This window comes from Pelophylax lessonae (assembly GCF_965119305.1).
Source record: "Pelophylax lessonae genome assembly, chromosome: 7".
NCBI classification, from domain to species: Eukaryota; Metazoa; Chordata; class Amphibia; order Anura; family Ranidae; genus Pelophylax; species Pelophylax lessonae.
Window position 1 is genome coordinate 238,000,084 of NC_138774.1, and position 128,866 is coordinate 238,128,949.

A 128,866-nucleotide genomic window follows, 5' to 3' on the forward strand; every position below is an offset into this window, starting at 1 on the left:
TTTTGCGCGATTCCTGGCCGCATTTAAAATGCCATTAACAATTAGGAACCATTCACAACTACGCGCCAGAACGCACATTGCACTTGCAGTGCAATTATTTTTTAACAACACCCCAAAGGCAGCTAGCATACATTCATTTTGTTGTTCTAAAAATGCACTAAAACATGCAATACAAAAATGTGCAAGGCTCACTGCCCAAAATCAGGTGCAAGAGCTATTTTAGCGGGTTTGACAGCATAAAGGCAGCCTGTTCACATGAAGGGACTGCCCTATGCAGTCATGTGACAAAAACGCACACAAGGCTGCATTTACACTATGCTGCTATGAAAACCCGGACTGAATTGCGTGTTTGTGCCCATGGTTTCAAAAACGTACGCAAAAGGTGTGGTGCGATTAAAGTGCCATTGTTTTTTAGGGTCTCCCCAAAACATAGGGGGATTTTGCCGCATTTAAAAAGGGGAGATGAAGGCTCTTGCGCTATCACTGAGTGGGTTACTAAATCTATAAAGTGAACTAACAAGTGTCAAACACCAGTAAGCTTACCCTAAGCTGCACTGAAATAAAACAAGGAAAATAGTGCTGCGCTAGTTAGGAACATGCATAAGGATCAAAATTAAGCCTAAAGCATAAAACAGTGCATCATAATATGCAAAAATGTGCTGGAAAATATAATAGACAAGAAACAAAAGGGTGAATCATATGCTAATGACAATAGCAAACAATAGTGCAAATATAAAAATAAACTGAAGATATAACCAATGCTGGACAGTGGTGCAATAACAAACAAATATGTGAAAAAAAAAACAAAAATAATTATAATCGTGTTGAAAAAAAATCAATATGGCAAGCCTATCACATCTTGTCCCTTCACCATGTGGTAGATGTAAGTGATAAAGGAAATAAAGGAGATAAAGTGTCACCTCAGTGCTCTCAGGCCGCTCACCCTACTGCTGTAAGATAATGTCACAGTCGCATGACATCATCATTCCCTGATGAAGTCAGGTGACTGTGACGATACGCGTAGGGAAGAGGCATACTGGAAGAGGAGCACGGCACTCGTGGATGTCTGGATTGTTTACATAGCTTTTAATGAGAGTACTCAGCTATGTAAACAATCCAGACATCCACGAGGGCCGTGCTCCTCTTCCAGTATGCCTCTGCCCTACGCGTATCGTCACAGTCACCTGACTTCATCAGGGGATGATGAAATCATGCAACTGTGACTTTACCTTACAGCAGTAAGGTAATCACCCTGAGAGCACTGAGGTGACACCACAGTGGATTTATTCCTTTATCACTTACATTTACCACATGGTGAAGGGACAAGATGTGATAGGATTGCCATATTGATTTTTTTTCAACACGATAATTATTTTAGTTTTTTTTCACTTATGTTTTTGTTTATTATTGCACCACTGTCCAGCATTGGTTACCGTATATACTGGAGTATAAGCCGAGATTTTCAGCATGTTTTTTCATGCTGAAAATGCCCCCCTCGGCTTATACTCGAGTCACTGTCATTTTAAAAATGGCGCCGCCCGCCGACGTGTCACCGCACATGTGCCGCATGCCCGGGAATAGCTGAACGTGTACGGGCTTTCCCGAGCATCGGCGGCGCATTCGTGGTGACATATTGGCACCGGGCGGCGTGATTTTTAAATCGAAGGCGCCTCACCGAAAGGTAAGTGAAACTCCTCTGCAGCCCTTGCATTTCCGCATGCAGTGCTGCGGGCATGGTACAGGACATTCTCCTGTACCATGCCCGCAGCACTGCATCTCCTGTGCCATGCCTGTACATACTGTGCCATGCCTATACCTACTGTGCCATGCCTATACCTACTGTGCCATGCCTATACCATCTCCCTTACCATGACCTGCGCCATGCCTATACCATGACCTGCGCCATGCCTATACCATGACCTGCGCCATGCCTATACCATGACCTGCGCCATGCCTATACCATGACCTGCGCCATGCCTATACCATGACCTGCGCCATGCCTATACCATGACCTGCGCCATGCCTATATCATGACCTGCGCCATGCCTATACCATGACCTGCGCCATGCCTATACCATGACCTGCGCCATGCCTATACCATGACCTGCGCCATGCCTATACCATGACCTGCGCCATGCCTATATCATGACCTGCGCCATGCCTATATCATGACCTGCGCCATGCCTATATCATGACCTGCGCCATGCCTATATCATGACCTGCGCCATGCCTATATCATGACCTGCGCCATCTCCTGTACCATGCCTGCAGCCCCTGTTTTGTGTCTGGTGGGGGTCCAGTTGCTGCTGCATTTCCCACCCTAGGCTTATGCTCGAGTCAATACGTTTTCCCACTTTTTTGTGGTAAGATTAGGGGCCTCGGCTTTTATTCGGGTCGACTTATACTGGAGTATATACAGTATATCTTCAATTTATTTTTATATTTGCACTATTGTTTACTATTATCATTAGCATATGATTCACCCTTTTTGTCTACTATATTTTCCAGCACATTTTTGCATATTATGATACACCATTTTATGCTTTAGGCTTGATTTTGGTCCTTATGCACGCTCCTAACTAGCGCAGCACTTTTCTTTAATTTTGCCGCATTTGTTGCATGAAAATTGCGCCAAAACACGGGTCGAAAAGCGCGCCTTGCTCAGTGCTGAAATATGGCACATGAGCTTCTTTGGCACACATAATGCAGCCTATTCACTATGCGCTACGCACAGTAACGCCATACAAACAAATAAAAAGCAGTGAGCGATGCATACCAGCACATTTTGGCTTTACATTTCAAGGTACCAAAAAAAAAAATAAACACCCAGCGGTGTACTACCACTTTAAGAAATAATGGCACTGCCAGCGTCTTGTGCATTTTGCCACTTTTCCAAAAACGTGGGCAGAAATGTGCGTTTCCGGAATGCTGGATTGTGAATGCGGTGGTGTTTTTTTGCACGTTCCCGGAATGCACTGGTGTGAACGGGGCCTTTAAGCTTGGTGCATGTTTCAACCATGCGTTTTTTTTTTTTTTTTTTTGCAGCACTTTACGTGAGGTGCGTCACACATTTTTTGCGCATTTCATAAACGCGTCATGTGAATGTGGCCCAAAAACAAATGAAAACAGCCACAGTCATCTTTTGTATGACCAGCACCTCTTCAGCAGACAAGGCAGCAGTGGGACCCGGATGTAAACACAGGAAGTCACCCTTAAAGTTACAGAAACCTGCAGAACTCTCCAGGCTCGGTACAAGAGCCCTCAGGCTGTCCCTGGAAATAAATACATGGAAATGCAGTCCTGGCAGAGAAAGGGTTAATACACCGGCAGAGGGGTCACTTACCCGCATGGTGACCAGCCTATAGCCACCTATTACCAGCCAACTTCATCTGTATACATCGATCAGCTGACTGAGCAGCGCTGCATTCTGGGAGGAGAGCAGTGTGGGCGGAAGTGCTTCTCTGAGAATGGTCTGAAGGAGCTTTATGGGGTGGGGCTAGTGCTTCCTGTTATGGTTGTGTGAAGACTTTAGAACAGAGGGAAGCAGTGTGGGCGGAAGTAAAGCACAGAGAATGTTGTGAGGGCGGAACTAGCATTGTCTGTTATGGTGTGTGAAGAGATGAGAGAAATATTCTCTGTATTCCAATGAGCCCTGACACTGATCACTGTGTCCTAGCAGTACACCACATATTGTCCTATAAAGTGTTTATAAAGGCTGTGTTTCTTTTTCTTGGGTTAGAAAGCCTGCAAAGTCTCCACTGGGGAAAATAATTCAATACATGAGAAACAGGAGCCTTTCACCGTTAAAAAGGCGCATAGTTGCGCAGGTATTTGCGTTTCGGCCGCCCCCTAACGATCACAGACCGGCTGTATGCTGGGAACAGCTTTAGCCCTCATTCACATTGAATGCGACTATTAGATCATAAGACTTCATCTGAAAGCGCTCAATTTCAAAGCCGCATGTCAGTGCGACTTCGAGGAAGTCTATGGAAGTCACACCAGAAATCACCACAAGTAGTGCAGGAACTACTTTTTCAAATCGATGCAAAATCAGCATCACGCCAATTTGAACATGGCCATTGCCGACAATAGGGTGCAACTTGTCATGCGATTTGACCTATCAAATTGCATAACAAGTCGCTCCAATGTGAACAAGGGCAAGTGTTTGCATGTGCAGAAGGACAGATGTACACCACTGGATGCAGGTTGTGTCTGGGGGGCGTTCACCTGTCACTGTCACAAGGGATGATCTCAGGTGTTTCCGGATCTGAACCCACCTGAGCGATCCCGCTAGGACTCATCACTGTACAGGGGCCAATCATAAGTGCCCTAGGCAATTCCTGCAGCCACACATATACGTGCAGTTGCAGGGCGGGAAATACCTTGGCTTTACGCAGTAACAGATTCCTGGGAATTAAAAAAATGTGTGAATCTTTCGGAAAAGTTGGGATAATCCTGGGTAAAAACACTGATAAATGGACCCCTGTTTATTTTATTAACCACTTTACCACCGGAGGATTTTGCTGTCTTACGTCTAGGCCATTTTTTGCGATTCGGCGCTGTGCAACTTTAACTGACAATTGCGCGGTCGTGCGACGCCGTACCCAAACGAAATTTACGTCCTTTTTTTCCCACAAACAGAGCTTTCTTTTGGTGGTATTTGATCACCTGTGCGATGTTTAATTTTTGCGCTATAAACAAAAAAAGAGCGTTTATTTTGAAAAAATAATATTTTTAACATTTTTTTATATGAAATTCCCCCCAAAAAAATGTATAAATCTTAATTTTTTTAAATTTTTGGCCAATTTGTTTTCTGCTACATATGTTTGGTAAAAAAAATCACAATAAGCGTATTTTGATCGTTTTGCGCAAAAGTTATTGCGTTTACTAACTAAGGGAAAGATTTCTGTCATTTTTGGTGTTTTTTTTTTAACGAGTAATGGCGGCGATCTGCGATTTTTTTTGCGGGACTGCGACATTGCGGCGGACAGATCGGACCCTTGACTGACATTTTTGACACTTTTGGGGTACCAGTAACATTACTGCAGTAATCAGTGCTATAAATATGCACTGTTACTGTAAAAATGACACTGGCAGGGAAGGGGTTAATTTTATTGGAGAGGGAGGGGTTAATGTATGCCTGGTGCTTACTGAAGTGTGGGGGGGGGAGGTGACTGAGTGACACAGGGACAGATCGAGGGTTCAGCTATGCTGAATACTGCAATCTGTCACTCCCTGTCACTGAGGAGATCCGCCCGCTCTGTTTCCACAGGCGGGCGGTTCTCCAAACTAGATTCCCCGACCATCGGGGAAGAGCAGCAGCGATTGCTGCCGCTCCTCCCCTGGCCCGACTGCCGCTGTGAATGAAAACAGCGGGAGCGCGCCTCCGGCGGCGCACGAGCGCCGCCTACAGGGGGAGGAGTCCAGCGACGTAGTACTACGTCGCTGGACGATAACGAACCACTTTGCCGGAGTACGGTCAACGTGACCGGTCGGCAAGTGGTTAAATAAAGGTTCAACTGAAGTAGAGGCTGTCTGTGTTGCACAATGAGCAGGAGGACTATATAGGCAGAGGATACTGTATAGATCAGCCATTCTTAGTCAGGGTTCCTTCAGAGGTTGCTGGGGGTTCCTTGAGCCGTGGTTGAATTTCCTCCCATCTGATGGTGCCTGCAAAGTGCCAAGACCAATTTGGAAAGAAATTGGTGCCTCAAGCCAGGTACGTTTGGGACATTATGGGCTAGTACAACAAGGTTGTGTGATTATATCCAATTTATTGAGAAAGGTTTTACAACATAAATATAATAGTAAACATAATAGGTGTGTGGGTTATAGACCCATAAGTGATAGTGAATCAAGGAGGAAGATTGGTGATATGGTGACAGTGGTATATCTCTCTATCCGTCCACGCTTCTGATTTCAGCGTGGGATCTGTAGGGAGAAATATCCCGGGTTTTCCTACGCGTTTCGGCCTATGCGTTACACCTATTATGTTTACTATTATATTTATGTTGTAAAACCTTTCTCAATAAATTGGATATAATCACACAACCTTGTTGTACTAGCCCATAAAGTCCCAAACGTACCTGGCTTGAGGCACCAATTTATTTCCAAATATTTTCCTGGGATGATGGCTAAACCTACTTAAAGGTTTTTGGGAATCGCACCCTTGACACAAGTGTCAAGACCAATGCCACTTGGCAATGCCATCAGCATTATGGCCACCATTGTAAGGGTTTTATTTTTCCTACTGATCACCAATGTAAGACATTATTGTCCATTGGTCCCCTGTGAATTTAGTTTTAGGACGGGCTCCCTGAGACCTACTAATTATTAAATTTATTCCTCTGGGGTAAAAAGGTTGAGAAAGGCTGACACAGACAGACTGCTGTCTTTTAGAAACCTTTTTTCACCCGGAGGACCAGATTTTCCTGCAATCTCTTGGCTTTCCTTTTCACATTAAAACATAGCAAAACACATACACTCAAGGCCACTTTATTAAGTACAGCTGTTCAAATGCATGCTAACACAAATTACTAATCAGCCAATCACATGGCAGCAACTCACTGCATTTAGGCATCTAGACATGGTGAAGGTGACTTGCTGAAGTTCAAACCGAGCATCAGAATGGGGAAGAAAGAAGATTTAAGTGACTATGAACATGGCATGGTTGTTGGTGCCAGTCAGGCTGGTCTGAGTATTTCAAAAACTGCTCATCTAATGGGATTTTTACGCACCACCGTCTCTAGGGTTTACAGAGAATGGTGCAAAAAAGAGAAAATATCTAGTGAGTGGCAGATGTGTGGAGGAAAAAGCCTTGTTGATGTCAGAGGAGACTGGGCAGACTGGTTTGAGATGATAGAAAGGCAACAGTAACTCAAATAACCACTTGGTACAACCAAGGTATGCAGAATACCATCTCTGAACACTTTGAACCTTGAAGCTGATAGGCTACAGCAGCAGAAGACCACACCGGGTGCCACTCCTGTCAGCTAAGAACAGGAAGCTGAGGCTACAATCCACACAAGTTCACCAAAATTGGATAATAGAAGATTGAAAAAATGTTGCCTGGTTTCATGAGTCTCAATTTCAGCTGCAACATTCAGATAGTAGGGTCAGAATTTGGCGTAAACATGATAGCATGGATCCATCCTGCCTTGTATCAACGGTTCAGGCTGGTGGTGTAATGGTGTGGGGGATATTTTCTTGGCACACTTTGGGCCCCTTATTACCAATTGAGCATCATTTAAATGCCACGGCCTACCTGACCATTGTTGCTGACCATGTCCATCCCTTTATGACTACAGTGTACCCATCTTCTGATGGCTCCTTCCAGTAGGATAATGCACCATGTCACAAAGCTCCAATCATCTCACCACTGGTTTCCTGAGCATGACAATGAGGTCACTGTCCTCCAATGGCATCCACAGTCACCAGATCTCTATCCAACAGAGCACCTTTGGGATGTGTTGGAACGGGAGATTCACATCATGGATGTGCAGCCAACAAAACTGCAGCAAGTGCATGATGCCATCATGTCAATATGGACCAAAATGTCTGAGAAATGTTTCCAACACCTTCTTGAATCTACGCCACAAAGAATGAATGCAGTTCCAAAGGCAAAAGGGGGTTCAACCCGGTACTAGCAAGGTGTACCTAATAAAGTGACCGGTGAGTGTATATGTTAATCAAAACAATACTCATAGGTCTTGCTAGAACCTGTCAATGCCATCAGAGTGCCCACATATTACATTTGTACTTTACCGCACCTTAACGAAGGTATAGTGCATTGACTGATATATTCCACCTGGAACAAGTCTTTACACCCCTGGTGCCCAACCTTTAACCTTTTGGCACTTTTTATGAAGCCCTGGGGGTCCCTGAATACAGTAAGATGTGTTTTCCTCCTGCCCTTCAGTCTATAACTGTCCAGAGATATATATATATATATATATATATATATATATATATATTATTTAATTATCCAGATATAGACTGGGCAGAAGGAACCACGCATTCAGCCAAGGCTCGGCAGTTCCTAAATGTTTTGCAGGACAATTTCATGAGTCAGATGGTGAATGCACCGACAAGAAACAAACAATGCGGTATTTGACCTACTGATTACCAACAATACAGACCTGCTCAGATATATTTATCATAGTAATAGGAAACATAAGGGTAACATAAGGACACTGAATTTCAAAAGAGCCAATTTCCCAAAACTGCACTCTCTGCTAGAAAATATCAAATGGGATAGAACCCTGGGAACAAAGAACACAGAGGAAAAATGGGAGTGCTTCAAGAGCATACTAAACAAAGGGATTGGCCAGTGCATTCCAAAGGGAAATAAATTTAAAAGAGTAAAACTAAACCCTGGGTGGCTAAACTCCAACATAAAAATATATATTAGTGCTAAAGAAAAGGCCTTCAAAAAATACAAGGCTGAGGGGTCATTGGCAGCATTCAAGCATTACAAAGAGTGTAATAAGAAATGTAAAGACGAAATCAGGGCGGCTAAAATAGAACACGAGAGACATATAGCGGAACAGTGGCGGCCGGTGTACTGAGGGCGCAGGGGCGCCGCCCCCCCATCCATGCGTCCGGCCCCCTAATCTGCATGCAGGGGCGCCGGACGCATGGAGTTCAATGGGATTTTTTTTTTTTTGGCATCACCTGATTAGAGCCAGAGGCTCTAATAGGGCGATGCAAAGGGTGGACCCGGGGCGCAGAGCAGTGCGTCCCGAGCCCACCCATTGTGTGACAATAGCGAATGAAAATTCGCTATTGTCACACCGATCCTCCTCCTGGCCAATCAGGAAGTGCGTCCCATATGCGCTTCCTGATTGGCCGCAAGGCAAACCCCTTGCCATTGGCCGAGCAGGAGATGGGAGCGGAAGAACTCGTGGAGATGCGCCGCCGGTCACCGGGACTGAGAAGCCGCCCGCCGCCACTGCTGCTCCAGGTAGGTAAGGGAGCACGCACGCTAATCTCTGCATTGGGGGCATGTATGCTGGTCACTACATTGGGGGCACGCACGCTGATCTCTGCATTGGGGGCATGTACTCTGTATTGGGGGCATGTACTCTGCATTGGGGGCATGTACTCTGCATTGGGGGCATGTACTCTGCATTGGGGGCTGTATGCTGGTCACTACATTGGGGGCATGTATGCTGGTCACTGCATTGGGGGCACGCACGCTGATCTCTGCATTGGGGGCATGTACTCTGCATTGGGGGCATGTATGCTGGTCACTACATTGGGGGCATGTATGCTGGTCACTGCATTGGGGGCACGCATGCTGATCTCTGCATTGGGGGCACGCATGCTGCTCACTGCATTGGGGGCACGCACGCTGATCTCTGCGTTGGGGGCACGTACGCTGGTCACTACATTGGGGGCATGTATGCTGGTCACTGCATTGGGGGCATGTATGCTGGTCACTGCATTGGGGGCATGCACGCTGATCTCTGCATTGGGGGCATGTACGCTGGTCAATGCATTGGGGGCATGTACGCTGGTCAATGCATTGGGGGCATGTACGCTGGTCACTGCATTGGGGGCATGTATGCTGGTCACTGCATTGGGGGCATGTATGCTGGTCACTGCATTGGGGGCATGTACGCTGATCTCTGCATTGGGGGAATGGTATGCTGGTCACTGCATTGAAGGGGGCATGTATGCTGTGCTCTGCATTGGGGGCATGTACGCTGATCTCTGCATTGAAGGGGGCATGTACACTGGTCACTGCATTGAAAGGGGGTACGCTGGTCACTGTGCATTAATAGGGGGCACGCTGGTCAATGTGCATTGAAAGGGGGCACGCTGGTCACTGTGCATTGAAAGGGGGCACGCTGGTCTCTCTGCATTGAAAGGGGGCAAACTATGCCTTAATTACTGAAGGCCCCTTTCACACTTTTGCGACCTCAAAGTCACGCAATATTTTACAGCGTTTTTTGCCGCAAAGCAATGCCTATTACATTTTTCTGTTTGCGCCCCCCCCCCCCAAAATTTTGAGCACCAGCCGCCACTGGTCTCCACTATGTTTATCTGTATTACATTGTATTCCAATTATGGTTTTTGTATCATATACTCAACATGTCTTGCTGTATTTTTTACTCAATTCTGTATTGTACAGTATGTTTTTTTTTATTTGACTTTCCAATAAAAGTTTTTGTAAACAAAAAAATTACACAGCCATTCATGTCTAAATCACTGGCAACAAAAGTGAGTACACCCCTAAGTTAAAATGTCCAAATTGGGCACAATTAGCCATTTTCCCTCCCCAGTATCACGTGACTCCTTAGTGCCAATAACAAAAAGGATCCTGTGAGCTACTACGATCTAAACTAATCCAATTAAAAGTAAAACCTGATAGAAAGCTACAAACACCAATCACTATCTCATTCAAAAGTGTAATGTGTAGAGTGAAACTCAATCAATAATAGTGCTGCACTTCAAACACAAATACGATCGCAAAAATATTACACTAATATATATATATATATATATATATATATATATATACACACAGAAAAACTCAATAGTGCTTATACCCTTAAAAGCATAATCTTTATTTAAAACCAAAATTCTGGGTACTCACACTCACCAGCAATCTGTGAGTCCCCAGAATTTTGGTTTTAAATAAAGATTATGCTTTAAGGGTAAAAGGGTATAAGCACTATTGAGTTTTTCTTTGTATATGACATCGGGATACCGTTGAGAGGAGAGTGGAGATAAAGAGCTACCATTGGGGGCACATTGGACACTTATCCCCGAGTCCAGCAAAAGCTGAAAGGCGCTATTTGACCAAGCTTAGTTGCAAGGTCACAATACAAAGGTGAGAACCCAACTGAAGGGGGGAGCACATTTTTTATGGCGTCACAAGGATTTGTTTATTTAAACTTTACCAACGGATAAGGAAGAGTATGGACTTTGCACAATAAGGACGTCGGTGATACTTTTTGAATCACATGCATGGCTAGTATTATTAGGTTTTACTCAGTGTGATTGAGATATCAAGAAGTTTGTAATACCAATTGTATTAATTTTATATTATTATTTTTATATTAATAAACTGATGCTTCAATTGTCCGTATAAAATATATAATATTAGATACGTATAACAATGTCGACATTAGCAGCGCTTCTAACAAAGTTGTTCCACCTTTCCCACTCGATGCTTGAAAAAGAATTAATAACAAAGTGCTTTCAAACGGACTTTTGTCACCACACCTCGTGAGACCTCTCCCTAAGGATAAAACACTCACCAGAAATCAAAAAGTGACGAGCTTTTAATAACAAAGGGTCAAGCCAAGCCGTCCAGATCGATCTGCCTTGCCTCATCCGATATCCACAGAACAAGGACCTTACCGAATCAACACATGATCTCACATCACCACTCCTCTCCTCTCCAGTAATGTGTTTAAATGAAATACAAAAAGCTCATAGCATAATCCAGTTTATTAAATCACTCCATAGCCACAAACACCAATCCCCCAATAAAAATGCTTACATCAAGTAAAATATATATAGCATCACTTTATCTAGTTGCACTGTGGTACCTTAAGCGCTGGGTGAGAGCGACCAACTGTTCATTTTGGGCTGGTCACTTTCTTTTTAAACCTATTATTTTTATATTATTGTATTATTTTTGCGATCTTATTTGTTTTTTGTAATAGAGCAGCACTATTATGGATTGAATATGTGACTCATTAGTATTACAAGGTCTCAGGTGTTAATGGGGAGCAGGTGTGTTAAATTTGGTGTTATCGCTCTCACTCGCTCATACTGGTCACCGGAAGTTCAACATGGCACCTCATGGCAAAGAACTCTCCGAGGATCTAAAAAAAAAAGAATTGTTGCTCAACATAAAGATGGCCTAAGCTATAAGAAGATTGCCAAGACCCTCCATACAGTGGTTTAACAGGACAGGTTCCACTCAGAACAGGCCTCGCCATGGTTTAACTAAAAGAGTGGAGTTCATGTGCTCAGCGTCATATCCAAAGGTTTGGAAATAGAGGTATGAGTGCTGCTAGCATTGCTGAAGAGATTGAAGTGGTGTGGGGGGGGGTCAGCCTGTCAGTGCTCAGACCATACGCCGCACACTGCATCAAAATTGTCAGCATGGCTGTCGTCCCAGAAGGAAGCCTCTTCTAAAGATGATGCATAAGAAAGCCCGCAAACCGATTGTTGAAGACAAGCAGGCTAAGGACATGGATTACTGGAACCATGTCCTGTGGTTTGATGAGACCAAGATAAACGTATTTGATTCAGATGGTGTCACGCGTGTGTGGCGGCAACCAGGTGAGGAGTACAAAGACAAGTGTGTCTTGCCTACAGTCCAGCATGGTGGTGGGAGTGTCATGGTCTGGGGCTGCATGAGTTCTGCCGACACTGGGGAGCTACAGTTCATTGAGGGAACCATGAATGCCAACATGTACTGTGACATACTGAAAAAGAGTATGATTCCCCTCCCTTCGGAAACTGGACCACAGGGCAGTATTAACCCCTCAGAAAAAGTAATTACCAATAGATAGATTGGTAATAGATAATTTACTTAAGGCACTGTAAACTTTTCCTTTTTTGGGGGAGCTGGGTGAAATTATAATGGACGAGTGGGAAGGAGTTGAGAGGAAGAACTCCCTGTCATCCAAAGTCTCTAGGATTTATCCCTTCAAGAGCGAGAAGGTGAAGCATCTTGATTCTGCCCCTGTAGTGGATGCGGCTTTGATGGGGTTGGTGAAACACGTTACCTTGCCGCTAGAAGATTCAGTCTCCTTCAAGGACGGTCTGGATTGACACAGATCTCAGGAAGATCCATTTGTCAGCAAGCCTGCCTTGGCTCTAGCAGCCACATCTAAGGCTATGGAGTCCTGGGTGGACAATGTGGAAGCCACGCTACAGAGTGTCTCTGAGGAAGTGGCTAGGAGCTCGGCCGTTCAAGAACTGAGGTTGGCAACAGCTTTTTTGGGGAGACTTCCATCAATATCATCCGTATGGTGGCGCGGGTCATGCTGTCCTTCGTTACAGCCAAACACGCTCTATGGTTACGTCCCTGGTTGGCTGATCCTGCCTCTAAGCAGGCTTGGTGTAGGATTCCCTTTGAGGGTGCGTCCCTTTTTGGTAATAAGTTGGACAGTGCCATTACCCGTGCCACTGGTGGTAAGCCGAGATTCCTTTCCCAGGATCGCCGTCTGCTAGACCGAAGAAGATCTCAGCGCAGACAGAGCTTGGATCAATCCAGAGAGGCGCGTTTATACAGACCTGGTTGTGAGTTCAGAAAGACCTGGAAGGGGACTACGGGTCAAATGTTCGCCAAGGGGACATCTTCTGGTGGCCGGGAGGCCACGAAGTCTTTTTTGATATCGGGCCTGTCCAGACAGTGCAGGTAGGTGCTCGCTTGCATACGTCTGGGCAGCCTCAATCAAAGATCATTGGACTGTCAAAACCGTGTCGCACGGTCACGTTTTGACCTTCAACAGAACTCCCGTTCTTCGTTTCATCCCCACGTCCCTACCCCGATCAGAAGAGAAGAAGCCTGTCCTTCTTTCATATGTAGATTCCCTGGTTGCCCAGGGCGCAGCCGTCCCTGTTCCGGTCGAAGAAAGATTTCAAGGTCTTTATTCCCCTCTATTCATGGTTTTGAAGAAAAGCTGCTCCTGGAGGCCCATTATAGATTTGACACACCTAAACACCTTTATCAGAAAAGAAAGGTTCAGGATGGAAACACTTATCACAATTCGCCAAGTGGTGCAGCTATAGGATTGGATGGTGTCCATAGATCTGAAAGATGCCTACTTTCACGTTCCAGTAGCAAAGGAGCTGCAGAAGTTTCTGCGCTTTGCAGTGGGTCAGGTGCATCTTAAATTTACCTGTCTCCCTTTCGGGCTTACCACATCACCTCAAATCTTTTCAAAGATCTTACTGGGGGGGGCGTGGCCGGACCGGGCATGTGAGTGGACTCAGCTCACGGAGCTCCCGTCATTTATCCTTAAAATAGATCCTTTTCCCGGCCGGATTGCCCTATTCTGTGGACTGCTTCTTCTCAGGGGATCCCCCTGAGTCCATCGACGCCTTTTGCTCCCGGATGAGTACCTGCAATCCGGAGGTCCCAGGTCGTGGGTAGAGCTCCGCTCCGCTGGCTTCCAATCCCTTGCCATCCTGCCTCTGCCTGCAATCATCGGGCTCCAGCTCGCCTCCAGGAGGCTTGGTATCATCCCTGCATAGGAATCCTGCCTTTATTTTTTGCGGAGGACCGCGCTTTGTGGAGATCCGGATTGAGGCCTAGTCGCTGGTACAAGCCGCGGCCTTTCCTACCGCGGGCGGCCGATCGCGGAGGCGCCTGGGCGGACTTGGATCCGGTAAGCGGCTGCACTCCATCCCTTGCCCGCTGCTCTCCCTGGACTGTCCCTTGTCCTAGGCTCTTCCTGACACCCTGCATGTCCAGATCGGGCGCTGCTATGACCCGTGGGAGCAAGCAGAAGGACGGCTCTGTCCCTGGCTCGGCCGGTCAAGATGGCGCCGGGGGGACTCCGCAGCACTCATCCCGCGGCCCTGACAGGCAGAAAGATACAGGTACGAAGCCCAAAACAGTGCGTGCGGGGGGAAAAGACAGCGCTGGTGACATTCTGTTGTACGCAAAAAAGTTGTGTGACATCTCGGGACCCAGTGAAGTGGACTCTGTACCCCTGACAGGAGCACAGGCACTCGAGGCCATTCAGCAGGGCCTGGGGGATGTGAAACCATCTGTGCAGCCTGAGCTCAGTGAGGAGATGGAGGGAGACACACTGGAGGGGTCTCAGCCCACCTTGGGACACATTCTTCTAGCTGTACAGAAATGCACGGCATCAGTGAACACTGTGAAGGACAGATTGGGGGGTCTCACGGAGGAAGTGGCCCTTTTGCGCCAGGATTTACAAAAAATGCGGGAACGCACTACAGCAGCCGAAAGTCGCATCTGCGATTTGGAGGACCAGATACCCACACTAATTACGGAATCCAGGGAAACGGCCAGGCAGGCTCAGGCTAACAAGAATAAGACAGATGATATCGAGAATCGCCTGCGCAGGAATAATGTCCGTATAGTGGGGCTCCCAGAGAAGGTGGAGGGCAGGGACCCCACGGACTTTGTAGAAAAATGGCTTTGTGAGATCTTCGGGCGTGAGTCCTTCTCCCCTCTGTACGCGGTGGAACGCGCACACCGTGTCCCCACTAGGGCGCTACCTGGTAATGCTCCCAGACCCATGCTCGCCAAGATTTTACACTACAGGGACAGGGAGAAGGTGCTCCGCCTTGCACGTGAAAAAGCCGATATCAAATATAATGGAGCTAGAGTGTCCTTCTACCCGGACTTTTCGGCAGATGTCCAAAAACAAAGGGCCAAATTTATTGATGTAAAGAAGAGACTCCGTCGAGTTGGCCTGGTGTATGCCATGCTGTACCCTGCCCGTTTGAGAGTTACGGCGGAAGGCAGGGCGCATTTTTTTGACACTGCTGTAGACGCGGCGAATTGGCTGGATGTTCACGAGCCGGCTCTCGGCCGTAGGAACAGGGATGAGCACGGGGAGTGACCGGGACTTCTTCAGTAACCGGACTCTTCTGCATGGGAGCTACTCTACATTTTGCACGTGCGCTAGCACGCTGTCTGTTTTTGACCCGGCCGGGGTCGTTTACCGTTTGGAATCTACTGCTCCGACTATGGCAAGTGTTGACGAGTGAGGATGTGTTTCTACACGGCTCTGTTCTGGAGCCTACTTTTGTGTTTGCACCGTTGTGCATGTTGGCCAGGTGGGTCCCTTCCAGACGGTAGGGCCGCAGCCGGGCCCGTCTGGAGTGGACCGCCTGTGTTCAGACAGTTCGTTGTCGGGGTGCCGTTGTGCCTTGACTTCTTGAGCTCTAGTTCTTCTGACATTTATTTTGTTTTTGGGAAGATTCACACCGCATGTTTTTCTGGACATTATCACGATGCCACGTCTTCACACCGGCAGCCCTCTGGTGATTTTTTTTGTTTGGGCCTTGGCCACTTTGGGGGGGCCCCCGGTCTCCACCCATTTCCATCTATTATTTTTTCCTATGGCGGGGGTGCCGATAGTTTCTTGGAACGTCCGAGGCTTGGGCTGCCTGCTCAAGCGGGCTATGGTGGCCCAACAGCTACGAAAGTACCACCCAGCCATTATTGCTTTACAAGAGACTCACTTGGTGGCGGACTCTGTAGGGTGTCTTCGGTACCCATGGGTGGGTTGGGGATATCACTCCACCCACTCCGCATATTCCAGGGGGGTCAGTGTGCTGATACATGGGTCGCTGGCCTTCCGGGAACTGGGGGTCCGGGTGGACTCTGAGGGGAGGTTTGTGTTCATACATTGTATGCTTTTTCAAACTGTGTGTGTTTTAGCAATAGTGTACATACCGCCTCCTTTTTCTTCTGGGGTGCTCAAGGAACTCCTCCAATTTACTATGGACAAAGTTGGTCTGCCACTGTTTATTATAGGGGACTTTAATGGGGTGCTAGACCCTGCAAGGGATAGACACCCTCCACCTTCTCCCGTGGGTGCGGCAAGGGGAACTGCTCTTTCCCGCTTTCTGGCGGAGGTGGATTGGTCTGAGGTATGGCGCCTTAAAAACCCTGACACGGTGCAATTTTCATGTTTCTCAAAAACACACTCTGCATTGTCTCGTATTGATCTATGTGTGGGTAACAGGGAGGCTATTGCCATGGTGGAGGACATTGAGTATGCCCGCAGGGGAATCTCGGACCACTCCCCGTTGGTGGTCAGATTGCAGGTTCGCCCTCGGGTGGACTTGCGTAGGGCTCCCTGGCGTTTGAATGCATTCTGGCTGAAACTGTTTCCACTGGATAATGACATTCCAGCAGCCATTGCCAGCTTTTTTGAGGAGAATGACCACTTTGGGGATGTGCTCCTGAGGCGGGAGGCTTTTAAGAGCTTTCTCAGAGGGGTTCTCATAGCTAATGTTAAGAAGGTCCAGACTAGGTCTAAATGCTTTGAGGAACAACTATCCCAGTGCGCGCAGCGGCTGGAGCAGGAATACTTGCACAACCCCTCTGATGATACGAGGGCGGCTTGGCTCTCGGCTCAGGCGGTATGGGTTGGGGAAGTTCGCTCCAAGGCGGACAAAAAGCGCTTTTTTGCCAAAACTGCCTTTTATGAAGAGGGGGAACGGACGGGCTGCATGCTGTCGAGAATGGTGGGGGCGCGCCCCTCAGTTCCTCCTATAGGGGCTCTCCGGCTGCCTGGGGGGGCTTTGGTTAATACGCAGGATAAAATTATGACTGAATTGGTGCGATTTTACAAGGACCTGTACTCCTCGCGGGCTCATTACAGCCCGGAAGAGTTGCAGGAATATGTAAGTGCCACTCCTCTACCGCAGTTGACGGAGGAACAGCGGATGCAGCTCGAGGCCCCGATTACGGAACAGGAGCTGCTGGAAGCAGTGGCTCTCTTTCCGGGATCTAAAGCTCCTGGGGATGACGGCCTTCCTGCTGAAATTTATCAAAACTACTCTGGGTTGTTAATGCCAAAATTATTAGAGGTGTTTCGGAGGGCTAGGGAGCTGGGGACTCTTCCGGAGTCTATGACCAGGGCTAGCATCATATTATTGCTTAAACCAGATAAACCCCCCACAGACCCGGGATCCTACAGACCCATCTCGTTGCTCCAGGCAGACGTCAAGCTACTGGCTAAAGTTTTGGCGCGTAGAGTTAACAAGGTTATAACTCACATCATACATGAAGACCAGACGGGATTTATGCCCAATAGATCAACGGCCCTTAACTTGCGTCGCCTGTTCGTTGCGATTCAGACACCGGCGGATAACCCGGGGGAGAGGGCATTGCTGTCATTGGATGCCAACAAGGCATTTGACAGTGTTGAGTGGGGATACCTCTGGGCGACCATGGAATCCTTTGGTTTTGGACCAGTGTTCCTGTCTTGGGTGAAGTTACTGTATTACCAACCGACGGCTTCTATTAGGGAGGGAGGTCGGGTCTCCACGTGTTTTTCTCTGGGACGGGGAGCGAGGCAGGGGTGCCCGCTGTCTCCCCTATTGTTTGCCATAGCGATAGAGCCCCTTGCGGCACGCATCAGAGCTCAGCGATCCATCGTGGGGTTTAGATACGGTCCCTATCAGGATAAAGTCCTGCTCTACGCGGACGATATGCTCCTGACGTTGGGAGATACTGGGGCTTCCTTGAGAACGGTTATGACAGTTATTACGGAGTTCGGTCAGTTCTCCGGACTCACTATAAACTGGTCCAAATCGGCCCTTCTGCAGTTGGATGGGGACGTCGCCCCTTCCCCGGGTCTCCATTGTCCGGTCCCTGTGGTCCAGCAGTTTAAATATTTGGGGGTCGTGGTTTCGGCGGATCCGACCCAATACAGCTTGCTTAATATTAGTCCCCTTCTCACCAGATTTCGCGATAAAATCAGGACTTGGAACAAACTCTGGCTGTCACTTGCCGGTAGGGTAAACCTTATAAAGATGGTGTTGATGCCACAATTATTGTATTTCCTCCATAATTCTCCTGTTGTGATTCCACTGAAAACCTTTCGTATAGTAAACACTCTATTCCGAACCCTTATGTGGAAGGGTAAGGCAGCTAGAGTACGTATGGAGCAATTACAGAAACCTCGCGAAGGGGGGGGCCTTGCCCTCCCTAACCCGTGGTTGTATTATCTGTCCTCCCAGTTGCAGCATCTGGTGGGGGCCGTGTCCGGGACACGTACTGGCGCGGCGCTGGAGGTTATGCAGTGGTTTGCTGGCGCGCGGGGGTGCCGGAGGGGCTTGAGGCATAACTTTTTTCTAAACCTAACAAGCGTTTCCCGACATATAGATTACTACAAAAAATATGGGACAAAACTAAACAACTTCAACGAGCCTTGGGTTATACTAATTTTAGCCCGATCTGGGACAATAAGACTTATCCTGAATTGTGTAAGCTGGACCAGGCAGACAGGTGGCGTGCATACGGGGTGACTCACCTTGCCCATATTATGCAGGAAGGGACACTTCTGACTTTTGAACAGCTTAAGGAGCGTTTTTCGCTTCCGGACAGTATGCGGTTTTACTATTTTCAATTACGGCATGCGATGCGGGTGCAGGCAGCCCGGGGACAGCTCTTCCTGTCCTCGACCCCTGTTTTCTTCCTTATGCAACAATATACGGATACCAAGGGCTTCATATCTGGTTGCTATGCCTCTCTTCTGGGTTCGTTCTTGGAAAAGTACCCGAGCTCGGCGTGTGATCGTTGGAGCGAGGATGTGGGGGAGATCCCGGGGGAGCTGTGGGAGGAGGCCTTGGAGGTAGTTCGCAGCTCAATGTCTCCCACCAGGTGTCGCAGCTTTATATCCTACTAAGAGTGCATCACACCCCCCTGAAGTTTCATGCAATGGGTCTTCGCGACGATGATCTCTGTGGCCGCTGCCAGAGAGAGAAGGGGGACTTGGTTCACTTGGTGTGGAGATGTCCAAAGTTGCACAGATACTGGTCAGCGGTGTTATCTGCCATTAATGGGGCCCTGGGGGTGGATATCCCTAGGGATCCCAAACACTGTATTCTGGGGTTACTGGAGTCGATAGTGGAGGATAGGTTTCTGAGAGAGGCCGCAACTCGGGCACTCTTTCAGGCCCGTTTACTTATCCTGAGACACTGGATAGCACAGGAACCACCTACGTATAGGATGTGGCTGGAACAGATGGCTTCTACTTTGCGTATGGAGAAGGTTATCTACCAGCACAGGGGGGTGCCTCAGAAATTCGCTAAGGTTTGGGGTGTATGGTTGGACAGTCCGGGCATGGCCCCTGATGATCTAGTTCTGGACCGTTTGTTATTGTAACAAATTTTTTTTTTTGGGAGGTACTCCTGCTAACTCTTGGTTTGCATGGGGGAGGGGGGGGGGGAGTTTCTTGCATTTGCATATGTTATGTTCTTTTTAAAGTGCATCGAACTGTAGTTATATGTGATAACCTTGGGGGGGATTGTGACATGGCATGGACTATGTACTGTATGTGGCTTGATGTTGCCATCCGACAGTTTTTTCTTGTGTTTGTTTTTTTTTTTTGTTGTCTGCATGTAATGGTGTGAATTTTTCTCAATAAAGTTTTTTTTTCTTGATTTAAAAAAAAAAGATCTTACTGGCTGTGGTAGCCCTGATCCGAGCAAAAGGGGTTTGTCTTTATCATTACCTGGATGATCTGCTTCTTCTATCTCAGAACCAAGATCTGATCCTGCTTCACAGGTCCCAGGTGATCTCCACCCTTCAGGAATTCGGATGGCTCCTAAATATGGAGAAGAGCCATTTAGAACCCACAACATCCTTGATTTTCCTGGGGGCCCTTTTCGATACCTCCAGGAGGTACCATCTCCCTTCCATTGGAGAAGATCCCAGTAATTCGCAGCAGGATACTTCCAGCATTGTCAGCCTCTCATCTCCGGGCCTCTCAGTGCATGAGAATAATAGGGACCATGGTCTCTACAGCCCTCATGGTGAAGTGGGCACAGTGGCGGATGAGGCCCTTCCAGACAGGGTTTCTCCAGCAATGGAGTCCCGGGAGTCCAGATGTCTCTATCCGGATAACATCCTCTATAAAGGAGAGCTTGACCTGGTGGCTCCAGCGGGAAAATCTTCTGAATTGCCACTCGATTGTTCCGGCTCCTTGGGTGGTCGTGACGTCGGATGCCAGCAAGTCGGGTTGGGGCACACACTGCTTGTCAGAAGTGGCCCAGGGCAGATGGGATTTTCCTACCCTCAAGGTGGTCTCAAATGTTCTGGAGCTTCGGGTGACTTTTTACGCTCTTCAGGCCTTCCGTCAGCTGGTGACCGGAGCCTCGGTTCTCCTAAGACTAGGCAATACGACGGCTGTCCCATATATCAAGAGACAAGGGGGCACCCACAGTTCCTCCCTTCTGAAGGAAGTAAAACCAATTATGGCATGGGCTCAAAGGTATCTATCCGATCTGTCAGCTGCCTACCTTACCGGTGTCCAGAACGTCCAGGCGGATTTTCTCTCGAGGCCCGAGTGGTCCCTTCATCCAGAAACCTTCAGGTGGGTCACCTCCCTGGGGTTCCTCCCAGAGGTAGATCTGTTCGCCTCTCCGAACAATGTCAAAGTGGAGAAGTTCTACACGAGGTGGCATTGTCCCCAAGCTTACGGGGTAGACGCTCTGACGGATCACTAGAGTTTTTGCAAAGCATACGCTTTTCCCCCGGTGCCAGTAATATTCAAATTCCTGCAGAGACTCAGGAGAGAGAGAGTGGAGATCATAGCGATCCTTCCTTTCTGGCCAAGGAGGCCTTGGTTTCCTCTGTTGCTCGGAATCCTCTGCTCCTGCTGTCCAGACCGGACCTTTTGTCTCAGGGTCCTGTACTACATCCCTGCCCAGCTCAACTTCATCTCATGGTATGGTTCTTGAGAGGGAAAGATTGAAAGCTCTTGGTTGCCCAAGCGAAGTAATTCCCCCAATGAGAAGTGCCAGAAGACCCGGCACCAACAAAATCTTTGAGAGAATTTGGTCCAAATTCAAGGATTACATGGATAGAGTGTCTGGCTCTATTACTAAGCCAGGAACTCACAATATCCTGGGTTTTCTCCAGTCTAGGTTAGAACTGTCACTAGCAGTCAGTTCTCTCCGAGTACAAGTCTCAGCCATTTCTGCCTTCATAGGAACTACATGGGCAAAACATCCCCTGGTTCGTCAGTTTTTCAGAGGAGCTGCTAGGCTAAGACCTCCTAGGAATCCCAGGTTCCCCAAATGGGACCTTCCACTAGTCCTGGATTTCGTTTTTTCAACTACTCTAGAGCATGAAGATCCATTTTTTCTCAAAAATCTTTCCTTTTGCCTTTCTGGTGGCAATTACGTCAGCTAAGCGTGTTTCTGAAATCGGTGCATTGGGATACAAGGAACTGTTCCTGACATTCTTCCCTGATCGGTTGGTTTTGGTTCTAATGCTTGGCTCTAATCCTAAGGTAACGTCAGTTTTTCACGTTAATCAGGAGATTGTGTTACCTACATTCAGATCTCAGGATGACTCGAGTACCCATCCATTAGATGTGGGTGAGACACTACGATTATACCTGGAAACCACGGCTCCATTTCGCCAGTCAGACCATCTTTTTGCTCTCTTTTACGGGAAAAACAAAGGTAAACAAGTGTCTTCAAGATCCATAGCAAATTGGATAGTTCAGATCATCCAAAGGGCATATAGAGCCAAGAGACTGGCTCCTCTGGAGGTGCTGACGGCCCATTCCATCAGAGGGATCTCTACGTCCTAGGCGGCTTCCCCTCATGTGGCGACTGATGTCATTTGCAGAGCTGCTTCATGGTCATCAATCAATACCTTTATGTCGCATTATTGCGTTGAACCGCCTTCTTTGTCTTCGGTCAATTTTGGTTTTGTCTGTTGACTTTGCAAATTAAACCTGTTTTTGTTTGACCAGCAGTTGCCCACCCGGGTGTGTATGGCTAGTTATTTCCCATACGTGTGCTGCCATGGAGTCTGCCAGGAAAACGGAACTCTATGGCAGCAGGAGTTCCCTCCCATCTGCTGAAGTAGTCTATTCATGGAACACGGCTCCTGGCATGGAGCAAAAATTCATGGAAGTGGGGTCCTATAGGGTAGGAGAGGAGGTTACCCATATACCAACGGTATTATTAGTAGTAATCAGCATGGTTTCATGAAAAATCGTTCTTGCCAAACCAATCTATTAACCTTCTACGATGAAGTGAGCTGCCATCTAGATAAAGGTAAGCCTGTGGATGTGGTGTATCTGGAATTTGCAAAAGCCTTTGACACCGTTCCCCACAAATGCTTACTGTACAAACTAAGTAAGGCAGGTTTGGACCATAGGGTGAGTACCTGGATAGAGAACTGGCTCCAGGGATGATTAATAGGGAGTACTCGGATTGGGCGAGTGTGGAAAGTGGGGTCCCCCAAGGTTCTGTCCTGGGGCCAATCCTGTTTAACTTATTCATAAATGATCTAGAGGAGGGGATAGCGAGTACAATCTCAGTATTTATATATCATATGATACTATACAAAGCATGCCAATATCTTCTATGCAGGATGTGGAAACCTTACAAGCGGATCTGAACAAAATAATGGGGTGGGCAACTACATGGCAGATGAGGTTTAATGTTGAAAAATGTAAAGTAATGCACCTGGGCGTCAGAAATACGAAAGCAAGCTACTCACTGGGGGGGGGGGGGGGAACTCTGGGTGAGTCTAGGATGGAAAAGGACCTGGGGGTACTGGTAGACAACAGGCTTGGCAGTGGCATTGAATGCCAAGCCGCTGCAAGCAAAGCCAACAGAATACTGGCATGTATAAAGAAAGGGGTTTCACTCCAGAAATAAAGAGATTATTCTCCCACTCTACAAGACTCTGGTCCAGCCACATCTGGAGTATGCTGTCCAGTTCTGGGCACCGTTCCTCAGGAAGGATGGGCTGGAACTGGAGAGAGTCCAGAGAAGGGCAACAAAAATAATTAGGGGAATGGAGGGCATAGGCTATGAGGAAAGACTACAAGCACTGAACTTATTATCTCTGGAGAAGAGACGATTGAGGGGGGATATGATATCAATGTTCAAATACTGTACTGGCGACCCTAGCATAAGGAACAAACTTTTCAGAGTAAGGGAATACAATAAGACAATAAGACACATGGCCACTCACTAAAACTTGACGAAAAACGGTTTAACCTTAAAATATGTAGGGGGTTCTTCACTGTCAGAGCAGTAAGGATGTGGAATTCTCTTCCAAAGGCAGTCGTATCAGCAGGGAGCATCGATAGTTTCAAAAAACTATTAGATGGGCACCTTAGAGACCACAACATACAGAGGTATACAATGTACGGTTAACAGCAAACAAACACACATCATAGGTTGAACTAAGTGGACTGATGTCTTTTTTTCGACCTCACAAACTATGTAACCCATACGTGTGCTGCCATGGAGTCCATCACGAAAGGAAAATGATGGTAAGTATTGATAGAAAATTTTCCGTTTTACTGTGCCAGAATTTGCACAAAAAAAGAGAATGTAAAGGAATGGCAGGTGTCCCTTATTTGTGGATATGCAGTGACTGGGACTGAGGGGACATGCAGGGGACTGTGGACATTCAGTGACTGGGACCGAGGAAGCTTCCCTGCTGTCAGCCACAACTGCGATTGCTGACACATGGTTCTGAGGCAGGAGCAGTGTTGCCAACCTAACAGATTCATATTTACTGACACAACATTCAAAATTTACTGGCACAGCCAAGTTTTTATTGGCATTTGCAAAAGTTACAAATTTACAGTTCCGGACAGTTCCGTTCCCGGCTTGCCTTGTTCCCGTCCTACAAGCCTGCAAATGATGCTCCAGACACTCCGTTCTTTGGAAGGCAGGAAGACTATGGCACATGGAAAGCAGGAAGGCTATGGCACATTTAAGGAAGAGAGAGAGAGAGAGGGGAGAATTTACCCACCCAAGGCTGCATTGGCTCAGGGTGACATAAGTACAGAAACACTGGCTGCTTTGAAAACTCCAAACTCACACCCCCTTCCAAGGCACAGACTGATGGGGAGGACACACTGATGTCGGATCGGGAAGAGTACAGGGGGTCAGACATGGGGTGGTATGAAGAGGAAGACAGGGGGTCAGAAATGGGTCGGTAGGGAGAGGAGTTCAGAGGGTCAGACATGGGGTGTTATGGAGAGGAGATGAGTACAAGGGATCAGACATGGGGTGGTATAGAGAGGAGTACAGGGGGTCAGAAATGGGGTGGTATGGAGAGTACAGGGGTCAGACATGGGGTGGTATGGAGAGGAGTACAGGGGGACAGACATGGGTGATATGGAGAGGAGAGGAGTACAGGGGGTCAGAAATAGGTGGTATGGAGAGGAGTACAGGGGGTCAGATGTGAGGCAGTATGGAGAGGAGTACAGGGGGTCAGATGTGGGATGGTATGGAGAGGAGAGGAATACAGGGGGTCAGACGTAAGGCGGTATTAAGAGGAGAGAAGTTCAGGGGGGCAGACATGGGGTGGTATGTAGAGGAGAGGAGTAGTGGGGGTAAGACATGGGGTAGTATGAAGAGGAGTACAGGGGGTCAGACGTGGGGCAGATTGTAGGGAGAAGTCTTCACTCCTGCTTCTGATTATGGGGTATACTAATGAAGCACAGGCCCCTCCCAGTTTGACCCCCCCCAAAGGGGCGGGATAAAGGGGGGGAAATAAATCAGTACAAGAATGGGACCTGTCTATGCAGATCTGATTTGTCTGTAGAGAAGGAGGAGTAGGTAAATTGGAGGGTCACTTGCATACAGCAGCAGCTTTGTTCCTGAACTCCGTTAGTTAAGCGCCTGACAGGAGAAGGGAGAGAGTGTGGTGACACCACAAGATGCCAGAGGAAGAGCCACCTCCTGGCTGAGGATGTGAGATAGCTGTTGCAATCAGCTGATTGGTTGGTGTGATCAGACTGATCTGATCTGCACTGCGCTCAGGACATTCTTTTCTTGAATCCCATGTCAGAGGACTGGGACAGAGGAGGCTCCAACCTGACGGAGAAGACTGGCAGAGGCGGGGGGCACCGGAACCCGCCCAGCCCAGCCCAGATGATCGGCACTGCCCCCTCTAGCAGGAAACCCCGCCCCATGGTCCCTTGGAAGCATCTCCACTGATCTGAAGGCCCTGCAGCGGTCCACACACACCAGTAGGTGACATGCCGGCGCCCCCGACAGATCTGCGATCTAGGCCGGCGCCTATTGGTAGTGCCGGACAAGCGTCACAGCCATATTTTTTACTGGCAGCTTTTTCCTGTCACTGGCATTTACTGGCAGGAGAAAAGTGCCCATTTTTTACTGAATGCCAGTAGAAATACTGATGGTTGGCAACACTGGGCAGGAGCTGTAGACAGGGTGTGGGGGTATTGAGAGCAAAGGGCAGAGAATTATAAGGCTCCTTTCCCACGGGCTTTAAGATCTGATCCGCCTGTCAGTTTTTCTGACGAACCTGATTGGACCCTCCAGTCTCCCCTATGGAGCGATGAATGTCAGCAGTGACATGTCTGCTGACATCCTCCCCTATCCGATCCGGTCTGCAAAATCCAGACAGACGATGGTCCTATTTTCCATTTGTCTGGCGGTTTGGATCAGATATGATCAGAAGAAAAACGGGCGGTCCGTTTTCACCTGATTTCCCCATAGAGGAGAGCGGGATTGTGTCTGTCTCCGCTCTGTACAGTCATAGAGGAGACGAACCTGTCATCCGACTGCTCAGCGGGGATCAGAGGAGCGATCCCCTGCTGAGCAAGCCGATTCCGTGCAACGGAGGTGCCTGTGTGAAAGGAGCCTAAACGCACCAAATTGGAGCAGGCATGTGTATCACTTTTGGCGGAAGAACCCTGCTAAGCAAGCCTCTTTTTTTTTTTTGGGATAGAGTGGGAAGGGTTAAAAGCTCAGTAATGCTTTTTTGATTGAAAAAGAAAGGAAGGAAAAAAAAAAAAAAAAAAAAAGAGTCCTAAAATTGAAAAAAAGCTGCTGGCACAATACCCAGTATAACAAAATAAAAACAAAAATGCAGTGCTGTCAATTGTTTAACACTTCAAAGTGTCTGGTGCATTGAGCTCACAATCATAATAAAAAATAAAGTGGTAAAATGCGCAATGAAAAAACTCATCAAAATGCTAATAACATTAGCCACATGTGGAAAAAAATGCCTAATACAAGATTGACTCAAAATACAGTGCCTTGCGAAAGTATTCGGCCCCCTTGAACTTTGCGACCTTTTGCTACATTTCAGGCTTCAAACATAAAGATATTAAACTGTAATTTTTTGTGAAGAATCAACAACAAGTTTATTGGATATTTCAAACTTTTTTAACAAATAAAAAACTGAAAAATTGGGCGTGCAAAATTATTCAGCCCCTTTACTTTCAGTGCAGCAAACTCTCTCCAGAAGTTCAGTGAGGATCTCTGAATGATCCAATGTTGACCTAAATGACTAATGATGATAAATAGAATCCACCTGTGTGTAATCAAGTCTCTGTATAAATGCACCTGCACTGTGATAGTCTCAGAGGTCCGTTTAAAGCGCAGAGAGCATCATGAAGAACAAGGAACATACCAGGCAGGTCCGGGATACTGTTGTGGAGAAGTTTAAAGCTGGATTTGGATACAAAAAGATTTCCCAAGCTTTAAATATCCCAAGGAGCACTGTGCAAGCGATAATATTGAAATGGAAGGAGTATCAGATCACTGCAAATCTACGAAGACCTGGCCGTCCCTCTAAACTTTCAGCTCATACAAGGAGAAGACTGATCAGAGATGCAGCCAAGAGGCCCATGATCACTCTGGATGAACTGCAGAGATCTACAGCTGAGGTGGGAGACTCTGTCCATAGGACAACAATCAGTCGTATACTGCACAAATCTGGCCTTTATGGAAGAGTGGCAAGAAGAAAGCCATTTCTTAAAGATTTCCATAAAAAGTGTTGTTTAAAGTTTGCCACAAGCCACCTGGGAGACACACCAAACATGTGGAAGAAGGTGCTCTGGTCAGATGAAACCAAAATCAAACTTTTTGGCAACAATGCAAAACGTTATGTTTGGCGTAAAAGCAACACAGCTCATCACCCTGAACACACCGTCCCCACTGTCAAACATGGTGGTGGCAGCAACATGGTTTGGGCCTGCTTTTCTTCAGCAGGGACAGGGAAGATGGTTAAAATTGATGGGAAGATGGATGGAGCCAAATACAGGACCATTCTGGAAGAAAACCTGATGGAGTCTGCAAAAGACCTGAGATTGGGACGGAGATTTGTCTTCCAAAAAGACAATGATCCAAAACAAAGCAAAATCTACAATGAAATGGTTCACAAATAAACATATCCAGGTGTTAGAATGGCCAAGTCAAAGTCCAGACCTGAATCCAATTGAGAATCTGTGGAAAGAACTGAAAACTGCTGTTCACAAACGCTCTCCATCCAACCTCACTGAGCTTGAGCTGTTTTGCAAGGAGGAATGGGCAAAAATCTCTTGATGTGCAAAACTGATAGAGACATACCCCAAGCGACTTACAGCTGTAATCGCAGCAAAAGGTGCCGCTACAAAGTATTAACTTAAGGGGGCTGAATAATTTTGCACGCCCAAATTTTCAGTTTTATATTTGTTAAAAAAGTTTGAAATATCCAATAAATTTTGTTTCACTTCATGATTGTGTCCCACTTGTTGATTCTTCACAAAAAATTACAGTTTTATATCTTTATGTTTGAAGCCTGAAATGTGGCAAAAGGTTGCAAAGTTCAAGGGGGCCGAATACTTTCGCAAGGCACTGTACATAATGAAATTGAAATTGCTTGAGTGCTTGCGCAAATTGGAAAATTGTATACTTACCCTTCCGTAATTTTCCTTTCCTGGTGCATCTTCATGGCAGCATACAATGGGTTGTGGCTTCGCCCCCACAACCTGATAGGACTGGTTAACTATAAATCAAAGACAGACCTGGCTCGCAGCATTCTCTGTAAAGTGGGGTACACACTAGTAGAAAATCTGCTGAAAATTCCCGTCCGAGGTAAAATCGCACGATTTTCGGCTAGTGTGTACACAACTTTCAGCAGCCGATGCCGACATTTTCAATGAAAAAAAACGGAGGGACAAACACCAAAATTTTTATCGTCCGTCCCCAGACGACCAATTTTCGTTCAATGTGTGTGCAGTACGTCCATGAAAAATCGGATACCGAAGACCGCGCATGATCTGAAGTTGCTGACAACCCGGAAGTCTGGGAACAAATGTCCCAAAAAAAAAAAAAAAAAATCGGACGAGAAATTTCGTGAATATTTATGCACTGTCAACTAGAACGGTAATGAACGCTGAGCAAGAGAGAGAAAAATCGGAGGATATTTCGTCCGATTTCCGTTAAGTGTGTACGGGCCTTTACTCTCACCAATTGGGTGGGAATCTGTATGCTGTAATAAAGATGCACCAGGAAAGAAAAATTACAGAAAGGTAAGTATATATATAGTTACATAGTTACATACATAGTTACATAGTTACATAGTAGGTGAGGTTGAATAAAGACAATAGTCCATCCAGTTCAACCTGTGTAGGTGTGTGTGGCTGTAATCATCTCACATAGCCCTTAATGTCCTGATCCTTGAGATGTAAGTCTAAGAGTCTTTTGAAAGCCACCATACTTCCCGCAGAAACCACCTCTTGTGGTAGAGAATTCCACAATCTTGTAGCCCTAACAGTAAAGAACCCCCCACGTTGCCTGAGGTTAAAACGCTTCTCCTCTAATCGCATTGTATGCTCTCGAGTCCTCATGCAATCCCTTCGAATGAACAGCTTTTTTTCTAAGCTGGGATCCCCATTAAGATATTTATAAATTGCTATCATGTCCCCCCTCAGACGTCTCTTCTCCAGGGAGAATAAATCAAGCGATTGTAGACGCTCTTCATAGTCAAGGTCCTCCAATCCCCTAATTAGTTTAGTTGCCCTTCTCTGGACTCTCTCCAGCTCCAACACATCCCTCCTGAGGACTGGCGACCAGAACTGGACAGAATACTTCAGATGCGGTCGGACCAGAGTTTTATAAAGTGGAAGGATTATAGTCTTATCTCTGGAATACATCCCTTTCTTTATGCATGCTAATATTCTGCTGGCTTTGGCAGCTGCCGCTTGACATTGCATGCTGTTGCCTAATCTATCATCAACCAAGACTCCCAGATCCTTCTCCATTTTTGATTCCCCCAAGGGTTCCCCTCCTAACGTGTATTGTGCTTTTATGTTTTTAGTCCCCAAGTGCAAAACCTTACACTTCTCCACATTAAACCTCATTTGCCATGTCGTTGCCCACTCTGTAATTTTGTCCAGGTCATTCTGTAGGATATCTGCTTCATGCTGTGCAGTTATTGCCCTGGCCAATTTTGTGTCATCTGCAAAAACTGATATCGAACTACTGATCCCGTCCTCAATGCTGTTTATGAATAAATTGAACAAGGTTGGTCCCAGGACTGAGCCCTGGGGCACCCCGCTTACTACCTCAGACCAGTCTGAGTATGCGCTGTTTATTACTACCCTTTGGACACGGCCTTTTAGCCAATTCCGTATCCAAGAGCAAACCCTGCTGTCGATACCTGCAGACCTTATTTTATAAATTAAGCGCTTGTGGGGAACTGTATCAAACGCCTTAGCGAAATCCAAGTACACCACATCCACTGGTCTCCCCCTATCTAGCTCACAGCTCACCTCCTCGTAGAATGTTACAATTCTCCATTTTCCTGGTGCATCATGGCAGCATACAATGGGAACTAACTCGCCATACGGGAGGGCGCATCATGGCAGCATACAATGGGAACTAACTCGCCATACCGGAGGGCGCATCATGGCAGCATACAATGGGAACTAACTCGCCATACGGGAGGGCGCATCATGGCAGCATACAATGGGAACTAACTCGCCATACCGGAGGGCGCATCATGGCAGCATACAATGGGAACTAACTCGCCATATGGGAGGGCGCATCATGGCAGCATACAATGGGAACTAACTCGCCATACCGGAGGGCGCATCATGGCAGCATACAATGGGAACTAACTCGCCATACGGGAGGGCGCATCATGGCAGCATACAATGGGAACTAACTCGCCATACCGGAGGGCGCATCATGGCAGCATACAATGGGAACTAACTCGCCATACGGGAGGGCGCATCATGGCAGCATACAATGGGAACTAACTCGCCATACGGGAGGGCGCATCATGGCAGCATACAATGGGAACTAACTCACCATACGGGAGGGCGCATCATGGCAGCATACAATGGGAACTAACTCGCCATACGGGAGGGCGCATCATGGCAGCATACAATGGGAACTAACTCGCCATACGGGAGGGCGCATCATGGCAGCATACAATGGGAACTAATCGCCATACGGGAGGGTGCAAGAAACATTTTGCAAAAGGTCAGTAGCATATGTATGCACAATGAATTTTCCAAATTTTACTGTCGTCAGCCGGGTTTACCTAATAAAGTGTAATGAAGGTGTCCGGGGAGGACCATATTGCTGACTTGCAAATAGCGCCAGGAGACACTCTGTCCACAGACACAGACACTGCTCTGTCCACAGACACAGACACTGCTCTGTCCACAGAGATGGCACTGCCCTAGTTGAATGTGCTCATAAGTCCTCCGGAACTGGAAGGTCATGTGAAGAGTAGGCTCTTTTATTTGTCTTAACAATCCCGGGACATCATACTTGCCAACTGTCCCTTTTTTCCAGGGACAGTCCCTGCAAATAGGAGCCTGTCCCAGGTTATTTACATTGTCCCTGGAAGCGCCTGTTAATCGGGCTGCCCATAAATGTTACGCAGAAGTAGTGCAGCTGAATGGGAGAATTATTCCAACTCTGCTGCTGTGGCCTTAAATTTGAAATTCCCTTTTTTAATCTCCTGTAATTCTCTCTATATTGAGTAGACTCTATTATCTGATAAGTAGGTGAGATTAATTATGCAGAGTGGGTGGAGCTTCAGGGAAGTGGGTGTGGTGATAGCTGTGCTGCAAAGTGTCCCTGGAAATTTTTTTTAAATGTTGGCAACTATGGGAGATGACTGTACGTGTTGATGCTGATTGACCCTGCCTTAAGCCATGCTGGAACCAAGCACAGATTTCAGCTTTCCTGAATGAAAAGGTAGCAGCCAAGCAGGTAATCAGAGTTTGATCTGTTGGAAGAGCAACAGCAAAGGTTGCTTTGCAATATGACTACATACTGTATGCATTATACCTATCTATGCAGCAGATGGCGCTGTAGTGTTATAGTGTACGGTACGTATATCTATATGACATGAGAAAGCATTATCGCTCTCACCAGTGGCGGCTGATCAATAGGGGGCGCAGAGACGATGTAGGAGCCAATTCCTTGTCTGTGTATTGACCCCCTCCTCCTGTGCTCTTTTCCTCTCACCCCCCCTCTTCTCCAGCCCTACTGTCAAGCTCTGTGTCTGTGCTGCTGAGGCTGCCACTAACTACTCAGCTAACAGGTAACACACTTTCACACTTGGTATCGGTGACATAGCAGTGGAGACCGCTGTTCTTTCACATTCTATTTTTAGTAAGGGCCTATTGACAAGAGGTGCAAGCAATGTGTCTCCCATGCAGGGCTTTGATCAGCTCGGGGGTACATAGGTGTTGTGTACATCCCTATGCCAGAATCCCATTCCTATCTACTGGGACATGAGGCTGCATGGATACAGCCTCTGTATCCTAATGACACGTAGGAGCAGGTTCCAAAAGAAAAGAATGAGACACTGGCACAGGGACGCACACAGCACCCGTACATCCCTGTGCTGATAACAGAGCGCCCTGCACAGGACACACAGGGCCGGCCGTAGGTGTTCAGGCACCCTGTGCGAGCTAATCCTGTGGTGCCCCCTCCCCCCCCATCCTCACCCATCGCCCCCTAAACATGGCTGTATCTATTGAAAAACAATTTAAGAGTATAAATTACTGCTAATTGACTGCAAGTGGGTGCAGTAGCAAGATAAAAACTGGGGAAAAATCAGCGCAAAAATACTCACCCAAATCTGTTTCTTTTGTAAAAAGTGCACACAGAGCCCCCCCCACACACAGAGCCCCCCTTACATCAGAGAACCCTGCACAGAGCCCCCTCTTACATCAGAGACCCCCCCACACACACAGAACCCCCCTTACATCAGAGAACCCCTCACAGAGCCCCCTCTTACATCAGAGCCCCCCCACAGAGCCCCCCACACACACAGAACCCCCCTTACATCAGAGAACCCCACACAGAGCCCCCTCTTACATCAGAGACCCCCCCACAGAGCCCCCACACACACACAGAACCCCCCTTACATCAGAGAACTCCGCACAGAGCCCCCTCTTACATCAGAAACCCCCCACAGAGCCCCCTCTTACATCAGAGACCCCCCCCACAGAGCCCCTCTTACATCAGAGAACCCTACACAGAGCCCCCTCTTACATCAGAGACCCCCCCACACAGAACCCCTCTTACATCAGAGAACCCTACACAGAGCCCCCTCTTACATCAGAGACCCCCCCACACAGAACCCCTCTTACATCAGAGAACCCCACACAGAGCCCCCTCTTACATCAGAGACCCCCCCCCCACACACACACACACACACTGAGCCCCCTCTTACATCAGAGACCCCTCACAGAGCCTCCTCTTACATCAGAGACCCCCCACAGAGCCCCCTCTTACATAAGAGCCCCCCATTACATTTAGAGACCCCCACAGAGCCCCCTCTTACATCAGAGACCCCCCCACAGAGCCCCCTTACATCAGAGACCCCCCCCCACAGAGCCCCCTCTTACATCAGAGACCCCCCACAGAGCCCCCTTATATCAGAGACCCCCACAGAGCCCCCTTACATCAGAGACCCCCCACAGAGCCCCCTCTTACACCAGAGACCCCCCACAGAGCCCCCCTTACATCAGAGACCCCCACATAGTCCCCCTTACATCAGAGACCCCCCCAAAGAGCCCCCTCTTATATCAGAGCCCCCCCCCACAGAGTCCCCTTACATCAGAGCCCCCCACAGAGCAACCCCTTACATCAGAAGGGCCCCCCACAGAGCCCCCCCACACACAGAGCCCCCCTTAAATCAGAAAGCCCCCCTACATCAGAGCCCCCCTAAATCAGAGACCCCCACACACAGAGCCCCCCTGCATCAGGGACCCCACACACACAGAGCCCCCCCTACATCAGAGACCCCCTTACATTTGTTTTATACTGAGGCAGGAGAGAGCTTACTTACCACAGTATGGAGCCTCAGGATGTCTGCAGTTTTTATTTTCTTCTGTTTAAAAACTTCCCGCCCACACATCCCCATCCCAGGTTTTTACACCTGTTAATTGATACATATATATAGTTTTCTAGCTCTAAATAAATGTGTGTACATATCGGTGTATGTGTATGTGTGTGCATATATATATATATATATATAGCTAAAAAAAATGAAAACAGACCTCAATCCTCAATGGGAAAAATCTCATGCTGGATATCTATACTGGTATGGACTTGGTATGTGTTAGGATAATATGGACTGGGTAATGTGTTAGGATCTATACTGGTATGGACTATACTGGTATGGACTCTGTAATGTGTTAGGATGGTATGGACTGGGTAATGTGTTAGGATCTATACTGGTGTGAACTGGGTAATGTGTTAGGATCTATACTGGTATGGACTGGGTAATGTGTTAGGATGATATGGACTGGGTAATGTGGGAGGATGGTATGGACTGGGTAATGTGTTAGGATCTATACTGGTATGGACTGGGTAATGTGTAGGATGGTATGGACTGGGTAATGTGTTAGAATCTATACTGGTATGGACTGGGTAATGTGTTAGGATCTATACTGGTATGGACTGGGTAATGTGTAGGATGGTATGGACTGGGTAATGTTAGAATCTATACTGGTATGGACTGGGTAATGTGTTAGGATCTATACTGGTATGGACTGGGCAATGTGTGAGGATGGTATGGACTGGGTAATGTGTTAGGATCTATACTGGTATGGACTGGGTAATGTGTGAGGATGGTATGGACTGGGTAATGTGTTAGGATCTATACTGGTATGGACTGGGTAATGTGTGAGGATGGTATGGACTGGGTAATGTGTTAGGATCTATACTGGTATGGACTGGGTAATGTGTGAGGATGGTATGGACTGGGTAATGTGTTAGGATCTATACTGGTATGGACTGGGTAATGTGTTAGGAAGGAAAGGATGCCACATTGTTTTATGTAAATGAAAATTATCAACCTACAGAGAGCTGAATTCAAAGACAGGTGAATAAAGTGTGAAATGTGCTCAGGTGTGACCATACAAAAAATGGAATATGTAAATATAAATAAAGTGCAAGGTGTAAATAAGTACAATAAAACCTAATTATACCAGATAGTATAATCATACTTATTTACACCTTGCACTTTATTTATATTTACATATTACATTTTTTCTATGGTCACACCTGAGCATATTTCACACTTTAGAATTGCAGGGAATTGTGATGAGAAAAAGTGCAGCTGAATGGGAGAATTATTCCAACTCTGCTACTTTTGGCCTCAAGTTTTCAATTCCCTTTTCAATTTCCTGTAATTCTTTCTTTTTGAAGTAGACCCTATAATCTGATAAGTAGGCGGAGATTAATTATGCGGAGTGGTCGGAGCTTCAGGGAAGTGGGTGTGGTAAGTAATTGATAGCTGCGCTGCAAAGTGTCCCTGGAAATTTTTATCAAATGTTGGCAACTATGCTAAAGCTGGATAGATATTTGACTGATCCTGCAAGGACCGGGTGAGTTTCAATCCATCTATGGTCATTCCTGCTAAAAAGAAGTCAATTTAAGGATCAACATCTCTCAAAGCAGCAGATATTTTTCCTTCAATCTTTAGGCTCCATGTACACGGGATGCTGGAAATGGCCGTTTAGGAGCAGTTGGGCGTTTTTTTTAGAAGCCCCTGAACGCAGCTCCATGTTATCTTATCTGTCCATGTACACATGGTCGTTTACAGTCATTTGCAGGCAGTTGCGTTCAGGGACTTTTTTTAGAACGCAATTATTTGCGTTCGAACGTGTGTTTCCTGGCGTTTCAAACGCAGAAATGCGGCCGAACGTGACTAAACGTGACTGAACGTGATGAACCTATGTTCAGCCACGTTATACGTTTTTTTTCTTCCATTCAAAATCAATGGTTCCCTATGGGAGCCTATTGATTTGAATGGAAGTCGCACCGCAAGTCAGATCCGACTTGCGGCGCGACCTGCACTGTGAGAATCTTGAGGGGGAACTCCACGCCAAAAATGAGAAAAAAACTGCGTGGGGGTCCCCCCCAGGTTCCAAACCAGGCCCTTAGGGTCCGGTATGGAATTTGAGGGTAGCCCCATGCCGAAAAAACGGCGTGGGGTCCCCCCCAAAATCCATACCAGACCCTTATCCGAGCATGCAGCCCAGCAGGCCAGGAAAGGGGAGGGGACGAGCGAGTGGCCCCACCCCCCCTGGACTACACCAGGCCACATGCCCTCAACATGGGGGGGGTGTTGGTGCTTTGGGGCAGGGGGAGCTCTGCACCCCCCACCTCAAAGCACCTTGCCCCCATGTTGATGAGGACAAGGGCCTCATCCCCACAACCCTGGCCGGTGGTTGTGGGGGTCTGCGGGCAGGGGGCTCATCGGAATCTGGAAGCCCCCTTTAACAAGGGGGCCCCCCAGATCCCGGACCCCCTCCCTATGTGAATGGGTATGGGGTACACTGTACCCCTACTCATTCACCACATAAAAGGCAGTGTATGGAAATAACGACAGGAGACGTTTTGGAAAGTTTATTAAAAATCTTCATCCGGCTCTTCTTGTCTTCTCCTCTCCGGGGGTCTTCTGCTCTTTTGATGTCCGCTCCTCTCCGGGGTCTTCTGCTCTTTTGCTGTCCGCCCTTCTGCTGTCCTCTCTTCTTTTCTTCTCCTCTCCGGTCTTCTGCTCTTTTGCTGTCGGCTCTTCTTCTTCCTCCGGTCCTCCTCCGACGACGTCTCCGGTGATTATGCCGGTCTCCGGTCTCTGCAGCTTATTATATAGCCATTAGGGGCGTGGCCCCTGATGACGTCATCGGGAGGCCCCGCCCCCTCATGTCACAGATGACAGAAGACAAGAAGAGCCGGATGAAGATTTTTAATAAACTTTCCAAAACGTCTCCTGTCGTTATTTCCATACACTGCCTTTTACAGTATGTGGTGAATGAGTAGGGGTACAGTGTACCCCATACCCATTCACATAGGGAGGGGGTCCCTGCCCGCAGACCCCCACAACCACCGGCCAGGGTTGTGGGGATGAGGCCCTTGTCCTCATCAACATGGGGGCAAGGTGCTTTGAGGTGGGGGGTGCAGAGCTCCCCCTGCCCCAAAGCACCAACACCCCCCCATGTTGAGGGCATGTGGCCTGGTGTGGTCCAGGGGGGGTGGGGCCGCTTGCTCGTCCCCTCCCCTTTCCTGGCCTGCTGGGCTGCATGCTTGGATAAGGGTCTGGTATGGATTTTGGGGGGGACCCCACGCCGTTTTTTCGGCGTGGGGCTACCCTCAAATTCCATACCGGACCCGAAGGGCCTGGTTTGGAACCTGGGGGTTCCAGGTTTTTTCCCATTTTTGGCATGGAATTCCCCCTCAAGATTCTCACAGTGCAGGTCGCGCCGCAAGTCGGATCCGACTTGTGGTGCGACTTCCATTCAAATCAATAGACTCCCATAGGGAACCATTGATTTTGAATGGAGGCAGAAAAACGCTGCTAAAAGCAACGTGGCCAAACGTGCAATAACGCTAATGGAAAAAGCTACTGAAATCACGTTTAACAGCTGCTTTTTCCCGGCGTCAGAAATAGCTTTGCAGGACGTTTTTTCTAACGTCCCATGTACATGGAGCCTTACACTGGCATAGATGTCTCAGCAGAAAGGATTCCCTCATCCACCTTTGTTGTGTGGATGGTAGAATCTGCTTCGTTTTTTTGATCAGACACTGATCCATCTATGGCCAGCCTCCAGCTTACCATATATTATACAATCTGGTTGTACAATATCTTTTGGATCTACCACCAACTAAGGCATGCCTGATTGGATACTACTTTAGGTTTTTCCATCTATTACAAAGTTTTGCTAAATCTAAAGGAGATTGTGCAGAGATTGTACAATCAGATTGTATAGTGTATGCTCACCTTTAGTGTTCTTGTTCATAAGTTACGCATTTTTTTACTGCGTTTTTTGCCACCAAGCAATGCCTATTACATTTTTCTGTTTGCGCCCCCCAAAAATTTTGAGCACCAGCCGCCACTGTCTCTCACTATACGTACTTGGATGCTACTGTTTCCTGTTCTATGAAAAGATATGTTCTGTTTTCCTCCATAAAAGTAAAGCTGTATTCTCTGCATTTAAGAAGCTTCCAGCGCATAATTTCAATACTCTGCCAACAAGATCAACACCCGGGGGATGTGGTTCACTCACATAACCAAGAAAGACGGCAACATGACTTCTTAGGTAAAGTGGAAGGAGAAAGACACCCCATGGATAAAAGCAGTCTGGGGGTTTAAGGACTATTCTATCTGGGTAGAACGTTAGGTGAGGCTCCTTGAGTACAAAGCCTGCAGCCCCAAATGTAAGAACTGCAGAACCTTGGCTGGTTTAGGTGATAAAAGACTCCAGGCTTTTGCTGTGTGAGATCTGCATAATTTACCCATATTCTCTGGTAAATCTTATTCATGGAGACTTCTCTGGCTTGACACAAGGTAGCCACTACCTACACTGAGCAGTGAGCACCTGTAAGATTCTGGTACCTTCGGTACCCTTCCAGCCCATTTCTTCCGCATTGCGTCCCACCTTTTCAGCTAGGTGGAACGCATATACCTGCCTATCTCTTTAAGCCGCATGACGTCATCACTAGGCGCCGCTCTTAGCGGCTATTTCAATCGCCGGCTTTCACTCACAAGGTGTTCATGCAAACCGCTTGTTATACAGCCTTGTCCGACGCTGCCGAAGCCTCCAGCTATTTCCCCAGTATCTGGATAGACCGGAGTCTCGCTACTTGATCCTGTATCTCGCTACTGATCCTGTATCTCGCTACTGATCCTGTATCTCGCTACCTGATCCTTATCTCATTACCGGACCCCTCATCTCTCTAAACCAACTAGTGATAAGTACCCCACAGGGGATTCCTTCCTATCAACTTACACTATCTACTCTTGCATACTAAAGACTGTTGCTATCTATGCATTACTATTTCTATCATCTGCACTGTTACATAGATTGCTAGCTCTTGAGTCTACTACCATCTATATCCTTGCACTGAGTTAGCAATTCCTGTACACTTCATCTGCTGTCCCCTACCACCTGTTATTTGTACATGATTGCTAACCTATCTGCATACTATCTATCACCATCTGCTAACACTCCTGAACATTACTATTGAGTGCCTATCATTGCTATCACTACTCACGCCTGTCCTTTCAGCACATCACCTCTATACTATCGTATACAACCTATCACTCCAGGAACATCTTATCTGAGTGTCTGTATATTTGCATGCTGAGGCAGGCTGGGCCACAATGATGAGTCTGAAGAGTTGGATATGGTGATTCAACACATCTCTACACGACTACTGAGTTGAAATTCTGCAGCTGCAAATCCAGTTCACTAAACAAACGCCGGAGCGTTACAGCACCCTTGACATGGTAGCCTCCTCCTCTCAATTTCCATGCCATCAAAAGTAGTAGAGCATAGTAAACCCAGAGCAACACTGAGAAAGAGATCGCAAACAATGACCACTTAAGCATCCAGCATGCACGAGTAGAAAATTCCACCATCTGTTGCCCAAAAATGCCACAGAACCATTCAAAACTGTCACATCTGGTAGCCTGGCTCGCTAGAAGAGATTCAAAGGTGGACATACCTTAAACTTTCACCAATGTCACACCAATATAGCTGACATGGCCCACTCATCCTGAATATTTTCCATCCAGGTGTGTGCGCAAAGCTTTACACAATCTCCCCCTGGATGAGTGCAACCTTAAAAGGACTTCCGCTGTTCTCCCAAGACAGGTGCCTTCGATTTTTAAGGCTTCAACAATGAAGATTGGGTACTTCTCTAATTCCTTTACTCATCTTTTTCCCAGTCCGTAGGATTTGCCTCCTTGTATCCACTTGGGAATTGCTGCCTGTATGCTAGACCTTTCTGATTTTTTTGTCAGAAGATATTTACCCTGACCTGCTAATGGTCACCCTTGAGATGGCTGTATCCTGTTTACTCCCACATAGATTGGATTTGTTGTCTGGTATCTTGCACCAGTTTTATTATTAAGGCAGGATCCACCGACATGGCTTTAGCCATAATGCCCTCCTTGCTGTGACCGCGGGGAACACCGCTCTTGAAAAACATCAATTAAGGTCTTCTGACACATCCGTCACAGAGTCTCCCGCCAATTTCAGCTCTTACAAAGCGGTTACCATCTTGTTTCTCTTCTTTAAAGGGTAACTCCACTTTCCGTTTCAATCTGTGGGGCTGTAATTTTCTGTAAAATGAAAAACAATATGGCTATGTGGAGGTGTTCTGTACACAGAATGTATATAAAACGCCCCCCTGAAACATAATTTCCTACTTGTGTGATCGGCTCACTGATTTTCCCAGAAGTCTGCACTAAGATACAAGTCAGATTTTTGGCATCCACTGCAACAAAAATGTCCTTTTTGGTAAGATACTCCCAATAGGAAATCACGTCTAAAGCGATGCAGACCCTGCCACTTTCCTCAGAGTCCTGCAGGTGCAGCAGCTGAATGATAATTATGAAACCACTCCCATTATACTTTCTCAGCACATGGGCTGGTTATTGCTGGTCTGTAGGCACCTGCAGATGCTGCAGTACGTAGGAGCACTTCAGAGCTGGATCTAATTTTCAGACTAGAGCCTCCTTGAAGGTAACTGCAAGGTGAAGTGTCTAGCCAGCTGCATTAATGATGCATCCACCATCGGAGGAGACCGCAGCAGGTTGAACTTTAGCTTTTTCAGGGTATAAAGTTTTGACAATCTGTTTATATAGGCCTTTTTCTCTGACCCCTTCCATTCTTCCTGGGTTAACTCCTCCAGTTGTTCAGTGAAGGGAAATGAGTACTTTCTAAACTTGGGGAGAGTTTCCTCCACTTCACTCCAGGCAATTGCGTCGTTATTTGCCCTTGCAAAAGGCTCTATTGGGCAATCGTCAAAGCCTTTGGCCACTTTAATGCCTTCTTCCTCCGACAAGCTTTCCAATTTGTACACCCTCTACTGGCTCTTGTTGGAAGTGATAGGCAATTCAGTCACTGACTGGGGAGTACAGGCTTCATGTATCAACTCCTTGGCCGATTCTTTAATCAAGGAGGTTAGTTTTCAGACATCCCCTTCTTTGTCAATTGTCACTTCCTCCAAGCGGACTTGACATACTAGCTTGTCAGGCAATGACTTTCCACCACAAACGCAGCAACCATTATGGCTGGTCACCTTTAATGTTTCTAAACGGGGAGCAATAATAATGAAAGGTGAAATGATGACCTTGATCAATGTTGCCTGGATGTCTGCAGTGCTCGTAGATGGCGACTTGTCTTGACCTTTAGCGGGCTTCCTCCATCTTGAGGTCCTTACAGGGCTATAGATATTGGCTCTCTTTTTCTCAATCTTCACTACTTACCTAATCCCTATACCTTAAAAGCGATGGGTGGTCTAACTGGACAGCGTACCCCATAGAAACAGAGCAAAGCAGGAGACTGAAATGAAAAACAGCATGACACAGTGATTCCACAGCAAGCATTGAGAAGGGGATAGGAAGAACCAAGGTGAACGCCATAAAGAGCATAGTAAACCAAGAGCAACACTGAGAAATAGATAGGAAAAGCTCAGCTGAATGCCATAAAAAAAGGAAAACATACCTGCAAACAATGACCACATAAGCATCCAGCATGCAGAAGTAGAAAACTCCACCATCTGTTGCCCAAAAATGCCACAGAACCATTTAAAAAACTGTCACATTTTGCCATTAGTGATGATATCAGTGCCTTAGCATGCTTAGATCGCCATCTTGGAAAAGAGCTGGCCACAGGGGCCGCATCACTTCTTGCTTTTTATGCTCAGAGAGTACTTCCACTGCTCCAGCCATCTTGGAAATGGCAAACGCCCACAAAACCAGAGAAAAGAGGTGAAAAGCATATGGAAAGCAAAGGGAAAACGCTGTCACTTACGCCAAAGCTTGTTTAAAGCTTTCTTTGCAGGCCTGCACCACCAGAATGGGGCTCCAACTATATAGCTCATGTAGAGGCTGTACAGGAAGGACTTCCACCCAAGAGAGGCTGAGCTATGCCCCCCCGACCACCAGGATAGGACTCCAACCATATAGCTCATGTAGAGACTGTACAGGAAGGACTTCCACCCAAGAGAGGCTGAGCTATGCCCCCCGACCACCAGGATGGGACTCCAACCATATAGCTCATTTAGGGACTGTACAGGAAGGACTTCCACCCAGGAGAGGCTGAGCTATGCCCCCCCGACCACCAGGATGGGACTCCAACCATATAGCTCATTTAGAGACTGTACAGGAAGGACTTCCACCCAGGAGAGGCTGAGCTATGCCCCCCAGACCACCAGGATGGGGCTCCAACCATATAGCTCATTTAGAGACTGTACAGGAAGGACATCCACCCAGGAGAGGCTGAGCTATGCCCCCCAGACCACCAGGATGGGGCTCCAACCATATGGCTCATTTAGAGACTGTACAGTAAGGACTTCCACCCAGGAGAGGCTGAGCTATGCCCCCCAGACCACCAGGATGGGGCTCCAACCATATAGCTCATTTAGAGACTGTACAGTAAGGACTTCCACCCAGGAGAGGCTGAGCTATGCCCCCCAGACCACCAGGATGGGGCTCCAATCATATAGCTCATTTAGAGACTGTACAGTAAGGACTTCCACCCAGGAGAGGCTGAGCTATGCCCCCCAGACCACCAGGATGGGGCTCCAACCATATAGCTAATTTAGAGACTGTACAGGAAGGACTTCCACCCAGGAGAGGCTGAATCTGCCTGGGGCGACAAACAGTAAGGGATACCTTGCGACACCAGTCCTGATCAGGTGAGGACAAAAAAGGAGAATGCTGCGAGTCGGGTCTGTCTTTGATTTATAGTTAACCAGTCATATCAGGTTGTGGGGGCAGAGCCACAACCCATTGTATGCTGCCATGAAGATGCGACAGGAAAAATAAATAAAGACATTAACCAATTCGTGCAATAATATACAATGTACAATAAAGTCTTTCTTGTTGAATAATAGGGGGTAATTGGAGGTGGAATGATGAACAACCACAGTCCTTTTAAAGCGTGTGCTGAGATGTCACCAGGAGAGAGGGTGTGTAAACAGATATCCAAAGATATCCAAGGCACCCAATGGTGATCACATTACCTATGTGATAAAGTGGGAGGCTTATCAGATATTTATGGCCCTGGTTAAGGTGGTCAACATAGGCCTTTATAGATGTCTTAATGCATCAATCCTCACCGCCTTCGAATGGAAGTGAATAAAACCTTTCAGGGACTCCTGCCTGCCACAATGAAGATAGCTGTCTCCAGCCCAATCAGCAGATCTCTCCCGTAACAATGGTATGAACATAACAAAGAAACCGACCATAGTGTAATCCCCTATAATCCAAAATGATAAAAATAAAAAATAAAAGATTTGCACTTTCAAACGTTTGCAGCGTTAAGGCATGTACAGTACATAAAAGCCTGGGAAGGCAGTTCCAACCGCCAGTCTCCAAAATGGCTGCGCATGCATGGTGTATTGTGCGTTGTGTGTAGAGCTAGGAATTCTTTTTACATGTGGCTAATGTTATTATCATTTTGATGAGTTTTTTCCAGCACATATGAGCACTTTATTTTTTACTGTGATTTTGAGCTCAATGCACGAGACACTTTGAAGTGTTAAACAATTGACAGAGCTTACTGTTGCACTTTTCTTGTTTTTATTTTTTAATGTATAAAATTTCTCAGTTCAGATGTCTTCACCATTTGCATGGGTGCAACAAATGTTTTCCGTATTGCTTGTAATGACCTATGATCGATCAAAACTTATTCTTATTGTTTTCAAGACAATATTCTGTCTGAAAACGCAGAAAAATCACTGAGATATTCTAGATCCAAATTCTTACTATATGGCAACGCCACCTCTACAATGCTGGCTAGAAAATTGAATCAATCAATAAAACCCCCACACATCTACAAATTAAATACCTCCTCTGGTTTAACTACCTCGCACCCAAAGGAAGTGCTGGGGATATTTGAGAATTTCTACTCCAAATTATTATCCCCCCAGACAACAGAAAACACACAGGATGCCAATAACTGGTTTAATAACATCTCACTACCCAAACTCTCCTCCACAGACTTGGCTACATTAAATGCCCCCATTACAGAGTTAGAAGTTTCTCAAACTATCCGTGATCTTAGGAACTCCTCCGCTCCCGACCCTGATGGTTACACTACCATATATTATAAAAAATTCTCACCGATCCTCTCTCCTAAACTTTCAACCCTATTTAACGATATTCTACAAGGTGAAAAATTCCCTAAGGAAATGTTACTAGCCAACATGACTCTCTTGCCTAAACCCAATAAAGACCTCTCGCACCCCCAAAACTTCAGACCCATTTCAATTTTTAACAACGACCTAAAAATTTTCAGCAAAATACTAGCTACAAGACTATCTACTATCATTCATAAACGTATTTCTTCCTCCCAAACAGGTTTTATACCGAACTGTCAAATTACGGACAATATCAGACTGGTCTGTAATATCATTCAGGACGCAAATTTATTTAAAAAAAAAAAAAAAAGTACTCTTACTAGGCTTAGATATTCACAAGGCCTTTGATAGTGTCTCCTGGATATATCTCCAAAAACATTTACTGGCCTTTGGTTTTGAAAAAGAGTTCCTTAATGGCTTTTCTGCTTTATATGAAACTAGAATAAAAATACCTGGCTGTAACTCCTCCTTCTTCCCCCTGGGCAGGGGCACTAGACAAGGTTGCCCACTATCCCCCCTTTTATTTGCATTAGCCCTTGAACCACTCTCTTTGGCAATAGAAAATCATCCTGAAATTATTGGATATAAGAAATGCAACAAGGACTATAAATTAAGCCTTTACGCAGGTGACGCCCTTTTGTTTTTATCAGATCCTTTATTCTCACTACCAAAACTTTTGCATACCCTGGATACATTTGCAACCATCTCTGGCCTGGGTGTAAATGTCACTAAGACAGAGAAACTGCTTTGAAAGTCTTCACCCGATGGTACTATACACCAGAACAAATTAATAATTTTTTTCCGGATGTTCCACCTACATGTTTCAGAGGTTGCGGCGATATAGGCACCCTGAGGCATGTATTTTGGGACTGTAATAAAATAGCACATACCTGGTCACAAATTTTCTCATTGATAGGAAAATTGTCAGATAACAATATTACTCTTGAGCCACAACATTGTTTATCTTACTATATAAAGTACAAGTGTCTCTGTGTCCAGTCCCTGTGTCCGTGGGATTGCGCTACTGCGCATGTGCCCCACGGACAGCCGTTGGGACTTGGAGTGCAGAGAATTCGGGCGGCCGGGGCGAAAATGTTACACCCCTCCCCCCCACTCTCTGGGCCCCTCTTCCTGTCTGCCCTTTTTGGGTCTCCCATGCAAGAAAGCACACTGTGAGAGCTCCCGGTACTGTCATACCCCGCTGCCCGGCGTCCCTCCCTCCTCCTCCTTCTCTGCCGGACGCCATGGCTGTCACTCCCGAATCCACAGATCGGCGATCCCAGCCACCTGACCCAGGCTGAGAACTGAGCGCAGAGAGATCGATTGACAGTTCTGGGGAAAGAGGCTGAGAAGGGGGAGGAGCCTACAAGCAAGATAGCAACCGCTGGATGAATGCGAGAGGAAGAGACAGAGGAGGAAAGGGGCAGGGATGGAGGATGAGTGGAACAAGGAGATATTATTAGAGAGGAGGGGCGGAGAGGGAAATGGGTAGGTTTCTGAAGAACTGGATTACAGGATAACAAACAACATCATACCCCATATTAATCATATCTTACTATATAAAGTACAAGTGTCTCTGCGTCCAGTCCCTGTGTCTGTGGGATTGCGCTACTGCGCATGTGCCCCAAGGACAGCCGTTGGGACTTGGAGCGCAGAGACTTCGGGCGCTACTTCTGTGTGAGGTGAGGTGGGGAGGGGCGTGGCGTGGCGGCCGTTGCTGCTTCAGCGCTGGATTTCCATTTGTGATGGCTGTGCCAGCCAGATGGGAGCTCATTGCCGAGTCCTTACCGGTAGGGGATTCCAGCTGCAGGAGTTCATTCTGAGAGAGGTGGAGGGAGAATACAGGCCAGTGGTATATCAACTTAGCGGCACTCCATGTGTTTAGTGACAGGTGTGTTTAGTGTGTGTGTGGGGAGATAAGTTAGCATGGTTTTGTAAGATGTCAGGAGGGACTTGTGTGCAGGGACTTGAGGAGAGGGATTGAGATGGCAAGGAAGGAAAGGGATGGGGTGAGAGCAGTGTTTGCAGGGGGGTGGGAGGCCAGTATTGCTGCTGTGTGGCTGTAGCCAGTGTAAATCACTCCATGGCCTTTATGTGAAATCCAGCTCAACTTAATGGTCTCCTCTGAGGAATAATGTGTGCATTTGCATTATCCCACACAATTTTAATAAAAATATATGGATCATATATTTTTATTAAAATTGTGTGGGATAATGCAAATGTATGTACACATCATTCCTCAAAGGAGAGACCATTAAGTGGAGCTGGATTTCACATAGAGGCCATATGTTACAAGAACTACTCACAATCAAACAGAAACCGACAGGGATCGTCAGTATGCAACGCCAACACGCACCCGCACACAGGACACCATGGAAATCCAGCGCTAATCTGGGCCCCTCTTCTCACTGAAGCAGCGACGGCCACCGGGCCCCTCCCCTCCTCACACTGAAGCAGCGCTGGCCGCCGGGCCCCTCCCCTCCTCCCACTACGTATCACCGGGTGAGTTAATTTTGTACTGGGCGACGGGCCCCTTTGCCAGCCGGGCCCCCCCCCCTTTCCGGCCAGGCCCTCGGACCACGTCCAAAGTGCCCGACCACTCAGTCTGCCCCTGGCCACAGGCCCACAGCCTGCCAGCGGTAGCCAGCAAGACCGCTTGCCAGCCAGCAACTGTAATTAAGGTAAGAGGCAGTGGCGGCTGGTGTGTTGAGGGCGCAGGGCGCCGCCCCCCCATCCATGCGTCCGGCCCCCTAATTTGCATGCAGGGCGTCGGACGCATGGAGTGCAATGTTTTTTTTTTTTTCAATCACCTGATTAGAGCCAGAGGCTCTAATAGGGCGATGGAAAGGGTGGACCCGGGGCGCAGAGCAGTGCGTCCTGAGCCCAACCATTATGTGACAATAGCGAATGAAAATTCGCTATTGTCACACCGATCCTCCTCCTGGCCAATCAGGAAGCCAGTCTAATACCGGCTTCCTGATTAACTGCATGGCAAACCCCATGCCATTGGCCGAGCCGAGGAGGAGGTGGGAGCGGGATGAGGACTCTAGAAGCCGCCCGCCGAAGCCGTTGCCAGAGTGAGAAGAAGCCGTCTGCCGGGAGTCTGGGACCTGCTCCAGGTAAGTGCACTGGTCTCGCGGGGGGGGGGAGGGGGGGGGTGGCACACTGCACTGCATTGAAAGGGGCACGCACGCTGAACTCTGCATTGATGGGGGCACGGCACGGCACAATGTTCATTGCATTGAAGGGGGCACAGCACAGTGTTCATTGCATTGTTGTGTTGTTTTTCTGTGGGTGTGGCTGGAGGCGGGGTGTGGGTGTGGATGGAGGCGTGGCAAGGGCGTGGCTGGAGGCGGAACATGGGTGGGGCCTGGAAGGTTCCACCCATGGGTGGGGCCTGGATTTTTAAAATCATGCCACCCCAAATGCATAATATTGCAGTACCATTTGTTTTGGTGGGCACAAACGCAAGAGGGGTGCGTGGGGGTGCCATTAAGAATTTCTGGCTGGTGCAAGAAATGTATGATTTTGTATGCCTGCCTGCATCGCATCTAGTGTGAACATTCCCTTAGGGTCTGTGTGAATTTAGACTTTTTGTACAAAGTACATTCTTTGTTTTGATGTAATATTTGTAACTATGTTGATACACAAATGTATTAGATTGGGACATGGAGGACATCTAGCGGCCAAGAGTGGTATTATTATATATTACTAAAGCTTGCCATAGATCACGTGTCAAACACAAGGCCTGCGGGCCGAATCTGGCCCACCAGGTCATTTCATGTGGCCCTCGCACCCAGGGCTTTTTTTTTTTCTTAACCCATAACCTTGCACACTTTGTGCCCCTGAACTCTGCACCTAGTGCACCCCTGGATTTTCTGAACCCCTGAACTCTGTACATCGCACATCCCTGAACTCTGCACATAACACACTCCTGGTATTTATTGCCCCTGTAAGATCCTCCCACTGTTGGTAAAACTTGGCCGCATCCACCATTCGATGCATTTTGGAGGGGTAGGGGATGTGGGCATGGTTGAGTTCCTGCACCTTTTTTGAGACGCAAAGGCCCGGATAAATTTATATAGACTGGCCCTTTGAGGGCAACCGCAATGCTGATGCGGTCCGCAATGAAATTAAGTTTGACACCCCTGCCATAGATGGATCAAAATCAAATTTAGCAGGGACCCGACAAATTTCAGTCCATCTTTGGCAGCTCCCGTTCATGAGAAGTCAATCTAACAAATGACTTATCATGAACCGGCTTGTTGAAAAATGTATTGAAAATACAATGACACAGTGGGGAATATTCCCACATCCACCTTAAATATGTGGATTCAATTTTTTTTTTAGTTCAGCCAGTGACTGAATGAAATAAACTAAGCAGTGTATGGCCAGCTTAAGATCAATGGTGGTCAACTTACAAGATAAAAAAAAAATGAAAAACACACATTTAAACCTATTTGGTATTATGATAACATATGATTCTTATAAAACCTTATGTATAGTTTTAATATTTACATTAGAAACTTTTACATTATCGGTACATGTACTTTATGGTATAAAATGTTTTTTTTTTTTTACCCTTTCTTCCTTTATATAGTAAAAAATACAAAATCAGTGGTTATTAAAGTTGTTCTAAAACCAGGACAAAATATCCCAGGGCTTGTATCACCTCCTTACCTTTCTAAATACTTACCCGAGTCTTATCTCAATCCAGCGCTGTGTCCATCTGCAACAGTGCTTGTCTGTGTTGTACCAATAACGGTATCAGTATTGGTGCCGATACTAAGCATTTGCACAAGTACTTGTACTCATGCAAATCATCCGCTACGAAAACCAGTACCTTAAGCCCTGGTTCACACCAGTGCGGCTTTGAAATCGCGCTACTTCAGTACGATTTCAAAGCCACAGATCAGTGCATTTGGATCTTTGATTTCATTGTAGCATGCGACTTTATTTAACAGAATTCTAATCAAGTTGCAATGAAATCATAAAAAATAGTGCAGGAACCTTTTGCAAAACCGCAACGATTTGAACGGTTCCAACGTCGGCATTAGGGTGCGACTTTTCATGCAATGTTGATCTGTCAAATTACATGACAAATCGTACTGGTGTGAACCGTGAAAAATAAATGCATCCAAGGGCAAAATAAGTTTCGGTAATTGGTATTGGCAAGTACTTGAGAAAAAGTATTAGTATTTGTACTCAGTTTTCAAAACCAGATATCTGTGCTTCCCTACTGTATTCTTCTCCTCCTGCTGTCAATCAAATCGCTGTCTGTGTGTGTATATGAATGCAGTTGTGCCCCCACAGACAGCGGCTTCCTATGGGGACACACTTAGAGGAGGAGCCAGAAGCACCGGCAGAGGACCCCAGAAGAGGAGGTTCAGGGCTGCTCTGTGCAATACCACAGAGCAGGTAAGTATAACATGGTTTTTATGTCAATAAAAAAAAAAAACACTTTACAACTGCTTTAACCACTTAAGCCCCGGAGGATTTGGCTGCTCAAAGACCAGGCCGTATCTGCGATTTTTTTTTGCGGGACTGCGACATTGCGGCGGACAGATCGGACCCTTGACTGACATTTTTGACACTTTTGGGAGTACCATGGACATTACTACAGTAATCAGTGCTATACATATGCACTGTTACTGTAAAAATGACACTGGCAGGGAAGGGGTTAACTTTATTAGTGATCAAGGGGTTAAGTGTGTCCCTAGGGGCGTGCTTCTAACTGTCAAGGGGCGTGGCTTTTGATGTAACCACAGAGACATACGATCCTACATAGCAGGATCGTATGATCTCTGCAGTTAGATCAGGGAGAATGACAGACGGCTTTGTTTACATCAGCCGCCTGCCTTTCTCCCTCTGCACCGGGAGATCGCGAGTGACCGGTGGACATCGGAACCACTGGTCACTCGCGCGGACATGTCAGGGAAAGAGTGGGGGCGGGAGCGCGCCTCTGGCGGCGCGTGCTCACCCCCTAGAGGCTCGTAGGCGAGCGACGTAGTACTACGCCACTTTGCCCGTATGGGGCTGACCGCCGCAGTAAAAAGTCGTGCGGCGGTCGGCAAGTGGTTAAATAGCACCAAAGCAAGCTCTTTCTGACTCAAAAAATCATATAAAATTAATTTTGGTACAGTCTTGCATGCCCGAGTGACTGAAAAATGGCCTGGGAGTGAAGAGGTAGATATGGGCTTATACTCAAATAGTTAACAGAGTTTCATTAAAAATCTCAACAAAAAGCAATATTGCATTAGACAACATGAAAAAATTGTGACAGTGACATTGGAATAGTATACCACAAGGGCTTGGTTCTATTCTGCCGCAAGAAGATACTGTAAATCAGTTATGTGCAGTTGACATGCACATAAATAGTTCTATCTGGTATAAATAATCCACATTTCCATATTATCTATCACAATATCTTAAACACCAGTCATGCCCGGGCTCCTTAACCTCATGGGACAATTGTAGCCTCTTCACCCCATAAAGTAATGCCCCGGGAGACTGGCGTTCCCACCCAGCAGATGAAGGCTTCCAAACATCCATCGCAATTGAATATTTACAGCTATTGTGTCATTGCTTCAGTGAGTAGATTAAAAATGAGTGATGTGTGATGTGATCTAGTCTGATAATTCTCCTCCCATCTATCATTCCATGTCTAAATCATAGATATATATATTCTTTTATCATCTCAAGTTTTATTTTAAAGCTGTCTAGATCCCGTGTCATCAGCTGCAGAAGACAGAAGAGTCAGAGGGTCCTTATAGCCTAAGAGTCGCACATTCTGCATTGCCCAGGATAACAGGTACCTAAACATAAAGCTCAAAACTTCATTTTATCCATTTCAAGCTAATTCATATTTGTAGTTTTTGTACTTTTTGTGAGTTATCTCGAGTAACTTGATAGTAAACTTAATTTCCAAGCTACTTATTTACTAGCTATATATTACTCCCATTTTTCTACTAATTATGCAAAATCCTAAAAGTTAGTATAATTAATTATTTCATAATAGAGCCACTGAAAATGTGATTAAAAAAAAATTAGCACTAATATAAATACGTCCCCTTGATTCAAAACCTTATCCCCTTAGGAAATCTTGTTAAAATCTTTTTGGGGTATTTGATGCTCTGCACTGCAAGTTTGGCTCGGAGAGTGTTATACACTGCCTGGCCACCACCTGGAATTAACTAAGCAACTAACTAAACTAAAGCCTCGTACACACGCAACGATTATCGGCCGACCGATCGTCCGACTTTTGTCCAAGTTGTGTTTTGTTGGTTGGAATGTGCCTAGACTGCACACGAATTTTCTCGGCCAACAAAATTCTACTTCAGAAGTGATGTCATGTGTTGGTTTGTTTTCTTTGTGTGTTTTCTTCACTGAGCATGCCCAGACTTGCTCATCAGATTTTTCCCTGTCGAAATCTGTACTGACTGCACGAAAATCGGCCGTTGTGTTGACGGCCAACAAAAATTTTATAGCATGCACACCAGATTTTTTTCGGCCAAAAAGTCGGAGTTGGTTGTCGGAAGCATCATACTAAGAAGCCGACAATCAGCCGATCGGACGCTGGCCGAAAATTCCCTGCCAATTTTCAACGCGTGTGTACGGGGCTTGAGCCTATTAAGCCTACTATCCTATTAGGTAGTTACTGCATGTGCCCAAAGAATGAGGTCAACTGACTACCTGAATATACTGAATGACCAGATTATTCCATCAAAGGATTTTTTCTTCCCTGATGGCACGGGCATATTCCAAAATGACAATGCCAGGATTCATTGGGCTCAAATTGTGAAAGAGTGGTTCAGGGAGTATGAGACATCATTTTCACACATGGATTGGCCACCACAGAGTCCAGAACTTAACTCAACTGAGAATCTTTGGGATGTGCTGGAGAAGGCTTTGTGTAGCGGTCCGACTCTCCCATCATCAATACAAGATCTTGGTGAAAAATGTATAGACGGAAATAAATCTTGTGACATTGCAGAAGTTTAATCTAAACAATGCCACAACGAATGCGTGCCGTAATCTAAGCCAACAAAATATTTGAGTGTGTGACCTTTTTTTTTTGGTGGCGACTTTTTTTTTTTGGCCAGGCAGTGTATTTCATATAAGCAGCCTTGACTATAGTTTCATAACCCAAGCTTGTTGCCTTTTGCTAATTGAAAAGCCAGTAAAATGCTAAAGAAAAAAACATATTTAGACAGAATGATGGTACATCAGTAAGAACTTGAAGATCTAGATTCAGTTTACCAGGGTTCTTCCTGTATGAAGTTTATGTTATTGTTCTGTTTGTAAAGTTTTCCATTCACACTCCACAAATGTACTAGTGCAGCCAATCCCTAAGTGCCGGTTCACACTAGTACGACTTGTCAGGAGACTTGGTCAGCCTGACAAGTCGTGCACCGTCGCGGTCCATTGTGTGGTACAGGAGCCGTTCTAATAGGAGCGACACGAGTCGCTCCGACTTAGAGAAAGGGTCCTGTACTACTTCGGGGCGACCTGGAGAAACTTGCATAGACATTCATTTTATGAAGCCCGTACAAGTCGCGCTGCACGCGACTTCACCGGTCGCCCCCTAAGTCGGATCGCCATAGTGTGAACCAACACTAACAGGGTTTCATGGAATATAAGGGTTTCTCCAGAGGTTATTAGGGGTTTATTAAACTGTGGTTTATTGATATCCCATTTGGTGGTGCCTTCATAGTTCCAGGACGAACACCGGCACTTAGCAAAGCCATCATCATGATACCAATGGTCATTTTAGCTATCTGTAAAGCTGGACATACACCATTATAATTTAGCTCAAAAATGTTTGTTTTCTGAACATTTTCTGCCATTTCTAACGGTTACTGGGGTCAAAACAATGCTCACTTTCAGTGGTAGTGATGAAAAAATTCAAAGAAGCATGATAGAAAGTTTCTTGATTTAACAAAATTCTGAATGTAAATGTGTTTATTCTGCAAGAAAAATCATACATATTGTAATGAAGCCTGTTCGGTACTGTATATCTGGGATTCCATACAAATAGCAGGTCTGGATGAAAGTTTAAAGGGATTTCAAACAAATTTAGTTGACTCAATGGTGGCAAGAGAGAACCTTCTGACAACCAATTTCTCTACAAACTTTCCAATCAAAATCTAATTGTGTATGGCCAGCTTAAGGCTCCATGTACGCGGGACGTTGTAAATGGCCGCTTAGGAGCAGTGGGCCGTTTCTTTCAGAAGCCCCTGAACCCATCTACATGTTATCTTATCTGTCCATGTACACAATGTCGTTTACAGTCATTTGCAGGCAGTGGAGTTCAGGGACGTTTTTTTGGAAAGCAATTATTTGCGTTCTAACGTGTTTCCCGTCGTTTCAAATGCAAAAATGCGACCGAACGCGGCCAAACGCGATGACCCGCGTTTAGCACTCGCGTTTTTCCATTTTAAAGGGGAATTATTTTTTTGACCTCTAGGAACGGTTCTAAACGCAAACGCCCGCTAAACGCGGGTGCAAACGCGACCTAACGGACGTTTTAAACGTCCTAAAAATTCCAGCATTCAAAGGACTTTTAACAACGTCCCGTGTACATGGAGCCTAAGGGTGCATTTTGACTACCACTGTAAGGATTGCATACTTTGTACAGTGCAAGGGGATATTTTGCCATTGATCCTCAATTAATTGGTTTTAGTAAGGGTCCCCTGAAAGCAGAAATTTAGGGGCTCCTCTGGGGTAAAAATGTTGAGAAAGGCTGTACTAATAATGGGTTAAGTGGTTTCAATCTAAACTGATCCAAGTGTGTGTTTGCCTGTATGACTGTAGTGTGGACATTCGACTATAAGTTGCTTTGGGAGCAGCAACTGATAGAAGTGTTTTATGTACCCTGACATGCTGGGAAATTCTTATTGCTATAGTAATGAAACAAACAGCTATTCCCACAAATGAGTGATTTGCCTGCATTTGACAGAAGCATGTAACTTTTGGTTTGATTTTTTTCTGGATCAACAGTCTTAGAATTATTAAGATCTGGTTGAAGGAGTTGCTGCAATGCAATTTCAGCAAAATAGACTAGCCTGCTGCATCCTTTTTTACTTTGATTTCGGGGTGTCTTTGAATTCAGGCCCCCTGTAGGTTGATAATTTTCATCAAACGATGTGGCATCCTTTTATTCCTAACACACTACCAGTCAATATCAATATAGATATCCAGCATGATATTTTTTACCCATTGAGATCTGATGCGTTTTCAAAGTGTTCCTTTAATTTTTTTGAGCAGTGTATATCCCAGGAGTCCTCATGGGCATATTTTTCTTCAACTGGAGAAGGGGCTTTCTCAGCTAAGCACGCCTTCTGGCTTGCATACCTGAACCAAGGGCAAAAGGATTCCAAAAAATAAATGCTACATAAATTATCTGACCGAATGGCCCGTACAAACTATCTAAAAATCAGACGCAAAAATACCGCTTTTGAAGCAATCATAGGATAATTGGATCGTTAGGGCTACAAGATTGTGGAATTCTCTACCACAAGAGGTGGTTTCTGCTGGAAGTATGGTGGCTTTCAAAAAACTATTGGACGTGCATCTCAAGGAGAAAAACATTCAGGGGTATGAGAGATGATTACAGCCACACACACCTACACAGGTTGAACTGGATGGACTATTGTCTTTATTCAACCTCACCTACTATGTAACTATGTTAGTACAGAGCTTTCGAGAGCCGATCATGACAGTTCATCCGATATTATCCGATCGGAGAAGCGCATAATTTTTTTCTCATACGATACCAGATCATACGATTTTCCTTTAATCAGTACAGTTGTCATCTAAAAATACAATACAAATATATTACAGGCGGTCCCCAAGTTACAAACATCCGACTTACAAACGACTCCTACTTACAAACGGAGAGAGACAACAGGAAGTGAGGAGAAATCTACCCCTAGGAAGGGAAAATTTCTCCTGTAAGAGTTCTCATGGGAAAGCTTTAGCACTAATACTTGTTTCCACAACAACCCAAATTTGTCAAAATCCAGTTCTCATAGGGACAGAAAGTGAGGAGAAATCTTCTGAACAGGGGCACAGATAGCAAAACAAATGTGACAGGGGTGGTAACCCTTCCCTATGCTATCCAAAAAACTTCAAAATTATTATTTTGGCTAGAGCTACACTTAACCTGTACCGACTTACAAACAAATTGTATATACTGTGGGAGATTAGCTCACAGGGATCACCTTTTCCAGGAAAATAAGGCCAGCATGCAGGTCATTTCTTTAAAGTCTGGTGGGTTGCCAGCTTTATTTAGCAGAGGTTTGCAAATATGAAAAAAACAACAAAACAGTAAAATAAATCCTTGCCGTCCGGCGCTAAACTAAACAGCAGTTTTTCTCACTATACGATGTGGGGCTGGTCCCCATCACCCACTAAAACACATGGTAAAGCAAACCTTTTCTTTTAAAGTCCAAACAAAGCTCCTCTCTCAGATTCCCTTCTGAGTCTCAGGCCAGAGCCTTCCTGTGCTCTCTTCCTGTTTATTTAAAGTCCACCTGAGCATGGACTCAAGTGACCCACAATCTCTGGACCGGAACCTAGCCTGTCACAGAGGCTGGAAAAACCTGGGCCGGATTCCAGTTCAGTCTCTCACTACAGAAAGTATGCGAGGTGAAATATAGCGATTATCTACTACCTCACCTCGCATACCGTCACATATCCCGCCTGCGATTGAGCAATTGACCAAAGCATACAGTGCATGCGGTTTTGTGCAGTGCATGTGGTCCACATTGTTTTGGAGCTTGCCCTGCCTAAGCTCTACTGTAAATTTAAAGTGCTGTAGAGCCAGGGACCATCTTGTCACGTGGCTATTTTTCTTCCTGTTGTCACACATCCAATTTAGGGGAGCATGAACTATGACCAACCTAAATGACCTCCCCAACAAGTAATACTTCAGGGAGTCCAAAGCCCATTTAATACCGAGGCACTGCTTCTCGACAATATCATACTTTTTTCATGCTTGTTTAGTTTTCGGCTTAGGTATACAACCGGGTGCTCCTCACCACCTCTGTTCTGGGATAGTACAGCACCTAGGCCCACCTCAGAGGCGTCTGTCTGTACCACAAACTCCTTTGTGAAGTCCGGGGTCACCAGCACCGGCAGTACACAAAGGGCCTGCTTTAACTTCTGAAACGCCTCCTCCACTTCAGGATTCCATTTGACCATGACAGACCCTCTACCCTTTGTTAGGTAAGTCAGAGGGGCGGCAATGGTGGCAAAGTTGGGTATAAACCATTGGTAATACCCCGTAATGCCTAAGAAGGCCTGAATTTGTTTTTTGTTTACCGGTTGGGGCCACTTTTGAATTGCCTCAATCTTAATGGTCTGAGGCTTCACCAGTCCCAGACCAATAACATACCCAAGGTATTTGGCCTCCTCCAGGCCTATGGCACATGGCACATTTTTTTGGGTTGGCCGCGAGACCTGCTTCGCTAAGGGAAACTACCACTGCTTGCACTCGGGGGAGGTGCGAGTCCCAATCTGGTCTGTGGATGACCACATCGTCCAAATAAGCAGCTGCGTACGAGCGCTGTGGTCTCAAAGTTTTGTCCATCATTCGCTGGAAGGACGCAGGGGCCCCATGCAGACCAAAAAGCATCCGCTTGTATTGAAACGAGCCCTCAGGAGTGGAAAAGGCAGTCTTCTCCTTGGCCGATTCAGTTAGGTGTATTTGCCAATAGCCTTTCATTAGATCTAGGGTTGTAATGTAGCGGGCCTGTCCCAACCTATCCACGACTTCGTCGACCCGCGGCATCGGGTATGCTTCGAACTTGGATACACTGTTGAGTTTCCTAAAATCGTTACAAAACCTGATAGTGCCATCAGGTTTTGGGACCAGTACTATGAGGCTCGACCACTCACTGTGGAACTCTTCTATCACATCCAACTCTAACATATTTTTGATTTCCTTTGCGACTGCCTCTCGTCTGGCCTCTGGGATTCTATATGGCTTTAAATTTACGCGAACCCCTGGTTCCGTCATTATATCATGCTGGATCAAGTTGGTCAGTCCAGGTAAGGGGGAGAAAAAGTCTCTATTTTTGCACACAAACCCCCCTAACATCATTTTGTTGTGCCACAGACAGGGAATCTGTTATGGGGACGTCAGGTGTTACCGGTACCCGGTCTGCTGGGGCTGGAGATGCAACTTATAAAGTCTCTCTGTCCTTTCAGGGCTTTAGGAGATTCACATGATAAATTTGTTGGGGTTTCCTTTTCCCTAGCTGGCAGACTTTATAGTTGACCTCTCCTACCCTTTCAATAACTTCAAATGGACCCTGCCACTTGGCTAGGAACTTACTTTCAACCGTGGGAACCAGTACCAACACTCTGTCCCCGGGGCTGAAAGTACGGACTCTGGCACCCCGATCATAGACCCTCCTCTGGGCCTCCTGAGCTCGCTCCATATGATCTCGCACCAGTAGCAGGACAGCAGCGATTCTATCTTGCATCAGGGAGACATGCTCTATGACGCTTCTATATGGGGTGGCCTCACCTTCCCATGTTTCTTTGACAACATCCAGAAGCCCCCTGGGAGGTCTACCATACAAGAGCTCAAAAGGGAGAATACCCTGTGGATGCTTGAGGAACCTCTTGTATGGCAAACATAAGATATGGGAGCAAAAAATCCTAATTTCTCCCTTCTTTGTCAACCACCTTTTTTAGCATACTTTTCAAGGTTTTATTAAATCTTTCGACCAAACCATCTGTTTGGGGGTGGTAGACGGAGGTACGGAGATGGGAGATTTTATATAATCTACACAGTTCCTTGGTAACCCTGGACATAAATGGGGTGCCCTGATCGGTTAAGATTTCTTTTGGGATTCCTACTCGACTAAACACCTGGACTAACTCCTTGGCGATAGCCTTAGCGGAAGTGTTACGCAAGGGTATGGCCTAAAGATAGCGTGTTGCATAGTCTAGGATTACCAGAATATGCTGGTGACCCAGGGCAGACTTCACTACCAGCCCCACCAGGTCCATGCCAATCCTCTCAAAAGGAACCTCGATGATTGGTAGAGGGACCAGGGGACTGCGAAAATGGGGCGACGGTGTTGACATTTGGCACTCAGGGCATGATTCACAGTACCCCCTGACATCTGTATGCAACCCGGGCCAGAAAAATCTCTGGGCGATTCTCTCCCTGGTCTTTGATACCGAGATGTCCCCCCATTACATGACCATGGGCCAGGTCTAGGACCAACCTGCGGAAGGGTTTGGGAACCAGAAGCTGTTCTACCTCATCCTCTCCACGTTTTACCACCTGATACAATAAATTGTTTTTGATGGCCATGTAGGGGAAAGACACCCCCCAGTAAGGATCTACCGGTTCCCTATTCACCATAACATTTTCTCTGGCTCGAAGGAGGGTGACATCTCGCAGTCAATGTTCCCTCTAATTTTTTACTGTGCTCAGCAAATAAAAAAATTTCTGAGCGCAAACCTTTAGACTGAGCAATTTCATCAAAATCTTATATTGTCACAAAAAGTGCATGTAGAGTAGAATTTTTTGACCATGGGGTAATACAGATGTATTTCTTTTGGTTACATGAATAAACAAGGGACAAAAAATGATGGGAATATCAGAAGTCATTTTATTTTTACAAGGTTATGCCATCGACTATCTGGCTGTCTAGAGTTATACTGGAAGAGGACACAGGTGCTGGGGAGAGGGGCAGGGCATAGCTATAAAATAGGTCCAAATAAATATCCACACGTTCATATTACCAACAAATAAATATAAAAGCACATTCACAGTGCATATGATCACTTAAGCAACTTTTCACACCTTCATACACATTATGATGATATCTCCAATAGCAACCTAATGACAATAATAATAGATTTGTTCAGTAGCATGCCTTGAAACATTCACCAACACCACAGCAGCATCTCTCCCCACTGCTTGCCACCAGCCTCAACAGTTAGACAATAAATTTCAGAGCTGAGGAAAGCTGTCCCCATAGTTGCCAGCGTCCCCCCCCCCCCCCGCGAGACCCGTGCACTTACCTCACGGCAGCTTCTCTTCAGTCCCCGCGTCTCCTCAGTCCTCCAGCCTCCTCCTCGGCCAATGGCATGGGGTTTGCCTTTCGGCCAATCAGGAAGCGGGAGGATTGATCCCTGATTGGCCAAGAGGAGGATCCGTGTGACAATAGCGAATTTTCCCGCCGCCGCAGAAGAGGACGGAATCTTGAGGAGGGGAGAAGCCGCTGCCGGGACTGAAGAGGAGCCGCCGCCAGCTAAGTGCATTGGGAACCCACACTGCATTGAAGGGAGCACGCACGCTGGTCTCTGCAATGATTGGGGACAATGCTTTGGCGCTCTGCAATGATTGGGGACAATGCTGTGGCGCTCTGCATTGATTGGGGACAATGCTGTGGCACTCTGCAATGATTGGGGACAATACTGTGGCGCTCTTCAATGATTGGGGACAATGCTGTGGCGCTCTGCAATGATTGGGGACAATGCTATGGCGCTCTGCATTGATTGGGGACAATGCTGTGGTGCTCTGCAATGATTGGGGACAATGCTGTGGTGCTCTGCAATGATTGGGGACAATGCTGTGGAGCTCTGAAATGATTGGGGACAATGCTGTGGCGCTCTGCAATGATTGGGGACAATGCTGTGGTGCTCTGCAATGATTGGGGACAATGCTGTGGTGCACTTCATTAATTGGGGACAATGCCGTGGCGCTCTGCAATGATTGGGGACAATGCTGTGGCGCTCTGCAATGATTGGGGACAATGCTGTGGCGCTCTGCAATGATTGGGGACAATGCTGTGGCGCTCTGCATTGATTGGGGACAATGCTGTGGCGCTCTGCAATGATTGGGGACAATGCTGTGGCGCTCTGCATTGAAAGGGGGCACGGCACAATGTTCATTGCATTGAAGGGGGCACAGCACAGTTGCATTGAAGGGGGCACGCACGCTGCACTCTGCATTGTGGGGGCACAGCACAGTGTTCATTGCATTGAAGGGGGCACAGCACAGTGTTTATTGCATAGAAGCGGGCACAGCACAGTGTTCATTGCATTGAAGGGGGCACAGCACAGTGTTTATTGCATAGAAGCGGGCACAGCACAGTGTTCATTGCATTGAAGCGGGCACAGCACAGTGTTCTTTGCATTGAAGCGGGCACAGCACAGCGTTCATTGCATTGAAGGGGGCACAGCACAGTGTTCATTGCATTGAAGGGGACACGCACGCTGAACTCTGCATTGAAGGGGGCACGGCCCAGTGTTCATTGCATTGAAGGGGGCACAGCACAGTGTTCATTGCATTGAAGGGGCACGCACGCTGATCTCTGCATTGAAGGGGGCACGCACGCTGATCTCTGCATTGAAGGGGGCACGCACGCTGGTCACTACATTGAAGGGGGCATGTACGCTGGTCTCTGCATTGAAAGGGGGCATGTACCCTGGTCTCTGCATTCAAAGGGGGCATATACAATCTCCTGTACCATGACCTGTGCCATGCCTATACCATATCTGTGCCATGCCTATACCATCACCTGTGCCATGACCTGTGCCATGCCCTTACCATGACCTGTGCCATGCCTATACCATCTCCTGTACCATCACCTGTGCCATGCCTGTACTATCAGCTGTGCCATGCCTATACCATCACCTGTGCCATGCCTGTACCATGACCTCAAAGTCACGCAATTTTTTACCACGTTTTTTGACGCGAAGCAATACCTATTGCATTTTTCTTTTTGCGCCCCCCCCCAAAAATTTTGAGCACCAGCCGCCACTGCTTCCTGTGCTCTCTTCCTGTTCATTTAAAGTGCACCTGAGCATGGACTCAAGTGACCCACAATCTCTGGACCGGATCCTAGCCTGTCACAGAGGCTGGAAAAACCCGGGCCGGATTCCTCTTTAGTCTCTCACTACAGAACGTATGCGAGGTGAGATATAGCGATTATCTACTACCTCACCTCGCATACCATCACAATACATACATATATACTGTATTGTACATTCACATCAGTCCCTGCCCTCAAGAGCTTACAATCTAAGGTCCCTATCTCACATACATACATCCACATACTAGGGCAAATTTAGACAAGAGCCAATTACCTTAACCAAAATGTAACATATTGAAGCTCACTTGCCCTTAGACGATGTGGCTGCATTTGTTTCCTTTTTTCAGGGTAAGCACAAAGTCTGCAACTACAGAAACATTCCTGTTAATCCTGCCAGAAATCCTTGTAACTTCACACGCATCTCATCTCAAACAGTGTTATCAGCCCTTCTATGGGTCCATTCACACGGGGTGGTCCGTATTTTCCTTCGTTCAGGCACTTTTTTTTTTTTTTTTACCACTTAAGCCCCAGAAGATTTTACCCCCTTCCTGACCAGGGGGTATTTTGCGATTCGGTACTGCGTGACTTTAACGGACAATTGCGCAGTCGTGCGACGCTGTACCTAAACGAATATAATGTCCTTTTTTTCCCACAAACAGAGCTTTCTTTTGGTGGTATTTGATCACCTGTGCGATTTTTTGATCATGCGCTATAAACAAAAAAAGAGCGTCAATTTTGCAAAAATAACAATATTTTTCACATTTTTTATATGAAATTCCCCCCCAAAAAATGTAAAAATCTAAATTTTTTAACATTTTCGGCCAATTTGTTTTATGCTACATATGTTTGGTAAAAAAAAAAAACGCAAAAAGCGTATTTTGATTGGTTTGCGCAAAAGTTATTGCGTTTACTAACAAAGGGAAAGATTTGTGTCATTTTTGTTGTTTTTTTTTAACGCGTAATGGCGGCGATCTGCGATTTTCTTTGCAGTACTGCGACATTGCGGCGGACAGATCGGACCCTTGACTGACATTTTTGACACTTTTGGGGTTACCAGTGACATTTCTACAGTAATCAGTGCTATACATATGCACTGTTACTGTAAAATTACACTGGCAGTGAAGGGGTTAACTTTATTTGAGAGGGAGGGGCTGTGTGTGTCCCTAGGGGCGTGATTCTAACTGTGATTGGCTGTGGCTTGAGCTGTAGGAACAATGATCAACGGTCCTACATAGCAGAACCGTATGATCATTGTTTCTACACAGGGGAGAATGACAGACAGCTTGTTTACACTAGCCGCCTGACTTTCTACCTCTCCCCCAACGATCGCCGAGTGACCGGCGGACATCGGGTCCGCCGGTCACACGCGCGCGGGGGGGTCCGTGACCGCACAGGAGTGCGACACGGATGACACTTTGGAGTGTCCGTTCCGTAAGTCCGTTTATCATCCCATCCGTTTGCGGATGATAAACGGAAATAATGTATGTCAATGGGATTACGGATGTCAGCGGATGAATCCGCTGACATCCGTTTTTGCATCCGTTCCTTTTCTTAACCGGTTGCCGACCGCCGCACGACTATATACTGTGGCGGTCAGCCCCGGCCAGGCAGAGTGACGTATCGGTACGTCACTCGCCTGTCACTGACTTGCGAGCCTATCGCGGGCGGGCGCGCGCCCGCCGAGGCGCGCGCCCGCCGCTGCTCGTTCACAGGCAAGTCAGTGCGTGTGACCGGCGGACTCGATGTCCGCCAGTCACACTGCGATCGCTCCTGTGAAGGGAGAAAGACAGAGCAGCTTGTGTAAACAAGCTGCCTGTCAGTTCTCCCTGTGTAAAAGTAAAGATCTGACCGTTCTACTATGTAGAACGGTGGATCTTTGCTTTTACACCAATAGGAATGTCCCTACACAGTAGAAAGCACGCCCCTAGGACACACTTAACCCCTCCCTGTCCAATAAAGTTAACCCCTTCCCTGCCAGTGTCATTTTTGCAGTAACAGTGCATATGTATAGCACTGATTACTGCAGTAATGTCACTGGTAACCCCAAAAGTGTCAAAAATGTCAGTCAAGGGTCCGATCTGTCCGCCGCAATGTCGCAGTACCGAAAAAAAAATCGCAGATCGCCGCCATTACGCGTTAAAAAAAAAAACACCAAAAATGACAAAAATCTTTCTCTTTGTTAGTAAACGCGATAACTTTTGCGCAAACCAATCAAAATACGCTTTTTGCGATTTTTTTTACCAAACATAGGTAGCATAAAAGAAATTGGCCGAAAAATTTTAAAAAATTTTGATTTTTACTTTTTTTTGGGGGAATTTCATATAAAAAAATGTGAAAAATATTGTTATTTTTGCAAAATTTACGCTCTTTTTTTGTTTATAGCGCGTGATCAAAAAATCGCACAGGTGATCAAATACCACCAAAAGAAAGCTCTGTTTGTGGGAAAAAAAGGACGTCAAATTCGTTTAGGTACAGCGTCGCACGACCGCGCAATTGTCCGTTAGAGTCACGCAGTAAAAAATCGCAAAAAAACCCCTGGTCCTTTAGCAGCCAAATCCTCCGGGGCTTAAGTGGTTAAACAGAAGAAAAATAGGGTTCTCTTCCGTTCCAAAAAACGGAACTGATCGGAAAGGACGCAAATCGGATGTCAGCGGATAACCACCACATCGAATGATTGCTAAGCTGCAAAATTTCTGATCACGTTGTAATTATAGGTAAGTGGATAATTAACTATTTATATATAGGTCTAATATGCTGTTATGTAAGAAACCAAGTAACTTTAATGTATAGTGAGTGTCAGATGCCCTCTTCACACATTACATACATTCTGTCACCCAGCTCTTGCTGAGACAAGAAGAAATGTGTGTAGAGCAGCAGCTGAACCCGCGCAGATCATATATCTGATCTACAGAAAGACTTGCAATAAAGCAACAGCTGCAATTTAATAGTAATATGATATAAATGAAGCAGCACGCTAGTGAACCGATGCATTAATGCAGTGCTTGTGCTGCAAATATAGGTTTTTTTCTAAAAAATCTTAATTGTTATTCATTTATAGGTCTAAAACAGGTGTCATATCGCCTTCTTGTCACCTGACAAATGCCTCTAAAAAGACAAAAAGCAGATCGCTTTTCAGAGGCGCAGCAATTTAGACTAAACCCCTTTTTTTTTTTCCAAATATGAAATTTATTCAGGATTTTCAAACAATACATACATTTATCATTTTAGCATAGTGGCTATCTCTATTACAATAATTATCATTACACCTTTTCTTTTATATCTTATTTATCCTATAATCCTGTACTTTTTCCCACTTTTTTCCATTTCCCTCCCCTACCCACCCTAAAACGAGAAAAGAAAAAAAAAAAAAAAAAAAAAAGGGAAAAAATTATTTTAATCTAGACCCCTTTGATCCACGGCTGTCGACTAGGAGAACTCGTCTTCACCTCAAATCTATTCCTCCTCCCTTATCCTATAACATATTGTTTCCCTCCTCAGAAACCATAAACTGATTCCATGGATCCCAAATTTTCTTGTATTTCTCCTGTCTATTTTGTGCAAAAGCAATTAACTCTTCCATTCTTCTAATTTCTTCTACTCTATTTATCCATTCTGCTAGTGAGGGTGGTTGTATTTTTTTCCAGTTACCTGGGATGCATGCTTTAGCCGCATTAACCAGGTAGGGGATAACAGAGCTTTCATATCTCCTTACCGGTATATCCGATAAGTGTAACAAAAAAAAAGCCGGGTTTTCTTCTATTTTATATTCCGTAAATTTCTGTATAATATTCCTGACCCCCCTCCAGAATGGTCTTATTTCAGGACAGGTCCAGAAGATATGATACACAGTGCCTATTTCTTTTCTGCATCTCCAACAATTATTTGTTTCACTCGGAAACCAAGTATGAATTTTCTTGGGTGTAATGTACCATCTTGTTATAACCTTATAATTCAGCTCCTGAATCTTCGTACATCTAGCTGTCTTAAAGGCAAGTTTCACTATCCTCTGGACCTGCTCCTCCAACAAATCACTCTCCAGATCTCTTGCCCACTTTTCCACCCATGGGAGCTGCGGTTGTTCCTCTGGGTTTATTAACATGTCATAGCTAATCGATAGTGTACGCGACATATTTCCTGATTTTACGCAATAATTTTCAAATCTTGTTAATATTCTACCATAGCTACTCGGGTTTAATATTGAGGCCAGATAATGATGTAATTGGACCGCTTGCCAGAAGGGTATATCAAATGGTCCATTTCTATCAGCCAGTTGATTAACTGTGGGCCATTTGTTTTGTATTAGAAAAGACGAGGCTTGTTCCTGCTTCCTTTCCCTCAATGTTGGAAACTGTCTAGTATCTAGACCCGGGGTGAACTGAGGGTTCCCCAGAATCGGGAACAAAGGTGATTCCTTTCCTGTCAACTTATTATATATGTTTGATTGTGTACATACTCGAAGTGTGTTTCCAATTATTGGGTGTTGTTTCAGACCTTTAGGCAGAGATTCGTAGCACCACATAGCTCTTTTCAGGTCTACTTCCGTTTGTGCCTGTTCGATTTGTACCCATACTTTGTTTTCCGATTGATGCCACCAGTCTAATATTCTGCTCACCTGAGCTGCCTGATAATATATGTATACGTCAGGGAATGCCAACCCACCCCTCTTCTTTGGTAAGGTTAAAGTTCTACGTGCTATTCTGGGTTTTTTATGGGACCATATATATTTCAAAAATAGGGAATGTGTTGCCTTAAAAAAGGCCCTTGGAATTTTCACCGGTAATGCTCTTATCAGGTAGAGAAATTTTGGTAAGATCGTCATCTTCACCAGATTACATTTACCAAACCAGGAATGAAGACCTCCCTGCCACTGTTCCAATAGCTTCCTAGTCATTTTCAACAAAGGTGGAAAATTTAGGTCATAGACTTGTGATATTTTTGCCGGTATATATGTCCCTAAATACTTTACTGCTTCCTCTTTCCATTTAAAGCCAAAGTTGCTTTTCAATAGGTTAATTTGGGACACAGGCATCCCCACCCCCATCGCTTCTGATTTTCCATAATTAATTTTTAAATAAGACATGGTGCTAAATTTTTTGAACTCCTGTATCAGGTTCGGCAGCGAAATACCCGGGCTAGACAAAGAAAATAATGGTCATCTGCGTAAGCAGCTATCTTATATTGTCTCCCCTTTAACTCTACACCTTTGATATCTTGATTTAGTCTAACCCTACATAAGAAAGGCTCTACTGTCAAAGCAAATAGCAGGGGCGACAATGGACACCCCTGTCTTGTACCATTTCTTATTGGGAAAGCATCTGACAGGAGCCCGTTAACTTTCACCCTTGCCGTTGGCTCTGTGTATACTCTAGCTATTCTATCCAACATGACCTCTCCTAATCCGATGTATCCGAGCACCGAAAACAAAAAAGGCCATCCCACCCGATCAAATGCCTTCTCGGCGTCCGTGCTCAAGACTACACAGGGTATTTCTTTTTCCTTCACTACTTGTATTAAGTTCAATATTCTTGTAGTATTGTCTCTTGCTTCCCTCGATCTTATGAAGCCTACCTGGTCTAGCTGAACTATACTTGGGAGTATTTTTGCTAGTCTATTTGCTAAAATTTTAGTATACAGCTTTAGGTCTACATTTAATAAGGATATAGGCCTATAGCTGCTACATTGTGCCGGGTCCTTACCTTCTTTTAATATTAGTGAAATATGAGCTGTAAGAGTGTCCCTGGGCAGGTTACCCTCTACATCTGCTGCATTATACAATTTTTCCATATAGGGACCTAAGATGTGAATCAAAGTCTGGAAATAGCATGTTGTCAGGCCATCAGGTCTGGGTGCCTTCCCCTGTTTCATTGTTTTTAGTGTTTGCTGTATCTCCTCTATGGTGATCCTCGTTTCTAAATACTCTCGATCTTCCTCCTTTAATTTAGGTAATTGCGATTGTGCTAAGTAACTTTCCATATCTTCTTGCCTAGGGGACGTTTCTTTTAAATTGTATAATGCAGAATAGTAGTTTTCAAATTCCTCCAATATTTGTGCTGGCAGTGATTTCTTAATGCCTTTAGCTGTAATAATGTGGGGTATATATGACCTTGATTTCTGCCTTTGAATGGATCTAGCCAGCGCTTTTCCACATTTGTTACCGGATTCATAGTTCAGCTTGTGCCCTTTTTGTATTGCGGCCTTCGCTTTATACTGCAAAAGGTCTGTTATTTGCCTTCTGACTAACTTTAATTCTGCTATTGTTTTGTCTGCTATGCTTTGTTTATGCTCTATCTCTAAAATTCTAAGTTTTTCCAAAAGTTGTGACAGCTGTTTGTTCCTTTCCCTCTTAATGCGTGACCCATGTTTAATAAAAATGCCTCTAACTACTGTCTTGTGAGTCTCCCATAACGTTCCTATACTACAGCTAGGCAGATCGTTTATCTCGAAAAAGACTTTCATCTCTTCCTCTACTTCTTTTAATATCTCCTCTCTCTGTAGCAAGCTCTCATTTAGCCTCCACAGATTCCCCCTCTGAGTAGGGTTTGTTCCTAGGCTATATATTAACGTTATAGGTGCATGATCAGACCACGTAATGCTTTCTATTCCGGTTTCTTTCACCGCCTGGAGCTGACCATGAGGTATAAAGAAAAAGTCTATTCTGGAATAATTCCTATGTGGTGTAGAGTAGAATGTGTAATCCTTTTCAGATGGATGTTGTAGGCGCCAGACCTCAATCAGTTGGGCATCATATAGAGCCTTTAAGATCCTTTTATTCGTTCCCCCTGTAAGCGTTGAGGACCCTGATGAAGTATCCATTTTTGGTGACATAGGTACATTAAAGTCCCCACCTATAATTAATTGGCCTTCTGTAAAACTTACCAATTCACCTAAAGTTCTAGATATAAACCTGTCTTGTCGGATATTCGGTGCGTACACCGTTGCCATTGTTACTTGTATATCGCCAATTCGTCCTTTAACAAATAGGAACCTCCCCTCAGGGTCCTGAACACTATCTTGAAGGGTCCATGGAATCTCGTTTGCTATTAGTATAGACACCCCCCGTGACTTCGATTTTGAATACGTAGAGTGATATACATATGGGAAGTGTTTATTTTTTAGAAAGGGTAGTTTATCTGTCCTAAAATGTGTCTCCTGTATGAATGCAACACTAGTGCGTAGACGTCTTAACTCTGCTATTAGTATGTGTCTTTTCTCTGGTACATTTAGCCCTTTGACGTTATATGAGACAATTTTTAAATCCTCCATCGACAGCCGTGGATCAAAAAAAAAAAAAAACCCCCTCCCTCTCCCTCAGATGACGTATAAGAGAGACCGGTCTTACACTAAAGACCGCCTCTCTCTCTCGTCACCTTGGATAAATATTTTATCCCTATTTCACACGGCACTTTATAGGTGCCACCTGTGTGACTTTCTCCGTGGGTCTATATGCCCCGGAGTGTTTCTCTGCGGGCTCTCTCGCGCCCCCTCCCGCTCAATCTATCTTCACCCTTTCAATTTATGAAGCCCAAGCCGGTTTCCCTTCTCTCTAAGTATAACAACCCCTAACTTCAACATAATGATGCAGAAAAAAAAAAAAATTATTTCCTTCTGCTCTCTCCTCTTCCTCCCTCTCCCCCCTCCCAGCTATGGTAGGCAGCGGGCGAGGATACTTAAATATATCTTCCCTCACCCCCCGCTCCCACATACTTCCTCCTCCCCCCCTTTCTAGGCCCCAACTCCAGAGAGGCAGCAATTCCCTTTCCTCTCTTCCTCCAATTATCTTGTAGATAGGTGATTCTCCTGAACCTCTTCACAATTCCCCTCCCCACCTCTCCCCTTCGTTAGGGGAGAACAGAGGGTAAAAGGCGGCAGCCGGGGGAGGTGGGGGAGGGACCCCAGTGCAACTGGAGCTCAGCCTGAGCCAGCTTTATAGCATCGGTTGAAACCAACCTATGCTTGTGCTTGCTTCTGGTTTCCCTCCCCCTCCCCCCCACCTATGCCTCCGCCTAGCCTCCCCCCCCCCCAAAAAAAAAAAAAAACCCACAAGGTAAATATATAACTATACAGCAATATCTATCAGCGCTCTTGCTCAAGTTGTTTAGAACAGTTGTACCGCAGTTATTTAGAATATATTAGTCAAAACAAAACAGAATGTGCTGAATCAAAAGGGGGATTCTCTCTTTTTTCTTTTTTTCTCTCCCTCTTCTTCCTTTTCTTTGTTGAGAGAAAAAAAAAAAAAAAAAAGGAATTTAATATTTTAGGTCTTGTGTAATCAAAATATAGGGGAGGTCCCAAAAAAGAACCATCCTTAAAGTGGAAAAAAAAGGGAAATTTTTATCTTATGTGATCAAAATACAGGGGAAGGTCTAACAGCCGTACCCTCCTTAAAGTGCACAAAAAAAAAAAAAAAAAGGGAAATTTTTATCTTATGTGATCAAGATATAAGGGGAGGTCTGACAAAAGTACCAACCTTAAAGTGCAAAAAAAAAGAAAAAAGGGGGGAAAAATGAGACCATGAAGATACAGTTCAAAGGGTATATTATTCCTCAAGACTTTCGGGCAAAAATGAGGGATAAGTGACAGTACTTAGATTACTCAGGGGAATTCCACAGTTTTTACGGCTATTCGGGGTCTACTCCTCTCTCTTCTTGCTGTTGTAGGTACTCCATGCCTCTTTCCCACGGAATTCGGCCTAACCAGTTTATCACCTCTATCGGATCCGTCTCTATGAATCGGAAAAAAGCCCCTCTATCTTGATAGGTTTTAAGAATAAAATAGCGGCCATTTCTACGGAATGTCACAGAGAAGGGGAACCCCCATCTATATGTACACCCCGCCTTCCTCGCCAGATCCAGCAGGGGTCTTATAAGAGCTCTTCTCCGTAGCGTTCCTTTGGATAAATCTGAATATATTTTCACTGGCATTCCTTCCACTAATATATCCCCAATTTCCCACGCTGCTCTCAGTATGGATTCCTTATGCGTATAGCGGTGTATCCTACAAATCACATCTCTTGGTCTCATAGATTCCATTCTTCTAGGGCCAGGGGCTCTGTGTATCCTCTCAATTTCAAAGTTTTCGGGGTATTTTTCTTTTAACACTTGTTTAAAAATCCCTGTCGCTATCCCCTCCAATTTTTCACTGCTTACGGTCTCCGGTATCCCCCGTAATCGCAGGTTACTACGGCGACTCCTGTTCTCTATGTCTTCTAATTGCAGTTGTATTTTATCTTCCATTTCTCTCTGGGTGTCATTTTTTGCCTCTAATGCTACTAATCTTTCTTTTATTTGGCTGGTGGTGGCCTCCTGTTCTGCTAAATGAGTTTTCATGTTTTGTAAGTCCTTTTTAACTCCTTGTAATTCCTGACGCTGTTTTTCCTCCAGCCTGTTTATCATTTTTTCAATGTCTACCTTTGTTGGTAATACTTGTAGCATTTTTTTAAGTTCAGAGATCTGTGTGAAAGACTGTGTAGGGGTACTTGGAGCTGACGACTCTCCTTGTCTAGAGCCTGGGCTATTTGCACTATTCTCTGAAGAAGGGGAAGTGAGCAAGGAGTTGGGCTGGTCACCAGCCTCTAAGCTTACTGATGCCATTTTTGCCCCTTTAACCGAATTCTGGCTGTTGGTAAAAAATCGACCTATTTCACCTTCCAGCTTGCTTGTATTTGTCTTTTCTGTATTTTTCTTCCCTTTCCTTCTCTTAGTGAGGGTCATCCTTTCCTGCCCTTCTCCTATATCCACCGTATGAGGACCTTTTATTCTCCCGGTCTACTGTTCACGTGATTCTAGAGAGACAAATTTCTTTCACATGTGATGCGATTTAGGTGCGGGGAAAAAAAAAGGTCTGCACCATTTTGGTGCGGATGCAATGCGATTTGCACCATACAATATTCATGGCTCAAATCGCAATGCACTGACATCGCATGCGATGTGCACAGGAATGCGGTGTGATTTCTGTGCAAATCACTTGCGGTGTTCTGCACGCACCAGTGTGAACCCAGTCTCTTATTCGTCTTTCCTGCCCCCTCCAATTAACGTGCTAATGAAAAAAAAAACACTTTCCGTTTTCATTACATACCTTTTTAGATCCAGTGACATCATCAACGGGTCTCTGTGCAAACTGTGAGAGGCTCACAGTGTGCAGTGAAGTCAGAGTAAGCAATTTCAGTGAAGGAGAGGAACCTTTACAACTGTGCAAGACAGAAGGGAAGGCCGGAGTTCTGCTTGTTGTCTGTGTCTCTGTTGATTTACATTTACAAATCTCTAGTTAACCACTTAATCCCCGGAAGATTTTACCCCCTTCCTGACCAGGGATTTTTTTGCGATTCGGCACTGCGTGACTTTAACGGACAATTGCGCGGTCGTACGACGCTGTACCTAAACGAATTTGACGTCCTTTTTCCCACAAATAGAGCTTTCTTTTGGTGGTATTTGATCACCTGTGTGATTTTTTGATCATGCGCTATAATCAAAAAAAGAGCGATAATTTTTGCAAAAATAATATTTTTCACATTTTTTTTATATGAAATTCCCCAAAAAATAAATGTAAAAATGAAAATTTTTTAACATTTTTGGCCAATTTGTTTTCTGCTACATATGTTTGGTAAAAAAAATCACAATAAGCGTATTTTGATTGGTTTGCGCAAAAGTTATTGCGTTTACTAACTAAGGGAAAGATTTTTGTCATTTTTGGGGGTTTTTTTGAGTAATGGCGGCGATCTGCGATTTTTTTTGCGGGACTGCGACATTGCGGTGGACAGATCGGACCCTTGACTGACCTTTTTGACACTTTTGGGGGTACCAGTGACATTACTACAGTAATCAGTGCTATACATATGCACTGTTAGTGTAAAAATGACACTGGCAGGGAAGGGGTTAACTTTATTGGGGGAAGGAGGGGTTAAGTGTGTCCCTAGGGGCGTGATTCTTACTGTGATTAGACATAGCTACTGGTGTAAGAACAGAGATCAATGGTCCTACATAGTAGAACCGTGTGATCTCCATTTTTACACAGGGGAGAATGACAGGCGGCTTTGTTTACATTAGCCGCCTGCCTTTCTCCCTTCACGGCGAACGATCGCGAGTGACCGGCGGACATCGGGTCCGCCGGTCACACGCACTGACTTGTAAGGGAACGAGACGGGGTGGGCACGCGCCTCCTCGGGCGCGCGCTCGCCCGCTATTGGGTCACAAGCTAGTGACAGGCTAGTGACGTACCCATACGTCACTTTGCCTGGTCGGGGCTGACCGCCGCAGTATATGTACTTGCGGTGGTCGGCAACCGGTTAAAATGCTGTAATAAAACCATGAAAAGGAGCAAGCAAGTAAAAGTGTCAAAGCCATGACAAGAATCACTTGCAGGAAAATGATACAGAAATAACTCAACAAGATAATGTACTTGACTGCCGTCTTCTTGTTAAAGAGGAAGTAAACCCTCCTCTGCAACTGGTACCTATAGGTAAGCCTATGATAAGGCTTACCTATAGGTACTGTAAATATCTCCTAAACATGCACCGTTTAGGAGATATTTACCTTAAATGCAGCCAGTGACGTCCCTGGCGCATGCGCTCTGAAGGAACGGCCGTTCGTGCCGTAGTGACGTAATCATGGGTCCAGCCAATCAGATGGCCGGATGCCGCAAACCTGGAAGAAGGGTGACAGAACATGTCACCCATGAAAGAGGTGAGCGGTCGGCACTTCGGGGCTTCGTTCTAAGGTAAGTATTTCATAATGAGCTAGTATGCGATGCACACTAGCTCATTATGTGTTTGTCTTTTTACATAGTTACATAGTTAGTGAGGTTGAAAAAAGACATCAGTCCATCCAGTTCAACCTATGATGTGTGTGTGTGTTTGCTGTTAACCGTACATTGTATACCCCTGTATGTTGTGGTCTTTAAGGTGTCCATCTAATAGTTTTTTGAAACTATCGATGCTCCCTGCTGATACGACTGCTTGTGGAAGAGAATTCCACATCCTTACCGCTCTTACAGTGAAGAACCCCTTACGCACTTTAAGGTTAAACCGCCTTTCCTCTAGTTTTATTGAGTGGCCACGTGTCTTATTGTATCTCCTTTCTCTGAATAGTTTGTTCCTTATGCTCGGGTCACCAGTACAGTATTTGTACATTGATATCATATCCCCCCTCAATCGTCTCTTCTCCAGAGAGAATAAGTTCAATGCTTGTAGTCTTTCCTCATAGCTGATGTCCTCCATTCCCCTAATTATTTTTGTTGCCCTTCTCTGGACTTTCTCCAGTTCCAGCACATCCTTCCTGAGGACCGGTGCCCAGAACTGGACAGCATACTCCAGATGTGGCCGGACCAGAGTCTTGTAGAGAGGGAGAATAATCTCTTTATTTCTGGAGTGAATCCCCTTTTTTATACATCCCAGTATTCTGTTGGCTTTGCTTGCGGCGGCTTGGCATTGCATCCCACTGCCAAGCTTGTTGTCTACCAGTACCCCCAGGTCCTTTTCCATCCTAGACTCACCCAGAGGTTCCCCCCTCAGTGAGTAGCTTGCTTTCTGGTTTCTGGCCCCCAAGAGCATTACTTTACATTTTTCAACATTAAATCTCATCTGCCATGTAGTTGCCCACCCCGTTATTTTGTTCAGGTCTGCTTGCAAGGTTTCCACATCCTGCATAGAAGATATTGGCATGCCTAATTTAGTATCATCTGCAAATACTGAGATTGTACTCGATATCCCTCCTCCAGATCATTTATGAATAAATTAAACAGGATTGGTCCCAGGACAGAACCCTGGGGGACCCCACTTTCCACACCCGCCCAATCCGAGTACTCCCCATTAATCACCACCCTCTGTACTCTCCCCTGGAGCCAGTTCTCTATTCAGGTACTCACCTTATGGTCCATACCTACCTTCCTTAGTTTGTACAGTAAGCGTTTGTGGGGAACGGTGTCAAAGGCCTTTGCAAAGTCCAGATACACCACATCCACAGGCTTACCTTTATCTAGGTGGCAGCTCACTTCATCGTAGAAGGTTAATAGATTGGTTTGGCACGAACGATTTTTCATGAATCCATGCTGATTACTACTTATAATACCATTTTCATTACTAAAGTCTTGTATGTGGTCCCTTAACATCCCCTCCAAAATTTTGCAGACTACTGATGTTAGGCTGACCGGCCTATAGTTACCCGGGATATATCTCGGCCCCTTTTTAAATATTGGTACCACGTTGGCTTTTTTCCAATCAGCTGGCACCATACCCGTCTGTAAACTATCCTTAAAGATCAAGAATAATGGTCTGGCAATCACCTGGCTGAGCTCATTAAGAACCCTCGGGTGCAAGCCATCCGGTCCCGGGGATTTATTTATGTTAAGTTTCTCTAGTTTAGCTCTAAGTCTATCCTCTGTTAGCCATGGCGGCACTTCCTGAGGTGTATTATTTAGTTCGGCCTTACAAGCGGGGTTCGTGTAGCCCCCCGATTCCTTTGTGAAGACTGAAGAAAAGAAATTATTTAACACTTCCGCCTTTTCTCTGTCCTCAGTGGCCATTTTTCCTTTATCATCTTTTATGGGGCCAATGTGCTCTGGTCTCGCTTTCCTACTGTTTATATACTTAACCACTTAAGCCCCGGAAGATTTTACCCCCATTCCGACCAGGGGGTATTTTGCGATTCGGCACTGCGTGACTTTAACGGACAATTGCGCGGTCGTGCGACGCTGTACCTAAACGAATTTGGCGTCCTTTTTTTCCCACAAACAGAGCTTTCTTTTGGTGGTATTTGGTCACCTGTGCAATTTTTTGATCATGCGCTATAAACAAAAAAAGAGTGTCAATTTTGCAAAAATAACAATATTTTTCACATTTTTTTATATGAAATTCCCCCAAAAAAAAATGTAAAAATCTAAATTTTTTACCAAATTCGGCCAATTTGTTTTATGCTACCTATGTTTGGTAAAAAAAATCGCAAAAAGCGTATTTTGATTGGTTTGCGCAAAAGTTATCGTGTTTACTAACAAAGGGAAAGATTTTTGTCATTTTTGTTGTTTTTTTTTTTAACGCGTAATGGCGGCGATCTGCGATTTTTTTTGCTGTACTGCGACATTGCGGCGGACAGATCGGACCCTTGACTGACATTTTTGACACTTTTGGGGTTACCAGTGACATTTCTACAGTAATCAGTGCTATATATATGCACTGTTACTGTAAAAATACACTGGTAGTGAAGGGGTTAACTTTATTTGGGAGGGAGGGGCTGTGTGTATCCCTAGGGGCGTGCTTTCTACTGTGATTGGCTGTGGCTTCAGCTGTAAGGACACTGATCAACGGATCTACATAGTAGATCCATGTGATCAGTGTCTTTGCAGCGAGGAGAATGACAGGCAGCTTGTTTACACAAGCTGCCTGACATTCTCCCTCTCCCCCGCCGATCGCCGAGTGGCCGGCGGACATCGGGTCCGCTGGTCACACGCGCGGGGGGGTCCGTGACCACGCGGGAGCGGGAGCGCGCCTCCGGGGGCGCGCGCTCGCTCCCTAGACCCTCACAAGCAAGCAACGTAGCCCTACGTTAGTTTGCCTGTGAGGGGCTGACCGCCGACGTAGATAGTCGTGCGGCGGTCGGCAAGTGGTTAAAGAACTTCTTGGGGTTCTTTTTACTCTCTTCCGCTATATGTCTCTCGTGTTCTATTTTTAGCCGCCCTGATTTCGTCTTTACATTTCTTATTACACTCTTTGTAGTGCTTAAATGCTGCCAATGACCCCTCAGTCTTGTATTTTTTGAAGGCCTTTTCTTTAGCTCTAATATACATTTTTATGTTGGAGTTTAGCCACCCAGGGTTTAGTTTTGCTCTTTTCAATTTATTTCCCTGTGGAATGCACTGGCCCACCCCCTTGTTAAGTATGCTCTTGAAGCACTCCCATTTTTCCTCCGTGTTCTTTGTTCCCAGGGTTCTATCCCAATTGATATTTTCTAGCAGCGAGCGCATTTTAGGGAAATTGGCTCTTTTGAAATTCAGTGTCCTTATATTACCCTTGTGTTTCCTATTACTGTAATTAATACTGAAACCAATTGACCTATGGTCACAGTTTCCTAAGTTGTCCCGTATTTCTATATCCGTGAGCAGGTCTGTATTGTTGGTAATCAGTAGGTCAAGTACCGCATTGTTTCTTGTCGGTGCATTCACCATCTGACCCATGAAATTGTCCTGCAGGATCTGTCAATGGGAAGACCTTTTGCTGTACCCTATGGGTTCATAACATCACATATGCATGCCAAAGTTACCAGTTGATAAGGGAACCTTTTCCTCTTCCACATTTTGGGGACACAAGGGATCTGTGTATTCAGCATCTGCACCTTGGTTTATGTGTACTTCAACATCAAGAACACTCATTTGCACAAGTTTCTTGGACTTTATTGGGAGTTTTTGTTACTCTCCTGTTTCTTTCACAGAGACGTTTCCACTGTTTATGTTATATTTGGTTGTGTCAAACTTGTGTTTACCTTTGTGGACACTCATACACATAATATTTAGATGGTAAACATTTCATATCAAGCGAACCTCATTTTTTCTTATTTACTTATTAGACACTCTTGTTATCATGACAAACAATCACACTTACCCTTCTTTACTCAAGGACAGACATGTGGTCAACTAAAGCCCCGTACACACGTACCGATGGTCGGCATACAAATGTTCGTCTTTTCTCCCCGGGATGTCGGTGTCTGTTGAAAAGTGCAAAGACAGCACAAGGACAGCACAAGAATTTTGTCTGCAGACTTCAGCTGACTGCAGAAGTGATGTCATGTAATGGTTAACTTTCCCTGTGTTTTTAATTTTCTGAGCATGCCCAGTCTTGCAAATCTGCGGTCTGTCGGCCGAATTCTGTACTGACAGGCGAACAATCGTCCGTTCTGGTGTCCGCAGACAAAAATTTTCATGTTTGCACGAAAGACTTTTGTCCGCGGATTGTGCGCAGACATCTGTCGGAGGCACCATACTAACACGCGTACAATCGGCAGATCTTTCGTCCGCCGACGTTTGTATGCCGACGATCGGTACGTGTGTACGGGCCTTCAGTCAAACATTTCTACAAACACATTCCTACAACAGCACTTATCTATATGTAGCACTGCCCCCTTGGGTGTTGCTTGTAATTGCATGTTCTTCTGTGCATCCTTTACCCTGTGAACTTTCCAGCCCTCCTGACACTCTAGGTTCAGACATGTTATGTATACTTTTAAATGACACACTGACACAATGCAGATTGCTTAACCGGTTGCCAACCGCCGCAAGTACATATACTGCGGCGATCAGCCCCGGCAGGCAAAGTGACGTATCGGTACGTCACTAGCCTGGGAGCCAATAGCGGGCGAGTGCGCGCCGCCGGAGGCGCGCTCCCGCCTCGGCTCGTTCACGGACACCTCCGTGTGTGTGACCGGCGGACTCGATGTCCGCCGGTCACTCGCGATCGTCCGCTGTGAAGGGAGAAAGGCAGGCGGCTATTGTAAACAAAGCGGCCTGTCATTCTCCCCTGTGTAAAAGCACTGATCTAACGGTCCTGCTATGTAGGACCGTTGATCTGTGCTGTTACACACACAGCCACATCCCTGCACAGTTAGAAGCACGCCCCTAGGGACACACTTAACCCCTCCCTCTCCAATAAAGTTAACCCCTTCACTGCCAGTGTCATTTTTACAATAACAGTGCATATGTATAGCACTGATTACTGTAGTAATGTCACTGGTAACCCCAAAAGTGTCAAAAATGTCAGTCAAGGGTCCGATCTGTCCGCCGCAATGTCGCAGTCCCGCAAAAAAATCGCAGATCGCCGCCATTACTCGTTAAAAGAAAAACAACAAAAATGACAAAAATCTTTTCCTTTAGTTAGTAGACGCAATAACTTTTGCGCAAACCAATCAAAATATGCTTATTGTGATTTGTTTTACCAAACATAGGTAGCAGAAAACAAATTGGCCAAAAATTTAAAAAAATTTTGATTTTTACATTTTTTTTGGAGGGAATTTCATATAAAAAAATTTGAAAAAAATGGATTTTTGTAAGATCTTACCGTAAAATCCTTTTCTCTTAAGCTCATTGACAGACGTAGTCTTCTTGATTCTCAAGAGCTGGGTTATGTTGTCTCCGCAGGAGTAGGACTAGGCAGAAAGACAAAACGTTCTGGCTCCACCTTAGGGGCAGTCCCTGAGGGTATATCCTCCCTCTCTCTGCTACAGGGAATCAGTTCTGTTTTAAAGCAGTACAGAGAATTTAACCCAACCCAACTCAATGATAGAGGGGCGGGTACTACGTCTGTCAATGAGCTTAAGAGAAAAGGATTTTACGGTAAGATCTTACAAAAATCCATTTTTCTCTATCGCTCATTGACAGACGTAGTCTTCTTGATTCTCAAGAGCTGGGACATCCAGAAGCAGTGCCACAAATGAGGGGTGGGATTGACAAAATCAAATCCAATCTAGAAGGCCCAACCGGTGCCAAACTAGAAGTTTTAAAGGCTCATTATAAACAAAGAATGAGACTAAAGAAAAATTTTCCAACGGAAAAAACCCTCGAGGTAGACCACTGGTCTCCTCAAATTGCGGCCTGCAAAACCTTGCGGCCAAACGAGGCATCAGACGATGCCATTACATCAACTTTATAATGTTTAGTAAAGGTATGCACCGACGACCAGGTAGCCGCCTTGCACACCTGGACCACTGACGCCTGATGGCGAAAGGCCCATGACGCACTAAGTGCCCGAGTGGAGTGCGCCTTAACAGGGAACGGGGGCTCCCGACCCTTAATAGAATAAGCCTGTACTACCGTCTGTCTGATCCATCTGGAAATGGTCGCGGCAGATGCAGGCAACCCCTTTTTGGGGTCCATCTGGGATCACAAAAAGTGAATCCGTCTTGCGAAACGAGTCTGTCGTTTTCAAGTATACCCTGATCGCCCGGACCACATCCAAGGAGTGTAAAGCAAACTCCCGAGGATGACTGGGCTTAGGACACAGGGAAGGTAATACAATTTCTTCATTCAGATGAAATTCTGAAACCACTTTTGGTAGGAAGGATGGATTCGGACGAAGAACCACCTTATCTCTATGAACCACCAGATATGGTGAACGACAAGATAATGCGGCCAGTTCTGACACCCTGCGTGCAGAAGTAATAGCCACCAAGAAGGCCACCTTCTGGGACAACGTGGGTAGAGGAATCTCCCTAATATCTTCAAAGGGAGGTTTCTGAAGAACCGACAACACTAAATTAAGATCCAAGGGGGGTAACGGCGCGTGCACTGGCGGAGCCAGATGTCGCACCCCCTGGATGAAGTTCCGCACCAAGGAATGAGTAGCCAAAGGCTTCTGAAAGAAGATGGCTAATGCTGAGACCTGACCCTTGATAGTACTCAAGGCCAGTTTCTGCTCAACCCCTTGTTGCAGAAAAGCCAATATTCGACTAATCGAATAAGACCGAGGACGGAACCCCAAAGGTTCACACCATGCAATGTAGGACTTCCATGTGCGATGATAAATCTTTCTGGAAGTCGCTTTCCTTGCTTCAACTAGAGTAGGAATAACTGAAGCTGACAAACCTTTGTCCTTCAGCACCTGGGTCTCAATAGCCAGGCCGTTAAAGCCAGCGATCGTAAAGCAGGATGGAAGATCGGTCCCTGAGACAGTAGATCCTCCCTGAGAGGAAGTCTCCACGGGACGTCCGCCACCAGTCTGACCATGTCGGCGTACCAAGCTCGACGAGGCCAGTCCGGCGCTACCAGGATTACTGGGATTCCTTCCTCCTCTATCCTGCGAAGAAGTCTTGGCAGTAACGCGAGAGGAGGGAAGGCATATATTAGCTGGTATTGCCCCCACGGGGCGATCAGTGCGTCTGCGGTTTCTGCTAGAGGATCGCGGGAGCGAGCCACGAATCTCTGAACTTTCCTGTTGAATCGTGATGCCAACAGATCCACATCCGGGGTGCCCCACCGTAGGCACAACTGGTGGAAAACGTCTGGATGGAGGGACCATTCCCCCTGATCCAGGGTCTGACGGCTGAGATAATCTGCCTGCCAATTCTCCACCCCCGGAATGAACACCGCAGAGATTGCTGGAACAAATCGTTCCGCCCAGCGAAGAATGCAAGCCACTTCTTTGGCCGCTAGGACACTCTTGGTGCCCCCCTGGTGATTGACATAAGCCACGGCCGTGGCATTGTCCGACTGGATCCGAACCGGGCTGCCCTGGAGCTGCTCGGTCCAGTGAATCAGACAAAGTCTGATCGCTCTCAGTTCCAATACATTTATCGGTAACCTGGATTCTTCCGGGGACCAAAGTCCCTGGACAGATAACTGACCGAGAATTCCTCCCCATCCGGATAGACTGGCATCCGTGGACACTATCGTCCAATATATTGGCAGAAATGACTTTCCCTGGCTGAGCATCGGAGACCGAAGCCACCAGACCAGAGACTCTCTGGTCTGTTTGCTCAATCGGATCCGATTGTCCAGGGATTCCGGATTCCGATTCCATCTGAGAAGAATCTCTTGCTGAAGAATTCGGGTATGGGACTGGGCAAATGGGACTGCTTCGAACGAAGCCACCATCAACCCCAGAACCCTCATGCAAGTCCGAAGGGAAGACCAGCTGTTGGACAGTAACAACTGGACTGCTGATTGAATCTTTCGGAGTTTCCCTACCGGAAGAAAAACTCTTGTCCTGACTGTGTCTAGAATTAGACCCAGATATTCGAGCCTCTGGGTGGGAACCAGAAATGACTTTTGCTGGTTCACCAGCCACCCGAATTCCTGTAAAGAAATCATAGTAATTTCTATGTTTTGTAGCAAGGTCTGAGGAGACTCTGCATGAAGCAGAAGATCGTCTAGGTAACCAAGGATCGATATACCTCTTTGGCGCAGAAGTGCCAACATTGGGGCCAACACCTTTGTGAAGACCCGCGGAGCCGTGGCGAGACCGAAAGGTAACGCCACAAACTGATAGTGGTTCTCCTCTACGGAAAAGCGTAGAAACCGCTGATGTCCTGCGAAAATGGGAATGTGAAGATAGGCGTCCTTGATGTCTATGGACGCTAGGACATCCCCTGGATGCAGGAAGGCTGCTACCGTGCGAATGGACTCCATTCTGAATCTTCTTATGTTGACGAAAGAATTGAGTGCTCTTAAGTCCAGAATTGGACGCACTTTGCCCTCTTTCCTGGGTATTGTAAACAGGTTTGAATAAAACCCTTGAAACCGTTCTGTCCAAGGAACGTGGACTACCACTCCTTGTTGTAGTAAATCTGTGACTGCTCTCCGCAGATCTTCTAAACGATCTGAGGATAGTCGGATATTGGAAGGGAAGAATCGCGCCGGTGGGAGAGATCGAAACTCGATCTTGTACCCTGACCTTATGACTTCGCAAACCCATTTGTCCGGGATTCTGGAAAGCCATGGATCCGGGAACCGGCGAAGACGTCCCCCCACCCCAGTTATGGGTGGGGGCGCACCTTCAGGCTTTGGATGGTTTATCTTCAGGTCTGGAGGGGGCGGGCTTTTGCTTGCCCGACCAACGACCCCTGACGCCTCCTGCAGGAGCTTTGGAGGACTTAGTTTTTTCACCCGCGGGACGAAAAAACCTCTTGTGAGCAGAAAAAGAAGGCCCTCGTCTTTGACGAGTTCCTCTACCTTTAAAATTTTGCGGTAAAAAGGTGCTCTTTCCACCCGTGAGATCTTTAATGATCTCATCTAAGTTGGCTCCAAATAGACGCTCTCCTGAAAAGGGGATATTAGCCAATGCTTTTTTGGAACCTTGGTCGGCTAACCAACCTTTTAGCCACAGTGTACGCCTGAGAACCACTGCTGAGACTGATGCTCGCGCCAATAATGGAGTGGCGTCTAACGCCGCATCACACACAAACTGTAACCCCTGTATCATTTGTTCCAACAAATCTGATACCGCCTGAGGGACTTCTTCTAAGTCCCGGCGTAACCACTTGGTCCATTCAGTTACAGCCTGCGAAACCAGACCAATAGCTATTATAGGTCTGAAAGCTGATCCAATCAAGGAAAACATGGTGCGAGACATAGCTTCTATCTTGCGATCCACTGGATCTTTAAAAGATGGAGCGTCTTCTAAAGGAATAACCGTGGCTTTATTCAATCTAGCAATTGGTGAATCCACCACAGGTGGTTCTGTCCATTTCTTAATAAGGGTTTCCTCAAACGGATAACGCCTGTCAATGCGTTTAGAAATAGTAAAAGTGCGTTTTGGCAAACGCCATTCTTCTTCGATTGGATTGCCAAAACATTTGGGCAATGGAAAAACCTTCGCCACTTTGATGCGTTTTTTAGTCCCAAAAGGGATTTCAGTTTCAGCTATTTCCGATGGAATACCCTGTAACCTTAAGGTCTCTTGAACAGATACAATGAGTGCGTTTACCAACGCTTCCTCTCGGGCTATGGTGGATGCCGAAACATCCTCCTCACTGTCTGAAGAGACAGGACCCGAGACACCAATCCCAGATGAAGTACCTGCAACTGCAGAAATAGGCTCAGAGTCTGAATCCGAGGTTTCAGATAATAAGGGGTTAGGCGGGGGTCGCTTTCTTGCGCCCTGTCCCTGACAAGCCACTTCCACCCGGGACACAAAAGTTTCCATAATAGCTGACAATGATTCAATTGTCAATGGGGTGCTGGAGGATCCCGCAGACCCCTCGAGGGGATCCGGAGGAGATACATGAGTGGCAGGGTCCATGTTAATACAGGACACCTTTGCCAGCAAAACAAAAAAAAAACTTTTTTTTTTTGTGTGTCTCCCCCTAGCGCAATAGCGCCCCTCAGAGTACCTGCTTCTCGATCCCACAGAGAGAGAGAGGGACCCCCAAGGCTCACCAACCGATGCAGTGCAGTTTCCAACCAACTGCAGTCAGCGTCTGTCTTACACAGACTGGAAGGAGCTGTTTGCTTTTTCCCGGGTAGAAGGCGTGGCTCCGCCCCCTGTGTACGCCTTCCGGCGTTCCCAGCTCTCCACGAGGTAGCTGGGCTCACAAAACATGGCCGCCCCCATAGAAGAGACATAAGACTCCAAAAACATGGCGGCCGGCGTGACCTGAGGACATACATGCATTCGGTCTACGGCAAAATGGCGGCGGACCGCCAAAATCGTTTTCCCAGCACATCCACCTGCATCTCTGCTAAGAGGCGATATATGGATCTACAGAAGATACACTACACATAAGGTAGGATTATACCTCCTATGTCTGCTGTAATGTTACAGTCTGCTGGGTAGAGTGTTAGCTCTTAAACCAAGTCCACTTCCCACAAACACATGCTGTATTACAAGGGGGACTTGTAAGTATCAGATATATACTGACCATATATGGAGGGGCCCATAATACATACTGCCTCATAACGAGGAAAAAAGGGAACGTTTACTCACCATACCGAACCGACAGGCACCCTCTCTTCACAATACCCTCTCCACCGGGGTGGGGGTTTGTGGACCACTCCGGACGCCTCGACTCTCTGGTACCTGGCGTCCAAGCGAGACTTTTAACTCGCAAAGTCAGTCCCTTCACTGGGACTCCGTCGCGGCCGACCCAGCGCGGAGCTCTGGTCTGCACGCGCTCGTAGGCAGAAACCGGGGTGACCACTGGATCTCAACATCCAGCCCGTCGCCCGGCCCCGCATACTTACTTGAATATGTCGCGGCCGACCAAGCGCAATGCCATGGTCTGCGCGCGCTCGTAGGCCGGCTGGGGTGACCACAAGTGTCGCCCAGTCCGGCATTTTTTGCTTGAAGATCTCACAGGAAAAAATACTGGAGAAAACTACCTAAAAAATGTCTTTTTCTTAAAGAAAAAAAGTCTTGCCAGGACCAAAAGATCCCAGCAAGGAACTTCGGTCCTTACTCCTGACTAGACAGAAAAAAACTGATTCCCTGTAGCAGAGAGAGGGAGGATATACCCTCAGGGACTGCCCCTAAGGTGGAGCCAGAACGTTTTGTCTTTCTGCCTAGTCCTACTCCTGCGGAGACAACATAACCCAGCTCTTGAGAATCAAGAAGACTACGTCTGTCAATGAGCGATAGAGAAATATTGTTTTTTTTGATTATAGCGCATGATCAAAAAATCGCACAGGTGATCAAATATCACCAAAAGGAAGCTCTGTTTGTGGGAAAAAAAGGACGTCAAATTCGTTTGGGTACAGCGTCGCACGACCGTGCAATTGTCCGTTAAAGTCACGCAGTTCCGAATCGCAAAATACCCCCTGGTCAGGAAGGGGGTAAAATCTTCCGGGGCTTAAGTGGTTAAACTCTCTCAAATTTACTTAATCAAAATAAAATACTTAAAAAGGGTATTAGTCAATACTTAAAAAGGGTATTAGTCAGCCAAGTCTTGGATAAACACCCAAGAGTCAGTTGAAATAGTTCTTGAAGCAGTTAAATAACATCTAGCAATGACAGGTAAATAATACCAATGTACACAATATCAGACAGTAAGTAAATGGATCTGTCAAGAAGGCTATTGATTGCTGTGCATAATACTACTGCTAAAGAGGAACGCCAGGCCGGCCTATACTACCCTTATCCTAATAAGTAATATAAATACCAGTAGCGTGTCCCCTTTAAGAGTAATAAAATAGCAGTGTTCAGAATGCAAGGCCTTGCAATTATCTTCACCGGCAGTTGGAGCTCAAAGAAACAAAGAATTCCTAGATGTGGCACAGTGATAGGCAATCAATGCAGGGCAGCTTGTTCCGACTAGTGGTAATCCTTTTAGAAATCCAGGTATAAGGTGCCTGTATACAGTGTTCAGAGTGATGTATTAGTGGCTGGTAACTGGATTTTGGGTACCCTCTCACCAATCCTGAGGACCTTTAATTGCTTCTTGAAGGCTGTGTGTCGCATGGTAGGCCGCAATTCTGGTAGCAGTAAACTGGTGCACACTTGATGGATCCCGAGAAGCAAGAGAGCATGGACCTGGTCAGCAGATCCCTTTATAGTCTCTCCCACAATTCTCCCCTGGAACAGATGGCTTGCTGAGAGCTGTAGTTAATGGATAGCTCTGTAGTTCAGTGATCTCTGTTCAGGAGACTACAGTTCCTACAATGCACGCTTCTAGGCTCAGGAGTATGATGCATGTAATCTGGGCCCAGCACTATGGGAATATAGAGACCGTCTGGGAAGGACAAGTCTGCAATGTCAGATAACTGTAGTCTGCTACAGTTGGCTCCTGGCTACATATAGTTTACAACATTTTCCAGATTAAGCTACAGGCAGATTAAAATATACTTTACCAATACTTAAAGCCAAGCTATGGGCTTCATGCTCCCCTCAAAAGTAACCCATATTCCTCTAGATGCCCCCACTCAGTGTGCACATTTTGTTATATATTTTCCATTGTCTTTGGCCGATTATATACAGTATGTTAGGTCATCTTCTTCTTTAGATTCTTTCTAAGGTCTCTTTTGTAATAACGGGGGGGTTGAGCCATGGCTTTACCACCCTCCTGGCTTCCCACCCCAAACTGTAAAATGACAGCTGGACGGGGCTGTACATATGCCGAGGCTGCATTGCTTTGCTTCATTGCCGCAGCATTTTTAATTCAGGGTGCAGATTTTAACAATCGGCACTGCTTGTCCAACTCACCCATTGAGTTCAATGGGGCAATGCCGCAACGCCATTATAGGTTTGAATCAGGCAGTGAGGAGGCAATAAAACACCTCCTCAACCGCCTGTTAAATACCCTCTGAAAAGCGCTCCACCACAAGTGTGAAATAGCACCAACAGTAATGTCCTCAGTCTTCTGTTTCAGTGTGCTGGGCATCACTTAAAGCGGAGTTCCGGCCTCAAAAATGATTTTGGGCCATCCGCTTGCTGAGATTCACCTGAAAAAGAAATGGATAATGACGATTTTTTTTTCTTTACTTACCTTGTTATTGAAGAAAATATACTTACCTTTCTTCCACTTCCTCCCTCGACGGCCGCGGCCCGCGCCGTCACTTCCTGCTTGCATTGATTCCTGGGAGCTGAATGTCATCGCTCCCAGGAATCAATGCGCCTCTTCCGTGGACGCCGAAGAGGACGCGCTGGCTTCAGCTGGCCACACCTGAGATGGCAGCGCTGGACAAGACATTTTCAAGGTAAGTATTTCTTCTAAAAAGGTAAGTGCAACCTGGCACAGTTCAGAGGCTATCCATTATGAAATGTACTAGCCCTGACTGTCCCGGGGGTATTTTTATTGAAAAATTGTTTCTGAGGCCGGAACTCCGCTTTAACCCAGAAAACTGACGACACCTTTTGGCTGAACATAAGTATGGCAGGAATTAGCACTAGAATGGAGAAGAGTATTAGGGCTCTTTCACACGGGCGGTCCGATCAGATCCGCCTGTCAGTTTTTTAGGCGGATCTGATCGGATCCTCCATGCAGCTCTATGGGGCAGCGGGTGTCAGCGGAGGTCACCTCCGCTGACACCCGCTGCCATCCGCATCCGATCCTGTGCTGAAATCTGAACGGATGGAAACCCTATTTTTCCATCCGTTCAGTAATCGGAGCGGAGCGGATCTGATGAGAGCGGACAAGCGGTCCGCTCTCCTCCGATCCCCCATAGAGGGCAGCGGGTGCTGAGACACCTCCCTCTCCGCTCTGCAAGCGGAGACGGAGCTGTCATCCGCCCGGCTTAGCGGGGATCGCGGATCGATCCCCGCTGAGCAACACAGATCCGCCTGCGGAGGTGGACCGTGTGAAAGAAGCCTACAGTCTTAACTCCTTTTTTTAATACTATTTTTTTTTTTTTTTTTGAGTATTGAGTTGGGCAGGGCCGGCCCTACCATGGGTCCAGCTGGGTCCATTGGACCCAGGCAGAACTTGGAGAGCAAATTGACCCCTAAGATTTTTTTTTTCCAGCAGTTTTGTGTGTTATCAGTTTGCGGCGCGTTACGGGTGGCATTTCCCCAACTCATACTTTCGCCTGTAGTGCAAACGGATGAGTATGAGGAGGTGGAGTGTCTCCTTTGGGGAACGTCCCCCAGGTGATCGTGGTGTGCGCAATGACGTCAGACATCAGCGCTCTCCATCTCACGCAGGTCAGGCTGGATCTTCTAGGGCAGTGGGCGCAGCAGACACAGGAGTGACAGGAGGACAGTGGGTATTTGGTGGAATGGTCTGGTGGTGAGTTATGGAAGAAGATAGCAGTAAATATAATATTTTCTAAATGTTATATTTATATAACATAATAGATGTTTGACATGATTTTTATTTTTTTTGCGGGGGGGGGGGGGGGCAGCATTTCATTCCTGGACTTGGGCCAGCCCTGGAGTTGGGTAATGAAAAAAATCAAGTTTAATGTAAGCCATAAGTAGAAATTGCCTGTCCCCAACCACACAAAGAAACTTTCTGTCTGAATCATATAGAGTGCAGCAATGAGGCCACGGGGATGGCTCTGGATTGTCAGGGAATATAGCTGGCACGATGACTCTATCAATCAGCTAAATGAAGTGTCTGCTGTGACAGCCAGTCCCGCTCTAACTTTAGCAATCTGACAGCTTCGTGACATTCATTTCCACTAGAAAAATCTATATAAGAGCTGCTCAGTCACATCGCATAATATGATGTGATTTCATGATTCTATTATCTTACTTGTAGCTTGTACTTAAATCACATATTTTCCAGATGAATACATATGCACGCAACAGTACGGAATATTTTGCCGCCAGATATCTACAGTGTAGGCTATAATAAATATATACAATAATGTTCCCTCTGCAATAGTTTATGAAGATATGTGGAGTCATGGAATAGTTCCTATGACCATATAAAAGAACAAGGTGAGTAACTTTATAAAAGTCACAAAACTTGTAGTAAAAGTGTATGAGCAGTCAAACCTTTACTCACCTGCTGGAGCAAATTGGATCATGCTTTGCTGGGATTTGTTGTCTTCCTTTGGATCAACTGTGGGTATAGGATTGTGTATATAGGATTGTATGATTTTTTTTTTTTTTTAAGTTTTTTTTTCCCCTTTTATTGGTTGAACTAGATGGACTTGTGTCATTTTCTCAAGCAGACTAAAGCCCCGTACACACGTACCGATCGTCGTCATACAAACGTTCGTCTTTTCTCCCCGGGATGTCGGTGTCTGTTGAAAAGTGCAAAGACAGCACAAGAATTTTGTCCGCCGACTTCAGCTGACTGCAGAAGTGATGTCATGTAATGGTTAACTTTCCCTGTGTTTTTTCTTTTCTGAGCATGCCCAGTCTTGCAAATCTGCGGTCTGTCGGCTGATTTCTGTACTGACTGGCGAACAATCGTCCGTTCTGGTGTCGGCATACAAAAATTTTCATGTTTGCAAGAAAGACTCTTGTCCGCAGAATGTGCGCAGACAGCTGTCGGAGGCACCATACTAACAAGCGTACAATCGGCAGATCTTTCGTCCGCCGACGTTTGTATGACGACGATCGGTACGTGTGTACGGGGCTTAACTATCATCCATGTCTGTGATGGATCTCATTTATCCAGGTCAAGATATAACTAGTTGGAATTAGTCACATGCAACTTGTTCTGTAATGTTGAAGGCCTTTAGTACTTTATCCAAGCCCTTTCTTCAGATCTAATGAGCATTTCTTGCTACACAGGTAGTACAGACGCCTTATTCCAATCTTAAAAGAAAAAAATGTGCAAACACCACAATGTGCAAACATGCAGATAGATAAATAATTAAAGTGATACTAAACCTTCACATTTTTTAAAATAAAAATAACAAACATGTTATATTTACCTACTCTGTGCAAAGGTTTTGCACAGAGCAGCCTTAATACTCTTTTTCTGGGGTCCCCCGCCAGCGTTCCAAGCCCTCCCCTTCATCGGTGCCCTCACAGAAAGTTGCTTTCCATGGGGGGCACCCGTGCGGGACCACCCTGGAGTCCCACTGCTGTGTCCATTGACACAGACAGCGGCCCCGCCCCCCACTCCCATGTCACAGCTTTTGACTAACAGCAGGGGCAGCCAATGGCTCCTGCTGCTATCAATCTGGGCAATGAGGAGAGAGACAGCGGCTGGAGCTGCTGCACTCGTGCATACTGCTGGATCGGGCTTAGGTAATCAAAAGGTGGGGCCTGGGGAGGAAGCTGCAGCACAGAAGGATTTTTTACCTTAAAGCAAGGCCCGGAGTAAGGAAAGAAAAACCTAGACGGAGGGCCGACATGACAGGGTTAAAAGGGGGTTTGGAATAGTAATTGAAGGAGGGTTTAAAGGAAATAGTAAAGGGATACTTACTGGATTGGTGGAGCGTAGGCAGAGTTGTATAAAGTACTCAAAACCCGTACTTGAGTAGAAGTGGAAGTGCTCGATCAAAAAGTGACGAGTAGAAGTACTAAAGTATTCAACATTTTTTGTACTTAAGTATTGCAAGTAGTTTTTTTAAAAATTTTGCTACTCAAGTACTGAAAGTAAAAGTACCAGTAGTTTTGAAAAAAAAATTGCTACTCAAGTACTGAAAGTAAAAGTACAAGTACTGTGTTATGTAATTATTAAAGAAAGAAGTCAAAAGTTTGAACATCATATTGTTTTTTATTATTTCAAATGCAGCTTTTATTTATACATACAGTAGCATTTATTTTCGTATGCACTGATAATACACATGTTTTGAGCTTCATGAAACCTGCCATCTACTGTTCTGGCAGTGGTAATTTTTATAATAGTAACGAGTAACTATACAGCACAAAAAAAATATTGGAGTAGAAGTATTGAAATCATCGAAAAAATGTAGTGAAGTAAAAGTGGAAGTAGGAGAAAAAAATTCTACTCCAGGAAAGTACAGATACCGACTTTCGGTACTTAAGTACAGTAGTGAAGTAGTTCTACTTAGTTACTATACATCTCTGAGCGTAGGGAACAGGTGGGGCTTTAGGGATCAAACAGTAGGAGGGTCCTGGAGAGGTCTTCAATCATGAGAGAGACGACGTCGGAACAACTTCCCACCCTCCCTCCCCTTTTGTTTGGTGGTTACGTCCTTGTGTAATTTTGGGCTGTTTCCCTTGGTGGTATGTCATGGCAGCTGGCGGGGTACAAGGTCCTTGTATGTGCTTTATTTGATAAATGAAAATTGGTAGGGACCCCTCTTGGGCACGGCTCCCTGTGGTTTGTCTGGGTTGTATCTGCTAATAGTGGTGTTGTCTCCGAGTCGGAGTTTTGCGGCTGGAGGCCTAAGTTTGGTTAAGCAGGTACGTGAAGTAGTGGTGCCTACAAGGACCTTGGGGCTCCAAATTTCGGAATGTACTTACTGTTGCTTGTATGATTTATATATGTTATTTATACAATTTGGTTTAATAAAAGGCTGCTTTGGCCATTAAACTCCAGTTATGGTGTCTAGTGTTTTACTTGGGTAAAGAAATAAGGGGGAGTGTTGGTCAAGCAGTTTATAGAAACAAAATCATATTTTATACCCTAGTCATGTATAGAATGCATTAAGGTGAAAAACTTTAAGGCTTTACAACCCTTTTAAATAATCAACAAAAATAATCCATCACTGATGATCATAAAACGTGAAAGGAATGTCCGCCAAAATCTCATACATTTTGTGTTGCCAAATGGCTGGGGCGGAGGCTACTCCAAACACCATCCGATTGTATTCATACAGTCCCTTGTGAGTGTTGATGGTTAGAAACTTGCGGGTAGAAGGGTGGACCTCAAACTGTAAATAAGCTTGCCTGAGATCAAGCTTGGTGAACTTTTGACCTCCTGCAAGAGAGGCAAAAATGTCATCTACTCTGGGTAGGGGATATTGGTCTATCTTCAGTTGAGAATTTAGTGCCATGCGGAAATCGCCACAAATGCGTAAGTCCCCATTTGCTTTCTTTACTGGGTACAACTGGTGATGCCCACTCGCTGTGCTCTACCTTTGAGATGACACCTTGTTCCTCCAGCCGGCTTAGTTCAGCTTCCACACCTGCTCGGAGTGCGAAAGGTACCGTCCGAGCTTTGAAGAACCTAGGCTGGGCGTTGGGTTTCAGCCTGAGTCTCACACAGTCATGCTTTATTTTTCTCAAATGGTTATCAAAGACTTGTGGGAATCACTGTTTCAGGGATTCCACCCATCCTTCGTTATCTCTTGATGGGATGGTCACGGTGTTGCAGGGGTTTATGGCGATGTCTGGCATGCCAAAGTGAGCAATCCAGTCTCTCCCAAAGAGAGGGGGTCCCCCATGTTCTAGGATATACAATGGCATTCTCTTCGTCTGACCCTTGTAGGATACCTGTACTTTCACGTAACCCAGTGGGTGGAGTATCTGCTTTGAGTATGTCTGCAGTTTGATTGGTGTTGGACGGACAGTTGTTCGGATCAGAAGTTTTCTCCATTGTTTCTGGGTGATAACTGAAACTGCTGCTCCTGTGTCTACATCCATCTTGAGTTTCTTTTCTTCCACGGTTACCTCTACAGTCATTGCTGAGGGTGCTGAATGCATATGATGTATGTCTAATCTGTGGAGCACTTCCTCATCCTCTGATTCCGATGAAGACGGATATCTTCCCACCATATATGCTTTTGTCCTGGTGTTCAGAGGTTGTTTATTTCGCACCTTCTTACTACAGCAGACTCGTTTCAGATGGCCTGCCTTACACCAATTATGACAGAACTGATCCTTAAACCGGCAGACTTTGTGATCATGGTCTGTATTCCCACAACGGTAGCAAGCTGACTCCCGGGTTGGTGAGGGTCTATTTTTCCAGTTTGCTGCAGTTGGCTTGACTGCTGTTCTGAAAACTTCCTCTTTAATCTCTTCCCTTCTGCTCTGGGGGTTCAAAGCCTCTGTATCTTTCACAGCCATTTCCATCACTGAAGCTATCTCAATTGCCTTTGTAAGGGTAAGGTCTTTCTCTGTTAACAGTCTCTTTTGGCTAGACTCACTATTCAGTCCCATGACAAACTTATCCCTCAGTGCAGTCGGTAAGTACTCCCCAAAAAGAACAGGTTGAGGCTAGTCTGCGAAGGGTGAGCACAAAAGCCTTAATATCTTCACCCGGCTGTTGCTGCCGCTGATAGAACCTGGATCTCTCTGCAATCTCTAGTGGTTTAGGCTGGAAGTGATTCCCTAACAGTGTCAGGAGCTCTGCCAAAGTCTTAGTTGCTGGTTTTTCAGGGAAAAGGAGATCCCTAAGAGTGTCATATGTCCTAGCACCAACCAGTGTCAGAAAAACTGCTACTTGCCTGTCGCCTGGGATGGCATTTGCACAAAAATACTGTTCCAGTCTCTCAATCCAGGAACTCCAGGTTGTCTGTTCTCCATCAAATTCACTTAATGTCCCAATCAATGACATTTTCCTGCTGGGCTCTGATGGTGTTTGTATCCAGGGGACAATCCAGAGTTTTTTTTCTTCTTTTCTTTTCTCACACGAATAGTAACCTTGTAAATCCCATCTTTGTCGCCACTGTTATATTCTCCGTGTTGTGAGAGACACAGGACTCTGATATTGAACAACGGGTGTTTATTCAGGACTCACTGTACACTCCAACATGCATTACAGGACAGCTCTGTATATCAATGCATCTCTTACATGTCTCTGAGATGGCCACTCTGCCCCTTGACCCTTGTCATCACTCCTGGGTGGAGCCAGCCTTAAAGTGACAGTACATGTGAAACCCTTCAGGTATAACAGTATGTGCCTTTAAATCAGCAATGGTGGTCTAAATTTGTGTTATTGCTCTATATATAGTATATAATGTGAGTACCTTTTCAGAATAAATATATTGGTGATTTAGGTTTCTTGCTGTGGGTCTTCTGTGATTTATATCTTTGCCGGTATTGTGTTATGTTCCTGCTAGCAAGGCCTGTAGTTCCAAGTACCAGGTCCATACAGGAGAGCACAGCTGACAGATCTCTTGCCTCAGTGAGCGCTATATAGACCTCCTATAACTTGGGGTCCTAGAATCCGGTAAGAAGCTGGTGTTTTTCCTTAGTGGTGGAATTCACCTTTAAGGGGTTTGGAATTCCCGGAGGCGGGCCGGGGCTTGTGACCATGTGACAGCCATGATTGGCTGTCACAGTGGTCACATGATCAGGAAACTCCCGATTGCTTCTTTCGTAAATCGCCAGTCACTGTGTCGGGAGTACGCAGCGTGAGCACTATTGGCACAGCTCTGTCGGCGCTAATGCATGCACATATGTGGCCGCTCAGTGCCAAGGCCTGGCCACTGAGAGGCTGCATATTTGCGTGCATTAGAGCCTAAGGTTTAAACATACGTAAGTGTTGCTAGACCCGACTCCTGGGACACCATAGTATGCCATGGTACCTTCTAGTGGAATGATCACATACCTGACCAATCTCGGATGTCCAGTGACACCAATAACCTGTTTAGCATTCACTGACCACAAAGCAAGGAACCACTTCACAATTGACCAGTAGTATAAAAGGGCCTTCACTACTGAACACAAACATAAAGGGCACTTCACTACTGATTATCAGCATAAGGGGTAGTTTGTCACTGGGCACCAATGTAAACTGGCATTACTCATCTGGCCACCAATGTAAGCCAGTACATTGGCTGCTCTGAACATTACATACCCCCCTATATTTCTGTACACTGCAGTCTGTAAGTTTTGCCATACATTATATACACCTGACCAGAGTGTTTATTGTCTCTCTGGTTTCTAAGTAGTTTGCTTAGGTGTACATCTCTGGCCCAGTGAATGTGGGAGCCTGCAAGGGAGACTAATCGGAATCTGGAAGACCCCTATAAAATAAAGGGGGCCCCCAGATAGTGCCCCTCATAAGAATAAGTAAGGGGTACATGTAGGTAGGTTGCCTATTTCAGCCTAGTTAGGAGCTGCCCCAGTTGGGAGAGATAGTTTGTAATGTTTCCAAAGTTTTTTTCTTGGTGGGCTTCTTGGGTTCGACCCACTGGTCCTGTGTCATTATAAAAAAGGACAGGGGTCCAGATGCCATGGGTCATCGCTACTGCTATTATTATTCTTGCTGCTGATGCCATTGCTGTAGTCCATCCTTTCAGCCTGATGTATCATGCCATGTCCGCATTGCCTGTTAATTAACATCTGCCTTCTACAATGTAAGGGGATGGCCGTCAGTATGCCCTGAAGATACCAACCCTGGATACTGCCACCTTTGGCTTTGCCTAAAATAGACTCTTTCCTGTACAGGTACATAGTTCCCAACTGTCACTGATTTTGAGGCACTGTCTCTGATTTAGAACAAAGTCCCTCTGTCCCTCTTTCCTCAACATTTGTCCCTCATTTTGGTCTGATCGATATTGTTGTATATAAAATGCACTTTTTATCTTTAAAAAAAGTGTCTCCCAGTGCTAAACCTTTCATCCAAGTTCTAAAATGCTGCATTTGTACATTTCAAAAGCCGATATAAAGGAATAGTCGTGGTGAAAAAAAAAAAAAGTACTTGTGGGTTTAACTAATCCTTTTTTTTTTTTATAAATCTCCTTTAAGGGGGCATGGAAGGGAGTGTATTCTATGCTTACATACTTTTTCTAATAGGTGTCCCTCATTCCCATCTCAAAAAATTGAGCGGGATGCAGGTACACTGGGGCAGCTACAAGCCTGAGTTAGGGATTAGTTTAGGGAAAGACTGTTGCCTTTATGTGACTGTCATGGCGAGTTATTTAACCACTTACCGCCCGCCCGCCGTCATATGACGGCGGGACGGTGCGGCTATTATCCTGGGCGGACGTCATATGACGTGACCCAGTAAATGCACGGCAGGCGCGCGATCGCGGGCGCGCCGCCGTGCACTGCCGGTGTCGGCGTGTCCCCGGGACACAGCCGGTCACCGGCAGGGGGGAAACAGCCAATAGGCATGGCTGTTTCCCACGTGATCGGCTGTGTTCCAATGACACAGCCGATCACAATGGAGGCGGCCGGGAGATGACCGCGCATGCGCGATCGGGAGCGCGCAGCGCGGTCATGTCGGTGGCACTGTGTTCCGTAGGAACACAGCTGTCACCGGCGGTAGTAAACAGTCACTGACAGTGACTGTTTACTAAGTGATCGGCTGTGAATCCATTCACAGCCGATCACAAAATGTAAACACAGAGCAGTAACTCACTGTTACTAGCTCTTCTCCCCTCACACAGTTTCCAGTATGAGGGGAGCAGAGCTAGAAATAGTGAGTTACTGCTCTGTACACATGTAAAAAGTAAAATCACACTAAAATCACACTAATAAAGGTCCCCACACAGTCCCCAGCCCCCCCCAATGTCACCTGTCACCCAACAGTCACCTCATCAGTGCCCAGAAATTGACACCCATAACGTTCACATGTGAGCGCAGCGATCGCGGGCAAAATCACCGCGATTCTGCCCGCGATCCGGAAATCATTGCAAATTGCGGGACGCCTGTGCGTTGCCCGTGATTTGCAATAGCACCCCAAACGCTGTGCGATGTTGCCGCCATTTCCGCCTGCCAAATCGCAGTAACATCGCGCAAACATCGCATGACGCCCAAAAAAGTACAAGAGTTTCTTTGGGGCGTCATGCATTGTTTGCGTGATGTTACCGCGATTCGGCAGGCGGAAATCGCAGCAACATCGCACAGCGGGCAACGCACAGGCGTCCCGCCATTTGCAATGATTTCTGGATCGCGGGCAGAATCGCAGTGATTCTGCCCGTGATCGCTACGCTCACATGTGAATGTAGCCTAAAGTTCACCGGTCACCAGAGACTGCCATCAGTACCGCCGTGCACCATCGCCCGTCACCTGTCACCCATCAGTGACCATCGCCCCGTCACCTGTCACCCCATCAATCACCGTCACCTGTCACCCCATCAGTCATCGTCATCTGTCACCCCATCAGTCATCGTAACCTGTCACCCCATCAGTCACCGTCACCTGTCACCCCATCAGTCACCGTCATCTGTCACCCTATCAATCATCGTCACTTGACACCCCATCAGTGATCGTCACTTGTCACCCCATCAATCATCGTCACATGTCACCCGGTCAGTGATTGTCATCTGTCACCTCATCAATCATCGTCACCTGTCACCTCATCAATCATCATCACCTGTCACCCCATCAGTCATCGTCACCTGTCACCCCATCAGTCATCGTCACCTGTCACCCCATCAGTCATCGTCACCTGTTTGCCATATACATGCAATCACTTACTGACCGCCTAACGACTATATGCGTCGGCCATTAAAAGCTAAATACTGGGGTTATGGCAGAAGATAGCCCCCATAACCCCGGTATTTTTTGAAACGGCGGGCGGTCGGCTTTCAGATAAGGGTGGTCCCAGTGGCGGATTCGCCGCGGAATTACCCTTACGGTGCAGGGGAAGAGGTGCCCCCCCCCCCTCCTGCCGCGTCCCAGACGTTTTCCCAGCTTACCGGACCCGCCGGCAGCGGGGAAAACTATCCGGTCCCGGATCCTCAGAGACAGGAAGTCGAGTGAGGGCAAGATGGCCCTCACTCAACTCTATGGTCTTGGAGGACCGGAGCTACGTCAAAAGATGTTGCCTAGCAACCGGTTTAAAGGGCCGCTTTTTTTTTTTGCTTTTTTTTTTTTCCTCTTTCAACAATTTTTTTTTTTTTTTCTTTTTTAGTGTAGTTGTGAGGTGTGAGGTCTTTTTGACCCCAGATCTCACAATAAAGAGGACCTGTCATGCCTATTTCTATTACAAGGGATGTTTACATTCCTTGTAATAGGAATAAAAATTATCAAAACATTTTTTTTTTTAAACTGTGTAAAAATAAAAAAATAATAAATAAAATAAATAGGAAAAAAAAAAAAAAAAAAAATTAAAGCGCCCTGTCCCCGTTAGCTCGCGCGCAGAAGCAAACGCATACGCAAGTCCCGCCCACATATGTAAACGGTGTTCAAACCATACATGTGAGGTATCGCCGCGATCGTTAGAGCGAGAGCAATAATTTAAGCCCTAGACCTCTTCTGTAACTCTAAGCTAGTAACCTGCAGAAATTTTTAAAATGTTGCCTATGGGGATTTTTAAGTACCAATGTTTGGCGCCATTCTGTGAGCATGCGCAATTTTGAAGCATGACATGTTGGGTATCTAATTACTCGGCGTAACATTATCGTTCACATTATGGAAAAAAAATTTGCTAAATTTACTGTTTTCTTATTTTTTAGATCAAAAAAGTGATTTTTTTTCAAAAAAATCGCATTTGGAAGACTGCTGCGCAAATATGGTGTGATAAAAAATATTGCAACGATCTCCATTTTATTCTCTAGGGTCTCTGCTAAAAAAAAATATATAATGTTTGGGGGTTCCAAGTAGTTTTCTAGCAAAAAAATGATTTTAGCTTGTAAACACCAAGTGTCAAAAATAGGCCCAGTCTTAAAGTGGATAAATGGACAACTTTGTGTAAAGCGCTACTTGGATGTTAAGCCTATGTATGTGGCCAGGCTGTGAAAAAGTGTTACACATGTGGTATCGCCATACTCAGGAGGAATAGCAGAATGTATTTTGGGGTGCAATTTTTGCTATGTACATGCTATGTGTTAGAAATATTGCATAAATGGACAGCTTTGTGTAAAAAAAAATGTGTTTTCATTTTCTTTCCACATTTTCCAAAAACTTGTGGAAAAAAATGACATATTCAAAAGACTCATTATGCCTCAAAAATTATACGTTGGGGTGTTTGCTTTCCAAAATGGGGTCATTTTATAGGGGTTTCCATTGTCCTGGTGCTCCAGGGCCTTCAAAAGTACGATAGGTTGTCAGGAAATTATATGTGAAATTTGTGCTCCTAGAATGCCGGACGGTGCTGGTTGGATGTTAGGCCTCTGTATGTGGCCAGGCTGTGAAAAAGTCTCACACATGTGGTATCGCCATACTCAGAAGGAGTAGTAGAATGTGTTTTGGGGTGTAGTTGCAAGTATACATGTGCTGTGTGAGAGAAATAACCTGTTAATACGGCAATTTGTAAAAAAAAAATAAAATAAAAAAAAAATCTTCATTTTGCAAAGCATTGTGGGAAAAAATTACAACTTCAAAAAACTCACCATGCCCCTTATTAAATACCTTGGAATGTCTACTTTCCAAAAAGGGGTCATTTGGGGGGTATTTGTACTTTCCTGACTTTTTAGTGTCTCAAGAAATGAGATAGGCCTTCAGTACATCAGGTGTGATCAAGTGTGATCAATTTTCAATGATTCACACCATAGCTTGTGGACTCTATAACTTTCACAAAGACCAAATAATATACACTTACTTGGGTTATTTTTACCAAAGATAAGTAGCAGTATAAATTTTGGCCAAAATTTGTGAAGAAAAATTACTAATTTGCAAAATTTTATGACAGAAACAAAGAAAAATGCGTTTTTTCACAATATTTTCAGTCTTTTTTTATTTATAGCACAAAAAATAAAAAACCCAGTAGTGATTAAATACCATCAAAAGAAAGCTCTATTTGTGTGAAAAAAAGGACACAATTTTTGAATGGGTACAGTGTTGCATGACTGAGTAATTCTCAGTCAAAGTGTGAGAGCGCTGAAAGCTGAAAATCGGTCTGGGCAGGAAGGGGGTGAAAGTGCACTGTAGGTAAGTGGTTAAATAAAGCTTTTGAAACTTTGTCTTTGGCTGGTTTGAAGTTGCTAAAGAGGTGCAATGCAAGTAAGTGGCACACAGTCTACGGCTCGGGTAGTTAGAAACATTGGGGTATAAAGACACAAGTGATTACCAAGAGTAACAAAGGTTTCACTAGCATCCTATCGTAAATGTGTTGTTGGAGGGATTTGTTGTCTGCTTTTTCTTCATAGCAATGGGAGCAGATCAGCACTGCAGAGGTCCTCAGCCTCTGCACAGGTACGGAAGAGGAAGAGTTAAGAAGGTGCACACATGGAGTCCGCGCTAAGTGTATGGTAGGACCCCATTCTGTTACTGGGAGTGAGGTAGTGCAGATACGCTAGACAGGTGGAAAGGGCATTGGCTCTGCGTGCCCCTCCAAAATGCAACCGAGATAGTAGTGGTGTATGTTAACATGAAGAGCATTAACTAGAGTTCAGTTGTCTGCTAAAGTTAAGGCAGTGGCGTGGCGTAGAGTGGGGGGGGGGGGGGGCCCAGGTGCAACATCTAGAGGGACGCATCCCGCTCCCGCCATCTGCAAAGTCACTGTCACCTCTTGATTAGTTATGCTGTCACTGACACTGCGCTGGTGTGCTTTAAGCTCCACCGCCGCTCTCTGAGTAGTGATGTCCAGTTCATGAACGAATCGCTCTTTTGAATCAATTCTATAAAAATAGCACAGGTGATCAAATACCACCAAAAGAAAGCTCTATTTGTGGGGGAAAAAAAGGTGTGAATTTTGTTTGAGTACAACGTCGCACGACTGCGCAATTGTCCGTTAAAGTAACGCAGTGCCGAATCGCAAAATATAGGGCCTGGTCTTTAAGGGGCAAATCCTACCAGTCTTAAAGTGGTTAAAAGCCTGTATAGGACATCAGTTTAGAATTAACCATGAATTATATTTCTAGAATAGGAACAAGGAGCATTATCAGTTTGTGGCGTTTTGCCCTTTGGTCTTGCTCCTCGGCGCTTCACAAAAGTGCCCCGGAGCTAGCATTGTTACACCAATGAGGGATCGCGGTACTGGGTTACTTGGAAGACCTCCTTCTGCGAGCGGAGTACCCTAGACCATTGGACAGATCGTCTTCAAGGATGTTCAGGAATGTCCAGTGCGCATTCAATCAGACAATGCCAAAGGTCGTGGCTTATGTCAATCACCAAGGGGCACAAAAAGTGTCCTGGCGGCTCTGGAGGTAGCCGGCATTCTAAGGTGGGCAGAATGGTTTGTTCCAGCCCTCTCCACCATATAAATTCCTGGGGTGGAAAACTGGCAGGCGGATTACCTCAGTCAGCAGGCGTTGGACCAAGAGGAGTGGTTCCCTTCATCCGGAGGTTTATCATCAGTTGTGTCTCCAGTGGGGCATCCCTGAGGTGGATCTGTTGGCGTCTCAGCTCAACAGAAAGGTGCAGAGATTTGTGGCTCGGTCACGGGATCCTCTAGCGGATGCCAAAGATACCCTGGTGGCCCTGTGGGGTCAGTATCGTCTGATTTACGCCTTCCCTCCTCTCAAGCTTCTGCCAAGACTTCTACCCAGGATTGAGGTAGAAGGGTTTCCGGTCATCTTAGAGGCTCCATACTAGCCTCGCCAGGCTTGGTGTGCCGATCTGGTGCAGCTGGTCTCCGACATTCCTTGGAAGCTTCCTCTCAGGGAGGATCTGCTGTCCCAAGGACTAATCTTCCATCCTGCTTTACAGTCACTGGCCTAGATAGCTTTGCTGTTGAATGCCAGGTGCTGATGGATGGAGGTTTATCTGAGTCGGTGATTCCAACGATGTTAAAAGCTAGGAAATCTACTTCTAGGAAGATCTATCATCGTACATGAAAGATGTACATTGCATGGTATGAGTCTCTTGAGATTCATCCTTGCTCCTTCTCGGTGGCTCAGATCTTGACCTTCCTTCAATGGGGGGTTGAACAGAAATTGACCTTGAGTACCATCAAGGGCCAGGTGTCAGCTTTGGCGGTCTTCTTCCAACGACCCTTGGCCAAACACTCCCTGATGCGTACCTTTCTTCAGGGTATCCGACACTTGGTTCCTCCAGTGTGGTCTCCGTTGCTGCCTTGGGACCTCAATTTGGTGCTTTCGGTCCTTCAGAAGCTTCAGTTTGAGAACCCTCAGGAGATTCCCTTGCTTGCGCTGTCTCAGAAGGTGGCTTTTTTGGTGGCTATCACCTCTGCGTGCAGGATGTCGGAACTGGCGGCGTTATGCTGTTGTTCATCTTATTTGGTGATTCACAGAGATAAGGTGGTTCCTTGCCCCTGTCTGTGGTTTCTTCCAAAGGTTGTCTCTAATATTTATTTGAATGAAGACATTGTGTTGCCTTCCCTGTGTCCCGGCCAAAACATCTGAAGAAAATTGCCTGGCCTTGCATGCCTTGGATGTGGTCCGGGCAATTAGGGTGTACCTGGCAGCTACGGGTCTTTTAGGAAGTCAGACACACTATTTGTACTCACTATTTGTTTTTGTAGAAAGGGTTGTCCTCTTCCTCTGCGACCATTTCCAGATGGATCAGATGGGTATTCAGGTCTATTCCATCAGGGGTCAGGTTCCTCTTTTCCCTGTCAAGGCGCACTCTACTCGAGCACATAGTGCCTTCTAGACCTTCCGTCATCAGGTGTCAGTGATGTAGGTTTGCAAGGCAGCCACCTGGTGCCCACTTTCACAAAGTTCTATAAGTGGGTGTGTTGGCATCTGCGGATGCTTCTTTTGGCCGCAAGGTTTTGCAGGCTGCTGTTTAGAGGACTTGATCCTCTTTGAGGATGTATTGTTTTTTCAGATGGGCTCCAGTTGTTTTGATTAAGCTCATGTTGCCACCACTTATGTTTAACATTGATTTGGAACGTCCCAATGGTTATGAAGATCAGGAGCTGTGTCCGTCAATGAACGAAAGAGAAAATGGGATTTTTGACTTACCATAAAATCCATTTCTCTGATGTTCATTGACGGACACAGCACCTACCCCTCTGTGGAGTTGTAATTCTTATGACACTGCTTGTAACAAAACTGAGTACCTATAGCAGAGGGAGGGAGTACCCCCCTGGGACTGCCCATAGGCATAACTAGATTATTTTTCTGGAAGGAAGTCCCTACACAGTAATTTCAAAATCGCAGCATGTACAGGAACCGCGACTGCAGCGCAGTTCCCAGTGCAGGTGCAATTTCTGGTGCGGGCGATTTCCAGTGCAGGCAAAGTGCAGGTCCTGCGTTTCACTGTGCAACCCCCTCCCGAGGGCAGAAGCAGTCACTGTGACCTGTGGGGCAGTCTCTGTGAAATATACGTCAGTTTCTGTGAAATTTACGGTAGTCTCTGTAAAATATACAGCAGTCTCTGTAAAATATACAGCAGTCTCTATAAAATGTACAGCCGTCTCTTTGACATGTGGGGCAGTCTCTGTGAATTGTACAGCAGTCTCTCCAAAATGTACAGCAGTCTCTGTGACCTGTGGAGTAGTCTATGTGAAATGTACAGCAGTCTCTGTGACCTGTGGGGCAGTCTCTGTGAAAGGTACAGCTGTCTCTGTGACCTGTGGGGTAGTTTCTAAAATGTACAGCTGTCTCTTCGACCTTTGGGGTAGTCTCTAAAATGTAAAGCTATCTCTGTGACCCGTGGATTAGTCTATGTAAAATGTACAGCTGTTTCTGTGACCTGTGGGGCAGTCTCTGTGAAAAATACAGCTGCCTCTGTGACCAGTGGGGTAGTCTCTAAAATGTACAGCTGTCTCTGTGACCTGTGGAGTAATCTCTGAACTGTACAGCAGTTTCTGTGAAATGTACGCCAGTCTCTGACCTGTGGGCAAGTCTCTATAAAAATGTAAAGTTTGGCAGTCTCTGTGAAATGTACATCAGTTTCTGTAAAATTTAAGGCAGTCTCTGTGAAATGTACAGCAGCCTCTGTGACCTGTGGCCCAGTCTCTATGAAATGTATGGCAGTCTCTGTGAAATTGAAGGCAGTCTCTGTGAAATGTACAGCAGTCTCTGTGAGTTGTGGGGCAGTCTCTGTGAAATGTACAGTAGTCTCTGTGAGCTGTGGGGCAGTCTCTGTGAGCTGTGGGGCAGTCTCTGTGAAATGTACAGTAGTCTCTGTGAGCTGTGGGGCAGTCTCTGTGAAATGTACAACAGTCTCTGTGAGCTGTGGGGCAGTCTCTGTGGAAGCACACTGGCAATCACTGCGTTAGCCGCAATCTCTGTCAGGCAGTCTCTGAGAGCAGCGGAGCACTGACAATCTCTGTGGGAACAGTCTCTGCCCTCATATAGATTGCCAGTACTCTCAGATACCTTTTCTGAAGCATGGAGGAGTCGGGAGGGAGAGGACACAAAACCCCAGCCTTCCCTGCAGAGACGTGGAAGTGAAATGTATTTTCATGAAAAGGCCCACCAAAATTCTCAGCACCAAGCTCATGATGATCTTAAGCTGGCCCTGAATCTCTGGTGGGACATGGCTGGGGTGGTGGGACATAGCTGGGTGAAGGAAATAATGGGGGTGTGTGGGAGATGACTGGGTGCAGGACACGGTGGGGAGGGGGAATATGCTACAGTACATGGCAAAGTGTGAGACGTGGAGGATGTGGACATGGAGGAGACCTGAAACATAGCTAGGCGCAGAAGGTAAAGCAGGACAAGGTGGAGGGACATAGCTGGCTTCAGGACATTTTGGGGGGGGGGGGGCATGGTAAAAGGAGACCTTAAACATTTCTGGCTATTTGATATGATGCCGGGGTGGGGTTGTGTGACATGGTGAAGTATACTTGGGACATGGCTGGGTGTAGGACACAGTTGGGGGGATGCGGGACATGGTAAAGAGAACCCCAAACATGGCTGGGCCTGGGGACATTAAGGGTGGCTGTGGGATATGAAGGGGGTAAAGGACATGGTGGAGGAGACCTAGAATATGGCTGGGTGTGGAATATGGTGGGAAGGATATGGGACATGGGGGGTTGTGGGACATGGGGGGTTACAGCACATGAAGGGACATGAAGAAGGTGTAGGAGATGGCAGGGACTTGGGACATGCAGAAGAGTAAGACACAGCTATGGAGATTGATGCATGATTCGGTCTTGTTAATTCATTGGTGGTAACTTATTGGTGCAGTATTTTTGCTTTCCTTTTATGTAGTCACCAAGTGTTTTAGAGAGGCTAAAGCATGCAGTATCTTAAGCAGTGATGACTTTGGTTGGAAGTTAGTAGTATAGTCCGAAGAGAGCATAATGGTGAATACCAAGAGTACATTTACCTACTTCTGTTTAACATTAGTATAGGAATTTGAGTATACTAGTATTAGATGCATTTTACTTGAATTAGATCAGTATTTTCTTAAAATGTAATACATGTGCTAAGCGGGTAAGGGTTTACTACTGTAATAGTGGAAGGGACTCAGGGAGTGCTAAAAGTCCATGGGTTAGGGGGCGCAAATTACTTGCCTTGCCCAAAGGGCTGACAACCCACACTACACCACTAAGTAAAGGTATCCCATGTGTAAGGCAGTGACCCTGTGCAAGGTGCCTAGCGTAGCCTAGAAGAACCCACCCCAGGGTGGGCCTCCTATGTGGCCCTCACTTGGCGCCCAACGAGGAGGGGAACATGGAGGAGGTATCACCTGCCTACCCTACATACATACATATCAACCCTGATTATTCACCCACAAAAAAAAAATGACATTGTAAATAAACATACTACATGTTTGAAATACTTTAAAAAAGAAAAAGGTCACACTGTGTAAACCTACTGTCAATTACTTTGTCCAGTGATGTGGAACCTATATAGATATTAACAAAGTTTATATCAAACTGAGTTAATGGTTCCAATAAAAAGTACACAGTTCACATTAGTCTATGCATCAAAGGAGAAGGCATAATTAAGTCCTCACCACAATCGACCCTGTTATAATAAACCATACATGTACCACTGGCATATGACATAGTGGTAAATAAAAGAACCATTCCAATTTGTCTCTACACCAGAAAAGCCTACACTCTAATATCCACCATAGTGGCATACTCTCTTCACTTCCCTTTGGGAGCCTTCAAACAAATGTCACAATTTAATTCTAGCGTCATATTGGGCACCAACTAGATAAAGTGCTTACTACCATCAAGCAGACTTTATCCTTGGTGAGGATCAACTCCAGTCCAGAGACTGCTGTATACTGGGCAGGACGAGGTGGGGTTATACTTGAAGTGGTTAGTACTCTTACCAGTCCTTAGATGTGGTGACTTCATTTTTTTATTTCTTTTTAGCTTCTTTTTTATTTATTTTTTATTTTATTTTTTTTGGGTGCACCGGTCCTGGAGGTACTGCAATACCTGGTCGATGCGTGGAGTGGACAGAGCAAGCTCTTCTTCCATCTCCCTGTTCTAAAAATCCATTTAATATATGGTCCCCAGATAGGGGACGTATCAGATATTAAACTGATAAGAACAGATACTACACTTGATCTTAGCCAAAAGGCCGAGAAGCGATTTTTATTTTTTAATTTTCATCTGATAATACTTCCAATACCACATTTTCTGGCTAAACTCACTCTGTCATTGTATCTATGGGGGGGTCGCCACCAAGGTTGAACCAGTCTGCCTTTATCCATCTCCATTACAGTACATGGGGAATGGGGAGATTAGTAGTTTACTCAGATGTAGTTATACTTTAATTGAATCACTTTTTTCTAGCAGCCTCCTGTGAACTGTGGATATTGCTAATTTAAGTAGTTTTGCAAACCAGGTTTGTTTTACAGTAATGTGCCCCTCCCCATACAAAAGCCAGAGGACCCTCTTTTTACCCTTGTGATTGGCCTATCCCTGTCAAATAAGTGCAAAGTGAACAAGTCAAATCCTCCTACATGGAAGTGCTTTCTTCAGTCCCAGTGGTTGAATGTATTGTTGGGCAAATAAAAGAAAGGTTAGTATGTGCTGCTGGGGAACCAGGCATTACAGCATACCTAATGCTTTTCACTGCATGGAAAAAGCAATTTGTCTGCAAACATATCTGCAATACTCAGACCACCATAAAGCCATACATGGATCGAAATTCATCAGTTTCACAGGGACCGGTTGAATTTTGGATCCATGTATGGGCAGGGTGGTTGTTTAGAAGTCGGTCTACTTATTTACTTCTGCAGCAACAGCCTGACAGAAATTTTCTGAACGATCAGAACCGCCGACTATAGCTGGCAGCTCTGATCAATGTATTTTGATGGCAGGGAAGTCTCCTGCTGTCAGAATACAATAGCTCAGCAGGAGGGATTTCCCCATCCACCTCAGTGTGTGCATGGGGGAATAAGGTCATTTTTTTTGTTCAATACACTGGCTTAAGATCTTCTGTTGTCTGCTGCACACATATACAATATCTCCTGACCTTTGAAAATCTCTAATATGTTAACCGGTTGCCGACCGCCGCAAGTACATATACTGCGGCGGTCAGCCCCGGCCAGGCAAAGTGACGTATCGGTACGTCACTAGCCTGGGAGCCAATAGCGGGCGGGCCGATGTCCGCCGGTCACTCGTGATCGTCCGCTGTCAAGGGAGAAAGGCAGGCGGCTAATGTAAACAAAGCCGCCTGTCATTCTCCCCTGTGTAAAAGCACTGATCTAACGGTCCTGCTATGTAGGACCGTTGATCTGTGCTGTTACACACACAGCCACATCCCTGCACAGTAAGAAACACGCCCCCTAGGGACACACATAGTCACTGCATCTCTAATAAAGTTAACCCCTTCCCTGCCAGTGTCATTTTTACAGTAACAGTGCATATGTATAGCACTGATTACTGTAGTAATGTCACTGGTAACCCCCAAAGTGTCAAAAATGTCAGTCAAGGGTCCGATCTGTCCGCCGCAATGTCGCAGTCCCGCAAAAAAAAAATTGCAGATCGCCGCCATTACTCGTTAAAAAAAAAACAACAAAAATGACATAAATCTTTCCCTTAGTTAGTAAACTCAATAACTTTTGCGCAAACCGATCAAAATACGCTTATTGTGATTTTTTTTTACCAAACATAGGTAGCAGAAAACAAATTGGCCAAAAATTGAAAAAATTTTTGATTTTTACATTTTTTTGGGGGGAATTTCATATAAAAAAATGTGAAAAATATTGTTATTTTTGCAAAATTGTCGCTCTTTTTTTGATTATAGCGCATGATCAAAAAATCGCACAGGTGATCAAATACCACCAAAAGAAAGCTCTGTTTGTGGGAAAAAAAGGACGTCAAATTCGTTTAGGTACAGCGTCGCACAACCGCGCAATTGTCCGTTAAAGTCACGCAGTGCCAAATCGCAAAATACCCCCTGGTCAGAAAGGGGGTAAAATCTTCTGGGGCTTAAGTGGTTAAATCCCTAATACTAAAAAAAATAAAAAAAAAAAAAAAGCTCTGCTATACTAAAAACAGTTACAAAACTCTGTTTAAGTATATTTTTAAACTGTAGAAGCTGGAGTAATGTGGACCATAGTCCTGGTGGGACTTTCTTGGATGATATTAATCTAAAGTTTGCACACTTTTAGACATACAGTATGCACCATTTCTGTAGATAATGTGAAATCTTTTTAATGCAGGTTGAAAAGATGAAGCCTTCTTGGATATGTAGCTCAGTAACACTACTCATTTTTACGCTGTGTGGAATTCAGTCATCGTTGGGTACAGATGTCCTGGACAACACTGCTCCAAGTTCTGATCTATTAATAAGGGAACGACGAGATGAAGAGCCCCAATATCCAGGTAAAATGGTTGTGAATCATCACTGTGTGCAACTAAGCTTTCAAGTCCAATGACGTCTGTACATGTGCCTGAAATGTAGTGATAGAACCATATTGGGTGCAGCAGGTACAGTCACTCTATGATCAAAACAAGATATCTAATAACTATAGTCCTATGAGGTCTTGGGGCCCATTGCTGTGGAAGTACCCTGGCTTACTCCCTTAGTGGATGTAAGAGGGTTTGTCTCCCACTAACGGAAATGTAAGATGGCATTTTACTGACCACCAATGTAAGGAAGCCATTCTTCCACTGACGTCAATATAAAGGGGTGTATTACTAACCACCAATGCAAAGCAACATTTCTCCCAATGATAACAATGTAAGAGGGGCTTTCTCTTGCTAAACACCAATCTCCAATGTATAAGGAATCTCACTGACATTAATGTAAGGGTTAAATTTACTTACCATCAATGTAAGGGGGCATTTCTCCCACTGACACCAATGTAAGGGGTCCTTATTCCTCCAATGTAAGGAAAGGGGGGGGGGGTCTTCTTCCTCTAAACACTAACCTAACGGGACCCCTCACATCTAAACACCAGTGTAGGTGGGGTCCTCTCCCATTGAACATCAATGTAAGGGGGCAGTTCTCCAATTGGTACCAATGTAAGGGGGCATTTCTTCAATTGACATCAAGGTAAAGAGGCTCTTCTCCTACTGACATCAATGTAAGGGGACCCTTCTCCCACTGAACAACAAAGTAAGATGGCATTTTACTGACCACCAATGTAAGGAAGCCATTCTTCCACTGACATCAATATAAAGGGGTGTGTTACTAACCACCAATGCAAAGCAACATTTCTCCCAATGACAACAATGTAAGAGGGGCTTTCTCTTGCTAAACACCAATCTCCAATGTAAAAGGAATATCACTGACATTAATGTAAGGGTTACATTTACTTACCATCAATGTAAGGGGGCATTTCTCCCACTGACACCAATGTAAGGGGCACTTATTCCTCCAATGTAAGGAAAGGGGGGGGGGGGTCTTCTTCCTCTAAACACTAACATAATGGGACCCCTCACCTCTAAACACCAGTGTAGGTGGGGTCCTCTCCCATTGAACATCAATGTAAGGGGGAAGAATAGGGTTTGGATCTACTGGAGGTTCAATAGTCGTGTCTGCCACCATCCCAAAAAAATGTTTGTGGTATTTGCGGTGCCTCCAGTCAAGGTGGGATTTTAAGGGCAGGAGTAAAGGGGATATCGAAGGTAGTATAGTAGGTAAAATTTATTTACAAAGTATGAATATAAATACAAACATTCATAGTGAAAATGGGTAAAGGCCCATTGTGCCAGTGAGAGAAGAAAAGTTCAGATGTGATAACAAGTGACAAAAATGTGACTTGAGTTGATTTTGGTGATCCTGCTCTGCTGATTCTCATGTCAGAAGACCGGAATAGACGCAGAGGAGGTAACCAATCAGTTAATCCGACATGTTTCGGCCAACTACGGCCTTTATCAAGGATCTGTCACCGATTCTAAAATAATCAAAGAGATATATGGTATCAAGTAATGGCAATTTGAAGAGAACCGTAATTGTAAGGCAAGAGCGCACAATATGTGAGTACATACATTTTAGATATATGTCCACTTCCTAAGGTTGAGCCTTCCCAGAGTTTCTCCAGGAGCTACAGGAACAATATGCTGTGAGGGTGAGATAAGTAGTTGACTGAGTATACAAAGAAAGGGAACCAATGGTTGACTAGTGAGTAAAGTAATAGTAATTACTTGCTGGGCAGAAGATTCTGGTCCAGGGATCCAAATTAGGATTAGATATATGTCAAAAGCTTCCACAAGATTGGTTCTGAGATCTGGTAAAATATAGTAAGGTTGCCAAGAGTAGGTAATTTTATTAGAGTATGTGTGCATTTAACATAGAAGTAATTTGGACTCCTTTCCAGAAAAGTTTCCAGAGTGGTCCTTAGAAAACTTGGTAGGAGAGATCTATGAAGGCTCTCCTCCAAGTAAAACTTACATTTTGATGTGGAGATTAGCAGGGTCACAGCATGAGGGCTCCGGGTCCGCCTTCTCCCTCGGTCAGAGAGAGACTGGCAGGCTCAGAGTGTTCCCCGGCCTATAAAGGCAGTCGCGCATGCGCAGTGAGCGCTGCGTGATGCTGTCTGGTATTGTCCATGCACGGTGTGGAGAGCGCTTGTGTGCAGCAAGAGCGCATCCCCAGAGACCGTGCGGACGTGCCAGTGAAGGCCGCCGACACAGTGCGAGAAGCCGGATCATCCCCGAGGGGATGACAGGAAGGTACGAGACCGACCATACGGGTTCAAGTGCCCCGATCCATAGGGATTCGGGGCTACCTGTGCCGGGAGTTCATGGAGTCTCGGGTTGAGGCTTGAGAAGTGGATATAATATAGAAAATAAAAAATATAGTAACAAGGAAATAATCCCTAATAAGTAATTACACAATAATGAATAAATTAGCAGCATAGAGTTTGCAGAGGAATTTTCTGTGGGAGAAGAAGGAAGGGGGGGCAAGGGGGAGGGGGGGGGGGAGAAAAAACAGTCGGGCTCCAGAGATTGGTCACATAGGAAGCAGTTGGAAGATCAGTGAAAAGAGGTCCATATCCTAGGAATAAATCATAGTCAATTCAGATTGGATTTACAATCTGATATGTAATAATCAAAGTCAAAGGTGGACAAAAATAATAAAGGATAATTAATGAGAAGAAAAAAATATAAAAAAAATAAAATAAAATAAAATAAAATAAAAATAAATGAAAAATGAAAGTAAAAATAATAATGAAAATAAAAAAAAAAAAAAAAAAAAAATTGTAAGGGGGCACTTCTCCAATTGACACCAATGTAAGAGGGCATTTCTTCAATTGGAAAAGTGCCCCCTTACATTGATGGACATCAAGGTAAAGAGGCCCTTCTCCTACTGACATCAATGTAAGGGGACTCTTCTCCCACTGAACAACAACAAAGTAAGGGAGTCCTTATCACTAAGGATGATCGAACTTTTGAAAAGTTCGGTTCGGCCAGAACATCCGAACTTCCCGAAAGTTCGGCCCGGATTTCAGAACCCCATTGAAATCAATGGGACCCGAACTTCGGTAATCAAAATATAGGTGTAATAGTAGCAGAAATATATGCTTGCGCTAATGAAATCATTTACAGTAATATATTTCTGCTACTATCTACTATCATCAATATTCTATATATGTCTAGGTGTGTATATAAATATATGGATGTGTGTATATATACCACTATACACAAGTTCAGATGTTTTGCCTGCCTCAAAAGAACCCCCAAAAATGCCAAAAAAACGCTAGCGTCAAAAAAAAAATGCCCAGGTGTGTTTTTGCTGGCATTTTTGGGGGGTTTTTGGAGGCAGGCAAAACATCAGAACTTGTGCACAGTACCACTATACACAAGTTCAGATGTTTTTCCTGACTGCAAAGAACCCAAAAAAATGCCTTCTATTAAACCGGCAAGGTGTTACAGCAGCGGAGCCAACCCCCTGTCAGAAAGTTTTCTAATACAAACTATCTTTTTTTTCTGGTTCTGGACATGCTACAGAGCTGAAACTTCACATGTACACCTTTTAGACCCCCCAGATCTGAAATCCAAAGTAAAAATCAAAAAATCTCTTTTTTTTTTTTTTTAATTTTTCAATAATTGGCTTTTTTTTTATCAAAAATTACAATTTTTAAGAACTTTTTTTGTGTGATTTTGTGTCTGGGGGGTCTAAAAGGTGTACCTGTGAAGTTTCAGCTCTGTAGCATGTCCAGAACCAGAAAAAAAGATCATATAGGTGTTAAAGTTAAAGGAGGCTCCCGACCCACATCCCTGTTCTACTGAAAAATTATCTTTTTTTTTCTGGTTCTGGACATACTACAGAGCTGAAACTTCACATGCACACCTTTTAGACCCCCCAGATACTAAATCCAAAGTTGTGTGATTTTGTGTCTGGGGGGTCTAAAAGGTGTACCTGTGAAGTTTCAGCTCTGTAGCATGTCCAGAACCAGAAAAAAAAGGATTGTTTGTATTAGAAAACTTTCAGCACAGGAGGTTGGCTTCGCTGCTGTAACACCTTGCCGGTTTAATAGAAGGCATTTTTTTGGGATCTTTGCAGTCAGGAAAAACATCTGAACTTGTGTATAGTGGTACTGTGCACAAGTTCAGATGTTTTGCCTGCCTCCAAAACCCCCCAAAAAATGCCAGCAAAAACACCTGGGCATTTTTTTTTGGACGCTAGCGTTTTTTTGGGTTCTTTTGAGGCAGGCAAAACATCTGAACATGTGTATAGGGGGTATATATAGACATATATGTCTGAATATATACCCCTAGACATATATAGGTGTGATAGTAGCAGAAATATATTACTGTAAATGATTTCATTAGCGCAAGCAATTATTTCTGCTACTATCACACCGATATATGTCTAGGGGTATATATTCAGACATATATGTCTATATATACCCCCTATACACATGTTCAGATGTCATGTCTGACATCAAACATGTCCTCAAAAAAGCACTGGCAGTGGCAGCCCCTGCAGCATAAAAAATGCTTGGCTGGTGAGAAGCCATATTCCTGTCCCGAAGCTATTCAGAGAAATGATCATTTCTCTATAGCGGAAGGGTTTTGTCACCCTGCCATAGCAGTCACTGCCAGTTAACCCTACACTGCACTACGGTCCCCTGACACTTAACACTTTCCCTACAGAAACTAAATTTTTGAAGCTAACTAAAGTGTAAAGGAGCACTCTAACTACACTAGATATCCCTTTCCTGACACTAATAAATGCTAAATGACACTTTTAAAGTAAAATTAACAGAACTGCTTCCACTCTCTTCCATGTCCAGTATAACAATGCTAGGAATATGGCGGGGGCGATCTTATATACTGGGGGGCGTATTCACTAATGATTGGTCTAGGGACCCCCTAGTCACTCCAATCACATTCCTAGCATTCTCCTGCCCCATCAATTGGCTTTTGCTAATGGTTCTAGTCCAATCACGGGCTTTTAAAGCCCATTTCCTGAAGCATTGCATTTTGGTCGGTTCTGGTTGCCGAATTTCGAACTTTTTGGGCAAAAAGTTCTAAATTCGGCCGAACCTCGAACACCCAATGTTCGGGCCGAACCGATGGTGGACCCGAACCGTTCGATCATCCCTACTTATCACACCAATAACTAAAGTGAGAGATATTTCTGGGTGCTACAGTGACAAAAACTTAAGGGGTAACTTAATGACCAGTAATATAAAGATGCACATTACACTCTGAACACCAACTTATCAGGGAAATCTATGCTATCCATCAAAATAACTGTCTGTCTCCCACTAACCACAGTTGGAGGGAGTATCTATCACAATGGCACAAATGTAAAGGGGCACTGCATTTGCCCCCAATATAAGGAGGCAATCCAAAGGGAACTTTAAACCAACCACCAATGGATTTACAGTGTTATTTCAATCCTAAACGTCAATGCATTAACCACTTAAGCCCCGGAAGATTTTACCCCCTTCCTGACCAGGTCCTATTTTGCGATTCGGCACTGCGTGACTTTAACGGACAATTGCGCGGTCGTGCGACGCTGTACCTAAACGAATTTGACGTCCTTTTTTTCCCACAAACAGAGCTTTCTTTTGGTGGTATTTGATCACCTGTGCGATTTTTACTTTTTGCGCTATAAACAAAAAAAGAGCGTCAATTTTGAAAAATAACAATATTTTTCACATTTTTTTTAATGAAATCCCCCCCCCCCCCCCAAAAAAAATGTAAAAATCAAAATTTTTTTAACATTTCAGGCGAATTTGTTTTCTGCTACCTATGTTTGGAAAAAAAATTGCAATAAGTGTATTTTGATTGGTTTGCGCAAAAGTTATTGCGTTTACTAACTACGGGAAAGATTTTTGTCATTTTTGGTGTTTTTTTTTTTAACGAGTAATGGCGGCGATCTGCGATTTTTTTTTTTTTTTTGCAGGACTGCGACATTGCGGCGGACAGATCGGACCCTTGACTGACATTTTTGACACTTTTGGGGGTACCAGTGACATTACTACAGTAATCAGTGCTATACATATGCACTGTTACTGTAAAAATGACACTGGCAGGGAAGGGGTTAACTTTATTGGTGATGCAGGGGTTAAGTGTGTCCCTAGGGGCGTGCTTCTTACTGTAAAGGGGTGTGGCTTGTGATGTAACCACAGAGACATACGATCCTACATAGCAGGATCGTATGATCTCTGCAGTTAGATCAGGGAGAATGACAGGCGGCTTTGTTTACATCAGCCGCCTGCCTTTCTCCCTCTGCACCGGGTCCGCCGGTCACACGCGCGGACATGTTAGGGAATGAGCGGGGGCAGGATCGCGCCACCGGCGGCGCACGCTCGCCCCCTAGAGGCTCACAGTCTAGCGACGTAGTACTACGTCACTTTGCCTGTACGGGGCTGACCGCCGCAGTAAATAGTCGTGCGGCGGTCAGCAAGTGGGTAAAACATTGCAATCCAATGTTTTGACATACTGCTAAAGACAATAGTCAGATAATGAGATAAAATACTAAAAAGGGTCACATACCTGGTGGAGACCAAGTATATGAGTGGGTTTTTCTTTCACCTCCTGTCCAACACCCCTGGAAGTGGGGACAGGCAATGGACACAGGGCATCGTGAATGCCAGTGTCGCAGGCAGTACTGGATCTGTGCAGCTATCGGGTGCATGGGCAAGATGACGGTAGACCACTAGGGGAGAACCAGATGCAAAAACACCAAGGTAGCAGAGCAGATAACAGGAATATAGCCAAGACACAAGCTGGGGTTGGTGGCAGCTGGACAGGGAGGTATCAAATCAGAGGACAGGAACAGAAACAAAGTCGGGAACATAATTCTAGGTTGGTAACAGTCAGGCAGTGAGGTGCTAAATTAGGAAGCAGAAACAACATAGAGGATAGAAGCCAAGGTCTGTGTTTGCTGGACAGCAGAGGTACAAGGCAGAAAGCCAAGTAAGCCAGATCATGCATGGGAGGCAGAATTAGCAAATAATAGTTACAGGCAATCCGAACCTAGCTGAAGATCACTCAGCAATCTCTCAATATATTACTGCAGTTTATATAAGCTGTTTGGCACCAAAACTGCATACAATGGCGTACACACCCCCCGGCCCTTTTATTTAATTTATATAGCTGTTAAATTCTACTGGACTGCGGTTTTTATGCGCAAATAAGCAGTAATCATTTACCTGCTATTGTAACAGTGTCAAAAATGATATTTCAGATTCAAAGCAACTACAGTTGTTCCAATGTGCCTCTTGGGTTATAATCATGGTTATTGGCCCATTCAGTTTTAACTTTTTTAGTTGCTAGCATTTAAAGCAGACTTATTAAAGTGGATTAGGAAAGAATTGAAGCAGGTCTACAACAATGTCCATGTATTAATTTGTACTGCAAGCTTTTTTAAAGCCAATCATTCTAGTCTTTGTGTTAATGATGTTGTAGATAACAACTATGACTCCGGTGAGCAAGATCGCTGGCCAACACTGGCTGAACTGTCCAATTACAAGAAAAGGCTGTCCACCAAAAGAGGAGGAATTTCAAATGGCCCCGCTGGTCTGTATGATCTTCTGTCAACAAACCACAGACCAGCACCAGAGAGGAGAACCATTGACAGTCTTAAAGATGCATATGTGGCCGATCTTCTGAAAAGGCGTCGCCTGCCCCGGAGTCCAGAGGTGACCACAAAGGAGCCAGACATGGATCAACCAATCTCCGAGCGAGTCATTGTGAATGAAAGTAGTGATGACCTGTCTGAGTGACCCTGTTGTACTTAATCTTTGTATTAAATCTGAGAAGCCCCTGCTGCGAGAAATACAAAAGCTTCCATTGCCTACCTCCTTTTGAAAATGTCAGTTGACTTCTGAAAATGTCAGTTGACTTCTGAAAATGTCAGTTGTCTCTCACCTCAATACTTTCGAAGTCACCCGATTGAAATACACATGAGGTAAGCGAATTCAGAGTAAGGTCAGAACTCCTGATCCTCATACTTGTTCTGGGTGACTCAGGAAGTATTGCATGGCTCAGCATAGCAGCTAAGCAACTAACACTCTCATAAGGAGAGTTTAACAATGGCAGCCTACATACTTCTCAGTAAATGTTTCTTTAAAAAGTATATTATTAATTCTTAGTGTAGTACCTGTTTTCTAGTGTGGTGCCTTTCAGCATTTAATTTCAACACTAATACAGAAAGAACTATGAGAATTAGATAAACACCCCCCAGCTGGGTATTACATAGGAGGTTTTTGCATGTGCTTTTGGCATTGGTAGTACTATCAAGTGAAGATCCCTAAATATCTCATATTCTATTTGTCATCCTGGGAAACATTCTGATGCTCAACAAACACTTTAGTTCTTAGATTGGGGAGCCCCATCCTTCCCCCACCAGATTGAAAACAAAATATTGCAAAGACAGAGTAGGGCCCTTGGCAAGATAGCTGCTTTGGACTGACCCATCCATTTGATTGCCATTGATAAGGAATGCAATAGTAAAAAAATTCCATCCCAGTACAGCATTTTCTGGCACGGCCCCCATCAGACACCAACTACCCACAAGTATTTCCTCCCTTGTCAAGTACAGAGTTTTGACCAATGGCACTATCCTTCTGGTTTACAGCTACTGGTTGAGCCACCAGAACATGCATTGGGCCCTATACTACTGCCTAGGTTGGATCCAGCACTGCCCATAAGTTAGGACTGGATGCAATGCATTATTAAGGAAAAAGGGGAAAGGGTGAAGTACTACACTGTATCCAATTTTACGCTACCAGAGGCTTATATACTGTATAATAAATATTATAATACATCTATTATAAAGATTCCTATTAAGAATGAACAGCCTAAACTGGCACAGCCTGTAAACTACAGCAGAATAAACATCATTATCTGGGATCAGAACTGGCCACAGATATGAGAAATTTTCCTGCCACGGTGGGCAGCTAGCTGGCATGGGGAACACTCACAGACAGATTATATCTAACAGCTAGTTTAGGTGACTATCTTGTATATATCAATATCCTAATTATAAAAATTCTTACCATAAGGCCAAACTCCTGGCAGATATTAAGAAAATGTTACGAAACGTTAGTGCACTTGTTTTCATGTGCGGAGGGTCCTGGTTGACCAGTGATCACATGCTTCACCATATGGACATTAGTTTTTCTCCTAATCTGGCCAAAAAAGACACATCCTATGTCTCTGGACTACCTAACTGATATTCAACCAGGCATGAATATGAATATTTGTCCCTGTATTTCACCACTTTTCCTTTTTGCCACTTTGTCCACTTTTACTTACTAACCAAACTGGAACCAAAAGATTTTTCCCACAATGCAATAGAAAGTTTCCCTGTCTTTCTCTATTGGTTGCAGACCCAGGGTCATTTTATGGTTACTACCACGGGGTTATAAAATGTAACCATCTTACTGTCTGAAGCCACTCATATTTTTCTGGCTCTTCTTTAAATGACACATAGGGGTTGCTCGTGGAAAAGCACTCTTCCATTCCACCTTGATACTGTTATGGTACTTATAAACATTATGATTGGCACTCTTTTTTAAATAATAAAATGTATCACCCCCAATGGCTCTTAGAACTCGATGTTAATACTACACACTAGAGAACTGGTATACAGTGACGTCCCAACTCCTTGGTGGCTATTCATGCTGCCAGTCCAAAGGCAAAACTTAAAAAAATTCACTATATTGTCAAAAGTAGTGTGACGCCTGTCTTTACACGCACATTAACATTAATGGCATCCCAATTGTAGTCTGTAGGGTTCAATATATATATATGGCCCCTCCCCCTTTGCAGCTATAACAGCTTCAGCTCTTCTGGGAAGGCTGTCCACAAGGTTTAGGAGTGTGTCTATGGCAGTGATGGCGAACCTTTTTGAGCCCAAGTGCCCAAACTTCATCACAAAACCAACTTATTTTTTTCAAAGTGCCAACCCTGCAATTAAAGCGGTTGTAAACCCTAAAAAGAAAAAAAAAAAAAAAAAAACCTGCAAGACAAAGGCATAATGAGCTAGTATGCATCGCATACTAGCCCATTATGTGTTACTTACCTTAGAACGAACCCCCGACGCGGACCCCCAGACATCGCTGCGGGCGCTGCCATGATCCCTCGGCGATTCTTCCGGGTTCGGCGGCTCCGGCGCTGTGATTGACCGGAGCCGCGAGGACGTCACTCCCGCGCATGCGCGCGGGAGTGATTTTCTGGCAAGCTCCTGGCAAGCAAAACTGAAGGTCCCCCCGGACCTTCAGAGCGCATGCGCCGCTCACGCGAGCGGCTGCATGCACTGCAAATATCTCCTAAACCGTGCCGGTTTAGGAGATATTATTTGTACCTACAGGTAAGCCTTATTATAGGCTTACCTGTAGGTAAAAGTGTCAAAAAGCGGGATACTACCGCTTTAAACTGCAGACACCCAGCCACCCAGGTGATGACCGCACACTCCAAGAGGGATTGTAGTCAATTCAGCACTCACCCGACTCTGGTGTCCAGTGTCAGTGTGCCTGGCAGCAGCTTCTCCTTTTGTTAGTCCCGACTCTGGTGTCCAGTGTCAGTGTGCCTGGCAGCAGCTTCTCCTTTTGTTAGTCCCGACTCTGGTGTCCAGTGTCAGTGTGCCTGGCAGCAGCTTCTCCTTTTGTTAGTGCCTTTGATCACCCTCCTCACTCTTGATGGTGTCCTCTCAGCACCATCCTCTTTCTCCTCTCTGGCTGGTTCAACTTCAGGGGCTGTTGTGGCTAGGGCACTCTTTAATTTCTGAACCACCTCGTGTGCCAACAGAGATTGCTATGTGTGCCAGCTGTGGCACGCGTGCCATAGGTTCACCATCACTGGTCTATGGGAATACTTCACCATTCTTCAAGAAGCTAATTTGTGAGGTCAGGCACTGATGTTGAACGAGAAGCCTTCCTCGCAGTCTCCACTCTAATTCATCCCATAGGTGTGCAATGGGGTTGAGGTCAGGACTCTGTGCGGGCCAGTCTAGTTCCTCTACCCCAAACTCGCTTATCCATATCTTTATGGACCTTGCTTTGTGCACTGGTACGCAGTCATGTTGGGAAAGGAAGGGGCCATCCCTAATCTGTTCCCACAAAAATTCATGTTCAAAATGTCTTGGTATTCTGACACCTTAAGAGTTCACTTCACTGGAACTAAGGGGCCAAGTCCAACTCCTGAAAAACAACCCCACTCCATAACCCCCCCTCCACCAAATGATTTGGACCATTGCACAAAGCAAGGCCCATAAAGACACGGATGAGCGATTTTGAGGTGGAGGAACTTGACTGGCCTAACCTCCTCCTAACCTCAGCCCGACAGAACACCTTTGGGATGAATTAGAGTGGAGACTGTGAGCCAGGCCTTCTTGTCCATCTTCAGTGCCTGACCTTACAAATGCGCTTCTGGAAGAATGGTAAAACATTCCCATAGACACACTCCTAAACCTTGTGGACAGACTTCCTAGAAGAGTTGAAGCTGTTGTAGCTGCAAAGGGTGGGCCAACTCAATATTGAACCCTACGGACTAAGAATGGGAGGCCATTAAAGTTCATGTGTGTGTAAAGGCAGGTGTCCCAATATTATTGACAATATAGTGTAATTCAAAAAGCCCTCTGAGTACTGCTAAAGCTCAAAAGGAAATGCATCACTTTCTGGTCTTTGTCTCTGCTACCTGTGCAGGCTACCAGAGTTTTGTAGTGAAGGGGGTTAAACCAATGTTTACCATGGATCCATAAATTCATAAGTCACTTGAAAGAGAAATAATTGTCATAACTACAAATACATAATCAATGAATACTCCTAATTTATCACATTCCCATTCTCATGCTTCCAAAAAAAAAAAAAAAAAAAACATCCAAAGATCAATAACTGGGGTCTCTTACCAGACACATCATTTAGCCCTGTAGCCACCATTGGGTTTGTTAACAATAATAATAAAACGTGATATTTAACCGCTTGCCGACTGCTCACAGTATATTTACTGCGGCAGTCGGCCCCTCACAGGCAGAGTGACGTAGGTCTACGTCGCTCGCCTGTGAGGCTCTGGGGAGCGAGCGCGCGTCCGCGGAGGCGCACTCCCGCTCCCGCGCGGTCACGGACCCCCCCCGCGCGTGTGACCAGCGGACCCGATGTCCGCCGGTCACTCGGCGATCGGCGGGGGAGAGGGAGAAAGTCAGGCAGCTTGTGTAAACAAGCCACCTGTCATTCTCCCCTGTGTAGAAACACTGATCACACGGTTCTACAATGTAGAACCGTTGATCAGTGTCCCTACAGCTCAAGCCACAGCCAATCACAGTAAGAATCACGCCCCTAGGGACACACATAACCCCTCCCTCTCAAATAAAGTTAACCCCTTCACTACCAGTGTATTTTTACAGTAACAGTGCATATATATAGCACTGATTACTGTAGAAATGTCACTGGTAACCCCAAAAGTGTCAAAAATGTCAGTCAAGGGTCCCATCTGTCCGCCGCAATGTCGCAGTACCGCAAAAAAATCGCAGATCGCCGCCATTACGCGTTAAAAAAAAAAACAACAAAAATTACTAAAATCTTTCCCTTTGTTAGTAAACGCGATAACTTTTGCGCAAACCAATAAAGATACGCTTTTTGCAATTTTTTTTACCAAACATATGTAGCATAAAACAAATTGGCTGAAAATGTTAAAAAATTTTGATTCTTACATTTTATTTGGGGAATTTCATATAAAAAATGTGAAAAATATTGTTATTTTTGCAAAATTGACGCTCTTTTTTTGTTTATAGCGCGTGATCAAAAAATCGCACAGGTGATCAAATACCACCAAAAGAAAGCTCTGTTTGTGGGAGAAAAAGGACGTCAAATTCGTTTAGGTACAGCGTCGCACGACCGCGCAATTGTCCGTTAAAGTCACGCAGTGCCGAATCGCAAAATACCCCCTGGTCGTTTAGCAGCCAAATCCTCCGGGGCTTAAGTGGTTAAAACCCAAGTTGGGAAACCAATTAACGTATTCTGCCACATTCCCCACCAAAACCTATATAGGGCGAAAGATTAGTTCATGCACCCACTACAGTGCTCAGGCTTGGAAACTGGCCATTAAGGACACTCAGCATTGCATTGCTGGTGAAAGGGAAGAAAGACCTAGGTTCCCCCATACCTAGAAATATTGGAATAGTTGGGCAAACAGGGCTTTAGAGTGAACAGAAGTTAAGCATTGGCATCAGGAGAAGGACAGTGGACAAATATTTGAACCCGTTTCTTTGCCTTAAATGTGCAAAGTACTAGGTCAATTCATGCTGGACATAGACAACAGATGAGTAATACCCAATCCAACTGCACCAAGCTCATGTTTGTTTTATACAGCCATCTGGACACTGAGGTGATGGCTGTGTAGGATAAACAGAAAGCTTTTATTTCTGCAAAAGAAGTATACATTCATGCTAGATTGGTACATAGGGGAGCTGGAATTTAGAAACAAAAAGTTGAACTTAGCCTTTAAGCTAAGTACGATCAGAATTCATCACAGCTGGACGAATGCTTGTCACATTCGTCCTACTACTCGACCCTTTAGTGAATGGTTTAGAAATGTAAGATGTCGATGAACTGCAAATATGTGCAATTTGTGTATATGAATATTTACTGGTCAATAAAGTATTATTTGTGCATGTACACTCATTTCCTTTTTTTTTTTTTTTTTTTTACAATACAATAATCCCAGGTGAAAGAACAAAACCATTTTCGGATTGTTCTCATTGACTATTTATAACGTTGCAAGTCCCATGCTACACATCTATAGAATTATGATTGATCATCACATGGTGTGCTTTTCACTATCGCTATCCTGCCTGATAAAAGGAGTTGATTTTCTATGAATATCAAATACAGTGTGTACAGTAGAGTATGTGTCATCAAAGACATTAATGGATTCTAGCCAAGGTCTTCGTTGTAAGCTCAAGCATGTTCAACAACTGCCGTGCCAACTATTCCAGTCACTCCCATATCACACATAGTGACAACTCTGGCACATGCTGAATGAAACATAATACTACAGGATGCAGAAACAGGCATCCCAATTGGCACTACTGAATGCCTGGAGCATGAATGGTTATGAGATCCACGCAATCCTTTTACAAGTGGCAACATGGCATGATGTCATCATATCTTCATTCTAGTCTTGATAAAGAATTCGATATATAGTAGTAAATGTTCTCGTGGTACAACACATTCACTGCACTGACTTGGCCAGTCCTTCTCAACCTTTCCCACCACAGAGGAACCCTTGAAATAATATTCAGCTCTCATGGGACCTCTACTAATAATTAGTACATGTATCTACACCTCAAATTACATTGGTGTGTTCAGATAGTCATAAATATGGTAATTAATAAAGGAATAAATATTGTGGCTTTTTAGCGGTCTACATGAGAATATAATTTTTTGTGCGAAAAATAAACTAAACTGAATTAAATACAAATGACCAGAAAAGAAAATGATAGTGCTTCATTTACATTGGTGGTAAGTAAAGAAATGTCCACTTACATTTATGGTCTTAGCCCACTTACATTTGTGGTCATGTTCTTTGGTTTTCATAATGCTATTTGTTCACAAAGGTTATCTAACAAACCTCTGAGGGCTTCACAGAACAGCTGTATTTATACTGAGAATAAATTACACACAGGGGGACTCTGTTTACTATATAGGTGACCTCTGAAAGTAATTGGTTCTACTAGATTTTAGTTAGGGGTATCAGAATAAAGGGGGCTAAATACAAATGCACGCCACACTTTTCAGATATTTGTAAAACGATGTTGAAAACCATTTATCATTTTCCTTCCACTTTAAAATTATGTGCCACTTTGTGTTGGTCTATCACATAAAATCCCAATAAAATACATTTACGTTTTTGGTTGTAAGGTGACAAAATGTGGAAAATTTCAAGGGGTATGAATACTTTTTCAGGTATATTCATGGTCATAGTCAATGTTCATGGTCATGGTCCACTTATATTCATGGTCATAGTCAATGTTCATGGTCATGGTCCACTTATATTCATGGTCATAGTCAATGTTCATGGTCATGGTCCACTTATATTCATGGTCATAGTCAATGTTCATGGTCATGGTCCACTTATATTCATGGTCATAGTCAATGTTCATGGTCATGGTCCACTTATATTCATAGTCATAGTCAATGTTCATGGTCATGGTCCACTTATATTCATGGTCATAGTCAATGTTCATGGTCATGGTCCACTTATATTCATGGTCATAGTCAATGTTCATGGTCATGGTCCACTTATATTCATGGTCATAGTCAATGTTCATGACCATGGTCCACTTATATTCATGGTCATAGTCAATGTTCATGGTCATGGTCCACTTATATTCATGGTCATAGTCAATGTTCATGACCATGGTCCACTTATATTCATGGTCATAGTCAATGTTCATGGTCATGGTCCACTTATATTCATGGTCATAGTCAATGTTCATGGTCATGGTCCACTTATATTCATGGCCATAGTCAATGTTCATGGCCCACTTATATTCATGGTCATAGTCAATGTTCATGGCCATGGTCCATTTATATTCATGGTCATAGTCAATGTTCATGGCCATGGTCCACTTATATTCATGGTCATAGTCAATGTTCATGGTCATGGTCCATTTATATTCATGGCCATAGTCAATGTTCATGGCCCACTTATATTCATGGTCATAGTCAATGTTCATGGCCATGGTCCATTTATATTCATGGTCATAGTCAATGTTCATGGCCATGGTCCACTTATATTCATGGTCATAGTCAATGTTCATGGTCATGGTCCATTTATATTCATGGTCATAGTCAATGTTCATGGTCATGGTCCACTTATATTCATGGCCATAGTCAATGTTCATGGCCCACTTATATTCATGGTCATAGTCAATGTTCATGGCCATGGTCCATTTATATTCATGGTCATAGTCAATGTTCATGGCCATGGTCCACTTATATTCATGGTCATAGTCAATGTTCATGGTCATGGTCCATTTATATTCATGGTCATAGTCAATGTTCATGGTCATGGTCCACTTATATTCATGGTCATAGTCAATGTTCATGGTCATGGTCCATTTATATTCATGGTCATAGTCAATGTTCATGGTCATGGTCCACTTATATTCATGGTCATAGTCAATGTTCATGGCCATGGTCCACTTATATTCATGGTCATAGTCAATGTTCATGGCCATGGTCCATTTATATTCATGGTCATAGTCAATGTTCATGGCCATGGTCCACGTATATTCATGGTCATAGTCAATGTTCATGGTCATGGTCCACTTATATTCATGGTCATAGTCAATGTTCATGGCCATGGTCCACGTATATTCATGGTCATAGTCAATGTTCATGGTCATGGTCCACTTATATTCATGGTCATAGTCAATGTTCATGACCATGGTCCACTTATATTCATGGTCATAGTTCATAATAGTTACTTGACAATCGTTTTTGACCATAGTGATGAGAAAATTCAAAGAAGTGGGATAGAACATTTTCTTGAACAAACCTTTAACAGTTGTTTTCATTCAGGGAAAAATCATGTGTATTTTAATGTGCATATGATAGGCTAGAAATCTGTTTAAGGATTCCATTCATGTAGCAGGTCTGGATGAAATTTTAGGGTCTTTCAAATGAAACTAGTTAACTCAATAATGGCAAAATTGAACAATTTTTCAGAATTTCCAAAGAGCGTTTAAATAAAATTCAACTAATGTATGGCCAACCTTAGATTGGAGATATGTCTTAATTTCTCCATTTGGAAGCCCCACTGTGAACGATAGCCAGGTTGGTGGCTGGAAGTTTTTCCATTGTAGTTCTAAAATACAACATTTACTTGCCCCCAGCCTATGAATGGCTAGCAAAGGGTCATAAGCACCTTGATTAACACATCACTTTTTTTTCTCCTGTACATCCCCTATGGGGATACTCACACCTTTGTACTGGTGATTACTATCATCAAGAAAGAGGGGAAATCCAAAATTTTAGAATAGTCAGCAGAACAAGAGGTGTGAAGAAATCCTCCAATGGGAACAAATAGAAGCTGTGCTGTCCATTAAGCCGATTGGTACACATGAAGGCACGGTGGACAGCAGCACTGAGGTTGGTGTGTCCATACCGTACACTGCGTCCTCAGTGTATGTTCAGTCCAGGGTTGCACAGGGTCATTGGCTATTATGGCACAGGCATCCAGAATTGCTCTGTGTGCTCTGGCCACAAGCATGCTAGTGGTCAATGACAGGGGGTGGCAAAAGTGTTCACGTCTTAGGAGACTGCCACACAAGAGGCTCATGGCGGCCTAAGATGAAAATTCTTGGTCCTTGGGGGATTCCCTCGAATGTCTGGTTGCATTCCTAGGATAGGACGTATAGGAATTTCTACTCTATCCAAACAGAAAAGGATAAAGTTTTGGCTATACTTAGGCCTTGGATGCACAGACACAGTCGGTCTTCTCAATTTGACATCTGTGCGGGTGAACAGCCACGTGGGTGCACGGCCCTTAGCACGTGGCTGTCAAGTCCATGTGTACACTGTAGTGTGCCCCATGTGACCAAGGCCTTAGCAGGGACGAGCTCATGCGTTTTTGGACATGGGTCTGAACCCACTTGACCTATCCTGCCAGGAAGCTGTCAAAGCAGACAGCCAACTATAGGCAGCAGTCATTCCCCATCTATAATTGGCTGTTGGCTTTGAGAGCATCTGGGGGTAAAAGCTTCGGACTCGTACCTGAACATGCCTGAGATTATCCCTACACTTGAGCCTTCATTTGCATACTGTGATTCGTAGTGGCAAAAATCTGCAGCTTTAATTGACAAATGTGTGTGCAAATAGCCTCGGCCATTGAGCCCAAACAATGCAATAACAAGCTGTCAGTGGCCACAGCCAAAGCAAGTCCAGCCACGATCTCCACAGGCAACCTGATAGCCTTGATGGCTATGTACGGGCTCAGTGGCTGCAGCTATTCGCACACATCTGTTTATTCCAGCCACAGGAATCCACAGATTCTTGCTGTTGGAAATGGCAGTTTATGCGAATGGAGCTGTAGGAAATCTGCTGCCCTCTACTGTCTGTATTTGTAAATAGCTGTGCTGCTTTTCACTGAATTAATTATGTATAGCACTTCCTGTCTCTGGGTTGGTGGGTTGAAAACCTCAGAAGCAGTGAAGAAAGAGTTTGAGACCACATGTCCTGTACATGGAAGAGCTGCTGCTAAATCTAGGCCAAAAGCAGACCAGTTTTCTTCTCTTACATACACTATATAAGATAATAAGGTCTGTAATATGGTGTGCATGTGTAGTGGTCACCTTGCTGTATGTTAGTAGGTGAAACTGTTTATTACAATATTTTTTATATGCAGTTCCTGGTATTTTATTTAACCCTTTCCATTCTGGCCTGGGATTCTTTAGCTAATTTTAATTTGGGGCTCTATAACCAGCACAGACTGGAGTCAAATTAGGCATCAGACGGCCACTTCTGGTAGTTAGAGGTCCAGCTGCATGATAGACTAAACACTATTGGGAACTAAGCACAGAGTAGATAGGCTGACTCTGAGTTCCAGCACCACACCACAGGTCCAGCTAGCAAAAATCTGCGTTCCAGGCTGGTTGGACAGCGGAGGAGAATCTCTTAATCACCAATGACCCTTCAGGTCCCTGACACAAAGATGGACACTGAATTGCGATCATCCTCAGGTGCCCCTGCAACTGGACTTTGCCGACATTCACCTGGAGGTATCTTTATTAATAATTATATGTACCCGGGTATATGTGCACAGTTCCACCAGGACGCCTATCGGGCCCTTTGCTGATATTACCTGTTTGTACATTGGATGTATGCACTGTAATTAAAGGATAAGTTCACTTTTCAAAAAAATAATAATAATAATACATATATGCATTTATTATTAGGGACCTGTAGAAGCATTGTACCCACCATCAGCAGATCATGGGTGTAATACCACAGTCCTGTAGAGTGTCTGTACCTCTGATACGGACAGGCAGTTACACTCTGACAGGAAGCTCAATGAACTACCTACACCAATCAACAGCGTGCTGGTAGTTCATTAGGAACTACAAACCGACAGCCCCAAAGACTGTTGGTACTTGTAGTTTTCTCGTTCAAAAAACACTGTGAATGGATGATGTGGCCGGGGGAGAAGATCCTGAACATGGGTGTAACATGTTACAAAAGGTGAACTTATCCTTTAATCATTTCTTATATCAAGTTTGAATTATTTGTATACTGAGGTACATCTATATATAGTATTTATGATTAAAGTAGAGCTCCACCCATAAGGGAAAGTTCCCCTTTAGGCCTCCTCCCCTGCTCCTGTATGTGAAATGGAGCTTTTGGGGCTAATGGGGGAGTGGGTACCCGATTTTGACAGGTATCCGCTCCCACTTCAGATCGCCTAGGCGATCAGAGCGGAGGTTCTTCTTCCCCCCTCCCTTCCGAAGTCTTCTGGGACACGTGACAAGTCCCCGAAGAATTCAGGACCAGTCAGAGAGCGCAGCGCCGCTTCCACATGCGCAGTGGGCACCCGGCTGTGAAGGCGCAAGCTGTCACAGCTAGGCGCCCATAGTAAATATTCTTACGGCTGGGGTGAGTACACTGCTGGATTTTGGGACAGGTCAGTGGCTGCAGTTTTTTATTACAGTTTAATTTACGCTTAAGGCCCCTTTCACACTTGTGCGACCTAAAAGTCGCGCAATTTTTCTGCGTTTTTTTTGTCTGGACTTGAAGCAATGCCTGTGTAATCTTGAGGTCTATGGACCTCAAAACGCATCCAAGTCAGACCAAAGTAGTGCAGGGACTACTTTGAAGTCGCTGCAACTTGAAGTCACACAGATATGAATGGTTCTCATTGTAAATCATGGAGTACGACTTGTCATGCGACTTTGCAGTCCCAAGTTGCAGGATAAATTGCACGGGTGTGAAAGGGGCCTTAAAGAGATTTTTTAACCATACTTACCTAGGTGGATGCAGCATTGTGCCCCTGCTGGCTCTAAGGCTGAGAACCGAGAGATCTAACACTGCAAATCGCTCCGTCCTCACAGCTCCCTGTGCAGAGAGTGGTGACTGTCAGTCATTGGATATCTGCTCTGCTCACTGGAGTGCTGGGCCATGGAGGGGGTGGGAGCGGCTGGGTCAGGCTCTCCCTGGGCTGAGCCGGGTGCCGGTCCAGGAATTTGGGCTAATCCTGACCCCAGTGGACCGGCTCTGTGACGTCAGCAGACAGCGGACTTCAGCCCACTGTCTGCTGAAAACAAGTCACAGGAGTGCAAAACGAACTAGACTTCTGTGATCCATAGGATGAGTACAGCCAATGAGCTTTGACTGTACTTCTCCTTTAAGAGATTGGAGCTCCGCTTTAACCACTTGCCGACTGCCTAACGTCTATCTACGTCGGCAGTCAGCCCCTCACAGGTAAAGTGACGGGAGAAAGGCAGGCGGCTAATGGAAACAAAGCCGCCTGTCAGTCTCCCCTGTGTAACAGCACAGATGATACGGTCCTGCTATGTAGGACCGTAGATCTCTGCTGTTACACACACAGCCACATCCAATCACAGTAAGAATCACGCCCCTAGGGACACACTTAACCCCTCCTTCTCAAATAAAATTAACCCCTTCCCTGCCAGTGTCATTTTTACAGTAACAGTGCATATGTATAGCACTGATTACTGTAGTAATGTCACTGGTACCCCCAAAAGTGTCAAAAATGTCAGTCAAGGGTCCGATCTGTCCGCTGCAATGTCACAGTCCCACAAAAAAAAAACTCATTAAACCCATTACTCATTAAAAAAAAAATAAAATGAATAAAAATGACAAAAAATCTTTCCCTTTGTTAGTAAACGCAATAACTTTTGCGCAAACCAATCAAAATACGCTTTTTGCAATTTTTTTTACCAAACATATGTAGCAGAAAACAAATTGGCCTAAAATGTTAAAAAATTTTGATTTTTACTTTTTTTTGGGGGAATTTCATATAAAAAAATGTGAAAAATATTGTTATTTTTGCAAAAGTGTCGCTCTTTTTTTGTTTATAGCGCATGATCAAAAAAGCGCACAGGTGATCAAATACCACCAAAAGAAAGCTCTGCTTGTGGGAAAAAAAGGACGTCAAATTTGTTTGGGTACAGCGTCGCATGACCGCGCAATTGTCCATTAAAGTCACGCAGTGCCGAATCGCAAAATAGGCCCTGGTCAGGAAGGGGGTAAAATCTTCCGGGGCTTAAGTGGTTAAACTTCCATCCTTAAATTTTCCCTATAGGTAAACCTGTTATAGGAAGTGTAAATATCTCCTAAAAGTATATTTACTGTACACGCAGCCAGTGACATCACATCGCTCTGAAAGAACGGTCACCTGTGACCGGCGGATCATGGCGACTCCGGCCAATCACAGAGCCAAGTCTGTGACCCAGATGTAAGACAGGTGATGATGGAAGCTGTCTCGAGAGATGACATCAGATCGCTGGAGGACTTCATTTTCAGGGACCTTTCACATAATGTGCTAGTATGCTTTATGTCATTGCCTTGCAGGTAAGAAAAAAAAAAGTGCAGAGGTTTGCAACCGCTTTAATGTTACATGCTGGTTGCAGTAGTTCTTCTGCTCCCAATTACTTAGATTTCTGGTCATTTC

General features: G+C 45.3%; 1 protein-coding gene across 1 annotated transcript; it reads left to right on the plus strand.

Moving 5' to 3' along the window:
- The first annotated feature begins 50,853 nt into the window (after positions 1-50,853).
- On the plus strand, positions 50,854-114,990 carry LOC309560825 (uncharacterized protein). Its single transcript, XM_082264502.1, has 3 exons — positions 50,854-50,914; positions 106,987-107,149; positions 114,641-114,990. The coding sequence occupies exons 2-3, from the start codon at positions 106,996-106,998 to the stop codon at positions 114,955-114,957; spliced, it is 471 nt and encodes a 156-aa protein (XP_082120628.1). The 5' UTR covers positions 50,854-50,914; positions 106,987-106,995; the 3' UTR covers positions 114,958-114,990.
- The last annotated feature ends 13,876 nt before the right edge of the window (positions 114,991-128,866 follow it).

Excerpts from the sequence above, each read along its gene's own strand:
- LOC309560825 (XM_082264502.1), top strand. The coding sequence starts at position 106,996 with ATGAAGCCTTCTTGGATATGTAGCTCAGTAACACTACTCATTTTTACG. Across the intron at positions 107,150-114,640 it reads TGAAGAGCCCCAATATCCAG|ATAACAACTATGACTCCGGT; the intron begins GTAAAATGGTTG and ends ATGATGTTGTAG.